At 40.8% G+C, this 144,179-nt stretch overlaps 1 protein-coding gene across 3 annotated transcripts; it reads left to right on the top strand.

The window, feature by feature from the left end:
• The first annotated feature begins 27,073 nt into the window (after positions 1-27,073).
• Positions 27,074-102,834, top strand: CD47 (CD47 molecule). Of its 3 annotated transcripts, XM_049857809.1 has the most exons (11): positions 27,074-27,345; positions 37,427-37,774; positions 55,956-56,045; positions 73,889-73,996; positions 77,395-77,487; positions 78,713-78,805; positions 79,312-79,404; positions 84,621-84,652; positions 85,779-85,803; positions 86,416-86,448; positions 98,980-102,834. In XM_049857809.1, the coding sequence occupies exons 1-11, from the start codon at positions 27,300-27,302 to the stop codon at positions 98,982-98,984; spliced, it is 966 nt and encodes a 321-aa protein (XP_049713766.1). In that variant the 5' UTR covers positions 27,074-27,299; the 3' UTR covers positions 98,985-102,834. The 3 variants fall into 3 exon arrangements, with proteins under 3 accessions (XP_049713766.1, XP_049713767.1, XP_049713768.1); XM_049857810.1 differs by lacking the exon at positions 86,416-86,448; XM_049857811.1 differs by lacking the exons at positions 85,779-85,803; positions 86,416-86,448.
• The last annotated feature ends 41,345 nt before the right edge of the window (positions 102,835-144,179 follow it).

The following is a 144,179-nucleotide window of genomic DNA, read 5'->3' as shown; positions in this document are numbered from 1 at the left end:
GAAGCCACAGCTCCTTCAGGCAGCCCCCTCCTTCAGTTAACCGCTTTCTCTCAGGGTTCTTATAACCGTTGCTTCTCCTCACACCCTCAGACTAGGGGCAATAGCTGTTGTTAGCTAACGGTACTTCATCCTTCCTCCTTAGCTTCTCTTAGCCCTGACCACCTCTCGTCTCAGTTCCTTTATTAAAGTTTTCTCAATAACTTCATTGAGTGTGCCATTTATTTTCTGCTAGTACTCAATGGATACACGTGTCATGTACCTGGGAGCAGAGCTGGGAGCTTTGGTGGACAAGTGGCGACTAGATGGCTAAGCTGAGAAGCAACACTGGTGGAAATGCAGTGAGAGTGACGGTTCTCGGTCCATCGCTTTGACTTTTTCATTCTCTCTGGCAAGAGTGTGAGCTCAGAATCAGGATTCAAACCCAGCTCCACCATTTGATATTAACCTCTCTGAACCTCAGTTTTCTTCATGTGTATAATGGGTATAAAAATGCTTCCTTTGTTGGGATGTTGTGAGGATTAATGGAGATAAATATGTAAATGACAGAGCTGTGATAGACAGACTATTGGCCCCTCCAAAGATTTCTAAACCCTAACCTCCTGTAACCTGCAAATGTGTTACTTTTCATGGCAAAAGGGACTTTAAGGATGTGATTAAAGTTGTTGTTAGGTGCCCTCAAGTTAACCCCCAACTGACGGCAACCCAGGCACAAGGGCACAAAACTCGGCTCCATCCTTGGCAGTCTCCATGATTACTTGCAATCTATAGGGTGTTCACTGGCTGATTTTCAGTAGATTGCCAGGCCTTTCTTCCTAGTCTGTCTTAGTCTGCAACTTCCTCTGAAACGTGTTCAGCACCATAACAACACTCAAGCTCCCACTGACAGACAGGTGGTGGCTGCGCATGCGGTTCATTGGCTGGGAATCGAACCCAGGTCTCCAGCATGAAAGGCAAGAATTCTGCCACTAAGCCACCAATGCTTCACTGTGAATAGAGTTATGGCCTTAAAACAAGGTGATTATCCCGTATGTCCCGAGTGAGGCCCATCTAATTACTTGCGCCCTTAAAAAAGGAGGGAAAAAGAGTCGGTCAGAGAGATGTGCCAGGAGAGAAGGCAGAAGAGATATGGCAGCACGAGGAGAGTTTAACCTGCCACTGCTATGCATCAGAACTGACTCGACGGCAATGGGCTTGGTTTGTTTTTTGTTTTTGTTTTCTCTGCTGGTCTGAGAAGGAGGGAACTACATGCAGTGACCCAAAGGGGCCTCCAGGAGCCAAAGGTGGCCCCCAGATGGCATCCGGCAAGGAAGTGGGGACCTCAGCCCCACAGACACTGAACACTGCCCACCACCTGAATAAGCCTAGAAACGGCTTCTCCCCTGGAGCTTCCAGAAGGAAAAGCAGCCTGGCCAATACCTCTATTTCAACCCAGTGAGACTCAAAGCAGAGACATCAGCCCAGCCCACTGGACTCCTGACCTACAGAACTGTAAGATAATATATGGAAGTTGTTTTAAGCTGCTCAATTTGTGGTAATTTATCAGGGGCAGTGATAGAAAATGAATACATGTGCACAGCCAGGCCTTGGTGCATAGTATCCACTCCCTACCCGTACGTTATCTGCCCTCAGAGAAAAGAATTAGGCAAAATACAAAGGGGGGTGTCATGGATTGAATTGTGCTCCCCCCCAAATATCTGTCAACTTGGCATGATTCCCAGCATTGTGTGATTATCCACCATTTTGTCATCTGATGTGATTTTCCTATGTATTGCAAATCCTACCTCTATGATGTTAAGGGGGCAGGATTAGAGGCAGTTATGTTAATGAGGCAGGGCTCAATCTACAAGATTAGGTTGTGTTTTAAGTCAATCTTTTTTGAGATATAGAAGAGAAAAATGAGTAGAGAGACATGGGGATCTCATACCACCAGGAAACAAGAGCCGGGAGAATAGCACACCCTTTGAACCTGGGGTCCCTGTGCTGAGAAGCTCCTCGACAGGGAAGATTGATGACAAGGACCCTCCCAAGAACCCACAGAAAGAGAAAGCCTTCCCCTGGAGCTGGCACCCTGAATTCGGACTTCTAGCCTCCTAGACTATGAGAGAATAAATTTCTCTTTGTTAAAGCCATCCACTTGTGGTGTTCCTATTACAGCAGCACTAGATGACTAAGACAGGGACCTTCCCAGGACGCAAAACATTATGTGCTCTCAAAGAAATAAGCCTGCTGCGATTTTACAGCCTGAGCCAAAGGCTGGCTTTCTCCAGCGCTTTCAAACTGCCGCAGGCGTGGGCACCTACCGAAGCAGCCTCTGCCGCAGCAGCCAGGGGGGGTTAGGGGTGCTGTGCTTCTCCCCGGCCTAACGAGGAACCCTGTGTGCATCTGACAACCAGAAGGACGTTCACAGCAGATCCAGAAAGCCACCTCTGGGCAGGATATCCCTCACCTAAAACCCTCTGTCCCACCACCCTCCTACCTTGAGGGGGTTTCTGCTTCTAATATTTGTCCCCAACTAAAGCACAGGCTAGGAAGAAAGTCATTTCCTGCTGCCGAAGCCCTCCTTCTGTTCCCCAAAGCTAAATCCATCTCTCCGACTACGCATCAATATCTTCCAGCTACCTGACCATCCAAGCCTGGTCCTCACCCAGACAGCCCACGTCCTTATTGCCATACCGCTTTATTTGGTGACTGAGGCTCTGATGCTTTTAAGGCTGGGTCAAGTTGAAATAACACCCCAGGACACTGGGCCCTGAGCCCAGGATCACAGACGTGGGCCCCTCAGTGTTCACTCTCCAATAAAGTATGAAGAAGAGCAGGCTGATTAAGGGCTACCCACTGGGCACAGACATGTGCCTCCAGCTTGAACTGAAATTTTAGACTCTTTCCTAATTCATGGTGCTCTTTCAAGACTCCAGACCCGCAGTTGGTGATCCTTTTGATAGTCACGTTCACTGCCTTTCCAGGAGACCCATCTCCCCATAGAAAGATTGTAAAAAGGGCTACTATATATTGTGTGTTCACTGTGCCCCAGGTACTGTTCTATGTAATTGTAAAAGTTTTAATTTATCAAATTCTCAAGGCAATTCTAAGAGTTAGTTTCTATTATCACCCCTACTTTACAAATGAGCAAAAAAAGGCTCAAACCAACCCCTTGCCGTCAAGTCAATTCTGACTCATCGTGACCCTATAGGACAGAGAGGAACTACTCCATACAATTTCCAAGGAGCACCTGGTGGATTCAAACTGCTGACCTTTTGCTTAGCAGCCATTGCACTTAACCACCACACTATCAGGGTTTCTAAACTAAGGCTCAAGAAAGGTTAAATACTTTAAGGCAAAGAGGTAGTTAGTGGCTTGAGCTATAACTCAGACCTAGGTTAGAGTGACTCCGTACACTACATAGGAACCCCTGGGTAGCACAAGTGGCTAAATGCTTGGCTATGTATGAAAAGGTTACTGACTCGAATTCAATTAGAGACACCTTGGAAGGAAGACCTGGAGATCTACTTCTGAAAGGCCATAAACCAAAACCAAAAAACCAAATCCTTTGCCATCGAGTCGATTCTGACTCACAGTGACCCTACAGGACAGAGTAGAACTGCCCCATAGGGTTTCCAAGGAGTGCCTGGTGGACTCAAACTGCTGACATTTCGGCTAGCAGCCGTAGCACTTAACCACTACACCACCAGGGTTTTCCCAAAAGGCCATAGCCACTGAAAAACCTATGGAGTAGTTCTACTCTGAAACACATGGGTTCACTATGAGTTGGAAACAAGTTGATGGCAACTGGCGGTAATGGTGTGTGATATCCCACACATTAATTTCTCTTGGCCAAAACAACACATGCACACTGACATTTAGGTCTCTACTAGGAGTGGTACCAGGGGAGATACAAATATGCACAGGGCAAATTACATTTTTTCAAAGCTAACATGATAGAAGAGGAGAGAGATGTGTAGAAACGAATATATGATGATCATGGCCTTGAAGAATGAGTTAGAATTCTTTTTTTTTTTTTAATTGTGTTTTAGATTAAAGTTTACAGTGCAAATTAGTTTTTCATTCAAAAATTTTATACACAAACTGTTTTGTGACTGAGAATTCTCCAGACTGATGAGGGGAAGAGTATATCAGACAGAGGTAACAGCAAGCTTGAAGTGTGGAAGTGTGAAAGTGGGTAGTCCAGGCATAGAATTATCTGGTGTCGCTATACAGGACCTGACCATGGAACAGAAGTCAGCTAGGAACACATTGGCCAGAGTGTCAACAATACAAATAAGAATCTTTATTACAGAAAAATACTTATTCAAAGACACTAAATAGCAGAAGATAATATTCATGAATGGCATCAGCATGATGATTGATACTCATTCTTTCATTCATCCTTTTGATAATCATTTGTTGAGAAACAAGTATGTATCAAGCCCTGGGGTTAGCAGAGAATGAGACTCATGTGTCTCTTCCCTCATTGAGCTTACAGTCTGGGAAGGAGTTACTATTAAACAGGAAGACAGCAGCATAAACATAATTTCAATACAATATGATAATTGGTATGCACCAAATGTGACTGAAATATAGAGAAAACCAAAAAAAAAAAAAAAGAAAGAAAGAAAAAACCAAACCTGCTGCCGCCAAGTCGAGTGAGTTGTCCAACCCAGGGCGATTCCACGTGTTATGGAGTAGAACTCCATAGGGTTTTCTTGGCTGTAATCTTTAAGGAAGTAGATCACCAGACCTTTCTTCCACGGTACTGCTAAAGGGGTTTGAACCACCAATCTTTAGGTTAGTAGCTGATAGAAAATGGTTTGCATCATCCAGGGACTTCCTGAAATACAGAAAAAGGGCTCTTAAGTTATAACTAGCTGCCATCGAGTCAGCTCTGACTCATGACAATCCCATGGACGTCAGATTAGAACTGTGCTCCATAGGGTTCTCAGTGGTTGATTTTTCAGAAGTAGATCACTAGGCCTTTCTTCTGAGGTGCCTATGGGCAGACTTGAACCTCCAACCTTTTGATTAGCAGCCAAATGCTTAACTGTTTGCACCACCCAGGGAATGCCACTTAACATAAACTGGGGATTACCTTGGGCTTTGGTCTACTGTGGGATCCTTTGACTTTCTCATCATTAACCACATAAATAACAACTAAGCAGTAAGATGCATCTGGCCCTGCCCAAAGCCTAGGCCCATGTATAGTTAAGGTACACTCAGTTCAGAGCCAACTCTCAAGAGGACCAAGAGACACTGTATATATCCTTGTATGGCATACCAATATTATTTAATAAAAATGACAATAAGGCCACAGCCATGTCGATACACATTTTTAGACAATATCATATCAATACCTACTACTGTGGGACGATGTAGATGCAGTTTGGGGAGGAGGATAAAAGTAGCCTTATTGCTGGGTCAGAAAGTGGGGGAAGGAGAATTGCTGTGCAGCATAAAGTGAGGAAGGAAGCTTGTGGACATTTTCACTGGCCTTGGACTGAGGCTAACTTCAGGTCAAAGCATAGCTCCTTTCCTGAGCTTGTGAACAAACCTTACTTCTCTCAGCTATAACAAACAATAATTGCTAACTTGCATAGTAGTTTTGAGGTTTTAAGAAATCTGTATACACGACTTCTGGCCAACATGGTGCCATAGGCAGCCGTCCCTCCATAGCAAAGGCCTGAAAAACTAAGTAAAACAGAGACAAATGTCATTCCTGGAACCCGAAGTGTCAAATGAAGAGATAAAGAACTCAGCCAAGCACCAAATGGAATAAGAAACTGACAGAGGACAGAGAGGGAGGAGACATACGTGTGGAGGTCCTTTAGCTACCGCAGCACGGATTCACCATCTTGGACTCCTGTCTGGGATCAGTGAACAGGGAGCATGGGAAAGCAGCTTCATGAAGCTCCCAGCAGGAGACAGAGCATCCAGTAACCAGCGATACACGCTTTCCCACCCACTATCCTCTCCCCGCTTCTCCACCTCCAAGCTTCCTGGCTGGCTGTGGTGGCTCAGCTAGCCGGGACGTACAGTGTCCATGCTGCTTGGATTTGCCCCACGGCTGGGTCCCTGAGCTGGTGTTGCTTCTTTCCACCTCTGCTGATTTCTTCCGTGCCTCCCACCACATCCCCCTTCTTTCTCTTGAACACCTGGCTCCATATGCCATCTTTGCTTCTTGAATGTCTGTGAATCCCCACTCAGCTGGGGAACCACTGCCTCCGGCCCACGACACCACAATGGTGGGATCCCTGGGGCTTTTTGTTTGTTTGTTTTTTTGCTTGATTTGTTTGTTTTGCTTTGTTCTGTTTATTTTCTTTCTCTTTTTGCACTTGGGAGCCCCTTCTAGCTGGGCTCCATTGCACGGCTTTGGAACCACTCCCCCTATCTGCATAGCCACATAGGCTAGATCCCTGGTGCATTTTTGTCTTTCTTCCTTTCTTTTTTTCTTCTCTTTCCCTTTCTGTCTTTCTTCATTTCTCAATTCTTGTCTGTCCATACTTACCTTCTTTTCTGTCTCCTGAATACCTGGTGCTGTGTGACATCTATACCCCCTCTAGCCATGCTATACTGCACAGCATGGGAGCCACTTCCCTGGTCTTTGCGGCCACACTGGTGGGACCCCTGGTGGCTTCTCTTTTTCTTTTCCAAAATTTTATCTAGTTATTTTTTTCTTTACTTCTTTTTCTTTTTTTTTTCCTTTTTCCTTTTCTCCATTTCTCATCTCTCCACTCCAAGCGCAAGCTCACTTAGCACTCTTTTTCCTTTTTTTTCCTTTTGCTTGTTTGTTTTTGGCTCCTGTTTCTCGCTCTTCTTTCCCATATCCACGTTAGCTCCACACATCACAATCTCCACCCTCTTTCCTGCGTACTGACACCGTCCAATGAAAATCACACCCCTGAGCAGCACAAGCATGGCCTACCAGAACCTACTTGGCTCTGATTCCTGGCCCACCATGTCAGCCCTAGTACGTGCCACAAACAGCCCATCCCAACCCCTACCCTTCAGCTGTACCTGCCCTACTGCACAATAGCTGAGTGACTGGCCCTGCCCGTTGGACAAGGAGATGAAAAGTATTGCACCTACAGAAGAGCGAAGAACACACAGCCTGCCTGCTCAGACATAAACAAATAAAACAAAATAGCAGGATGAAACAAACAAATCTACAATCAAGAAATGAAGAAAATAACTACTGAATGTCCCGAAGGCAGCAGACAATATCAAAAATGTTAAAAAAAACAGGACAGGATGGTTCCAGTAGGCATCCAAAATAAAATACCAGAAAACTTTACAGTGGAAGAAAAGGCACTAGAGAAACCTGACAGAGAAATCAAATCTCTAATATTCAGAGCTATCCCAGAGTTGAAGCAAAAAGCAGACAAAAATGAGGAAAAAATAGACAAATTTATGGAAAAAGCAGACAAATGCATGGAAAATACAGACTAAAAAATGGAAGAATTCTGGAAAATAATACAGGAACAAAATGCCAAAATAAATTCACAGCTAGAAATCATATAAAAACAACAATAAGAAATTCAGAAGATAAACAACAAGATTTCAGAAATGGAGAGTGTCACAAAAGGACTGAGGAGCAGGTTTGAAATGACGGAAGACAGGATCAGTGAAATTGAAGACAAAAAAAAGAACAAAGAAAAATGAGGAAACCCTCAGAAATATGTGGGATACAATCAAAAGCAAAAATCTGCAAGTGATCAGAGTTCCACAACAGAGAGAGAAAACAGAAAACACAGAGAGGATCATTGAAGAATTGCTGACAGAAAACTTCCCTAATATCATGAATGATGAAAAGCCGACCATCCAAAAAGCTCAACAAACCCTATATAGGATACACTTCAAAAGAAAAACACCAAGGCACATCATAATCACACTTGCTAAAACCAAAGACAAAGAAAAAATCCTGCAAGCACCTCAAGAAAAACAAAGTCACATACAGAGGAGAAACAATAAGACTAACCAAACCAAAAAACCAAACCCAGTGTCGTCAAGTTGATTCCAACTCATAGCGACCCTATAGGACAGAGTAGAACTGCCCCATAGAGTTTCCAAGGAGCACCTGGTGGATCTGAACTGCCGACCCTTTGGTTAGCAGCTGTAGCACTTAACCACTACACCACCAGGGTTTCCACAATAAGACTAAGCTCTGATTATTTGGCAGAAACCAGGCAAGCAAGAAGGCAATGAGATGATATATATAAGACCTTGAAAGAAAAACATTGCCAACCACGAATAATATATCCTGCAAAAATTTTGTTCAACTATGATAGTGAAATTAGGACATTTTCAGAGAAACAGAAATTAAGGGAATATGTAAAAACCAAACTAAACCTTCGAGAATTATTAAAGGGAGTCCTTTGGTCTGAGAACAAACAACATCAGACCACAGCCTGAATCTAGGATGCAAGATTGTACCAGCCAGATACTAATGTAGGAAATGAACTCTCAAGGACTATCCAAAACCAAAAGAATTCCAACAGGGAACCAGAGAGGTTAATTTGTAAATGACAACAATGTCAGAACAATAAAAGAAGGAATAAACGGTGTAGGTATAGAACTTTCTAATGGAGAGGAAGGCAGGGCAATACCAAGTAATAACTAACTGGTTCAAACCTAGGAAGATAAGGGTAAATTTCAAGGTAACCACAAAGAAAGTTAACAAACCTACTCACCAAAATAAACAAGAAAAACAAAGTCTCAATAAAAACAATACCTATGAAAACAAAAGAAATCCACAAACAAAAGAAACCTAGCACAGGAGAGTAAAAGGAACAAAGAAAATGTTAGCAACACACACAAAAAAACACTACAAAATGACAGCAATAAACTCACATCTATCAATAGTTACACTGAATATAAATGGCCTAAATGCACCCATAAAGAGACACAGAGTGACAGAATGGATTAAAAAAACAGGATCCATCAATATGCTGTCCACAAGAGATGCACCTTAGAAACAAAAAAAAAGACACAAGTTTACTAAAAATCAAAGGATGGTAAAAAATATATCAAACAAATAACTACCAAAGAAGAGCAGGAGTGGCAATACTAATCTCAGATAAAATAGACTTTAAAACAAAATCCACCGTAAAAGACAAAGAAGGGCACTATATAATGATTAAAGGGACAATCCATCATGAAGACTTAACCATAATAAACATCTATGCACCCAACGATGGGGCTCCGAAATACATAAAACAAACTCTAACAGCACTGAAAAGAGAAAGTGACAGTTCCATAATAATAGTAGGAGATTTCAACACACCATGCTCGGTAAAGGACAGAACATCTAGAAAGAAACTCGACAAAGATAAAGAAGAGCTAAAGAGCACAATCAGCCAACTTGACCTCATAGACATATATAAAACAACCCACCCAACAGCTGCAAAGAACACATTCTTTTCCAGCGCACATGGAACATTCTCCAGAATAGACCACATCTTCAGCCACAGAGCAACCCTCAACAAAATCCAAAACATTGAGATAATACAAAGTTTCTTCTCTGACCATGATGCCATCAAAGTAGAAATTAACAACAGAAAGAGTAAGGGAAAAAAAAATTGATTATGTGGAAACTGAGTAACACCCTCCTTAAAGACCACTGTGCAATAGAAGAAATCAGAGATGGAATAAAAAAATTCATAGAATCAAACGAGAATGAAAATGCGTCATATCAAAACCTTTGGGACACAGCAAAGGTAGTCATCAGAGAACAATTTATAGCAATAGATGCACACATCAAAAGAGAATAAAGGGACAAAATCAAAACATTACCTGCACAATTTGAACAAATAAAAAGAGAGTTAGGCAAAAGAAGCCCACAACCACCAGAAGAAATGAAATAATACAGATCAAAGCAGAAATAAATGAAATAGAGAATAGAAAAAGAAAAGAAAGAACCACCAAAAGTTGGTTCTTTCAAAGGATCAACAAAATTGACAAATCACTGGCCAAACTGACAAAAGAAAAACAAGAGAGGATGCAAATAAACCAAATAAGAAATGAAATGGGAGACATTACAACAGACCCAACTGAAATAAAAAGGATCATAACAGAGAATTACAAAACACTATACTTCAACAAATTTGAAAACCTAGAGGAAATGGACAAATTTCTAGAAACACACCACCTACCCAAACTAACACAAAATGATGTGGAAAATATGAACAGACCCATAACAAGAGAGAAGAGATTGAAAAGGTAGTAAAAAAGCTCCTAACAACAACAACAACAACAAAAAGCCCTGGCCCAGATGACTTCACTGGAGAAATCTACCAAATATTCAGAGAAGAGCTTATACTAGTACTACTCAAACTATTTCAGAACATAGCAAAGGAAGTGATACTTCCAAATTCATCCTATGAAGCCAGCATAACCCTGATACCAAAACCAGGCAAAGGCACCACAAAAAAAAATTACAGGTGAATATCTCTCATGAATATAGATGCAAAAATTCTCAACAAAATTCTAGCCAATAGAATTCAGCATCGTATCAAAAAAATAATACACCACGACCAACTAGGATTCATACCAGATATGCAAGGATGGTTGAACATTAGAAAATCAATCAACGTAATCCACCACATAAATAAAAGGAAAGAAAAGAATCACGTGGTCATCTCAATCAACACAAAAAAGGCATGTGACAAAGTTTGCACCCATTCCTGATAAAAAATTCTCTATAAAATAGGTATGGAAGGAAAATTTCTCAACATAATAAAGGGCATATATGCAAAACCAATGGCCAACATCATTTTTAATGGAGAGAGGCTGAAAACATTCCCCTTGAGAACACGAACAAGACAAGGATGCCCTTTATCACCACTCCAATTTAACATTGTATTGCAAGTCTTAGCTAGAGCAACAATGCAAGAAACAGAAATAAAGGGCATCCAAATTGGTAACGAAGAAGTTAAGCTCTCCCTATTTGTGGATGATATGATACCATACATAGAAAACCCAAAAGACTCCACAAGAAAACTACTGGAACTAGTAGAAAGACTCAGCAGAGTAGCAGAAAACAAAATAAACATACAAAAATCAGTTAGATTCCTATATACCAATAAAGAGAACAATGAAACAATACCATTTTTAATACCCCCTAAAAAAATAAAATACTTGGGAATAAATCTAACCAGGGATATAAAAGAGCTATACGAAGAAAACTACAAAACACTACTGCAAGAAACCAAAAGAGATCTATATAAACGGAAGAACATACCATGCTCATGGATAGGTAGACTCAACATTGTAAAAATGACAATTCTACCCAAAGTGATTTACAAATACAATGCAATATCAATCCAAATACCAACAACATTCTTTAAAGATATGGAAAAACTTATCATTAACTTTACATGGAAAGGAAGAAGCCCTGGATAAGTAAAGCACTATTGAAGAAGAAGAAGAAAGAAGGAGGATTTCCACTACCTGACCTCAGAACCTACTATACACCTAAGGTAGTCAAAACAGGCTGGTGCCAGTACAAGGACAGATACATTGACCCATGGAACAGAATTGAGAACCCAGATGTAAATCCATCCATCTATGATCACCTGATCTTCCACAAGGGCCCAGAGTGCATCAAGCGGGGAAAAGAGAGTCTTTTTAACAAACGGTGCTTGCAAAACTAGATGCCACTTGCAAAAAAAAATGAAACAGGACCCATACCTCACACCATATACAAAAACTAGCTCAAAATGTATCAAAGTCCTAAATATAAAGCCAAAAAACATGACGTTCATAGAAGAAAAAATAGGATCAACGTTAGAGGCCCTAATATATGGCATTGACAGGATACAAACTGTAACAACACACAAACAACAGAAGATAAGCTAGATAACTGGGATCTTCTCAAAGTTAAACACTTATGCTCATCAAAAAATTTCACCAAAAGAGTAAAAAGAGAACCTACAGACTAGAAAAAATTTTCACTCCTAGGAATATATCCTTAAGAAATAAGAGGGGCGGGGGCCAAGATGGCGGACTAGGTGGACGCTACCGCGGATCCCTCTTGCAACAAAGACTCGGAAAAACAAGGGAATCGATCACATACATAACAATCTACGAACTCTGAACAACAAGCACAGACTTAGAGACGGAAAACGAACAAATACGGGCAGACAGCGACTGTTTTCAGAACTAGGAGCCAGCGCACCAGGCAGGTGACCTTCGGAGCTCGATCGGGGGCAGAGCCCAGCAGGGCAGACGGCACAGAAAGGGGGCCCACCCCTTCCCCCCCAAACCCATCCCGGGAGGAAGCCTAGCAGCTGACTACTTGGAAAATCTAGTTTCCCAGTGATGGCTCGGAGACAGCAGTCCATATCAAACCACCTAAAGAAGCAGACCATGACAGCTTCTCCAACCCCCCAAACAAAAGAATCAAAATCTTTCCCAAATGAAGATACAATCCTGGAATTATCAGATACAGAATATAAAAAACTAATTTAAGAATGCTTAAAGATATCACAAATGAAATTAGGATAAATGCAGAAAAAGCCAAGGAACACACTGATAAAACTGTTGAAGAACTCAAAAAGATTATTCAAGAACATAGTGGAAAAATTAACAAGTTGCAAGAATCCATAGAGAGACAGCATGTAGAAATCCAAAAGATTAACAATAAAATTACAGAATTTGACAACGCAATAGAAAGTCAGAGGAGCAGACTCGAGCAATTAGAATGTAGACTGAGACTTCTGGAAGACCAGGGAAACAACACCAACATAGCTGAAAAAAAATCAGATAAAAGAATTAAAAAAAATGAAGAAACCCTAAGAATCATGTGGGACTCTATCAAGAAGGATAACTTGCGAGTGATTGGAGTCCCAGAACAGGGAGGGGGGACAGAAAACACAGAGAAAATAGTTGAAGAACTCCTGACACAAAACTTCCCTGACATCATGAAAGAAGAAAGGATATCTATCCAAGATGCTCATCGAACCCCATTTAAGATTGATCCAAAAAGAAAAACACCAAGACATATCATCATCAAACTTGCCAAAACCAAAGATAAACAGAAAATTTTAAAAGCAGCCAGGGAGAAAAGAAAGGTTTCCCTCAAGGGAGAATCAATAAGAATAAGTTCAGACTACTCAGCAGAAACCATGCAGGCAAGAAGGGAATGGGACGACATATACAGAGCACTAAACGAGAAAAACTGCCAACCAAGGATCATATATCCAGCAAAACTCTCTCTGAAATATGAAGGAGAAATTAAGATATTTACAGATAAACACAAGTTTAGAGAATTTGCAAAAACTAAACCAAGACTGCAAGAAATGCTAAAGGAGATTGTTTGGCCGGATGACCAATAATATCAGCTACCAGCACAATACAAGGTCACAAAACAGAACGTCCTGATATCAACGCAACTCAAATAGGGAAAGCACAAAAACAAACAAATTAAGACTAATTCTAAAAAATAAATAAATAAACAAAATAATACACACAACAGGAAATCATGGAAATCAATAGATAAATGATCAAAATAATCAAAAAGAGGGACTAAATATAGGAGACATTGAACTGCCAGATGGAGAGTGATACAAGGCGAAATAGAAGGATACAAGTTAGGTTTTTACTTAGAAAAATAGGGGTAAATAAAAAGGTAACCACAAAAAGGAATATCAATTCCATAACTCAAGAAAAAAGCCAAGAAAAACATAACGACTCAATAAACACAAAGTTAAACATTATGAAAATGAGGATCTCACAAGCTACTAAGAAAAACGTCTCAGCACAAAAAAGCATGTGGAAAAATGAAATGGCCAACAACACACATGAAAAGGCATCAAAATGACAGCACTAAAAACTTACTTATCTATAATTACGCTGAATGTAAATGGACTAAATGCACCAATAAAGAGACAGAGAGTCACGGACTGGATAAAAAAACACGATCCATCTATATGCTGCCTACAAGAGACACACCTTAGACTTCGAGACACAAACAAACTAAAACTCAAAGGATGGAAAAAAATATATCAAGCAAACAATAAGCAAAAAAGAAGAGGAGTAGCAATATTAATTTCTGACAAAATAGACTTTAGACTTAAATCCACCACAAAGGATAAAGAAGGACACTATATAATGATAAAAGGGACAATTGATCAGGAAGACATAACCATATTAAATATTTACGCACCTAATGACAGGGCTGCAAGATACATAAATCAAATTTTAACAGAATTGAAAAGTGAGATAGACACCTCCACATATATAGTAGGAGACTTCAACACACCACTTTCGGAGAAGGACAGGACATCCAGTAAGAAGCTCAATAGAGACACGGAAGACCTACTTACAACAATCAACCAACTTGACCTCATTGACTTATACAGAACTCTCCACCCAACTGCTGCAAAATATACTTTTTTTTCTAGCGCACATGGAACATTCTCTAGAATAGACCACATATTAGGGCATAAAACAAATCTTTCCAGAATCCAAAACATCGAAATATTACAAAGCATCTTCTCAGACCACAAGGCAATAAAACTAGAAATCAATAACAGAAAAACTAGGGAAAAGAAATCAAATACTTGGAAAATGAACAATACCCTCCTGAAAAAAGACTGGGTTATAGAAGACATCAAGGAGGGAATAAGGAAATTCTTAGAAAGCAACGAGAATGAAAATACTTCCTATCAAAACCTCTGGGACACAGCAAAAGCAGTGCTCAGAGGCCAATTTATATCGATAAATGCACACATACAAAAAGAAGAAAGAGACAAAATCAGAGAACTGTCCCGACAACTTGAGCAAATAGAAAGTGAGCAACAAAAGAATCCATCAGGCACCCGAAGAAAACAAATAATAAAAATTAGAGCTGAACTAAATGAATTAGAGAACAGAAAAACAATTGAAAGAATTAACAAAGCCAAAAGCTGGTTCTTTGAAAAAATTAACAAAATTGATAAACCATTGGCTAGACTGACTAAAGAAAAACAGGAAAGGAAACAAATAACCCGAATAAGAAACGAGAAGGACCACATCACAACAGAACCAAATGAAATCAAAAGAATCATATCAGATTACTACATAAAATTGTACTCTAACAAATTTGAAAACCTAGAAGAAATGGATAAATTCTTGGAACAATACTACTTACCTAAACTAACACATTCAGAAGTAGAACAACTAAATAGACCCATAACAAAAAAAGAGATTGAAACGGTAATCAAAAAACTCCCAACAAAAAAAAGTCCTGGCCCAGACGGCTTCACTGCAGAGTTCTACCAAACCTTCAGGGAAGACTTAACACCATTACTATTGAAGGTATTTCAAAGTATAGAAAAAGACGGAATACTACCCAACTCATTCTATGAAGCTACCATCTCCCTGATACCAAAACCAGGTAAAGACATTACAAAAAAAGAAAATTTTAGACCTATATCCCTCATGAACATTGATGCAAAAATCCTTAATAAAATTCTAGCCAATAGAATCCAACAACACATCAAAAAAATAATTCACCCTGATCAAGTGGGATTTATACCAGGTATGCAAGGCTGGTTTAATATCAGAAAAACCATTAATGTAATCCATCACATAAATAAAACAAAAGACAAAAACCACATGATCTTATCAATTGATGCAGAAAAGGCATTTGACAAAGTCCAACACCCATTTATGATAAAAACTCTCACCAAAATAGGAATTGAAGGAAAATTCCTCAACATAATAAAGGGCATATATGCAAAGCCGACGGCCAATATCACTCTAAATGGAGAGAACCTGAAAGCATTTCCCTTGAGAACGGGAACCAGACAAGGATGCCCTTTATCACCACTCTTATTCAACATCGTACTTGAAGTCCTAGCCAGAGCAATTAGGCTAGACAAAGAAATAAAGGGTATCCAGATTGGTAAGGAGGAAGTAAAGCTATCACTATTTGCAGATGACATGATCGTATACATGGAAAACCCTAAGAAATCCTCCAGAAAACTACTGAAACTAATAGAAGAGTTTGGAAGAGTCTCAGGATATAAAATAAACATACAAAAATCACTTGGATTCCTCTACATCAACAAAAAGAACACCGAAGAGGAAATAACCAAATCAATACCATTCACAGTAGCCCCCAAGAAGATAAAATACTTAGGAATAAATCTTACCAAGGATGTAAAAGACCTATACAAAGAAAACTATAAAACTCTGCTACAAGAAATTCAAAAGGACACACTTAAATGGAAAAACATACCCTGCTCATGGATAGGAAGACTTAACATAGTAAAAATGTCTATTCTACCAAAAGCCATTTATACATACAACGCACTTCCAATCCAAATACCAATGTCATACTTTAAGGGAATAGAGAAACAAATCACTAATTTCATATGGAAAGGAAAGAACCCCCGGATAAGGAAAACATTACTGAAAAAGAAGAAGAAAGTGGGAGGCCTCACTCTACCTGATTTCAGAACCTATTATATAGCTACAGTAGTCAAAACAGCCTGGTACTGGTACAACAACAGGCACATAGACCAATGGAACAGAATTGAGAATCCAGATATAAATCCATCCATTTATGAGCAGCTGATATTTGACAAAGGACCAGTGTCAGTCAATTGGGGAAATAATAGTCTTTTTAACAAATGGTGCTGGCATACCTGGATATCCATTTGCAAAAGAATGAAACAGGACCCATACCTCACACCATGCACAAAAACTAACTCCAAGTGGATCAAAGACCTAAACATAAAGACTAAAACGATAAAAATCATGGAAGAAAAAATAGGATCTACCCTAGGAGCCCTAATACAGGGCATAAACAGAATACAAAACATTGCCAAAAATGATGAAGAGAAACCAGATAACTGGGAGCTCCTAAAAATCAAACACCTATGCTCATCTAAAGACTTCACCAAAAGAGTAAAAAGACCACCTACAGACTGGGAAAGAATATTCAGCTATGACATCTCAGACCAGCGCCTGATCTCTAAAATCTATATGATTCTGTCAAAACTCAACCACAAAAAGACAAACAACCCAATCAAGAAGTGGGCAAAGGATATGAACACACATTTCACTAAGGAAGATATTCAGGCAGCCAACAGATACATGAGAAAATGCTCTCGATCATTAGTCATTAGAGAAATGCAAATTAAAACTACGATGAGATTCCATCTGACACCAACTAGACTGGCATTAATTCAAAAAACACAAAATAATAAATGTTGGAGAGGCTGCGGAGAGACTGGAACTCTCATACACTGCTGGTGGGGTTGTAAAATGGTACAACCACTTTGGAAATCCATCTGGCGTTATCTTAAACAATTAGAAATAGAACTACCATACAACCCAGAAATCCCACTCCTCGGAATATACCCTAAAAATACAAGACCCTTCACACAAACAGATATATGCACACCCATGTTTATTGCAGCTCTGTTTACAATAGCAAAAAGCTGGAAGCAAACAAGATGTCCATCAACGGACGAATGGGTAAATAAATTGTGGTATATTCACACAATGGAATACTACGCATCGATAAAGAACAGTGACGAATCTCTGAAACACTTCATAACATGGAGGAATCTGGAAGGCATTATGCTGAGCGAAATGAGTCAGTTGCAAAAGGACAAATATTGTATAAGACCACTATTATAAGATCTTGAGAAAGAGAAAAAACGGAAAAGAACACATACTTTTGTGGTTACAAAGGAGGGAGGGAGGGAGGGAGGGAGAGGGCTTTTTATTGATCAATCTGTAGATGGGAACTGCTTTGGGTGCAGGGAAAGACAACACTCAAAACATGGAAGGTCAGCCTAATTGGACAGGATTAAAAGTAAAGAGGTTTCCGAGATAAAATGAAAGCTTCAAAGGATAGCGAAGCAGGGGCTGGGGTCTGGGGAACTTGGTTTGAGAGGACTTCTAAATCAATGGGCAAAACAATTCTATTATGAAAACACTCTGCATCCCACTTTGAATTGTGGCACCTGGGGTCCTAAATGCCAACAAGCAGCCATCTAAAATACATTAATTGTTCTCAACCCACCGGGAGCAAAGGCAAAGGAAGAACACCAAGGTCACACGACAACTAAGAACCCAAGAGACAGAAAGGGCCACTTGAACCAGAGACCTACAATATCCTGAGACCAGAAGAACTAGTTGGTGCCCGGCCACAATCGATGTCTGCCCTGTCAGGGAACACAACAGACAACTCCTGAGGGAGCAGGAGACCAATGGGATGCAGACCCCAAATTCTCATTAAAAGACCACACCTAATGGTATGATTGCGACTAGAGGAATCCCAGAGACAATGCTCCCCAGAACTTCTGATGGCACAGGACAGGAACCATCCCCGAAGACAAATCATCAGGCACGAAAAGGACTGGTCAGTAGGGGGGAGAGAGATACTGATGAAGAGTGAGCTAATTAAATCAGGTGGACACAGGAGAGTGTGTTGGCAACTCTTGACTGGAGGGGGGATGGGAAGATAGAGAGAGAGGGAAGAAGGTAAAATTGGCACGAAACGAGAGACTATAAGGGCTGACTCAATAGGGGGAGAGCAAGTGGGAGAAGGGAGTAAGATGTATGTAAACCTACATGTGACAGACTGATTGGAATGGTAAATGTTCACTTGAAGCTTAATAAAAATTAAAAAAAAAAAAAAAAGAAATAAGAGTCATCGCACGAATAGACATATGCACACCCATGTTCAGTGCAGCATTGTTCACAATAGCAAAAAGATGGAAACAACCTAGATGCCCATCAACAGATGAATGAATAAACATGACGGTACATGCACACAATGGAGTACTAGGCAACGAGAAAAAACAATGATGAATCTGTGAAGCACCTCATAACATGGATGAATCTGGTGGGCATTATGCTGAGTGAAATAAGTTAATCACAAAAGGACAAATATTGTATGAGGCCACTACTGTAAAAACTCATGAAAAGGTTTACATACAAAAGGAAACAATCTTTGATGGTTATGACGGGGCGGAGGGGTGGGGATGGAAAGACACTTAATAGACAATAGGTAAGTGGAAACTTTGGTGAAGGGTAAAACAATACACAATACTGGGGAAGCCAGCACAGCCTGTACAAGGCAAGGTCATGGTAGCTCCACAGACACATCTAAACTCCCTGAGGGAATGAATCTTTGGGCTGAGGGCTGTTGGGACCATGGTCTCGGGAAACATCTAGCTCAATTTGCATAACATAGTTTATAAAGAATACATACTACATTCTACTTTGGTGAGTAGCGTCTGGGTCTTAAAAGCCTGTGAGCAGCCATTTAGGATACTTCACTGGTCTCACCTCTTTGGGACCAAGGAAGAATGAAGAAAACTAAAGACACAGGGAAAGATTAGTCCAAAGGACTAATGGACCACATCTACCACAGCCTCCACCAGACTGAGTCCAGTATAACCAGGTGGTGCCTGGCTACCACCACTGACTGCTCTGACAGGAATCACAATAGAGGGTCCAGGACAGAGCTGGAGAAAAATGTACAACAAAATTCTAACTCAAAACAAAAGACCAGACTTGTTGGCCTAATGGAGATGGAAGAAACCCTAAGAGTATGGCCCCTGAACACCCTTTCAGCTCAGTAACAAGGTCACCCCTGAGGTTCGCCCTTCAGCCAAAGATTGAACAGGCCCATGGAACAAAACAAGACTAAAGGGGCACACCAGCCCTGGGGCAGGGACCGTAAGGCAGGGGGGAACAGGAAAGCTGGTAATAGGGAAATGAGGGTTGAGAAGTGAGAGTGTTTATATGTCGTCAGGTTGTTAACAATATGTGTACTAAATGTTTGATGAGAAACTAGTTTGTTTTGTAAACTTTCACCGAAAGTACAATAAAAAATAAAATTAAAGAAAAAAACAAACCAGGGAGACACAAGAACAAAAAAAAAAGAAAGAAATCTGTGGGGTGAAAACTATGACGACTTTGTTAAAGGGTGGTGAGAAGAAAAGGCAGAGAAAAAGGACAAGGGCAGTTGTCGTTAGGTGCTGTCCAGTAGGTTCTGACTCATAGAGACCCTAATAAAGCAAAACATTACCCAGTTCTGCAACATCTCCACAGTCATTACCGTGAGCCCATTGTTGCAGCCATAGTGTTGATCCATCTTGCTGAGGGTCTTCATCTTTTCACTGACCCTGAACTTTACCAAGCATGATGTCATTCTCTGGGGAACGGCCCCTCCTGATACCGTGTCCAAAGTATGTGAGACTCAGTCTCACCATCCTCGCTTCTGAGGAGTATTCTGGCTGTACTTCCTCCAAACCAGATTTGTTTGCTCTTCCGGCAGTCCACGGTGTACTCAACGTTCTTCACCAGCATCATAATTCAAAGGCATCGATTCTTCTTCAGTCTTCCTTATTCATTGTCAAGCTCTCGCAAGTACATGAGGCAATTGAAAATATCATGGCTTGGGTCAGGTGCACCTTAGTCCTCAAGATGACATTTTTGTTTTTTAGCTCTTTAAAGGGGTCTTTTGCAGGAGATTTGCCCAATGCAATACTATTTCTTGACTGCTGCTTTGCTGGGTGTTAATTGAGAATCCAAGTAAAGTGAAATCCTTGACAACTTCAATCTTTTCTCCATTTATCATGATGTTGCTTATTGGTCCAGTTGTGAGGATTTTTGTTTTCTTTATGTTGAGGTATAATCCATACTGAGGCTGTGGTCTTTGATCTTCATCAGTTAAGTGCTTCAAGTTCTCTTCGTTCTCAGCAAGCAGGTTGTGTCATCTGCATATCCAGGGTTGTTAATGTTCCTCCAGTCTTGATGCCACATTCTTTCTCATTGTCATGGATTGAATTGTGTCCCCCCAAAATATGCGTCAACTTGGTTAGGCCATGATTCCCAGTATTGCGTGGCTGTCCTCCATTTTGTAATTGTAATTTTATGTTAAAGAGGATTAGATGGGATTGTAACACCCTTACTAAGGTCACAGCGCTGATCCGGTATAAAGGGAGTTTCCCTGGGGTGTGGCCTGCACCAACTTTTGTCTTACAAGAGACAAAAGGAATGCGAAGCAAGCAGAGAGTTGGGGACCTCACACTACCAATAAAGCAGAGCCGGTCCTTTGGACTCGGTGTCCCTGTGAGGAGAAGTTCCTAGTCTGGGGGAAGATGGATGAGAAGGCTGACAGAGAGAGAAAGCCTTCCCCTAGAGCTGACGTCCTGAATTTGGACTTTTAGCCTGCTTTATTATGAAGAAACAAATTTCTCTTTGCTAAAGCCACTTACTTGTGGTATTTCTGTTATAGCAGCACGAGGTGACTAAATCACTCATATAGTCCGGTTTCTCAGTTTATTCACTCAGCATACAGATTAAGTAAGTATGGTGAAAGAATACAACCTTGATGCACACTTTTCCTGACTTTAAACCATGCAGTATCCCCTTGTTCTGTTCCAAAGACTGCCTCTTGGTCTATGTTCACATTCCTCATAAGCATAATGAAGTGTTCTGGAATTCCCATTCTTTGCAATGTTATCCATAATTTGTTATGATCCACACAGTCAAATGCCTTTATATAGTCAATAGAACACAGGTAAATAACTTCCTGATATTCTTTGCTTTCAGCTAAGATACATGACATCAGCAATGATATCCTGTTCTGAATCTGGCTTGAATTTCTGCCAGTTCCCCGTTGATGTACTGCTGCAACTGCTTCTGAATGATCTTCAACAAAATTTTACTTGTGTGTGATATTAATACTGTTTGAGAATTTCTACATTCTGTTGGATCACTGTTTTTTGGAATGGACACATATATGGATCTCTTCCAGTCAGTTGGCCAGGTAGCTGTCTTCCAAATTTCTTGGCATAGATGAGTGAGCACCTCCAGCATTGTATTTGTTTGTTGAATCATCTCAATTGGTATTCTGTCGATTCCTGGAGTCTTTTTTCCACCAATGCCTTCAGTGCAGCTTGGACTTCTTTCAGTACCATCAGTTCTTGATCATATGCTACCTCTCCCTGAAATGGTTGGAAGTCAACCAATACTTTTTGGTACAGTGACTGTGTGTATTTCTTCCATCTTATTTTGATGCTTCTGTGTCATTCAATATTTTCCCTGTAGAATTCTTCAATATTGCAACTCAAGGCTTGAATTTTTTCTCCAGTTCTTTGAGCTTCAGAAATGCCAGGCATGTTCTTTCCTTTTGATTTTCTAACTCCAGATCTTTGCACATTTCATTAAAATACTTTGTCTTTTCAAGCTGCCCTTTGAAAAATCTTCTGTCCACCTCTTTATGTGATCATTTCGTTCATTGGTTTCAGCTACTCTACGTTGAAGAGCAAGTTTCAGAGTCTCTTCCGACATCCACTTTGGTCTTTTCTTTCTTTCTTGCCTTTTTAATGACATTTTATGCACAAAGCTACACTTAGCAGATCGCATCAGCAGCTGGAGGTACAAAATAAGAGCATCACCCAATCTCTGCCTCTGAAGGTTGGGGACTATCCTTCCCAGTCACTCTTCAGTTTTAGTTTTAGGTGGGGTCTATCTCAGGGACAGCTGATAGCCTTGTTTAGTCATCCAGCTATTCTGTGACACAGGATGTCCCAGATGCTCAAAGTCTAGCAGGGGATTCTTTCTTCATGTATGATGTTCTTGATGTCATCCCATAACTTGTCTGGTTTTTGGTCATTAGTGTTCAATGTGTCAAATCTATTCTTCAGATTGTCTCTAAATTCAGGTAGGATGTACTCAAAGTTGTGTTTTGGCTCCTGCAGACTGGTTTTAATTTTCTGCAACTTCCACTTGAACTTGCATGTGTGCAATTGACGGTCTTTTCCGCAGTCAGCCCCTGGCCTTGTTCTGACTGATGATAGTGATCCTGTCTTTTCCAGCTGGTGAGGCCCATGTGCATAGTTGTTGTTAGGTGCCATTGAGTCAGTTCGAACTCATAGCGACCCTATAGGATGGAGGAGAACTACCCCATAGGGTTTCCAAGGAGCGGCTGGCGGCTTTGAACTGCCGATCTTTTGGTTAGCAGCCAAGCTCTTAACCAGTATGCCACCAGGGCTCCACGTGTATAGTAGCCGTGCACACTGTTTAAAAAAGCTATCTGCAATGAAGACGTCGTTGGCCTTCCAAATTCTGTCATGTGATCTCAGGTGGCATTTCTACCACCAAAGCCATATTTTTCAACTATGAATCCTTCGTGTCCAACTTTTGTACTCCAATCACCAGTAATTATCAAGGCATCTTGATTGCATGTTTGATCAATCTCAGACAGCAGAAGTTGGTAAAAATCTTCAATTTCTTCATCTTTGCCTTTAGTAGTTGTGCAAATTTGAATAATAGTCATATTAACTGGTCTTCCTTGTAGGTGTATGGATATTATCCTATCACTGACAGCATTGTACTTCAGGATAAATCTTGAAATGTTCATTTTGACAATAAACGTGATGCCATTCCTCTTCAATTTGGCATTCCTGGCATAGTAGATTGTTTGATTCAAAATGGCCAATACCAGTCCATTTCAGCTCACTAACGCCTAGGATATCGATCCTTATGTGTTCCATTTCATTTCTGATGAACTTCCAATTTTCCTAGATATATACTTCGTACAGAAATCCTGGTGGTGTAGTGGCTAAGAGCTATGGCTGCTAACGAAAAGGCTGGCAATTCGAATCCACCAGGTGCTCCCTGGAAACTCTGTGGGGCACTTCTACTCTGTCCTTAGGGTTGGTATGAGTCGGAGTTAACTCGATGGCAACTTTTTTTTTTTTTTAATACTTCATACATTCCACGTTCCGATTATTAATGGATGTTTGCAGCTGTTTCTTCTCATTTTGAGTCGTGCCACATCGGCAAATGAAGATTCCGAAAGTTTGACTCCATCTGCGCCATTAAGGTCGACTCTACTTTGAGGAGGCCGCTTTTCTGCAGTTGTACTTTCAGGGCCTTCCATCCTTAGGTGTTCATCTTCTGGCACTATATCAGACAACGTTCCACTACTCTTATAAGGTTTCCCTGGGCAATTTTTTAGAAATACACCACAAGTCAGGTCTTAGTCTGGAAGCGCCACTGAAACCTGTTCACCAAGGGTGACCCTGCTGGTATTTCAAATACTGGCGGCTTAACTTCTAGTATCACAGCGACATGCAAGCCCCCATGGTACAACCAACCGACAGACAAGTGGTGGGAGGACGAGGGAGACAGACATAAATGAGAGAGAGAGAATTATCAACATACGTGTATAATGTGGGCAAAGCAGTCATCATTCCTCTTCCTCATTGTCTCTTCATCTCTAAAATGGGGAGCATAATACTTACCCTTTCCAAGGTTGTTGTGAAGATTAATTTAGGTAATATAACTAACGCCCATTATCTCTGCTCAAAATGTTTTAATATGCATTTCCCACCCCCAAACTGTTGCTGACGAGAAGATTCTGACTCATGGTGTCCCCATATGTTACAGACTAAAACTGCTCCATAGGGCTATCTTGTCTGTGATCTTTAGGGAAATAGATCTGTGCTTGGTGGGGTCGAATTGTCAATCCTTAGGTTAGGAAACCAAACCAAATCATCCATTGCCATGACTCACAGTGACCCTATAGGACGGAGCAGAACCGCCCAGAAGGGTCCAGGGCTGCAATCTTTATGAAAACTAACAAAAACAAAAACCAATTGCCATTGAGTCGATTTTGACTTAGAGCAACCCTACAGGACAGCTGCTTCTTGGAAATCCTATGGAGCAGCTCTACTCTGTCCTATAGGGTCGCTACGAGTCAGGATAGACTCGACAGCAATGAATTTGTTGAAAAAACTCATTGCCGTCAAGTTGATTCCGACTCATAGGGACCCTATAGGGCAGAGCAGAACTGCCCCACGAGGTTTCTAACTAGTAGCTGGTGGATTGAAACTGCCGACCTTTTGGTTAGTAGCTGAGCTTTTAACCACTGCACCTCCAAGGCTCCTTTAGGTTAGTAAAAAAATGGAGCACAAACCCTTTGAGCCACATAATGACCTCATCCTCTCTCCATTTTCCCCCAAATCCCCTTAACTAAAAGATAAAATGACCTCAAAACCAAGTAAAAATGCTAGGGAAAGTTAAAAGGAAGCATTAAAGTAAGATACTAGAGAAAAGAACGAAAGGCTAGTTCAAAAGCGAAGATAAGCAATCTTGGGGCTTGTCTCTCCTAGAATAGCCTCCTCCTGCTTATTTCATGTTTCAAAACGATTCAGTTGGATTCCCAAAAGCAGAGGTGTTCAGCCGGGAAGCCTTCTCATTCACCTGGTTTAAGCCTATTCCATTTTCTGCACAAAGCTACATTTAGCAGGTCTCATCAGCAGCTGGAGGTACAAAAATAAGAGCATCACCCAATCTCTGCCTCTGAAGGTTGGGGGCTGTTTTGCCCAGTCACTCTTCAGTTTTAGGGGTGTCCATCTCAGGGACAGCTGACAGCCTTATTTAGCCATCCAGCCACTCTGTGGTACCGGATGCCCCAGATGCTCAAAGTCTAGCAGGGGATTCTTTTATGTCTGTTTAAGCAGCAGTTGGAGGAGAATTGATCAGTCCCTTTGGTAGCCTCAGGGTGTCAAGGCTGCCGTTCAAATCAATACCACCATAATAAATAGCCATTGTTTTAGCGAGATATCTGCCAAACAATTTTTTTCTTTTTTTAATTATTAAAAAAAATTTTTTTAACCCAGAGCAATGTTTGCCTTAAATCACATCAACACAATTATTAAGCTCCTCCGTCTTGCTCAGTTGAAAGTCTTGGAGGAGGGAATACTTAAGGTGCTCTCTCTGATTTTAAAGAATTGATGTTGTAGGGGAGCGAGGTTCACAGAGAAACAATTACAGGGAAAAGCTACATGGTATATAGTACTTCGCTACAGTGGGTCGGAGCGATGTGGCATTTGTTTCCTGGATTTTACTGTCGTGAGCCTAGGCTGCGATGGAGGTGCCCTGGGTACAGGGTTTGGAGAAGCAGTATATTGTGGTGGGACGTTATTTTCTTTTCCCGCATGTGAGAAAAACAGCCAAAAGAGTGCACCCCATTAGAGCAGTCACCAGAGCCTGACTTTTTGACAAGAGAGTTCATCATTTAGCTTAAATGTTAGTTTTAGAACGGCTTTTGCTTCAGGTTGAATGATGTGGCCGATGCGATTCAGTGAGACATTCAAAGGCCTTGTCCACAGTGCGGCTTGGAGGCACGTTTTGAACCCATATTTCAAGCACGCTGAACCGAAACGCTGCGAAGACGGCTGTTTATGCTCTGTGCCGCTGCTGGAGGGGTGTCTTGGGTGTGCTCATGAACCCATCTCTTCGCGACAACGTCTGATCGCTCCTGGGGCTTCAGTGTTAACCCTATCTAAAAACGTTTGCCACTGGGGGGTGGAACTTGGCGTAACCCTGTTCGGAGAATGAAAACACTAAAGGACAAAGTGAGAAAGGGCAGAGAAGCGCGTCGGTAAAACGTGGAGACCGGGTGAGAGAACCGAGCGCGCACGAGGGGCGAGCGAAGGGCACCGGCCTGCGGGTCGGGTCGGGCCGGGCCGGGCCGGGCCCCCTCCGGGTCTTCGGCGTGGCGCCCCCGGGGTCCCTGGCGGCGTGCGAGGCGTGGAGACGCCCCCATGCGGGTGTGGGCCAGGCGGCTGCAGCTCCGGGGGCACGCGCCGAGGTGAGCGGCGAGGAGGCGGCCGGCGGACCCCGGGGAGGAGAAGGGCGAGGGCTGTGCGGGCGGCGCGGGGGCGCGGGCCGGGACTCGGCGGTCGGCGTCAGCGGGATCGCGGCTGCGGGCTGGGGCGCCCCCGAGGCGTCAGGGAGGCCGAGAGGCGAGCTCGGAAAGGGAGCGTGGAGTCGGGGCCGCCGGCCGGGCCCAACGCAGGAAGAGCCGGCGGAGGGGCGGGCGGCCAGGTCTCGGGGGGCGTGGGCGCGCTCGCTCAGCATCCGGAGGCCGAGGGGCGCGGGCCGGGACACGGGCCCCGAGGAGGGGCGCGTGCGGCGGGGCGTCACCGGGGTGGCAGCGGGCGGTGTCGGGACCGAGCCGGGCGGGGGGGGCGCGTCAACTGTCCGGGCGGCGGCGCGGAGGCGGGGGCGAGTGCGCGTGCGCCGTGGCGCGGGCGGGGAGCGGGCGGGGGACGGCGGCATCGCGCGCGCGCGGCCGGGCAGCCTCGGCGGCGGGTCCTGCCTGGGACGGGCGGCGGCGGCGGGTCCTGCCTGGGACGGGACCGTGGCCCTGGGACGGGACCGTGGCCCTGGGACGGGACTGTGGCGGCGGCTGCTACCCACACCTGCGAGGGCGGCGGGTCCTGCCTGGGACCGGACTGCGGCGGCGGCCCGGAAGGCACGGCGGCTCCCCGGCGGGCGCGGAGATGTGGCCCCTTATGGCGGCGCTGCTGCTGGGCTCGGCGTGCTGCGGTGAGTGGCCCCTGGCTCCCGGCCATGCGGCTGGTCTCTCGCCGCCCGCGCCGGCCGGTGGGCTGCGCCTCGGCCCGGCGGCGCCCGGGGAGGGTGGCCGGAGCGGGACCCGCGGGCCCTGCGCGCCCCGGTGCAGACGTGGGAGGGCCCGCGCGGTCGGGCGCCCCACCCTCTCTCTCCCCCGTCTTTTTCCTCCCCGAGCGAGGAGCGGGGCTCGGCTGCGTCCCCCCGTTCCCGGTCCCCGATGCGCACGCCGAGGAGGACTCCAAACTCTGCCCCTGGCGCAGAGGTCAGCTGTAACGGGAGGGAGGCGAGAGGCAGGGGCTCCCCACTTCCCTGGGCGCCCTTCTCCCTTCTCTCTGCTTAGGCGCCCAGGGGTGAAGGAGGGAGTGGGGGGGGGGGCCGGGCCTCCTGCTGTGGAAGTGCGCCTTTGGGCCAAGTCGGCACCGGGGGGGGGGGGTCCTGCTGATTAATCTCCCGCTTGAACGGAGGAGAGAAGGGACACAAAGGGCACGAGTAAGTTTCATTTTCAACCCAGCATTTAATCAGACGTATCTTCTGCCCCCCCACCATAAACCCTAGAAATAATCTTTTTCTCCAAACTCCTTTTTGACACCCCCACACGCCTTCAGCCGCTTTATTCCAAATTGTACGTTCAAGTTTTCCCACTTTATTTGGTGAATTGTTTAAAAAGTATTCCAGATTTCGCCTGCAATAGGAAGACAGTAACGTCTAGTCAAAACACGTTTGCAGCAGCGTGGGATTTGGTGTCTTTCGACAGCAGAGCCGTTTTGTCACCTCCCCACCCCCCCCCCCCGCCAATTTTTTGGAATCCATTTCCCTTTTTTTAATATGTGTGTTTCCGCTGTGAAGAATAAGAAAGGAATAGGAATTTTCGTGGCTCCACAGTGTTTGTCACAGTTCACATTTATATGTTGAGCCTCCTGTGAGCTGTTTGTAAGGTTCAGAATTGAGATTGACAGTTGTTACTTTTAATTGTAGAACACTAGGTTAATTTGATTTTAAGCTGATGGTTAGCCTCGGTGTGCTATTCATAAACGCTTGTGACTTGGAGGCGCTTGCAAGATGCCCTTAAGTCCTTAGGTACCACCTTCCTCACCCCCGCGCGCCCAAGCGTCCTGAGACGTTGGAGCTGTAAACTAGTCAAGAGCTCTATTCTGAAGGGTTGGTGTTAGGTGTTTCCTGTCATCATTGCTAATGCGCTTGTTGCCATCATTATAGCTAAAATAATACTGCTTTCAGATACCTGTTGTATAATCAGAAAGCCTTCATACTGAGATTGTAAATTCCTGGTAAAATATCACTAGTTCAGACTGTTGGCATCAAAGCTATTCTGAATAATAAAAAGTAGAAATTGTGAACTGTTTTAAAAATGAGGGCCCTATTTTAAAGTCTGTTAGAAAGAACTGCAGCAATGATACTTTTGGGGATAGGAGTTACGTTAGGCTTCCTTTAATAATAGTTAAGGTCGTGTATAATTAGCTCTCATTTACATACAGTGTTAATGTGCCCAAATCCCCATAGAATCGTAGAGTTCAGGATTTATGGTATTTTATTGTACGTAGTAAATACTAACCTGAAAAAACAAAGGCATTAAGCATTTGAGTTTTATTCGGTGTTGAATATGAAATGGAAAGTGATAGTGTTTGTTATAAGATAAATGGGTGTTTTCGCATGCTTGATCATGTGTCTTCAAACAGAGGAGAATAAAGAGATGTTCGTATCAGAACCGAAGTACTTATAACCAAATGATTTTGTAGACAACTTAGAAACTAAAGTGACTAAGAGGGGCATAAAATTGTAAATTCATTTGTATTGAAGTTTATGTTTGTTTTCAGTTTCACTTATAAAGGACCGGTAAAGCAGGGTGTTTCCCGGTTAATCCTACAGTTTCAGTGACCTTTTAGTAAAAGAAGAAGTTCTCTGCAATACTGCATCCCTGTAGTTACAGGCAAACTGCAGCCCAATATATTTATAAGATGTGTGATGAATTACTTTGCCCTCCCACCCTTATGTCCAATTACACTTTGTTTAAAATTGTATCAACAATTCCAGTGTTTTTTACTACCTTGCAAATAACACCTTAGTTATTTATTTAGTGATGTGAACTCCCTTTTCAGTAGTTGAGTGATCTTTCTTTGTTCAAAGTGAGTTTTTAAAATTAGGGTACATGTGATTAAAAAAAAAAACCTTTATTGTCTAAGTCTAGTAGTAATTTGGTTTAAATGAAAATGTTTTCTCCTGAAGAATATATTACTATTAAACAGAAGTTGCCATTTTAAGGAAATAAATGCCTATTGGAAAGTACTTACTTATGGGGCAGCCCCAGCAGTCTGGTAGCAGTGTGTTAAAACCCTGCACTGAATGCTCACCTTTAGGGTGCTTGCTCACACTGTTGTGTGTGTTTTGGCACTTGGGGTATCTTTGCTGTGGGGCGGTTAATGGAGAGTTAGAAGGCCAGGTTCTTAAGATGGAAACATAGGTGCCCCACACTGGTAAATATTCTAAATCCGAAACAATCACTCATATTACCAAAATGTAAAGTTTACCTTCCATAGCTAATATAGACATGCGTTGATTTTATAATTTAATGTTCTTTTTGTGAAACTAGTTTTCAGACACCTTTTTAATGCATTTTTTAGTGGAGAACCAATTTTACTAAACTCATTGTAGTGCTAAAATGTAGAGCACCGGGACGTTTGATTCTGATATACCTAGACTAAGACAGTGGAACCTGGATCTTCCCTCTTTGTGGTTTCATGGAGATGAAATAGGAAATTAGAAGCCACACCCTTTTCTGAACGTTTCATTTCAAATCCATGGAGCAGTTGCAGGAGACTCAGAATCTGGTCATCTCAGGATTTGAGAGATTGGAGTAGGAGAATGAAGGTACATGTCTGAATACACGTCAGACCTATAGATTAATAGGCAAGGCAGAGGGTTTGGCATGTGTACAAAAAAAAAAAACGAACCCACCACCAGCAAGTTGATTCTGACTCATAGCGACCCTTTAGGACAGAGTAGAACTGCCCCATAAGGTTTCTAAGACTGTAATCTTTACGGAAGCCGACTGCCACATCTCTCTCTTATGGAGCGGCTGGTGGGTTCCAACCACTGACCTTTCAGTTAGCAGCCGAGTGCTTAACCACTGTGCCACCAGTGCTCCTTGTAGGCCTCTTAGTAACTTGAAATGTCATTCATAGAGAGTTGTATGCTGTCGAGTTGATTCTGTCTCATAGTGACCCCATAGGACAGAGTAGAACAGCCCCATAGAGATTCTTAAGCTTCCCTGGTGGCACAGTGGTTAAGAGCTTGGCTGCTAACCAAAAGGTCGGCAGTTCATATCCACCAGGTACTCTTTGGAAACTCTATGGAGCAGTGCTCCCCTGCCCTATAGGGTTGCTATGAGTCAGAATCGGCTTGACAGAAATGGGTCTGGTTTCGGTTTTAATCTTTACGGTAGCACATCACCAGGTCTTTTCTCCTTCCAAGCAGCTGGTGGGTTCAAACCACCCACCTTTTGGTTAGCAGCCCAGTGCTTAATTGTGCCATCAAGGCTCCTTTCATAGAAGGTAGGGACTTTTTAAAAAATTTCCCTTAGAGTCCCTGGGTGCCACGAGTGGTTAAGTGCTGTACTGCTACCATGAAAGTTGGTGGTTTGTACCCACTCAAAGTTACCTCAGAAGGAAGGCCTGGCAATCTTCTTCCAAAAGGTCACAGCCTTGAAAACCCTGTGGAGCACTTACTGATGAAGATCAAAGACCACAGCCTTCAATATGGATTGTACCTCAACATAAAGAAAACAAAAATTCTCTCAAGTGGACCAGTAACCAACATCATGATAAATGGAGAAAAGATTGAAGTTGTCAAGGATTTCATTTTACGCGGATCCACAATCAACACCCATGGAAGCAGCAGTCAGGAAATCAAAAGACACGTTGTATTGGGCAAATGTGTTGCAAAAGACCTCTTTAAAGTGTTGAAAAGCAGAGATGTCACCTTGAAGACTAAGGTGCGCCTGACCCAAGCCATGGCGTTTTCAATAGCATCATATGCATGGGAAAGCTGGACAATGGATAAGGGAGACAGAAGAATTGACACCTTTGAAATTGTGGTGTTGGTGAAGAATATTGACTATACCATGGACTGCGGAAAGAACGGACTAATCTGTCTTGACAGGGAGGAAGATCTTCAACAAGGTGGATTGACACAGTAGCCGCAACAATGGACTCAAGCATGATGACGATTGTGGCCATGGTGCTGGACTGGACGGTGTTTCCTTCTGTTGTATGATAGGGTCAGTATAAGTAGGAACCAACTCGATGGCACCTAACAACAAAGTTCTTGAGGCACCATGTATCCCGGGCTCTACTGGACAGAGCCGTTTCATGTTATCATAGACACTTAAATACTCAGCCTGTTAAACATTGAAAGAGTGTTACTCCCAGATTTCCTAAATTGCCTTTCTTTATGGTTATCTGCAGTCTGAACTGGTTACCAGTGCTATTTTGGATAGCAACTTTAATTCTTCTTTCTCCTCCCACATCTCTCAGGTCTGACTCCTGTTGATATTACTTCATTTTTTACTGTAAATTTTAGGGCTTCTCTCCATTTGCCGTTTACCTGGACTATGCAGTAGTCTCTAAATGGGTTGCCGTTTCTCATTTCTCTTCCTACCATCGATGCATCCTCCATACTGCTGTCAATGCTACTTTTTAAAATGGAAATCTAAGTAGTTTCTATTGCATGTGAAAGATAGGACAATAAGAAGTTCATGTTCATCTTATTAAACTTAACCAAATCTGTATGAGGTATGTGCATTGCTGTTGACATTTCATAGATGAAGAAATTAGGTACAGAGGCTAAGTACTTGCCTAAGGTTCCAATCAGAAGTACCTGAGCTGAGATTGAGCCCACGTCTGGCTTCAAAGTTTGTGCTCTTGCCTGGGCAGAGGGAACAGCATGTGCAAAGTTTTGGCATGAGAGCCATTTGCATGATCATGGTCATTGTGATTTGTGCTTAGTTTTGGGGATAGGAGTACAGGAAGTGGGGCTGGAAAAGATCTTCAAGGACTTGGTTTGTATTCTGTGCTGTTGCTCTTAGAATTTAGCCTGAAAGGGGGGGAAGGTGTTACTAAAATATATTAGGCAAATGAGTCCGCATTTGCAATTAGAACAATTATCTGGGGAACTGTGGAAAATATATTGGGGCTAGGCTGGGGAAACATTGAGGCTAGAGGCAGGGAACCAGTTAGGACGGCATGACAGTAATTCTCAAGGGAGAAAAGATGAGTGTGTTCATTCATTCACTCCACCAGTATTGGATTTAAGAACTGTTAAACAGCTTGAGCCAGGATTCTCCGTGGCTGAGGAGAGGGAGGAATCCAGCCTGATTCCTAGGTTCCAGGCCTGGCCGGGAGGTAGGCATTAGGAAGTATTTTGGGGAGGTGAGGACCTTGGAGGAGGGTAGGGAGAAGTGAGGAGAGCTTTGGCCATGTTGATCTTGAAGTAACTAGCACATTGAAGCAGACAGTGGCTTCCAAAGGTCTGTGATTAAGAAGGAAGGTGGGGCCTGGTTAAGAAAGAAGGTGCAAGTCGTGAAATCACGGGAGTAAGAGAGAATACGAGGGGGCAGAGGGTGCTGAGTCTGAAGCTGTTAGGAACACTAACATTTAGTGTGAGTCAAGGAGTAAATTTCATTAAAGAAGGGAAACTGGAATGGGGTAGGCAAAGCAGTAAGAGGAAATCCAGAATCCAGTGATGTGACAGTGGCCGAGGGCCAAGAGCAAGAAGAGAGCTGCCCACTGGGTGAAGAGCTGCAGAGAAGCGAGCAGGGTGGAAGTGAGCAGTGCACACAGACTCTCCCCGTGGCATTATGGGCGACCTTGGCAAAAGCCGCTGCTGTGAAGAAGTAGGATTAGAGGGGGCGGAGGCCGCGAGGCAGAGGATGAAGGAGTCCATTGGAGGGGATGAAACGCATATAGAGTATTGTTTGGGGATGATAGGGATTTTTTTTTTTTTTAAAGCTAATGAAGATTCAGGTTTTGTTTTTTAAACACTAAGGTTTAAGAACAAAACCCTGGAAGATGGAAAGATTATAAATAAGGAGATGTGAAAGCTAATCATCAACTAAGGAAAGTCCCTGAGGAGACTAATGGGTGTGGAGGCAGAAACGGAAATTAGCTGACAGGTGAAGGATTCATTTCTGAGGTGGGGATCCGGGAGAAGAGATGGGGATGGTTGAGGCTATAGGGAAGTTTGTAGACGGGGAGTATAGGAAACTGCTCTGACTTCTTATCTGAAGGACTCAGTTTGAATCAAAAGGTAGGAGGAGGGGGCTCCTTCGGAGAGTCTGGGAGACAGGGCAAAAGGAAAGTGGCTTAAGAGTTGCTAAAATGAAGAGAAAATTTACATGGAACATGTGAAAGGTAAAAGATGGAAGGCCAGGATGGGGGAGGGATTACGACGGTCATCTTCTGTTGGTCCCCCAGTAGCAGCACAGGTTTTCTTAGTAACTTCTAAGACTGCTCTTTTGCCCATTCATAGCTCTTTTATTCATACAGGAATGACAGCACTTAGGCATTTCTCCGGTGACAATTGTAAGCTGCTTACAAGTAATTCCTACATTTTATTTTCACCATTGTATCCCCTCATCCTATTACAGTGTTTCATATGGAGTAATTCTCAACAAATGTTTGTTGCATGTTTTAACTCTGAGCTGGACCTGCCTTCCGTGACTGCCAAGGCCTTTTGGTAGCTGCCTGGCTGTTCCCAGGACTGTGGTTTCGGTTGGTGTCCTGTGTTCACAGAGGTTATAATGCCAAAATGATTTCTCCATTTCATTTGCAAATTTATATGTAACTCGCATTACGGCTGGTTAAAATTGTCAATTCTTATCTGATTTAGACTGCTTTAAGCATATCTTGAGTATTCAGAATTTTCTTATTCATGTTAATTATCCATGTTCTTTTATTTGCTTTCTGTATCTTTGATCTTCACTTTGCTGTTTCATCAGAAGGCAGTAGGCAAAAAAAAACACACCCAAATCAGATAATTTTACTACTTAATAGTTCTTTGTAAACGTTTATAGAGGGTAAAGTTGTAGTTAACAACTAGAGTGAAGGTTTTGGACCACCCTTATTTATTAATTACTATTAATGTAAGGATTCTTCACATTATGGTTATCCAGGTCAATTTTACTTTGAATTTTATTGACAGCATTTATTTTTCTTATATTGCTTCAGCTATAAAAATTTTTTATTACGAGAAATAATTCAGCACAATTAGTGTTTCCTGCATTCCTTTGAAAATTCATTCTCTAAAGCTAAGTTATAAAATTGTGGGGTGTTTGCAGACTACTCCATACTTAAACTAAAACCTTCTAAAAATTAAAGTTTGAATGGATAACTGAGCTCTTTACGTAATGTCTTTTTTTTTTTTTTTTTTTTTTTTACTAAAGGATAATTTCTTTAAAGGTAAAATCATGATTCATATAAATATAAAATGAACACATGTCAAAGATTTTCATTCATTAAAGAGTGAACCAGTAATATGGTAAAACCCTTTCAAAAGAAAATTGGAAGAGCAGATACATTTATAGGCAATGAGGAATGCTGAAATGAATTTGCTAATAGATGCAAAACTGGTCAGTATTCTCAGGGCAGTAAAATACCATGTTTTGGAATTGCCTCTTCCACAGGGTGGACATCAACTGCAGAACAAAATTTATTTGCATCTCTGTGGACATGCATCATTTGCATTACCTTCAATTTTTCTACAGTTTACAGAATTGTAAAATAATCTAGTTGAAGACAATGAAAGGTACAGACACTTAATAGAATCAGGTACTCCGATCGGATCTGTTAGCCAAAGCCCAGCATTCCATTGAGAGGACACCCAGTAGTCTCTTTGTCCATTGCAAAAATCTTTCACCATACTGACACTTTCCTTCTTTTATAATTCCGACATCAAACCCCTTTCTTCTTTCCTTGTTGTATACTACAGTTCCCCCTTCAAGACTTCTCTCACAGGGGAAATAATTCCTGCTAAAAATCTAGAATTTAGTACAGACTAAGAGTAATTCACAGCTCCAAGGTTTTGGAAGATTGCAGTTGGAAGTCTGGGTTTTGCCAGGGGCTTCCTAAATATTTGGGTGGCTAGAAATTGAGAGAGCTGGGAAGAGGTGAGCTGTAGACACTCGCAAGATTGGTTCAGGGTTCCGATTATCTCAACTGTAACAATTTGGACCTGGCAGTCAGAGAAGATGCAGATCGTTACATTAAAATACCTATTGTCTAGTTTTTACAGTATCACTCTCTATTTTTGTAACAGCATTGTGTATCGAGCCCTTGTCCCTCTATTTTCTCCCTGGCCGCTCACCACAATTCTGTGTAGAGTCCCGATATTCCTTACTGATCCTCTTATTTACAGAGAGTAAAGCAAGGCATAGAAAAGTTACGAGAGTTGCTTAAGGTCACATCCCAGAGTGGCAGGTACAGGATTTGGATTCAGGCTCTCTGAACATTGTCCAGTTCACATTCTGCTATGCATCCTAGCTCTAGGTTCAGCGAGCATTTATTGAACAGTCATTATGTTCCTAGAATAATAACATGTCCTTAGTTGTTTCCCCCCCAGTATACGTAAAAACGTAGAAGACTTAAAGATGAATTATTAACAAAGCTGATATTCTTATTTATGTATGTTGGTGCTTTGCTTTTTGAAGGAAAAACTATCCCTACTTTTCATTGTAACTACTGAACAGTGATTTCCAAACAGGTATTGCAGGTATTCCTTCCTCCAAAAAACCGTAAACTGCTCAAAATAAATCTAAGAAACAAGTTGAAGCCAAGAGCAGACTCTGCTCCTAAGTAGGGTAACCAAACCAAAGCAAACCCAGTGCCATTGAGTCGACGACTCATAGCAACCCTGTAGGACAGAGTAGAACTACCCCGTAGAGTTTCCAAGGAGCACCTGGCCGATTTGAACTGTCGACCCTTTGGTTAGCAGCTGTAGCACTTAACCACTACACCACCAGGGTTTCCACCTAAGTAGGGTATATGGTATCAGTTCTTCCCCATAGAATAGAGGACCGTTCATGGCCTTACAAAAGAGGGACTGGGAAAGACAACCATTTGTGGCCTTACAAAAGAGGGACTGGGAAAGTCAGTGCAGCCGGTCATCGTTCATCTGAAACGTGCAAGGATGTAGGGAAACTGCAGTTGTCTTCCGTGTTCTTCAGGCGTTAAATGACTGTTGATAACGATTTGTTATATTGAGTATTTCATCCGTGTAGTTAGTTGGTTATGTACTCTTTATGGTACTTGCATACGAAATGTCTGCTGCTGTCTGTTATTTTGCCATGGGAAAACAGCCACCATTAAAAACCAGACCCACTGCTGTCAAGTCGATTCCGACTCTGAGCGACCCTACAGAGCATGCTTTTTCTTGTTAACGTTATAAGACTTCTATCCTGGTGGAAAGATGTGATGTCGTTTGTCTGATTTATTTTGTGTAATATAAAGTACAGGAGGACTTGCCACTTTTTCGGAAATGTAGCATAAGGATAGAGATAAACTTCCTCTCAGCTTTAGCAAGTTCTGTTTAGAGGAGGTATGTAGAAGTTGAGACTGAATGTAATATTTATGTTGATCTTCTGTTCACAATTATTCCATGGTAAGGTTAATGTTTTTCTCCGTGTGTTACTGGGCAGTGGTAATTCCTTCAGAGCTTCCAGAGCCGATACTACGCCTGTGTTTTCCAACACAGTTGCGGAATTTATTCCCAAGATGCATGCGAATGTATAGTTCGTATTAATAAGGATAAGTAAAAATAAGTTATAGTATTGCCTATCAGCCGTGGGCATTGATATTAAAATAATTTGTTTTTCACCTTGCCTGTCTTCTCTTTTGTATTGCCACGTTGCTTACTTAAGTGAACAATGGGAGCATTGCTTATCATCTTAGGGATATGTAGCATATCTAAAATCTCATAGCACAGAACTGCAGAAGTGATCTTAGAGAATTCTAGAAGTTATATGAAATTTTTATTTTTTCTTTTCCAGGTTCGGCTCAGATAACATTTAATGTAATCAAATCTGCGGAATACACCGTTTGCAATGAAACTCTTGTTATCCCATGCTTCGCTACTAACGTGGAAACGAAACAGCTTGCAGAGCTGTATTTAAAGTGGAAATTTAAAGGAAAAGACATTTTTATCTTTGATGGAAATAAAAATCAGTCTACTCCCAGCAGTAATTTTACAAGTGCGGAGATCACACCAGAAGAATTACTACGTGGAATTGCCTCTTTGAAGATGAAAAAGAAGGATGCCGTCCCTGGGAACTACACATGTGAAGTAACAGAGTTATCCAGAGAAGGCGAAACAACCATACAACTAAAATACCGTGTCGGTAAGACTTGTCTAAAAGCTTCCTTTTTATTTGTTCCTAAGTACCCTGATCCTACTAGAAAGGAGGAAGTAGGAGCTAGGAACACCTGTGAACCGAAGGAGGCTGTTAATAATAAATGTTGATAGAATGTTTAGCAGCTCTGAGATCACGAGTTTTAGCTTACTCGCTCTTCTACTTTGCGTGGTAAAATTCTTTCGCTGTTTGTTAATTTATGTATTGTATGATTCTCAAACTTTTGGTCGAAGGGCTATTCTGTTGTGGTTTGTGGCCCTGGGTCGTCATCTCTGGATTTCTGTGTGCTGCTCTCAAAAGTACTTGCTTTCACTAGATTAATTTTGGAGCCTCTTCAGTTAGTTAGCTTTTTTTTTTTTTAACCTTACTCTTTGATCAAGGGTAGGCAAGTCTCAGCTATGCTACCTCTGGAAAGAATGGATTAGAAGGAGAATCTGGGGTTTAAAGATTGGAGTATCATGGAAGATTCCTTGAGGTTTCTTGGGCTTCACCTTGCCTTGATATTCTTTCCTGTGGCCAAGATGTTGAAGAGCTAGGAGTCCAACTTAATTCCTTTAAATTCGGATTTGGTTACAGCACCATGATTCTGTCCCGTCTTCACAGGCTTATTGGTGAGTCATATAAAGCAGTAAGGTTAGCTGAAGTTAACTGTTTCTATTCTTTTCTATTTCTTGCTGTGCTGGCTGATTTCTTCAACCAGATACAAGTGCGTTCTGACTCTTTTTTTTTTTAGAAGCTCAGTTTAGAATCATCCCAGACGTTGATCTTGGGATTAGACCGTACTTCAAGTACCTCTGCTTTAGACGGGATCGGAACAGTTCAATTGGATCAACTGTTTGCCTTCTATTCTTGGAGCATTAATTTACTGTTGTAAAATGTCTGGAACCAGATTGGCAATGGGGTGTTTGGTTTGGTGAAATATTCTGACACTTTTTAGGACTGGTAATCGGGAGATCTGAGTTAGGTTCTCTAAAATTCTGCAACTTAGTACTCACCTTTATGACTTTGAGAAGTTACTTCACTGTGAATCCAAGTTATCTCTTCTCTAAAATGAAATGCTTTTATGTAGTCTACAGAGTCTAATGAGTGTCAAATCAGATCCCTTGTGTAAAAGTTCCTTGTAAACCACAGTGCTTTGCAAATGTTAGTTGTTTTTCTGGGGTGTTTATTTTATGAGGTAAGGTTGCTGAAGCTGGCCTGGGATATTGTGAGAGGGACGGTGTGCAGTGAGGAACGGGCAGGATGTGGCTCAGATAGGCAAGGAGAATTTGGCAGGCTTTTCTGCTCACAATTCTCTCTTACGTTCTAATTTTAGTAATTTGATATTAATTTGGGCTGAAGAATTTATTTATTTATTTTAACATATACCTTTTACCCACCCACCCACTGCCATCGAGTTGATTATGACTTGTAGTGACCCTGTAGGACAGAGTAGGACTGCCCCATAGGGTTTCCAAGGCCGTAGTCTTTTTTTTTTTTTTTAAGTTTTTATTGTGCTTTAAGTGAAAGTTTACAAATCAAGACAGTCTCTCATGACAAAACCTTGTATCCACCTTGCTGTATACTCCTAGTTGCTGTCCCCCTAATGAGACAGCACATTCCTTCTCTCTACCCTGTGTTTCTGTGTCCATTCAACCAGCTTCTGCCCTCCTCGGCCTTCACATCTCCCCTCCAGACAGGAGCTGGCCAGATAGTCTCAATTGTCTACTTGATCCAAGAAGCCTACTCCTCACCAGTATCATTTTCTGTCTTTTAGTTCAGTCCAATCCCTGTCTGAAAAGTTGGCTTCGAGAATGGCTCCTGTCTTGGGCTAACAGAAGGTCTGTGGACCATGACCTCTGGGGTCCCTCTGGTTTCAGTCAGACCTTCAAGTCTGGTCTTTTTACTAGAATTTGGGGTCTTTATCCCACTGCTCTCCTGCTCCCTGTTATGGCAGTCATTGGTTGTAGCTGGGCACCGTCTAGTTCTTCTGGTCTCGGGCCGATGTAGTCTTTGGTTTATGTGGCCCATTCTGACTCTTGGGCTCATAGTTACCTTGTGTCTTCGGTGTTCTACATTCTTCTCTGCACCAGGTGGGTTGAGGCCAATTGTTGGCATCTTAGATGGCCGCTTTACTTGCATTTAAGACCCCAGAAGCCACTGTCCAAAATGGGATGCAGCATGTTTTCTTGATAGTTTTTATTGTGCCAGTTGACCTAGATGTTCCCTGAAACCATGGTGCCCAAACCCCACCCCTGCTATGCTGGCCTTTGAAGAGTTCAGTTTATTCAGGAAACTTCTTTGCTTTTGGTTTAGTCGAGTTTTGCTGACCTCTCCTGTATTGTGTGTTGTCCGTCCCTTCACCTAAATTAGTTCTTGTCTACTATCTGATTAGTGAATCCCCCACTCCCTACCTCTCTCCCTCCCTCCCCCCATCTCGTAACCATCAAAGAATATTTTCTTCTCTGTTTAAACTATTTCTTGAGTTCTTGTAATAGTGGTCTCATACAATATTTGTCCTTTTGCAACTAATTTCACTCAGCATAATGTCTTCCAGGTTCCTCCATGTTATGAAATGTTTCACAGATTCATCGTTGTTCTTTATTGATGCATAGTATTCCATTGTGTGAATATACCATAATTTATTTATCCATTCATCCATTGATGGGCACCTTGGTTGCTTCCATCTTTTTGCTATTGTAAACAGTGCCGCAGTGAACATGGGTGTGCATATATCTGTTTGTGTGATGGCTCTTACTTCTCTAGGATATATTCCAAGGAGTGGGATTGCTGGATCACATGGTAGTTCTATTTCTAGCTTTTTAAGGAAGTGCCAAATCGATTTCCAAAGTGATTGTACCATTTCACATTCCCACCAGCAGTGTATAAGTGTTCCGGTCTCTCCACAACCTCTCCAGCATTTATTATTCTGTGTTTTTTGGATTCATGCCATCCTTGTTGGAGTGAGATGGAATCTCATCGTAGTTCTGATTTGTATTTCTCTAATGGCTAATGATCATGAGCATTTCCTTATGTATCTGTTAGCTACCTGAATGTCTTCTTTAGTGAAGTGCCTGTTCATATCCTTTGCCCATTTTTTAATTGGTTTGACTTTTTGTTGTTGAGTTTTTACAGTAACATGTAGATTTTAGAGATCAGCCGCTGATCAGAGATGTCAAAGCTAAAATTTTTTTCCCGGTCTGTAGTTAATCTTTTTACTCTTTTGGTGAAGTCTTTGGATGAGCATAGGTGTTTGACTTTTAGGAGCTCCTAGTTATCTAATTTTTCTTTTGCTGTTTTTGCAGTTCTAGTAATGTTCTGTATACTGTTTATGCCATGTATTAGGGCTCCTAGCATTGTTCCTATTTTTTCTTTTATGAACTTTATCATTTTAGATTTTGTATTTAGGTCTTCGATCCTTTTTGAGTTGGTTTTTGTTCACGGTGTGAGGTACGGGTCTTGTTTCATTTGTTTGCAGATGGATATCTAGTTATCCCAACACCATTTGTTAAAAGGACTGTCTTTTCCCCATTTAACAGACTTTGGGTCTTTGTCAAATATCAGTTGCCCATATGTGGATGGATTTATGTCTGGATTCTCAATTCTGTTCCATTGATCTGTGTATCTGTTGTTGTACCAGTACCAGGCTGTTTAGACTACCATGGTGATATAATATGTTTTAAAGTCAGGTAGTGTGAGGGCTCCCACTTTGTTCTTCTTTTTCAGTAATGCTTTACTTATCCAGGCCCTCTTTCCAAAGGCTGTAATCTTTATGGAAGCAGGCTGCCACATCTTTCTCCTGCAATACACCTTTTAGGAGAGGTCTAATCAATCAGTTCATATACACTGTGAATTACTGAAATTACGTAATCTGTTATCTAGTTGGAGTCCTGGTGGCACAGTGGTTAAGAGCTTGGCTGCTAACCAAAGGTCAGCAGTTTGAATCTACTAGCTGCTTCTTGGAAACCCTGTGGGGCAATTCCACTCTATCCTGAAGGGTCACTATAGTCAAAATCAACTTGATAGCAATGGGTTTGGTTTTTGGTTAATACTTAGTTGACGTTTTTCTGAGGGAATATAAAATTTCATGAAAATGAAGGGAAAAGACTTGGGGAGCAGCGATTTTGGAGTGTAATGTAGGTCACTGAGAGGTAAACTCAGGATATGAGGATCGAAAGGCCAGAAGGTGAAATGAAGATGAATAGGAGAGCGATACCAGAATCTGAGGTAAAGACAGAGCGTGTGGTTTTATCTTTCTTTGTTTTAAGGTGCCATATAAAACTGTGACCTTTGCTTACTCTTTGGGCCATTAAAATGGGAAAGTATTGTTTTGCTATAGAAAATGTAGAAAACTCTCCCATGGGGTATCAGATATTTGGCTTTGCACTCATTTTTATTTATTTATTTTTTAGAAATAATTATAGATTCATAAGAAGTTGCAGAGATAAAACAGAGAGATCCCATATACCCTTCACCCAGTTTCCTACAATAGTTTTATCTACAACAGTAGTACAATATCAAAAATAGGAAACTCACATTGGTACAGTATATGTGTATGGTTCTGTCATTTTGTCACATGTATGGGTTTGTGTAACTACCATTGCATTCAAGATGACAACTCTTCCATCACCACAGAGATCTCCCTTGTGCTGCCCCCACACCCCCTGCCCTCCCTAACAGGGTAAGCACAAATTTCTTCTCCATATCTATACTTCTGTCACTTCTACAGTGTTATATAAATAGAATCATACAGTATGTTACTTTTTGAGGAGGACTTTTTTTCATTTAGCTTAATGCCCTTGAGATCCATCCAAGTTTTTGTGTGTATCCATAGCTTTTCCTTTTTTATTATTGAATAGTATTCCATGCACCACATGCCTGTAAGCTTGCGTGTTGCTGTGACACTGGAAGCTTTGCCACCACTATTTCAAATACCAGCATGGTCACCCTTGGTGGACAGGTTTCAGTGGAGCTTCCAGACTAAGATAAACTAGGAAGAAGGACCTGGCAATCTACTTCTGAAAAAATTAGCCAGTGAAAACCTTAAGAATAGTAACAGAACATTGTCTGATACAGTGCCGGAAGATGAGCCCCTCAGGTTGGAAGGCACTGAAAATGTGACAGAGGAAGAGCTGCCTTCTCAAAGTAGACGTGACCTTAATGGCATTCAAGCTGCACTGAAGGCATTGGTGAAAAACATAAGGCTCTAGTTGGAATACCAATTGAGATGTTTCAGCAAACGGATGCAGTACTGGAGGTGCTCATTCATCTATGCCAAGGAATTTGGAAGACAGCTACCTGGCCAGCCAACAGGAAGAGATCCATATTTGTACTCATTCCAAAGAAAGGTGATCCAACATTATGTGGAAATTATCGAACAATGTCATTCATACCATATTCAAGTAAAATACTTTGCTGAAGATCATTCAAAAGCAGTTGCAGTAGTACATCAACAGGGTACAACTGTAATTCTAAGCTGGATTCAGAAGAGGTCTTGGAACAAAGGATATCATTGCTGATGTCAGGTGGATCCCGGCTGAAAACAGAGAGTACCAGGAAGATGTTTACATGTGTTTTTTGACTGCGCAAAGGCATTCGACTATGTGGATTACAACAAATTATGGGTAACATTACGAAGAATGGGAATTCCAGAACATTTAATTGTGCTTATAAGGAGCCTGTATTTAGACCAAGAGGTAGTCATTCAAACAGAACAAGGGGATGCTTCATGGTTTAAAATCAGGAAAGGTGTGTGTCAGGGTTGTATCCTTTCACCATACTTAATCAATCTGTATACTGAGCAAATAATCCGAGAAGATGGACTGTATGAAAAAGAACGTGGCATCACCATTGGAGGAAGACTCATAACAACCTGCGATATACAGATGACACAACCTTGCTTGCTGAAAGCAAAGAGGACTTGAAGCACTTACTGATGAAACTCAAAGACCACAGCCTTCTGTATGGATTATACCTCAACATGAAGAAAACAAAAATTCTCACAAGTGGACCAATAAACAAGATCTTCCTTATTCTTTGTCCAGCTTTCACATGCGTATGATATGAATGAAAATAGCATGGCTTGGGTCAGGTGCACCTTAGTCTTCAGGGTGACATCTTTGCTCTTCAACACTTTGAAGAGGTCCTTTGCAGCAGATTTGCCCAATGTAATGCGTCTTTTGATTTCTTGACTGCTGCTTCCATGGCTGTTGGTTATGGATCCAAGTAAAATGAAATCCTTGACAACTTCAATCTTTTCTCTGCTTATCATGATGTTTCTGACTGGTCCAGTTGTGAGGATTTTTGTTTCTTTATGTTGAGGTGTAAACCATACTGAACGCTGTGGTCTTTGATCTTCATTAGTAAGTGCTTCAAGTCCTCTTCACTTTCAGCAAGCAAGGTTGTCATCTGCATAATGCAGGTTGTTAATGAGCCTTCCTCTAATCTTGATGCCCCATTCTTCGTATAGTCCAGCTTCTGGGATTATTTGTTCAGCATACAGATTGAATAGGTATGGTGAAAGAATACAACCCTGATGGACACCTTTCCTGACTTTAAACCATGCAGTATCCCCTTGCTCTGTCCAAACAACTGCCTCTTGATCTATGTAAAGATTCCTCATGAGCACAATTAAGTGTTCTGGAATTCCCATTCTTTGCAGTGTTATCCATAGTTTGTTATGATCCAGACAGTCGAATACCTTTGCATAGTCAATAAAACACAGGTAAACATCCTTCTGGTATTCTCTGCTTTCAGCCCGGATCCATCTGACACCAGCAATGATATCCCTGGTTCCACGTCCTCCTCTCAGACCTGCCCAAATTTCTGGCAGTTCCCTGTTGATATACTGCTGCAGCCGTTTTTGAATGATCTTGAGCAAAATTTTGCTTGCGTATGATATTAATGATATTGTTCTGTAATTTCCACATTCAGTTGGATCACCTTTCTTGGAAATAGGCATAAATATGGATCTCTTCCAGTCAGTTGGCCAGGAAGCTGACTTCCATATTTCTTGGCATAGACGAGTGAGCACCTCCAGCACTGCATCTGTTTGTTGAAACATCTCAATTGATATTCCATCAATTTCTGAAGCCTTGTTTTTCACCAATGCCTTCAGAGCAGCTTGGACTTCTTCCTTCAGTACCATTGGTTCCTGATCATATGGCACCTCTTGAAATGGTTGAACATTGACTAATTCTTTTTGGTATAATGACTCTGTGTTTTCCTTCCATCTTCTTTTGATGCTTCCTGTGTCGTTTAATATTTTCCCCATGGAATCCTTCACTGTTGCAACTCGAGGCTTGAGGTTTTTCTTCAGTTCTTTCAGCTTGAGAAACACCAAGCGTGTTCTTCCCTTTTGGTTTTCCATCTCCAGCTCCTCGCACATGCCGTTATAATACTTTACTTTGTCTTCTCGAGAGGCCCTTTGAAATCTTCTGTTCAGTTCTTTTATTTCAATTCTTTCTTTTGCTTTAGCTGCTTGACGCTCAAGAGCAAGTTTCAGAGTCTCCTCTGACATCCATCTTGGTGTTTTCTTTCTTTCCTGTCTTTTCAGTGACCTCTTGCTTTCTTCATGGATGACGTCCTTGATGTCATTCCAGAGCTCGTCTGGTTTTCGGTCACTAGTGGTCAGTGCGTCAAATCTATTCTTGATATGGTCTCTAAATTCAGGTGGGATATACTCAAGGTCATATTTTGGCTCTTGTGCACTTGCTCTGATTTTCTTCAGTGTCAGCTTGAACTTGCATATAAGCAATTGATGGTCTGTTTCAGAGTTGGCCCCTGGCCTTGTTCTGACTGATGATATTGAGCTTTTCCATTGTCTCTTTCCACAGATGTAGTCAATTTGATTTCTGTGTGTTCCATCTGGTGAGGTCCATGTGTATCGTTGCCGTTTATGTTGGTGAAAGAAGGTATTTGCAACGAAGAAGTCGTTGGTCTTGCAAAATTCTATCATTCGATCTCTGGCATTGTCTCTATCATCAAGGCCATATTTTCCAACTACTGATCCTTCTTCTTTGTTTCCAACTTTCACATTGCAATCGCCAGTAATTATCAATGCATCTTGATTTCATGTTTGATCAATTTCAGACTGCAGCAGCTGATAAAAATCTATTTCTTCATCTTTGGCCCTAGTGGTTGGCGTGTTAAACTGGAATAATAGTCAGATTAACTGGTCTTCCTTGTAGGCGTATGGATATTATCCTATCACTGACAGCATTATACTTCAGGATAGATCTTGAAACTTTCTTTTTAACAGTGAATGCAACACCATTCCTCTTCGAGCTATCGTTCCCAGCATAGTAGACTATATGATTGTCTGATTCAAAGTGGCCAATACCAGTCCATTTCAGCTCACTAATGCCTAGGATATCGATGTTTATGTGTTCCATTTCATTTTTGACAATTTCCAGTTTTCCTAGATTCATACTTTGTACATTCCAGGTTCCGATTATTAATGGATGTTTGCAGCTGTTTCTTCTCATTTTGAGTTGTGCCACGTCAGCAAATGAAGGTCCCAAAAGCTTACTCCATCTACGTCATTAAGGTCGACAGGAGGCAGCTCTTCCCCAGTCATCTTTTGAGTGCCTTTCAACCTGGGGGGCTCATCTTCCAGCACTGTATCAGACAATGTTCCACTGCTATGCATGAGGTTTTCACTGGCTAATGCTTTTCAGAAGTAGACTGCTGGGTCCTTCTTCCTAGTCTGTCTTAGCCTGGAAGCTCGGCTGAAACCTGTCCTCCATGGGTGACCCTGCTGGTATCTGAATACCGGTGGCATAGCTTCCAGCGTCACAGCAACACACAAGCCCCCACAGTACAACATTCTGACAGACACGTGGAGGAATTGATGCTTTAATCATTATATAATGTCCTGTCTTGTCTTTTATGGTAGATTTTGCCTTAAAGCCTATTTTGTCAGAGATTAATTTTGCCACTCTTGCTCTTTTTTGGTTGTTGTTTGCTTGATATATTTGTTTCCATCCTTTGAAGTTTATTTATATCTTTGTCTCTAAGATATGTCTCTTGTAGACAGCATATTGATGGGTCATGTTTTTTAATCCGTACTGCCACTCTCTGTCTCTTTGCTGGTATGTGTAGGCCATTACATTCAGTATAATTACCGATAGTTATGAGTTTATTGCTATCTTTTTTTCATGCTTTTTTTGTGGTGTTGATGGTTTCTTTGTTCCACTTTATTTTTTGTGCTGAGCTCTTTGTGTTTGTGGATTTTCTTTTCATTTCCTTCATTTTTGTTGATTTTTTGTTTACTGAGTCTTTATGGTTTTCTTCTTTTTATTTTGATGAATAGGTTTGTTAATTTTCTTTGTGGTTATCCTAAGATTCACCTTTGTCTTCCTAAGTTTAAAGCAGTCATTTATTTCTTGTTATCTCCTTGCCTTCTCTCCATACAGAACTTCTGTAACTACACCATTTATTCCCCTTTTTTGTTTTGAAGTTATCATCGTTTACAGATTGACGTCTCTGGTTTCCTGTTTTCAGTCTTTTAGCAGTATTTTGTTTTTGAGAATTCTTTATCTGGGTTGGTGTCTAGCTGATGTTGTTATATGTCTTAATCTTAGGTTGTTGTTTTACGTTGTTAGTTCTCTGTCCATAGGACTCCTTTTAATATTCCTTGTAAGGTTGGTCTGGTTTTTATAAATTCCCTTAATTTCTCTTTATATGAAAATGTCTTAATTTTGCCCTTGTATTTGAGGGACAATTTTGCTGGACGTATAATTCTTGGTTGGCAATTTTTTTCTTTCAGGGTTTTGTATATTTCATTCCATTGCTTCCTTGAGTGCATGGTTTCTGCTGAGAAGTCATAGTTTATTCTCATTGGTTCCCCATTGTAGGTGATCTTTTGTTTTTCCCTAACTGCATTCAGGAGACTTTCTTTGTGTTTGGTTTTGGAGAGTTTGATTATAATTATGTCTTGATGATTTTCTTTTGGGATCTAGCCTGTATGGGGTTCATTGTGCTTCTTGGATGGATATCTTCTCATCTTTCATGATATTAGGGAAGTTTTCTACTGGCAAATCTTCAGATTCTCTCTGTGCTTTTTATTGTCTCCTCCTGTTCTGGGATTCTAGTCATGTGTAGATTATTCCTCTTGATAGTGTCACACATAACTTCTAGGCTTTCTTCATTTTTCTCTGCTCTTTTTACTGATTGTACCTCAAACAAGTTAACGTTAAGGAATTTGTCCTCTGTTTTGGTGATTTGGCCTTTCATTGATTCAATTCTATTCCTGTGTTTGTCCATTGAGTTGTTTTTTCTGAGATTTATTGTTAATCTTCTGTATTTCTGATTACTGTTTTTGTATGGTTCCTATTATTTATTTTGTCATTTTGTTCTTGTATTGTTTTCCTGAATTCTTCTAGTGTTTTGTCTATGTTTCCCTTGGTTTTGTCTGTGTTTTCCTTGTTCTCTTTCTTGATCTCTTGGAAGGCTGTGTATATAAGTCTTTTGAATTTCTTAGCTGTAGTTTGATTACCTCTTCCTCCTCAGTGAGGTTTTCAGGTTTTTCAATTTGGTCCTTTGAGCCATCTTGTCCTGCGTTTTCAGGTGATTCGATACTGTCTGTTGTCTCTGAGGCATTAAAGTATCATTATATTTATTTATTAATTGTATATTTGTTTACCACGTCCTGATTTGTTGTTCTGTTTTGATGTATCTGGGCAGGAGGTGCTGGCATGCCACTCTGGTCTGTGGTCTGTAGTCTGTGCTCGGCATCTGCCTCCCGGTGGGTGTGGCAGTGGCTGGATGTGTGAGCATGGGTCTGTGTTCCATGGTGTTGTCAGGCAGCTGAGGATGGTCTGGGTGGGGATTGGCCACCATCCGGTGTTGCTCCGGTGGTGCAGGAGTGGGAGTGGTCCTCGCCAAGTGGGTGAGGCAGCAGGTGTGGTGGGGGTGTTGTACGAGCGGGAGCATGGCCAGCACCACTTGTCGTGTGAGGCGGGGGCATGGCAGGCGGAAATGGGCACAGCCGTGTTGGCTGCACCTCACGCCATGTGGGGGGACGGGAAAGTGGCAGACAGGTCTCCGGTGTCTCTCGCTGGGCAAGGTGAGGAGAGAGGGAGCAGCAGGTGGGCGCTTGTGCATTTGCATTGCCAGTGCTTTTCACCAGTGGGGGGAAGGGAGGGAGCAGTAGGCAGGTGCGTGCATGGTCATGATACATGTGCCTCTCTCCAGGCTGAGGGTGCAGGGGGGAGTAGTGGGTGGGTGTGTGCGGAGTTGCACTGCCTGTGCCTCTTGTCAGGTCAGAGTGAGTGGTGGGTGTGCGCAGGGACATGCCACCAGTGCCTCTTGGTGGGTGGGTGGAGGGGGAGGGAGTCACAGGTGGGTGCACGCATAGCTTCTACGCCAGGGCCTCTCACTAGGCAGGGATGGGGGATGGAGCAGCAGGCAGGCTCATGTACAATTGCGATATGGGTGCCTCTTGCCTGAAGGTAGGGCTTGGGTTAGAGGCAGGCAGATGCGCACAGGGTAGTACTACCTGGGCCTCTCACCCAATGGGGGGAGGGGAGAGGGAGTGGTGGGCAAACATGCATGCAGTTGTGCTTCCGCTGCTGGTCACTGGGCTGAGCCAGGCACTGGCATAGGGTAGGTGTGTGTGTGGGTGCACACAGCCGCAAGCTCCAGGAGCCGTGGGGGGCTGTGGATGGCAGGTGGATGTGCACAAGGGAGGGTGCCTTCTGCCGTTCATTAGGTGGGCAGAGAGGTATGGTAGAAGGGTGTGTGGGGAGGGGAGTCGTGTTATAGTCCTCGGTCAGATGGGATGTCCGGAGTATGGGGTCCCCCCACCACTTCCGATCACAAGAGTGGGAGTAGGGGGGTGTACCCCTCTGGTTAGCGGATGTGGGTGCCTAGGCCCTTCACATCCCCTGCAGCCAGTAGTTGGGACCTGCTCCCGAGCATGTGTGAGGGGATGGGCTGCCACTCTACGTCTCCACTGGCTCGTGTGTGCCACTCACCCCCGAGGTCAGGGATCTTGTGGGTATCTGGTTCTGGATCTCAGCTCTCTCCTTGCTCTTGCTTCTCTCCCAGTATGTCTATATCATTTGTCTCTTAAGAGACTGGTGTGGAGTCGCCTCCATGTGTTCTTCCCCTGGGGTCGCTTCTGGCTTTGTCTTAAAGATGGCCACATTGAGCTGGGGCAGTTGGTGGATTCCTTCATTTCGTGTTACTCCCTGTTCTCTGTGTTTGTTAAATTTTTCCTTCCAGTTGGTGTTTGATTCACTTCTTTCTGATGTTTAGGGTTCTAGGATTTTTGTCTGCATCTGTGTCACTTAGTTTTTTGGGTCGTCGCTGTAAGGGAATGATAAGGTGTGTCTGACTAATCCGCCCTCTTGGTTCTGCTTCCCCCAGTCCCTTTTAAGGGCTCACCTCAATATACCAAATGTCCCTGCCACCCCTCATGGAAAATCTCCCTTTTTCAAAGTCAACTGATTTATGATCTTAATTACATCAGTAAAATCCCTTTTGTCGTATGGTATAACAGCCATGGGAGCGCACTCCATCATGCTCAGTCTTGCCCGTGGGGAGCAGAAGGGGAGGGGATTGTATAAGGCATGTACATCAGGGAGCAGAGATTTTGGGGGGCCAACTTAGAATTGTGGGTTTGGTTAAATAACTGGGGACTATAGCCTAACTAAGTTGACACATCAAAAAAGCCATCATGATCTGGAAACATCTAATCAAAATTTGATTTGAATTTTAGTATTGCAGATTTCATTGTGATCTTCTTTGGTAGAAACTGTGCTCTCTGTACGTGAGAAGGTTTGCATGTATATACTTAAGGGAGACACATGCTTAGTTGATTTGAATGGTCTCTACTCTTAGATTGTCCCATTTTCTACATAGTGATGGGGAAACAAGGTCCTGGGTTTTAAATAATATTTAGACTTGGAAGCAAAATTTAAACACTCGTTCATAGTCCACACCATCTTAATATCATCTGTCTTTCCAGTTGTAAGTTTATCCTACTGGTAGACCACGCTCCCTGACCAGGAATTGAGGGAGCGTAATGGACAAAAAAAAAAAATTTTTTTTTTTTTAATGGACAAAGCTGTTAGCCACAGCTGAAGTAAGGGTGTGCATGCCCATGGATTTCCCTTCTTACTCCAGAATGGAAAAATACCCGATACTATTCTTAGTGCCTTTTAAGCATAATTTATTTCCTTAGCTCTGTGGAAATTCAGAGCTGAAATAGCCTTAGAGCAATACCTTGTGTTATTCTCCTCGTGGGAAAACTCAGGAGTTAAAGTCATCTGATGATATTACCTTAGCAAATGAGTGGCTTAATGGGCATATAAGAGTTTTCCAACATTTCAGTTGGTTCTTAAGTGTTCAGTGCAGTGATCTTCAAACTTTGTCCACCGTAACAAATTAGAGAGAGGTAACACATTCACGTTCGTGAGAGGAGGTGGTGATTTACAGCCGTGATTTTAAACTCAGAGAATCATGGACCACCACTGCGCACCCCTTCACCAAACACACGCATACACACTTACCTTGCGGGGGGTGGGGGATGGCATATTAAAATCTTGAGGTGGGAACTGAGAGGGGAGTGTGTGTGAAGTGTGAATAAGCCCATAGGTGATTTTGATAAGCTCCAGTTAAGAACCATTTAGATAATATTACTTCTTGTTCTGTAATGCCACCTGCCACCTGTTTTCTGTCATTGAAATGTCTCTCACCCTCTTATTATTTCTGCATAGAATCTTGGAGTCATCTAGTCTCTCTTGCCATCTAATGCAAGAATAACTGCTAGTTGTCCCCAGGTAGTTGGTCATTCAGACTTCACCTAAATGCTTGGCATGTTTAAAAAAAAAAAAAAGACACTTGTAATTTCCAGAGTAACTTGTTCTTCTGTCATACAAAATCAGTTCTTCCTTAAGTGAAACCGAAACTTCCTATCCTACAATTTCTCCCTTACTAGGAGGGGTATTGTATTTCCCAAAGTTGTATCTTCTCTAGGATAAAAATCCCCAGTTCTTTCGCCTTTGCTCACCCTTCCTTTGGAACAAGTTCCTGTTATGTTGTTAAATGTGATGAGTAAAACTGAACTTAGGACCTTATCTGTGGGCCACATCCTTCTACCTCCCTGCCACCACCTTGGCGAAAGCCACTGTCATTTCTCACTCAGATGCTGCAGCAGTATTTTGACAGGTCTTGCTTCTCGTGATCTATTTTCCATATAGCTGCCAAAGAAGATTTTAAGTAAATCAGATTATTTTTCTTCCTCCCAGAAATCCTCTAGTTACTTGAGTGCAATCCAGACTCTTAACATTCTGTCCAGACCCAACATGATTTTGCCCCAGAAGACTCTTCCCATCTCATCTTGTATCACTAAATCCCATCAGTCGATTCCTTGAGCTTGCTATTACTTTGGCCCGTCTTCCTCCCTGCGTTCATGTGGCAGACTCCTTCCCATCCAAGTCTCAGCATCAGTTCCTCTCCCCAGAGGCCTTTCCTGGCCTTCCTTGTTTACTGCTGGAACTTTAAATGCTAAGAAAAGTACTTGACCTATGGTGGGCTTTAAATAAATGTCTGTAGAATACGTAAAAAGTGGGTGGTTAGACTGGGGTTTAATTCTCTTCTTATTTTCCTGAATAGACTTCTGTTAATATATCCTGACATTGTTTTGTTGTATAGATGGAGAGGGGGAGGCCAGTGGAACGACAGTTCATTGTTGGCTCATCTTAAATGTGAGATCAATTTAAACCCCTAGGACTTACTGATTTGGTAAACTCCTTTTAAGACGAACCTCCCTATGATGTGGGAATCTCATATTTTTAATTTATGAGTAGGATTTTATATTATTCTTTGTGAAATGTCATCTTATTGGTTTCATATAAAACCCTCTACAATGGCCGTTTTCTTTTAACTGGATTTTGTTTTGTTCTAGTTACAAAAGTAAGACATTTTCATTATAGTTAAGGAGCACCACGCAGAAGATAATTAAAACCGTTCAAATTCTGCCACCATGAAAGAGCTCATATTTTTATGGTGACATAATTTTATTAATATTAAGAAAATGTAGCTTTTCAAAAAATAATTGGCATCTTATTATACATACTGTATCATAACCTGTTTGTCCACTGATTTTTTTTGTAGAAATTTTTATATCACTAAAGTCGTGTCAAGCATAGTGTTTATTAGATACGTAATGTTCCATCCCACTTTCTTTACTTAAAGACTAAGGACTTTGGGCAAGTTACTTAATCCTCTGTGTGTTAGTTTCCTCAACTACAATGAGGGATTAATAACCGCTTGTATAATATTTGTGAGAATTCGATGAGTTAATATATGCAAAGAGCTTAACAGGTACCTGGTATTCCATAAACATGCAGTAAATGTTGGCTACTATTGTTGGGGCTTTGGTGGCACAGGGGATAAGAGCTACAGCTGCTAACCAAAAGGTCGGCAGTTTGAATCCACTGGCTGCTCCTTGGATACCCTATGGGGCAGTTCTACTCTGACCTGTAGGGTTGCTATGAGTTGGAGTCGACTCGACGGCAACAGGTTTTTGATTTTATTGTATGATTCTGCCAAAACGTATCTCGCCATTTCCCTATTGTTGTACATTTAGATTTTTCCCATTTTCTTGCCATTTTATAGCTGATAAATTTACTAAAATTGTTTTGAGTCTTAATTTTGTCTTCCATCTCTTTCACTGTTCCCCCTAACTTTGAGTTATCCACAAATTTGGTAAGTGTGCCCTTGATATGTTCAAGTTATTAATAATATTGCTGCCAGGAGGGCACTCTGCCGTATCGTTGGCGACCACTCTCCAGACGGAAAATGATTCATTAATTAACACGCAGTAGCTTTTGCTGTTCAGTCAGCTGCGTATCTCTCCTGCCATCTTGCTCATATTTCTCCATTTTTGTCCACACGGAGATCATGAAAGATTTTGTCAGATTAAATTACTGAAACAGTGGCTCCTTAATCTTCTACCGTTACTGCTACTATCTCCCTCCTCCCCCCCCCCCAAAAAAGAAGAGGAAAATAATGTTTCTTGCCACAAGCAGTGCCTCTGGAGTGACTTTCTAAAACTAGAAGTGTTAATATCACATGATACACATAGCATGTTTGTATCCTAATAAATTGAAATATTGAGCAAATTAAAGTATCATTTTTGGATAAGCTTATTTTTCTTAATGTAGTAAGGTGAAACATAGATGCGAAAATCTAAGCACAATTCACACATTTTTTCCTGGGAGTATTTTAGACCAAATTGAGCTGGGCTTTCTTTGGTGTAGGAAGATGCAGTTGGAAGTTAAAGTATTAACTCACATAATATCTGAAAACATCCATCTCTTTGTAGAAATCACCAACTGCAGGAACATCAAAAAACCATTTTCCATTTGCTCAGTAAACTGTCTCATGACCATTGTAACCTTCAACAGCAAACGTATTGAGTCTCTACTATGTATAGGGGAAAATGCTAGGCTCTGAAAAGCTGATACCTCTAAGATAGAATTACAGTGTGTTCATAAATGCTGGGGATTAGTGTGAGCATTTTCCCAGGGTTTAACATCGTGAGCATAACTCAGAAGCTACGTGGCTGTCATTATGATGTAAAAGCCCACAGGTCCCACACGTGCTGGTACTGAAGGACAGAGCAGTGTGCACTGGAATAGAGCTGACTTCAGAGGCACACCAGTACTTGTTCCAAGCAGTATTCAGACGTGCTCTTCAGAGAGCAAATCCTCCCCGTACATGTGAACTTTGAAATGCTTTCAGTGTATTTACTCAGCTTAATTATTAGAAAAGAAATTTCAGATAAAAGTATGAAATTTCTTTTCTAATAAGTTTACAAGATGCAATTAGACTTAATTTCTTGAGGTTCTCAACGAATCTTATTTGAAGTCTTAATATCCCAGTTTCCCTTATATATGAAGTGTAGATATATTTTCACCGTGTAGGTAACACATGACCCACCGCTTCCTGAATCCCGAAGGCCCCTTATGTTACTTTATAGGTCAGCGGTCTTCTTGAAGTCTACTTATTCATGAGTATGTCTTTCAGGGTAAGTTTGAGAAAAGGCAGGGCTCACATCTGTCTCGGCCTTAGCCACAGTGGGACAGGAATACCCATTCATACAGCTTCTTCACCTAGGTCCCCTGAGTCCGTCTACAGGGAGACTTCATTGTTACTTTAAGGTAAATTCTTGGCATGGTACACAGCTGAGTATACAACAGAGGAACATACTATAGTCAAGTTGAAGGTATTTTAGTATTGTCCACCTACCTGCCAAACTGACTGCTGCTATTAATAATAACTGTAGTTATTGAGACCTAGGTAAGTGCCAAGATGTTATTTTAAGCCCTTTGCATATTTTAGCTTCCTTAGTAGTCACAGCTGTCTTTCGAGGAGTAGACGCTGTGTTATACCCAGGTAACAACTGTTCTGTTCTAAAGATGAGAAATGTTTAGAAATTGTCCAGGGTCACGTAGTGTGTTAGACCCAGGCATTGTGGTCACATAGCTTTGTTTTCAGCCACTATGTCATACTACCTCCTTCCAGTAAAGGGATAGATTAGGGAAAATGTAACTATAGCATTTTGTTTCGTGAATAAATTTTGTCATATTAGTAAGTTACATGTATAATACACAGCCTATTTATTTTAAGGCCACAACTTTAGTTATTTTTATTTCCATTTCCACAACAAAATATGGTATCAAACATTCATTGTTGTTGTGCATGCTGTCAAGTCGATTCTGACTCATAGCGACCCTAAAGGACAGAGCAGAACTGCTCCATAGGGTTTCCAAGGCTGTAAGTCTTTATGGGAGCAGATCACCAGGTCTTTTTTGGATGCTGGGTTTGAGCTGCCAACCTTTCTGTTAGTAGCTGAGCACTTAACCATTGTGCCACCAGGGCTCCTTATAGAACATCCCTCAGCAGAACTTAAAGTGATTGTAAAACCAAAAACCCATTCCCGCAGAGTCCTTTCCAACTCATAATAACCCTGTAGGACAAGGTAGAACTGCCCCGTAATGTTTCCAAGGCTGTAGATCTTTACGGAAGCAAACTCACATTTTTATCCCAAGGAGCTGATGGTGGGTTCGAACTGCTGACCTTTTGCTTAGCAGCTGAGTGCTTTAACCACTGTGCCACCAGGACTAAAGTGATCATAGTAAATATTAACAGTGATTTTTGTCTTCTTTCTCCCCAGTTTCATGGTTTTTTCAAAAAGAAAATATTCTCATCATCATTTTCCCAATTTTGGCTATACTTCTATTCTGGGGACAGTTTGGTGTTTTGAGTAAGTATTTATTTCTATCTTTTATTAATACTTTAGTGATGAAATGGTTATTTCTGGGAGGCAATACTAGTGGAATACTTTAACAGAAGAGTTGTCTTAAAAAGAATGTTACTATGATAAATAAGAATATACAATTTTGAATATTAATGTTTATATTCTCCTTGAAGTATATATTGTCCCCATATTTTGCTAACTTATATTTTACTGAAGCTCACCTTTAATTCATTAGAAGTTGGTTGTTATTTATTTATTTGGCCTTGTGTTACAGATTGAATTGTACCCCCAAAAATGTGTGTCAGCTTGGCTAGGCCATGGTTCCCAGTATTGTGTGGTTGTCCACCATTTTGTAATCTGATGTGATTTTCCTATATGCTGTAAATCCTACCTCTATGATGTTAATGAGGCAGGATTAGAGGCAGTTATGTTAATGAGTTAGGATTCAATCTACAAGATTAGGTTTTGTCTTGAGTCAATCTCTTTTGAGATACAAAAGAAGCAAGCAGAGAGGAGGGACCGCCTACCACCAAGAAAGAAGAGCCAGGAGCGGAGCAGGTCCTTTACACCCAGGGTCCCTGCTCTGAAAACCTAGACCAAGGGAAGATTGATGACAAGGACATTCCTCCAGAGCTGACAGAGAAAGCCTTCCTCTGGAGCTGGTGCCCTGAATTCAGACTTCTAGCCTCCTAGACTGTGAGAGAATAAACTTCTGTTTGTTAAAGCCATCCACTTGTGGTATTTCTGTTACAGCAACACTAGGTAACTAAGACACCTTGTAAGGATAAATAGTGGGAATACTTATGATTACAATGTTTTAAACTCATACACTATTTTAATGTTTCAGAACATGTACACACGTGTTTGTTTGTAAACAAATAGTCACAGCCTACATTAGTGTTAAGAAATGACATTATGCTTTTCAACGTTAAGATTCCACTCTCTTTGTTTTCCCGGTTTGAGCTTCTCTCCATACATGTGTTCACCCATGAAAATCCCCGTTTGCCCGTGTTTTGTCACCTTCCTGTAGTTTTAAGGCCTCTAAGAAGCAGCCACGGGAGAGTTGTGTTCTGTGGTCACACTCTGCAGTGTCAGCCCTGTGACTCCACTTCTTAGGGTAGGTGTTGAGGCTGCCGTAGATTCAGCATCCGTGACAGAGAATCGTCATGGTCAGGTAATGTGTGTTCTGGGTGACGTTTATACTCAACCATATTTCCATGCCAGCATGGTAAAAGAAACTTGCTGAATTAGTGAAGTCCTGAGATGACAGGTGTTTAAACTTTTAAAATGTAACATTTAGCCCCAGTCTCCCTATAGAACACTGAAATAGTCATTGAAGGATAAATAATGCTGATTTCATTTATTTTGCCCCTTTAGAAAAGTGAAAGCTAGATATTGTAGTAGAATGGTGTCTTATATATTTCACGAATCTTACTTTTACTCTGAAATTTAGGCTGTGTACAGCTCCAGTGGTATATGCAATGAAAGAAAGGTGACTGTGTATTTTAAGAGCTTTCTTCAGTGTGAGGCACTCCCTGGAAATGCTCTTTGATTTCAGAGATGTTCGCAGCTTTTGTCTAAAAGGAGAAAAGGGGAAAGAATGGACTGACAGTGGCAGCTGTCAAGACACTTCACAACTCTGACTTTCAAGACAGTGTCTAGACTTCTTTAGGAAATTCTCTTAGAATTTCAGTGTGCCTTTTACATCAAGAAAAAGAATGGCATTCCAGACCTGTTCAGCCTTCACTGATGTTAGGGAGAACCTTGGAGAGTGTTGGTAAGCCACAGCGAGGGCGCAGTCACGTGATTTGTGTGGGGAACAGCCTCTTTTTAAGATGGTGGAATTATTTCACGGTAGGTGGTTTGTTGAGTCTGGGTTGATCAAGTTTGCTGATGACGACATTATCATTAGTGACGTTACTGTTTGTGAAATGAACCAGGCATGAGTGGTATGGTTAACTTAGTTCCATCTGTTCACTCTCAGCAATATTTTTACAAAATAAGCATTGGGTTTTTTTTTTTTTCCTGAATTAAAAAAGTAATTCTTTAGAACACCTTATACAATACAGGAAGCTATGGGGAAAAAACAAAAATCCTTGTTAGTCCCACAACCTAGAAATAAACTATTGGCGTGTTTTAGTTAATTTCCTGCTTCTCTTTCTTTTTTCACACATTTTTGTTATCTTTTTAAAAAAATAATTGGACTCGTACAGCTTATGTCCTTGCGCATCCTGATTTTCCCTCATGTCTTCAGAACCCTTTTTATAGCTGCCCGTGCTCTACTTCCGTGGATGCACTGTAATTTACTAACTCTCATCTCCATGGATATTAAGGGTGTTTCCTTTTTTTTGTTTGTTTTTTGTTTTTGATACTCTGAAAGTAACTCAGCTAAAGATATGTAAGACTGGGAATGGCAGAGATATTTTAAGGCTCCTTACACATACTGCTGAAATGTTTTCCAGAAACATTGTATTAACCGTATTGCCAATGAGAATAACTGTCTTTCGCCTCATAAGCCTGACAGTGTTACAATTCTGAAGTCTTTGCTGTTTTAATGGGTGAAAAAGATATCTTGCTTTAATTTTCCTTTTTGTGTTAGTGAGGTTGAATGTTCTTTTTTATATTTATTCTACAGGTTGTATTTTCAGGAAGGTGCTTATGAAGTTGCTGAAGGAACATTTTGGTAGACATTTCTACATAGGTTCATCTTAGGACAGGTACACGTGGTGTGGGGCATACCTGTATACTCAGCTCACCCAGCGTAGACTCACATTTATGCTGAGGAGAGAAAAACCAAAACCAAGCTCATTGCCATCGAGTCACTTATGACTCCTGACCATCCATGTGCTTCAGAGTAGAGCTGCCCTCCAAAAGATTTCCTAGCTGTAATCTTATGGAAGCAGATCTCCAGGCCTTTGTTCCATGGAGCCGCTGGGTGGATTTGAACCACCAGCCTTTTGGTTAGTAGCCGAGAACAAACTGGTGGTGTCACCCAGGGACCTCTGTTGTTGAGGGTAACAGTGGCTAAACATTTGTCAAGGTCTTGATCTGTGTGAGAGCACTGTGCAGAGCACTCTGCATCTGAAATCGTGTTTATTTCTCCTAGGAACTCTGTAGGGGTAGGTACTGTTGTTATCATTCCCACTGTATAGATTAAGCGCCTGAAGCAAAGTGAGGTTAGGCAGTTTGCCCAGTCACCCAGCTGTTTGCTGAAAGTGCAGGGATTTGGATCAGTGCTGTTCACCATTATACTATGCTGCCTCCCTCTCTGGAATTTGAGAAACTTTCCATCAAGGGTGGACCTGCCACTTGTATCTGGATAACACAGAGTAGATGAGACTGGTCTTGATTAAGCCTGGTGTGGACCTGATTTGTTTGTTTATTCAGTAAATATGTATTTACAGGGTGCCTACTGTTGGCTAGGAACTGGTCTACATGCCGCAGCCTTGGAAGTGAAATCCACGTTGCCCCTGGCTTTGTAGCACTCATCTTGGAAGTGAAGTCCATGTTGTCCCTGGCTTTGTAGCACTCACATTTCAGTAGTGGAGAGCATGCAGTCTGCTTCAGGGGCATCTTTGGGGGTAGGCATGGATCTAAGTCTATTTTTCTTATTATTCCCTTTGTAAGAGGCTCCCTGCCTACGGCCTGGAATTCTACCAAATAGGAAAGCACCGCTTTTTTTTTTTTTTTAATTGTAGTTTAGGTGAAGGTTTACAGAACAAACCAGCTTCTCATTAAACTGTTAGTACACACATTGTTTTATGACATTGGTTAACAACCCCAGACACTGGTGAACAACCCATGACATGTGAACACTCTCCCTTCGTGACCTTGGGTTCCCTATTACCCGCTTTCCTGTCCCCTCCTGCCTTCTAGTCCTTGGCCCTGTGCTGGTGTGCCCCTTTAGTTTTGTTTTGTTTTATGGGCCTGTCTAATCTTTGGCTGAAGGGTGAACTTCAGGATCGACTTCATTACTGAGCTAAAGGGTTGTCTGGGGACATATTCTTGGGGTCTCTCCAGTCTCTGTCAGGCCAGTAAGTCGGGTCTTTTTTTGTGAGTTAGAATTTTGTTCTACATTTTTCTCCAGCTCTGTCCGGGACCCTCTGTTGTGATCCCCATCAGGGTAGTCAGTGGTAGCCAGGCACCATCTAGTTGTACTGGACTCAGTCTGGTAGAGGCCATGGTAATTGTGGTCCATTAGTCCTTTGGACTAATCTTTCCCTTGTATCTTTAGTTTCCTTCATTATTCCTTGCTCTTAAAGGGGTGAGACCAGTAGAGTATCTTAGATGGCCACTTACAGGCTTTTAAGACCCCAGACACTACTCACCAAAGTAGAATGTAGAACATTTTCTTTATAAACTATGTTATGCCAGTTGAGCTAGATGTCCCTGAGACCGTGGTCCCCACAGCCCTCAGCCCAGCAGTTTGGTCCATCAGGGAGTTTGGATGTGTTTATGGAGCTTCCGTGGCCTTGCCTTGTACAAGTTGGGCTGGCTTCCTCAGTGTTGTGTACTGTCTTACCCTTCACCAGAGCTACCACTTATCTATTGTCTATTTAGAAATGCACCTCTATTTTTGATGCTTAGTTATACTTTTTTTTTTTTAATGAATCTAGTGTGTTTCAGCCCCAGAGGTATAAATAGTAGCTCAAATCCATGACTTTCACTTTCCAGGTTTCTAGTTTCCCTTAGCTTTTCCCGATTACAATTTATCGTCTAAACTTAACTTCAGGGAGTTTATCTCAGTAGTTTTTCTTACTCTGCCTGTGAGTCTCTTGTTGTCTAAGGTTATGCCCTTATGTTGAGTACAGACAGGTTTTTTGTTTGTTGTACTGTGGTAAAAATATATACTACAACACATTTGCGAACTCAACATTTCTACATGTACAATGCAGTGATAACATTGATTATGTTTATCATGTTGTGCGACCATCACTCCATTTCCACGTTATTCCACCATCGTTAGCAGAAACTTACTGCCCCCTTAGCAAAGACTTCCCCTCACCCCCTTTCTGGTCACCACTAGTAAACTTTGGTTTCGGTACATTTGCCTATTTCAAGTGGGATCATACCGTATTTATCTTTTTGTGACTGACTGACTTCACTCAGCATGATGTTTACAAGATCCGTCCATGTTGTAGCATTTATCAGGACTTCATTTCTCTTTATGGCTGAGTAATAGTCCATTACATAGATACATACAGCACCTTTTGTTTCTTATCTGTTGATGAACGTTTGTTTCCACCTTTTGGCTATCCTCAACAATGCCGCAGTGAACGTTGGTATTCAAGTGTCTCAGTTCTTTTGTGTATTCTGCTGGGTCATATGGTAGTTCTGTGTTTTTAAGTTTTTTGAGGAGCCGCAAAACTATTTTACACAGCCGCTGCACCATTTTGCGCTTCCACTAGCAATAGATGAGAGTTCCAGTTTCTCCACATCCTTACCAACACCTGTTATTTTCCGTTTAGTTAATTTGTTTGTTTTGTTTTTTTCTTTTTATCACAGCCATTCTAGTAGGGGTGAAGTGGCATCTCATTGTGGTTTCAATTTACATCTCCCGAATGACTGGAAACCCTGAGGGCATAGTGGTTAAGAGCTAAGGCTGCTAACCAAAAGGTCGACAGTTTGAATCTACTACGTGCTCCATGGAAGCTCTGTGAGCCGGGTCTATTCTGTTCTACAGGGTCGCTATGAGTTGGAATCCCAATGGGTTTAATGACTAATGATGTTGAGCAGTTTTATATATGCTTATTGGCTGTTTGTACATAGTCTTCAGTGAAGTGTTCTGTTCAATTCCTTTGTCTGTTTCTAGATTGGGTTGTTTTTGTTGTTGTAGAATATTATATTTTACAGTAAGTATTCTAGATATTAAACTTTTGTCTGATCTATGGTCCCCCCAAATTTTTTCTCAGTCTTTAGGTTGTCCCTTCTTCACTTTGCTGATAAAATCTTTTAATACAGGAAAGTTTTTAATTTTGGTAAAATTCAAGTTATTTTGTCTTTGAATGTTCTTTTGGTGTCATATCTAAGCATCTATTAGTAAAAACTAGGTCTTGAAGCATTACCCCTGTGTTATCTTTTAAAAGTCTTACAGCTTTAATTTTTGTGTTTATGTCTTGGATCCATTTTGAGTTAATTTTTGTATATGGTATGAGGTATGGGTCCAGCTTCATTCTTTTGCATGTGGAAATCCAGTTTTCCCAACGCTATTTATTAAAGAGACTATTCTTTCCCCCACTGAGTGGGCTTAATACCCTTGTCAAAAATCATTTGACCATAGATATATGTGTTTGTATGTGGACTCTCAATTTTATCCAGTTTGTCTGTGTGTCTATCATTATACCAGCACCAAGCTCTTTTGATTCTGTAGCTTTATGGTATGTTTTGAGAAGAGTGAGTCATCTTACATTGTTCATCTTTTTCAGGATTTGTCTGTTTGAGGCCCTTTGCCATTCTATATAAATTTGGGATATTTATATGTTTTTTTCCATATCTACAAAAATGGTGGTTAGAATTTTGATGGGGATTATGTTGAATCTATAGATTGCCTTGGGTAATATTGACATCGTAACAATATTAAGTCTTCCAATCCATGAACATGGAATATCCTTCCATTTATTTATTTATTTATCTACTTTTAATTTCTTTTGGTAGTGTATAGTTTTCAGTGTACAAATCTTCATCTTCCTAGTTAAAGTTATTACTAGTTATTTTTTTAGGTGCTATTGTAATACATGGAATTTTTTCCTTTATTTCCTTTTCAGAATGTTCTTTGCTAGTATGTGGAAACCCAACTGATTTGTGTGTGTTAACCTTGTATCCTGCTGCTTTGCTGATTCATTTATTAGCTCTAATAACTTCCTTGTGGAATCTTTGGGAAATATATATATATGTACACACACATATACACACGTATATATATACACACATATATAAAAACCGATTGCTGTTGAGTCGATTCTGACTCATAACAACCATATAGGACAGAGTAGAACTGCCCCATAGAGTTTCCAAGGAGCGCCTGGTGGATTCAAACTGCCAGCCTTTTAGCTAGCAGCCTTAACACTTAACTACTATGCCACCAGGGTTTCCATATGTATATGTATGTATGTATAGGTTATATACACATACGTACATATATTCATGTCATCTGCAAAAAGGAATGGTTTTACTTCCTTCTTCCCATTTTGGATACCTCTTGTATCTTGTTCTTGACTAATTCTTCTGGCTAGGACTTCATTACAAAGATGAATAGCAGTCATTAGAGTGGGCATCCTTGTTTTGTTCCTGGTCTTAATAGGAAAGCTCTCGGTCTTCCTACATTGAGTGTGATGTTAGTTTCTTTATAGTAGAACTATATCTTGAGCTATATCTCAAGATGTCACTAGTCCTACTGAAGAAGCATGAGAAGACTTCCAGACCCCTGAAGCCAAGCCAGGACTTGGCAAGCTGTGGATGATATTTTGAAAATAAAGGTTTCTTATAGAAAAATGTTCCTAACTACCTTCGCCTTTAACTTGTGGATCTCTGTGCTTGGCATACAGCTTCAAGATTACCAGAATCAAACACTGAGACTTAATGGAAGGAACAAGTCTCTAATGGTATTGTATTTTGAAAACTATACCAACTCGGTTTCCCACTCTACTGGCAATGAAGTTTCTGGCTTATTTTCAGAGTGCTTCTTCATTCTTTCAACATCATGACAAGATCTTTCCGTCACTTATATGCTAGATAAATGACTTTAAGTACTGCCCACCAACTCCTGTAGTTCCTACAGAATTAAGGTTCTACTGCACATGGAAAATTGGCTAGCACCCCAAAATTCTATGAGATAGGGCTACCTGTTCTTCCTTTTCCTTTCTTCTAACTTTGGTCGTATACAGGATATCCTCACTTTGCACAGAATTATGGGAATGTAAAAATGACTGTGCAAGCTGAAGCTATGCAAAGTAATCTTAGTAATATACGGGAAAAATTACTAGTGTTCCATGACCTCTAAAATTTTTGCCAAGAAACTAAAAATTCTCAGTTATAAATGTGTAGAGAAATTTAAAAAAATGCTGAAACTAATGTTTAGTATACTAATTTAAAACATAGAAACATTACGATTAAAGTATTTTATTTTCTGTAGAACACGTATCAAGAGCCGTTTAACAAGAGTCCCTTCTGCTCATTGTATAACTTAGGATACACAGCAAGCATCTTTTCTGTGCCATGGCGAAAGTTGTCTGGACCAGCTTAACATTTTGTCACTTGTACTTTCAATGTCATGAAATATCTCTGAGTTCCTCTGGGACTCTGCATTCTTTCTGTCACAGCTGCTTTTCTCATGCATGCCAGTAGGTGTGCCTTCACTGAGTTCTTCTGACTGCATACCTAGAGCCTCTTGAGTGGCAGTAGTGTCAAATTTCCCACAGTCAGCTATTTTCTTCTGTAACTCCATTTATGTTCTCTTTTACTTCCAGTATTGTTACTACTTTTTGTTTCTTTGCTTTTTCATCTTTGTTGCCCAGTTTTCTCATTTGATTATCTGTTTTAAAATGCCACATGGATTTATCACTGGGAGACGAGAAGGTAGCATAACCACACGCTTGTTGTCTGTGCATGAACTGAATAGTTGTGCAGTGGCCATCCTCCACATGTTTGAAAGATCTGAGACTACTGTCCGGATCAGGATGCACATCTCTCGTTTACGTAGTGATCTGTGGGCTAAAGAGAGAGCAGCGAAGTTTGTACTTTGTACAATTGCAGTTAGTATCTTTTGTTAACTAAAATTTGATCCATGTTTTTGTGAGGGACTGATGTTATTTAATTATACTGTGGTAACTGAAATTCATCCATAGTTGTTGTTAGGTGCCATTGAGTTGGTTCTGACTCATAGCGACCCTGTGGACAACAGAATGAAACACTGCCCAGTCCTGTGCCATCCTCACAACCGTTGCTACGTTGAAGCCCGTTGTTGCAGCCACTGTGTCAATCCATCTCCTCGAGGGTCTTCCTCTCTTCCACTGACCCTCTATATTACCAAGCATGATGTCTTTCTCCAAGGACTGGTCCCTGCTGATAACATATCCAAAGTATGTCAGACAAAGTCTCACCATCCTTGCTTCTAACGAGCATCCTGGCTGTACTTCTTCCAAGAAAGAATTGTTCACCTATGGTATATTCAGTCTTTTTCACCAACACCATGATTCAAAGGCATCTATTCTTCTTAGGTCTTCCTTATCTGTTGTCCAACTTCTGTATGTGTGTGAGGCGATTGAAAACACTATGGCTTGGGTCAGGTGCACCTTAGTCCTTAAGAGTGACTCTTTGCTTTTTGACACTTTAAAGAGGTCTTTTGGAGGAGGTTTGCCCAATACAGTGTGTCATTTGATTCTTGACTGCTGCTTCCATGGGTGTTGATTGTGGGTCCAAGTAAAATGAAATCCTTGACAACTTCAGTATTTTCTTGGTTTATCTGGATGTTGCTTTTATTGGTCCATTTGTGAGGATTTTTATTTTCATTATTGTGAGTTATAATCCATACTGAAGGCTGTAGTCTTTGATCTTCATCAGTAAGTGCTTCAAGTCCTCTTCACTTTCAGCAAGCAAAGTTGTGTCGTTTGCATGTCACAGTTGTTAATGAATCGTCCCCCAATCCTGATGCCCCATTCTTCTTCATATAGCCCAGCTTCTCCGATTATTTGCTTAGCATACAGATTAAGTATGGTGAAAGGATACAACCCTGGCACACACATTTCTTGACTTGAAACCATGCAGTATCCCTTTGTTCTGTTTGAACAACTGCCTCTATGTACATGTTTCTCATGAGCACAATTAAATGTTCTAGAATTTCTGTTCTTCACAATGTTATCCATAATTTGTTACGATCCACACAGTCAAATGCTTTTGCATAGTCGATAAAACACAGGTAAACATCTTTCTGATATTATCTGCTTTCAGCCATGATCCATCTGACATCAGCAATGATATCCCTCATTCCACATTATCTTCTGAATCTGGCTTGAATATCTGGCAGTTCCCTGTTGATGTACTGCTGCAGCAGCTTTTGAATGATCTTTGGCAGAATTTTACTTCTGTGTGATATTAATGATACTGTTCGATAATTTCTAAATTCTGTTGGATCACCCTCCCTTGGAATGGGTACAAATATGGATCTCTTCCAGTCGGTTGGCCAAGTAGCTGTTTTCCAAATTTCTTGGCATAGAGGAGTGAGCACCTCCAGTGCTACATCCGTTTGTTGAACCATCTCAATTGGTATTTTGTCAGTTCCTGAAGACTTGTTTTTCGCCAATGCTCTCTGTGCAGCTTGGACCTCTTCCTTCAGTACCGTCAGTTCTTGATCATATGGGACCTCCTGAAGTGGTTGAATGTCGACCAGTTCTTTTTGGAACAGTGACTGTGTATTACTTCCATCTTCTTTGGACGCCTCCTAGGTTGTTGAATATTTTCCCGTAGAATCTCTCAATATTGCAACTTGGGCTTGAATTTTTTCTTCAGTTCTTTCAGCTTGAGAAATGCTGAGCATGTTCTTCCCTTTTGGTTTTCTATCTCCAAATCTTTGTACATAAGGAAATGTACATAATGAAATATTATTTAACTTTGTCTTTTGTGCCACCCTTTTAAAAAAAAAAAAATTTTTTTTTTTTTTGAAATCTTCTGTTCAGCTCTTTTACTTCATCATTTCCTCCTTTCACTTTAGCTGCTCTACATTCAAGAGCAAGTTTCAGAGTCTCTACTGACATCCGTTTCAGTCTTTTCTTTCCTGTCTTCTTAATGAGCTTTTGCCTTCTTTATGCATGATGTCCTTGCTGTCATACACAACTCATCTGGTCTTTAGTAATTAGCATTCAGTGTGTCAAATCTATTCCGGAGATGGTTTCTAAATTCAGGTGGGATATACTCAAGATTGTACTTTAGCTCTTGTGGACTTGTTCTAATTTCCTTCAACTTGAACTTGCATGTGATCAGTTCATGGTTTGTTCCACAGTGTGTCCCTGGTTCTGTTCTAACTGATGATATTCAGCTCTTCCATCATCTCTTTCCACAGATGTAGTCAATTTGATTCCTGTGTTTTCCATCTGGTGAGGTCCATATGTGTAGTTACCGTTTATATTGTTGAAAAAAGGTATTTGCAATGAAGAAGTCCATGATCTTGCAAAATTATATCATGTGATCTCCGGCATTGTTTCTGTGACCAGGGCCGTATTTTCCAACTACCAATCCTTCTTCATTTCCAGCTTTCAAAGTCAAATCACCAGTAATTATCAGTGAGTCTTGATCGCATGTTTGATCAATTTCAGACTGCAAAAGTTGGTAGAAATCTTCTCTTTCTTCATCTTTGGCCTTAGTGGTTGGTGTGTAAACTTGACTGATAATCGTATTAACTGGTCTTCCTTATGGTCATATGGGTATTTTCCTATCTGTGCCAGCTTTGTGTTTCAGAATGTTGTTGCCGTCAAGTTGGTTCCAACTCACAGCCACCCTCTGCACAACAGAACGAAACACTGCCCGGTCCTGCGCCATCCGTACAATCGTTGCTATGCTTGAGCTTATTGTTGCAGCCACTGTGTCAGTCCACCTTGTTGAGGGTCTTCTTCTTTTCTGCTGACCCTGTACTTTGTCAAGCATGATCTTGAAATGTTCTTTTTGGCAATGAGTGCAACGCCATTCATCTTCAATTTCTCATTCCCCAAGTAGTAGGCTGTTTGATTGTCTGATTCAAAATGGCCAATACCAGTCCATTTCAGCTAACTAACACCTAGGATGTCAATCTTTACGCATTCCATTTCATTTTTGATGGCTTCCAATTTTCCTAGATTCATACTTTATACATTCTGCATTCCAATTATTAATGGATGTTTGCGGCTGTTTCTTCTCATTTTAAGTCATGCCACATCAGCAAATGAAGTGCCTGAAAGCTTGACTCCATACACGTCATTAAGACTCGAAGGAGACAGCTCTTCCCCAGTCATACTTTGAGTGCCTTCCAACCTGAGGGGCTCATCTTCTGGCACTATAGCAGACAATGTTCTGCTGCTATTCGTAAGATTTTTCACTGGCTAGTATTTTCATATTTTCAGAAGTAGACTGTCAGGTCCTTCTTCCTAGTCTGTTGTATTCTGGAAACTCTGCTGAAACCTGTCCACCGAGGGTGACCTTGCTGGCATATGCTGGTATATTGGTGGCAAAGCTTCTGGCATCACTGCAGCATGCAAGCCACCAGGGTACAACAATCTGAAAGATGCGTTCATACATAGTAGAAGCATGCAAAGTGAGGATTGGCTCTCATTTATTTCAGATTGGTACCTCCTAGGCGTCTTTCATGTCCTTTCTAATTTTCTAGTAGTCCCTACCAAAGATTATTCCACAAGGACGTTGGTTACTGCTCAGAGGTGTCTGGTTGGGTGTCTCTGTAGGTGTCATTGTTGAGATATTCAGAGGAAAAAATTTCTCCATCACAACAGCCTTGAGCTCTTGCTAAGTCCTTAAGTCCAGTCTTGAGGACTAGGTATGCATTCAAAGCAATTAGGCCGTGAAAGCAAATTTAAAGGAAATAATAGAACAGGGAATTTCTTTGTAGATTAGAAAAACCATTCTGAAGAAGCGAAGACATATATGTTATTCACCAGGAAAAGTCTATACAGGAAGGTAAAATGTCATTACAGTAAATATTATTACAAAGACTCATTCCGCAGAACAGTTGATGTTACTGAGGTAGCTGTGGTTCTGGGCAGCAGTCTTGAACTCCCAGTACTTTCTCGGTCTTGTCCACATAGTTATCACCCTCAGTTATTAAATAATATGATTGTATGTTGATTTTGTTGTAGAAGGAACCAAACAAAACTACAGCTCAGCATTTTTTGCTTTTGTAACAATTTAATTCCTATTCCCCTGACCCTTTTTCCAAATCCAAACATCTCAACTTCCTGCATGTACCTTATCCACAAATCCCAGGGAAGTTGGGCATTAAGAAAAGGAAGTTAGTGTCACACACCCTTCTTTAATCTTTTATATTCAAAGTACTGGCTGCCGGAAGGCTAGGCTCTTTTCTTCCTAGGTCCTATAGAATGAGAATGTGATTTCTTGTGTAAGTATTCATCGTCGTAACAAATTATTTCATCCAAGGAAGTTGGATAGTGTGTGGAATTTATCATAAAGTTACTTTACTTGCCTTCTGGCAAGTAACCGGTTTAGAATTGGCACCAATATTTAGTTTTCTTCAGCACTGATTTTACAAAGCCTTCTTTTTTTTTCCACTATGGTGCATTAAATATTTTTAAAATAATAAATACAACTTAAACAATTTAAAAATTTGAAATTTTACAAGTCATCAGATGCACTTTATCTTCCATCATTACTGTCCTGGAGTTACCAGAAAACAACACTGTAATAATAAAACCGAACACATGCTTCCCTTTATGATTTGTTCTTTATCTGATACATGTTGTATATGTCTCTCTACTCACTAATCACTAAGTAAGGGACCATAAATGTCATGCCTTTGAACATGCCCAATATTTCCTTTAGACATTGAATTCTTGGATTTTTGTTTTTTGTTGGCATAGACTACAGTCTGTGTGGGCCTGTATGGGTTGATCAGATTCAGTCTTTGTAGTAACAGGAAAACTAAGGTGATAGATAGACTTGATCCCCAGGTTGACTTGGCAGTTCCACTAGATTTTATCAGCTCCAACCTGCATTCTGTCTTATATTTGCTTTATATCAGTCACAAGTATACAAGAAAACCTTAATGTGGTGGCTGTTCATAACATTGGCTGTTTCAGGTGGCTAGAGAAACCTGGCACTGCTTTTCTTTCCCCTGAATTGGAAAGATTAAACATGGAGGGACTTTCTTAGGCTAGATTAGACCCACACCTTTTATTTAACTGGAAAAGAGAATCTGGGAGTAACGTACATCACCACCTCCATCTCCCAGCACACATACTCACACATTAGAGTGTAAGGGCCCTGAGTCAGGAGTGTGTTTGCCTTTTTATTCATTGTGTGCACTTAGAATAGCGATTGTCATGTAGTAGGTGCTCAATCATTATTTGATGAAGGAAGGAATCTTCCACTTGTACCTTGATTTGGACTAGTAAGAAAGCCTGATATAGGCACACAGTAAATTTACAGAGCAGATGAATCAGTCAGCCTGGTTTATTGCTGTGTAATAACTTACTAAACTTAGTTTTCATAGAAAAGGGAAAATTTTAGAATTCCTAACCAGACGAAAATGTGGTATGGTCTACCTTTTTTGCTGCTCTTTCTCTGTCAGACAGTACTTAGGTTTTTTATTTTTGTTAAAAATGTAAATATGATTGTACCTCATATGTTTTATTTTGCATGTTGATTTCCAGTACTTGTAGCTGAGGGAAATCTTTAAAAGCATACAGATTTTTAAAATTGTACAAATAGAATGTCTTGCCAAGCAGACAGAAAATCATAGAAGGAAAGCACATTAAATTACCTTTAATACTAAGCGTTTTGGGAATCACTTGAATTTTTTTGTTGTTGTTACATTCAACATTTTGTTAAATTTCATTGGTAAAATCCACTTATTAAAGGACAAGAAAAGATCACCAATAAAAGGTCATGGAAATCATGGGGTTCTATGGCAAGAGGCCATCATTCAAACAGAACAAGGGAATACTGAGCGGTTTAAAGTTAAGAAAAGTGTGTGTCAGGGTTGTATCCTTTCACCATGCTTATTCAGTCTGTATGCTGAGCAAATAATCTGAGAAGCTGGATTATATGAAGAACGGGACATCAGGATTGGAGGAAGACTCACTACGTTAACAGCCTGCAGTATGTAGATGACACAGCCTTGCTTGCTGAAAGTGAAGAGGCCTTGAAGAACTTACTGATGAAGATCAAAGACTACAGCCTTCAGCATGGATTACATCTGAACATAAAAAGAACAAAAAATCCTCACAACTGGACCAATAAGCAATATCGTGGTAAATGGAGAAAATACTGAAGCTGTCAAAGATTTCATTTTGCTTGGATCCACAATCAACACCCAGGAAACAGCAGTCAAGAGATCAAACGACACATTGCATTGGAGAAATCTGCTGCAAGAGACCTTTTTAAAGTGTTAAAAAGCAAAGATGTCACTCTTAAGGACTAAGGTGCACCTGACCCGAGCCATGGTGTTTTCATTCGCCTTTTATACATTTAAAAGTTGGGCAATGAATGAGGAAGACTGAAGAAGACTTGATGCCTTTGAATTTTGGTGTTGGCGAACAATATTGGAATATACCATGGACTGCCAGAAGAACAAACAAATCTGTCTTAGAAGAAATGCAGCCAGAATGCTCATTAGAAGCAAGGAAGGAGAGACTTCATCTCACATACATTGGACATGTTATCAGGAGGTACCAGTCCTTGGAGAAGGGCATCATGCTCGGTAAAATAGAGGGTCAGCAAAAAAGAGGAAGACCCTCAATGAGACAGACTGACACAGTGGCTGCAACAGTGGGCTCAAACATAGCAACGATTGTGAGGATGGCGCAGGACCAGGCAGCGTTTCATTCCGTTGTACGTAGGGTCACTATGAGTCAGAAATCAACTCGACGGCACCTGACAACAACAACGGCATGGATCTATATCAGATACCTTGCCCTTTACCTACACTGGCAAAATTGACAACTAGACTAAACAACAAGCTTAGCCCACAGTTGCTGTGGGCCCTGCTAAAATGTGGCCATTGTGAGCTAGTAAGTTGGCCAAAAGAAACTCTTTTTAAAGTTTCCTAAAGAAAACATGGAGATAATGTTTTATAACCTCCGGTTTACTTAAGTAGATCTCACTAATATATTTGCTGGAAATGACTGCTTAATTTAAGGAAGAGTTTACAGCAGCCTTGAGAAGAAATAGTAGCTGAAGCAGTCAGCAGTAATAAAACTACATCCATTAAGAGAAAAGATATGGTAGAACACTGTTAATAGTAGTATATTTTGTTGTTTTGTTTTTGTTGGTGGTGTTGGCATTATTTTTCTCCTGTAAGTCTTCTAAATCGACTCGACGGCACTGGGTTTACTGGGAACTCTTCTAAGGCTGAAGTGGTTGAATTTTATATGAGTTCACACACTTTATTTTTGTTAATAATGGTAGAAATCAGCCATTTTTGCGTGAAATTCTACTGGACTCCTAGGTGAATTCTCACTACCTGATCTTAGTAGCTCTTTTATGTGTTGAATTAAACCTGAAAGAATCTCTCGTGAACATTTGATTAATTGTGAGGTACGTTTGAAACAGCTTCTATTTTATAACCCTTTGCAGAACCTTTAAGCTCTATGAGGTAACAGTATTCATGGAATGAAAATGGAAAACATGCCGTATGTCTCGATAAAATTCCATTTTCTCCCTATGCCTGTGCCTTCTGTGACGTGTACAGTTGATGTCATCCTAGCTGGTGTTTAAACCTGGGAAACAGAAAAACTGTGAGAACTCTTTCTGTGACTTCTCAGAAGGCAGGGGTATGACTGCATAGAAGCCACATCAATCCCAAGGCTGAATGGAGGAAGTAACAGATCAAGTAAAATCTTGAGGAACTTGCCATGTGATGTTTCTCATTCATTTCAGATTAATGTGGGTTTCCGTTAGCTTCAGGATTCATAATTTATTAACTTTCCCTCTCCTCCTAAAGAGAATAAAGTTCTGGTAACAACCTAAAGTATGAGTAGGAAGAGATTTAAAAATCTTCCAAGTGTCTGTAGTATTCCCTAAACATAGATTTTTATCAAGGTCGTTTAGGGTTTTATTTATTGTTTTTACTACATTTTATCTGCTTGTCATTTTAGGGGAAAAATTAACTGCGAACTATAACATTAAATTTGTTTTTGTCCCTCCTCAGGACAGTTACCCATTGATTACTGGCATGTAGAATATTCTTCTGTGGATGACACCCAGCAGAATTTTAATCACACGGTTTCTCTCTGCTATTCAGTCTGCTTTGTGGTTACCTTTAACAACTGTCTTGGTGAAAAATCAATTTTAATACTAACCAAATAAAACCAAGAAGGTGAATCGTAAAGGAAATAATATTTTTAGGCTTATCCGTTATATTACGCTTGCACAGAAGGTACAAGATACTTAACGCCAGAGCTAGTATCAGAAACGATAACATGTATGATGACTCTTATTGCATCTTCGTAGTTTATTTTTGTTAAATTATTTTATTTGAATCAATTTAAGCTTTTTGCCCCCTAACGATTTCACTAATGTGTGATTTGTCCAATGTTTATCCTTTTTTTTTCAAAACATAATATCTACATTTCCCAGTGTTTACTAATTCTGTATGATGTAGAGCAAACCTCTCTTTTTCTCAGTTTTTCCAGTTATTTCCCACCAGCATTATGTATACCATCATTGTCAACCTTGGGTGATTTAGCCCCTCAGAAGACATTTGGCAATGTCTAGAGAGACAGTTTTGATTTACACAACTAGGAAGTTGTTCCTGGTATCGAGTGTAGAGGCCAGGGATGCTGTTAAACATTTTATAACACACAGGACAGACCCCCACAGCAAAGACTTACCTAACGCAAAATGTTAATAATGCTAATATTGAAAATGTCTGGTATATACAGCTTTATTCTTTGAAGTGTGAGGGAATAAAGCTTCAACTCTGAATTCAGTATCCATATTTATATTGTAATGACACTGTTCATCCATTGGTTTATTATAAAAAAGATCTGAAGTGGCCTGACATGATATGAAGGAATTGTTTCTCAAAGGTTAATAAGTTCTAGTAAGTTAGTCAGTCTGTCTCTGCACTTCACAGGTTACGGAAATGGCTTTACTTCTTGTCATTGAGTTCATGTAATTTCTTTTTTTTTTTTAAGTACTTAACTCGAAATCCAGTCCTATGAATCAGGAAACCATTTCTGTGCTTGTTGCTGGAATATTTCTCACCGTGGTTGTTATTGTCGGAGCCATTCTTTTCGCCCCAGGTAAGATGTACAGTTACTGTAAGGGAGGGCAGGATTAATGTGGATGAGGGAATTCCAAGGGAGGGTTGTATTAGTTTCCTAAGCTTCTGTAACAAATTACCACAGATCAGGTGGCTTAAAACAGATTATCTGAGTTCTGGAGACTAAAAGTCCGAAATCAAGGTGTTGGTAGGTCTCACTCCCTCTGAGGTTCTACAGGACAGTTAATTCCTTGCCTTTTCTAGCTTCTGGTGGCTATAGGTATTCCTTGGCTTGTGGCTCCATCACTCCATAGGTACATTGCCTCCTCTTCTTCTCTGTGTATTCTGCCTGTGTGTGTGTGTGTGTGCTGAGCTCCCTCTGCTTCTCTTTTATAAAGACCCTTGTCATTGGATTTATGATTCTCCCAGATAATTGGATTTATGATTCTCCCAGATAATCTTGGATGAGCTCCTCCTTTCAAGGTTCTTAATAACTCTTTTTTCTATGTAAGGTTCTTTGGGGTCACTGTTGAGCCCACTGCAGTCTGCCCTCTGGCCCCCAAAGATTCATGTGCAAAATATATACACCACATCCCACCATCCTCAAAAGTCTCAACCCATAATAGTATCACCTAAAGTCCAAAATTCTGTCTAAATATCATCAGCTCGAAAGTTCCAGATTTCACAATCTAAATCAGGTATGTGTGAACCTCCATCCTGGAACAAAATTCCTTTTTATCTATGGCCTTAAACCAGAAAACAAGTTACCTGCTTCCAAAATTCAGTGAGGTAATGGGCTGTCTTGGTTATCTAGTGCTGCTATAACAGAAATACCACAGGTGGATGGCTTTAACGAAGAGAAGTTTATTCTCTCACAGCCCAGTGGGCTGGAAGTCTGAATTCAGAGCCCAGGCTCCAGGGGATGGCTTTGTCTCTGTCGGCTCTGGAGGAAGGTCCTTGTCATCACTCTTCCCTTGATCTGGAAGTATCTCAGCACAGGACCCTCAAGTCCAAAGGGCACACTCTGCTCCTGGTGCTGCTTTCTTGGTGGTATGAGGTCCCTGTGTCTCTCTGCTCACTTCTCTCTTTTATATCTCAAAAGAGATTGGCTTAACACACTACCTAATCTTCTGGACTTCATCAATATAACTGCTGCTCATCCATCTTATTACATCATAGTGATAGGATTTACAACACATAGAAAAAGCACATAAAATGGTGAACAGTCACATAAAATGGTGGACAGTCATACAACCATACAAGGGAATCATGACCTAGCCAAGGTGACAGATATTTTGTGGGCGGGGGGGGGGGGAACATAATTCAATCCATTACACAGGCATAGAATGATGCTTATATATTCGTGTTCCAAAAGGGAAAACATGGAAGGAATAAAGAAATCATGGCCCCAAGCAAGTTCAGAATCCAGCAGGGCAAATTCCGCTAGGTTTCAAAGCCTAAGACTGATCGGTGTAACTCAGGGCTTTGCCCTCTAGGCTCAAGGCGCTGCCCTTAGAGTTATTCTTCCTTTTTCTTGAAGGTGGCATATGTTTGCAGAGGAATAGTTTTATTGGCCTGCTTCTTCCCATCGAATTTTGGGAGTCTGATGGCCTTCTTTCATTGCATCCTTTCTCAGTCCCTTTGGTCTAAGCTGCCGGTATTTCTGTTGATCTGACATTCTCAAAAACCTTGTGGGTCTCTCCTGTGTATGGCACAGGGATTCACACCATTAGACAAGAGAATCTCCCACAGATCTCTCCTGGAATATCCCGTCTCTATTCCTGACTTCTGAGATGGTTGAGTAGATCCATAAGTCACGCGCATAACTTTTCAGCAAAAGATTGTCTAGCTATACACCGTTGGCCTTCCCTCCAGAGCATGGTTTCCTAACAGTGAATCTCCTGATTTTAGCATCTTTTATAGTCTGCATAGGCTGAGAATTTCCCAAATCATTGGGTGCTGTTTGCTTTTTGCTTAACAGTTTCCTTCCTCAATTTATCTCTTGCATCTCACCTTTTACTATAAGCAGCAAGAAGAAACCAGGTCACACCTTCAGTACTTTGCTTGGAAATCTGAGTTAAATATCCAAGTTTATCACTTACAAGTTCTGCTTTCCATACAACTAAAAAAAAAACTAGATGGCATAATTCAGCCAAGATTTCTGCCACTGTCTAACAAGGATCACCTTTCTTCTAGTTTCCAATAACACGTTCTCATTTCATTCCCTTCTAAGCCCTCACCAGAAATGCTTTTAACATCCATATTTCTATCAACACTTTGTTCAAGGCAGTCTAGACCTTTTTCTGTCATGTGCTTCAGAATTCTGCCACCTTCTACCCATTATCCAGTTCCAGAGTAGCTTCCACATGGTTAGATATTTGTTACAGCAGCACTCCACTTCCCAGTGTCAAAACCTGTATTATTTTCCTGGGGCTGTTGTAACAAATTACCACAAACCGGGTGGCTTAACACAACAGAAATTCCCTCACAGTTCTGGAGGGCAGAAGTCTGAAGTCAAGGTCTCAGCAGGGCTACATCCTTCTGGAGGCTCTAGGGGAAAGCCTTTCATTAGTGGTGTTCCTTGGCTTGTGGCCACATCGCTTCACCCTGGCTCTATGGTCTCAGTGTCTTCTCTGTGTCTGTTCAGATTTCCCTCTGTCTCTGTCTTGTAAGGGCACTTGCCATTGGATTCAGGTCCCACCCCAGATAACCCAGGATAAGCTCGTCCTTAATCATATTTTTTGCTATGTAAGCTAATAATGACAGCTTTTGGGAGATAGGGCATGGACATGTCTTTGGGCCACCATTCACCCCCACTACAGCAGCAGAGTTCATTGGCCAAGACATAGAAGTGGGAGCGCACATGGGAAACAAGTCTGCCTGAAGTGACACCTGCATGTAGAAGTGGGAGGGTGCCGTAGCAGTTAAGGGTATGAGCTCCTAGAAAGAAAAACAAAGACGGGCTTGAACTTAGAGTGGTAGACAGTAGAAAGCCATTGTTTCCTGAGAAAAAAGCAATATAGGTGTAATGTTTAGGAACATCAATTTGACAGCTATTTTTGCAGCTGTAAGGAGTGGAGCAAAAGAGAGGAAGGAGGCAAATTCGGAAGAAAACTTGAAAGACCCAAGGAAATCAAATGAAACGGATAGTAAAAGATGACTCCAGTGCCTCACCGAAGTTCTGTAGGGTGGCTAGGAAGGACTTAGAGCCAGTTTAAGGTTTCTGCATGTTGAAACTTAGATGTTAAGACTTAGATGTCTTAAGTTTGGTCTTAAATAATGAAAAATAGTTACTTCGTTTACTTTTTATGGGGAGCTGTATTTTTTTAACCTTTTCACAGTTTATAAGAATAGTATTGAGATTAATATATTTAAAATTTAAGTGCTTTAATAGGATATATGTAGGAAAATATCTTACATTTTATTTTTATTTATTAGGTGAATATTCAACAAAGAATGCTTCTGGGCTTGGTTTAATTGTAATTCCTATGGTGATATTACAAGTACTTCAGTACTTTGTATTTAAGACAAGTGAGTATTTTTATTATAGCATGATTTTGCCTACTTTTTTCATTAAACAGCATTTCTGGTGAAAATATTCTTAGACATATGTATTTTTTTTTACAACTCAATAAAAGTAGATTTATTGAAAGATTTTCCAAATGATTCCTAGAGACATTTTCCCATATGGATTAATTTTAAGGCTATCTTTAAGTTTTCAAGTCACTGAATTACTTTGTAAACAGGGGTCTCTCTATGCAGTCAGTAGACCTTTGATGCAGTCGGAGATCTTAAATTATGCCATATAATTGCTTAATGATTCTCTTTATATTCTTTTTTCAATGTTTTGACGCTATAAGTAGGTGTTAAACACGCCATTTCTCTTCTTTTGCTAACCCTCTGCATTAAAAAAGACTAAATCTATAAAAAAACAGGGTTATGAATCACAAATAATAATGTATTTCTGTATAGTTATTGGCAAACGTTAGCACAGTGTTTTAACGGAAATCGCTGTGGCTATCCAACTATGACCCTTATCAGTTTCACTGCATTTTGGGAGTAAATCACTAGCATATTTTTATTATCATTATTAAAGAGTGTTTTTTCTGTTTGCACACTTTACTTTTTGTCTTAGAGCCTATCCCTGGCTTACTGTACATTGGAAAGATGTTGGTTTGTTGGAAAATCAAAGATCTTACACATGTACAAGGTAGAGGTTATGATGTTTACAAATGGCATATTTGCATAATGCTTCCCTCCGCCAGAGCAGTGTTACATGCGTGTGGAGAAACCATGTATGATAGCCATTCATATTGTCAGACACAGGAGTGTGGTGAAAGCAGCATAGTTCCAGTAGGATTTAGGGTAGAAACTACCAGTCCAGCTCAGCTGACCGCAAACAAAATGCTGCTGAATGAGTGTGAACCTGGAGCTACTTATGTGGAAGGTTTGGGTCACAGAAAAAGCATCTACTACCTGAAAAGGGGAGCCCTGGCAGTGCAGTGGGCTGAGAGCTATGGCTGCTGACCACCAAGTCGCAGTTCCAATCCACGAACTGCTCCTTGGTAACCCTGTGGGGCAGTTCTGCTCTGTCCTGTAGGATTGCTGTGAGTCCAACGGCAACAGGTTTGGTTCTCTTATCTGACAAGGAACTCCAAGATCAACGGTTTTTCTTGATTGCACAAAACACAAGTAGGAGTGTTTGAATTTTAAATACTCTTAACACACTTGTATTATATCCTTTTCCCTCCCGCAGGCTTTGAGATGAACTACTTTGCCATTGCCATATTGATTCTTCAGGTGCTGGGCTTTGTACTTGCTGTGGTTGGATTCAGCCTCTGTGTCTCCGGTAAGAGTCACCTTCTGTTGTCCCAATTTGTTTTACTAGAGATTTCTCTTGGATGGAGCTTTTCATTTGTAACTCCATTTTTCCCCCACTGAGAATAGTGTGTTCCACATTGCTGTTAGAATATTGGCTGTACGTAGCTTCTGGGCCGATTGTTTTTGCAGCCAAACCGCTATGCCTATGTTTGTGGGAGAATTTTTCAAATAATCAGGCCCCAGTTGGAGCCTAAAGCAGCAAACTTAAGCTTTACACCCTATTTTCCATTAGTCTTGGAGTAATAACGTGAGTGTTACGCAAACAAAGGCTTTTTTTCCTTGAATAATTTGGAGTCATCGTACTGATTGAGTTAATAATAATGAAAACATGTAGATAATTTTTGTTTCTTGATAATTAGAAGAAGAATTAATCTCCTTACAGACTTGATATTATTGCTGTTACTGTTAAATCTTTTAAAAATGTTAGTTGTTGTTCTGTGAACTTCTAACATAAAGTTTCGTTTGTTTTTACAGAGTGCGTCCCAGTGCAGGGCCCTCTTCTGATTTCAGGTTTGGGTATCATAGCTCTAGCAGAATTACTCGGACTAGTTTATATGAAATTTGTGGGTAAGTTGATCTTACTTTCGTTAGCCTACGCCAGTTTCAAACGTATTACTTTGAAAACGCTTCTGGTTGGTTCTTACAGTTTAGGGCCAAAGAAATGTATTGATGGCTGTAAATATGAGAAAATAAAATCAAGACTATTGTATTTTTAAATAATAAAATTGGAATGATTTTGAGTCAAGAGGATAGATAGCATATGAAGTAATGACAAATTTAGATTATAAATTAATTTAACAGAAAATGGCTTTCTATTTGGACTGTATCGATTTCTTAGGCTAGTTATGCAGAGAGATATTTGAGGAGCCACTTTCATTACAGAAAAGCATCTTTAACGGGCCCACTGTTGCTATGATAGAGCTCTTTTGCAGAGACCTATTTCCTTGTCAGTTGTTCTTCTCCTTGCAGACTATTTACAGACTTGGCCCCCTAGGTAGAAAGGAAAAGAAACACAAAAACCATCATTTTTGTTAATTTAAATGGTAGTGACCTCTGAAACATGGCTTTAAAACATTTTTAGTTAAAACCAGTAGAATAACAACATTGGGTTTCAAATTTTAGGCTTTTACTACTTTTAAAGTCAGTTCTTACTAAGTGTGAAATTAGCTTCATTGTTACTAAAGTTTGTATGTAATCTACCAAGTTTCAAATAACAGACTCCTAGATATATTCTTATTTTTAACACATACGTAAAGATAGGTGTTTTTAATAGTTCCCTACAATCTCATTTACGCTAGTCTCCCCTTTTTTTTCCTTGTGTATAAAGTAAAGCAAACTCTTTAACGTCTGTCAAAATAATAAAAAATTTCAAATTAATGGTATAAAAAAACAGTTTTCACTTTGCTTTTCGTGAACTTTACTGTATGTGTTTCTAAAATTTGATGTAAAACTTGAATTATTATAGTCAAATAATTTCCCATATGACTTGCATAATATTTCCAAAGAAATTTTACCCTTTATTTGTGAACTTCAGCTCTTGGTGAGTGATGATTTAGTTTGATTCTGTGATCTATTCTTTGTCCTCATTTCTTTTACTAGTGTTTCTTAGATAAACAATTAAAATACTTAACTACAGTCTACCGACTTTTTATGTGTTTGTAAGTCAGAGTTGTTTCCCAATGAAATTTTATTTCATGCAAGATAAGCGCATGAAACACAAGGAAGACTTAGCGAATGGCGTTCATTTTGTAGCGATAGAGAGCATCCAGAAGCTTGATGCGTATTCTGTTTTTGTGGAGTCACCTAAATGCCGTGTGTCTTGTTTTCAAAGATGACACTGCTGATTTTGTTGCTTCACATGAGTCCCTGGGAACAGTACGCAACCTGCAGGATTCATACAATTGTTATGAAATAGTGCTGGGTGTCTTTGACTCACGGGCAACTCTTTATCCTTATTTTTCCTCATTATGTGTATTGCCCTTCATTGTCTTCCCATGCTTCCACATGCCTTCCTTGTCTAGCAAAGAATGATGTGTGGTACAGTTGCCGTCAGGCCTGGGGACGCTGACTCAGGTGGGCAGAAGTGCTGCCTAGCTGCCACCCTCTTGACCATGCTTCTCTCCCTTCTCCATAAGTTACATCCCTAAGAAGGCTGTATAATTAAAAACGTTACTGTTCTCACATTGAATTAAAGCAAAATCCTGAAAAGATCATAAAATTATTTTTGTTCTTTAACCTAGTTAAAAAAAAAAAAACCCATTGCCGTCAAGTCAATTCCAGCTCGTTTGTTCTATGTATAAGAATTTAGTCCAATTTTATTGACATTTTTAAGAATACTCTAAGTTAACTTTTCAAACACCTTGTCTAATGCCAGAGCTGAGAGGCACACCTTCGGTCAGTTGAAGGGCCAGAAGAGAAAAGGTACAGAAAAGTTGCTCTTTAGGTAATGTAGTAGACCAGGAAAATTGATGTGTTTTTTCTTCTGTAATTTAAATGTGCAAATGTCAGTAACATTAAGGTTGCAAATTTGAGCGTTTGTATCAGGAAGTAAAAATTGTAAATTTCTGAAATAATTCTCATTCATTGTAGATGCTATCTTTTAGAAGAGCCTTATAAATGTGTGTTGAACTAAATACAGTGAAATCCTCAGATAGTAAAAAAAAAAAAAAAAGAGTTAATGTTCCTATGTTTGAGAATTTTAAGTTTTATTATTTCAAAATTTAAATTTGTAGCCTTAATTGTTAAAGAGTAGAATTTTTACTTTCATTTTCTGTGGACTTTTTAAATTTTTTTTGAACTGTTGTACTTTTTGTTTTGTTTTGTTTTATTGGAAGCATTTTAATTTTATAAAATGAGATAAGGGACTGGGAACAATAAATGTCAGAACATATAAATAAGAGGAACTAACTAAACTCGCTAAGGTTGGGCTTACTACATGTACACCAAAAAAAAAGTTGCCCTCGAGTTGATTCCAGCTCATTGCAACCTGTATAAGTTAACACTTTCATTTCTTAAAGCCATTACCAGTTAGTTCAGTACCAAACCCCACTGCTGTTGAGTCCATTCCAACTCATAGCGATCCTATAGGACAGAGTAGAACTACCCCATAGTGTTTCCAAGGCTGTGATTGATCTTAACGGAAGCTGACTGCCACATCTTTCTCCCTCGGAGCAGCTGGTGGGTTTAAATCACTGACCTTTTGGTTAGCGGCTGAGAGCTGTCCACCAGGGCTCCTATTAGCTCAGTACCAAAAAAAAACCATTGCTGTCGCGCTGATTCTGACTCATAGCACCCCTATAGGACAGAGTAGAACTGCCCCACAGGGTTTCCAAGGAGCGGCTGGTGGATTCAAACTGCCGACCTTTTGGTTAGCAGCCAAGCTCCTAACCGCTGCACCACCAGGGCTCCTTAGCTCCGTACAAAGGCATGTAACCTAGTAGCTGTCAGAAACCACATTTACCATAACATTGCAGATATTTTAGAATGATATGGGGTGTGTGTGTGTGTGTGTGTGTGTGTGTGTGTGTACGTATATAAAAGTCAGTGATGTTTTCTTTCCCATTGTTGTGAAGAAGTGAATCTGGTACCACTAGAAAAAGTGTTCCTGAAAATTCAAAACCTAGAAATAGGTTTATGATCAAGTGTTTCAGGGAGAGAAGAGCAAATCAAGGCCTGTGCCAAGAAGCAGCATTGCAAACGAGGCTCAGATGCAATGCCCAAGGCTTATGGTTCACAGAAACTCTGGCTGTCATTACCTTAGGCTGATAAATCAGTTTTTCTGTTCTCACTTGGGGTTGTATCCCTGTTGGAAAGGATTAACTTCAGTGAAACGAACTTCTGCACTGTTTAGTTTTGTAATGTCAGCGAGACCACAGCCGAGCTCTGAAGATGGGCGCTTGTTGCTGGGTCCCCCTGACTGATATCCCCTTGAATCACTGTTCTTCCACAGTCTCTTTTTTCAAGTGGGCTCTCCAGATAGGATGTTCCTGTGACCTGGGAATTAGAACTTCGAAACTATTCCTTACACATTATTAGGGAAGGGAAGGGGTTACTTGGCAATCCTTAATATCAATTCTGGTAATAAATTTGTGAGTTTAGAGCTATAACTCAAATTTTGTCTCTGACCCTTCACATTACCAATTAGAAGTTTAGTTTCCCTAATCGTTTGTAGAAGTAGATACAGGGCATGGTTTAGTTGAAGTGGGTTGTATATACATATAACTGTCATGGTGATCCCTAATAATTCTACTTGGCTTATTTGGGAGGCTGCTGGACGTGGGGCTTCTGTATTGCCAACCCATTTTACTCCATACTGTTTTAAAAAGAGGTTGCCTTCTTCTTTGATCGCAAGAATCAAAATCCCTCCCCGCAAGTTGGATTCAGTAAGGAAGGTTTATTTTAAAGCCACACATGGCCGTAACACACAGGACTCTTCTGAGAGTAGATGAGTAACTGGGCCTCACAGAGATGGAAGAGTATATAGTTTAAGAACTGGAGTATCCAGTGCTTTTCTGAGAATTAAGCGGCCATGTTGCCCTCTCAACAACAAAACTTAATCAGTACCTTTTTGTCCATTATAGTTAGTTCCTCTGTTTTTGTTTTTTTCCTACTAGCCAGCAAGCTCACTCTCTCCTTTAGGTCCATATTTTTTATCCTGTTCATATCTTCTCACTCATCACTCACTCATCGCTTTTTCTAACCCGTAACTCTAAGCTCCAAGCTCGTCTGCTTTCTCTGTCTCTTTTTTACCTTCCCTCCTATCACCAACATTCCAGTCTCCTCTTTCTCCTTTCAGAATCTTATCAGGCCATTTTCTCTGTTTGAGAGAGCCTTGTAGGCTTCTGGCTAGCCCATAGATTGGCTGCCCTTGGTCAAGACCAGCCCCATTTCTGTCGGCCTTGGAGTAGGTGCTGGGAAGTAAAAATGGTCCCCTGGGGCCTGCCTTGGTCTGCCCAGTGCTATCATCCAGCCCAGGGTGCAATGGAATCAGCTGATGCTTTCAGAACTGTAGGACTCTGATTCTGTGTTAGGGCTGACTTTAGCTGCTATGGGGCCTCCTCATTCAGGTTTGCTAAGACAGATGATCACTTCTTCCCTACCTAACTGGAGTAACTCTTTTCTCTTGCCTCTCTTCACTCTCTTCATGCCCCGTGTTCCCTCATCTTTCTTTGCTGACCCACTTTATTCAGAGGCAGTATGGGCAAAGGGTAACTCAGAAAGCTGAGAAAGGAAGAGAGGACTTGATTGTGGCTATGACCAACTGTCTAAAATAATTCTATACACTCAGAGAGGTCCGAATATTTTCTTTAGTTGGTTAGGTATCCGGAGCTCTGAAAACTAGAAAGATGAGAAAAAAGGACTAGGCTGCAAGGAACATGAGCAGTGAGCTGAGAGGGATGGAGCAAGTGCAGTGCTGTCATCGCTACCTCCTGTTGTGCTCAGGCTGCTCAGGCTGGGCTGAGCAGGGAGGAGTATAGAGTCCACGCTGGGGGTGGAGAGATGGCAGCCTTTGTCCACCAAGAAGCTTAAGAAGTAGTGTATTTGACTGGAGAGATGGTGTGCACAGATGAGAGAATGTGTGTGTGTGTGTTTGTTTCATGTAAGGGCATTGTTTGCGTCACTTGTTCTATCAGTGCGTATGATCAATAATGTTCTGTTAACAAAGCCAGGAGTCCTTCAGTGAAGTCTCTGGCTCCAATAGTTTGTTTTTATAGTTAAGTATTATATTGCCTTAGTTTCTTTCATTTATTACATTCATGTTTTTATTTTTTTACTTGTATCAGCCCCTAATCAGACAACTACTCCACCTCCTAGGGTAAGTGAAATTTTTTTAATGGCTTTGGAGAGAGTAATGGTTCTTCCATGTGTGATCAGAAGGAAGCTGACACCAATATAGTGTCCTCCCCTGTTGGACCTGTTGCACATTTGGTGTGCATACACACAGTGACAATGTCAGACTTAAAAAGAAGGACGAGAGGTTATATTAAATTGATTTCATTAAAAAATTATAATCTATAAAATAAACTATTGCTGAAAAATATCTATTCTGAATTTGATTCATTCGCTCCCCCTTTCCTCCACTTTTATAAATATTTTTCTTCCCTAATACTGTACTGCAAGTTTTACTGTATCTTCGATACGTTAATAAGCTATCTGAGAAAATCCCAAGAAAAAGAGCAACTTTAGGAGATAAACTGAGGGGGATAAATGAGGAAGAAAAAACCTTTATAAACAGATATTTTATGGAAATATGGTCTAGAAAGGACTATATTGCACTCAGCTTCCTATAAAGGATTCATGATAGCATACGAACGTGTTTGCTTAGTCTGGCATGCTGAAAGTGAGAGCCTGTCTGTGGCAGGAAGGGGAGGTTACACATGCTTCCACGGCTGGCAGGCTTCAGTATAGCATCCCTAAAAGGCACTGAGGGCGGGGACTCACCCTTCCGCAGGTGATTATTCAAAAAAAGGTTGGTATCATAGCTATATTGGTAACAGACAGCCAACAGCTTTTGAAGTGCTTCTGTTAGACGTAGTTTATCCTTTGGACCTTTAAATCCTAACAAATTTTCTTGCTTTGTTTTCGACTTCAGTTTGCATGGCTAGAAAATGACTCTCTTTTGCTCCCATCTCTTGTTTAAATGTATTATTTATTCTGTTGTTGCTATTTACGTTTGCCCTTAACAATTTTTTTGAGCTGGGGTAGGCAGAGTGGGGTGGAAATTCTGCATAGAAAGATGATATTAAGAGATTAAACTAGTTGTTATTAAACTGTTAACTAGACTTGGCAAGCTTGCTTTAACCTGTGTTTACTGCCATATTTTATTTTCAGACTATGGGACTAACAGCTTACTTTATAGTTGAAATATTAGTGTTTATACATTTTAGTATAAAAGGATATAAGTTCTATTTTTATGTAAACATATTTTAAATATTTTCCAGAAAGCTGTAGAGGAACCCCTTAATGGTACGTGCTTATTCCAAACTTGTATGTGCTTGACCCATCACCAGATGGTGGTTCGAATGGGTCCCCAAAGCTGTTAAAATGTTCCATGTATGCCTTGAGAAGAACCTTGTTTCTCCCCTTCCTTGACCCAACCTTTTCCTGATTACTCATCAAGAATTACGAGTGTTGCTTTTGTAACATTGTCACCTCTGAGAAAAAGTCACTGTTCTGTGTGTCATCTGTAGTTGCTTGCCCCAGCCACAGAATATTTGGACAAGAGTACCATTCACTTTTTGTATTGTCCAAGATGAAGTGTAACACCCCCAGTAGAGAATAATCCCAAGTAATTTTAATTCCTGATTTATAACTTTTGGAAAGACATAGGCCATCACCACAAAGTGAGACTGAAACTTCTCACATTGTTCCTAAATCTAGTTCTGTGTTTCCAACTGAATCTTTGGAGGATGGCTGTGTGTGCGAGACCCATTATAATAAAATGATAGCCTTAAAATTAATTTGTCCATATAGTTGTGGAGCAGTTAGCATGATATTGCTGCAGATTTGTTTATTTAGAACTGATTTCTTATTGTGGAACCATACTAACTGCCTGTTTGGCTTGTTACTAATTCTTAGCGTTTAAGGAATCGAAAGGAATGATGAATGATGGTAAGTATAAAATGTACCTACAGTTTTAGATTGGTTAAAATATGGGCACAGAAAAGAAAATAGCTTCTTGAAAGTATGGCCTTTTTTAAAATTTTAACTAAAAGAGACACTGTCAAATCATAAAGATTCAAATTTTTTGTTTTTTAAAATTTTATAAAACTAGGAAAATAAAAGTTACAGGGTGTCACTAAACCATTCATACAGCTCACAGCTGAGAGATTCAGTGTCTTGTGACTGTAATTTTAAAATGCTTTTTATAAGACATAGGTAAATCTGGCACAAATCTTTTATCATTTTGACAGAGTTTCTTTTGTTTGTGTTGGTGTTTCTGTTGCATGTGACCTGTGAGGACTTAATGTCTCTGCTTTTCTAAGCGGGAACGTGGTTCTAACCTTTTGAGAGAGGATTTTAAAAAATAGAGATGTTAATCCAGCTTTTGTTTCTCTTTTCTTTTTGGAAACCTGGGCTAATGATGACTTTTAACCTTTATTGAATATTTCAAAGACATACGTTTGTTAGCAGCTAAGCATTCATTCTGATTTTACATTGACATGCTATGACTCTTCAGTTCTGGTCATATTTTAATAATTATGTTTGTGTTCTTACGAAAAAGTTCCGCATGCCTTTAATATTTATAGTCATACCTTGATCTTGTAAATAGCTGTTTTTGTATTTTAAATGGTCAACTTACGTTTCGCCGTCTTAAGGTCCGTGACGTAACTCCTTCGCTGCACAGCCAAGTGCAGCATTCAGTGCAGGAGGCTGTGTCCCCCTGAGCGCACTTATTTTTTGTATGTGATTAAAAATGCTCCGATCGCCTATCGGTGGATTAATTGGCAAACAGTGTTTAGGTTTGTGTTCAACAAGAGATCATAGAATGCTCCCGCTTCTGCAGGTCCATGTCACAGCCCTTGTTACAGAGATGCTTGTTTTGTTATCTAAGTCACCACTCTCTTGAAAAAAAATTGGAGTTATTAGGAATAAAGACATTAAAAAAAGAACCGCTGATGCCTGGCTTTGTAGCGTGGTCTGTCCATGTTTACATTCTGCGGTCGTATTTTTTCTTTGTTCTTCCTTTTCCTACTGTGGTGTCATTCTTCTGCAGTCGTATGAAGAAACTAAGCCCCTTTTCTCTATTTCAGAAAAGCAATATAAGAACCTTGAGTGTCTCTTCTTTTGATAGACTCCCTTTAGACATGACTTTTTTTAGCCACTGTGTGTGGAAATACTATAAAGCAGTTTTGCTTTGAATGTTTGTGTATTTGTAGCACATGAAATCTATGATGACCTTTGAAGTTCCCTAAATTTTGTTATTATTTACTGATCAAAATTTGATTTTTTTAATGTCTCTCTGGTGGGTTCTTTCTACTGACACCTGCTCAGTGCTCACAGTGTATATTGTTATGTCAGTGAATGAGGTTCAAGGTACTTGGCATTGCATATTTCACGTGGACCCAAACATAAGTTTACTTCACTTACATTGACTGAGTGATACAGATGGAAAGTGAATGTAATAGAACATTATTCGAGGATCAATATCTTGTTTTGAAAAATCAATATCTCTTGGCTTTTCCTCACTAACCCAGCAAAAGGAGTTTTTTTTTTTATTGTGCTTTAAGTGAAAGTTTACAGTTCAAGTCAGCTTCTCATAGAAAAACCTATACCCACATTGTTATGTGACCCCAGTTGCTCTCCCTGTAATGTGACAGCACACTCCTCCTCTCCACCCTGTATTTTCCATGTCCATTCAACCAGCTTCTGTCCCACTCTACCTTCTCATTTCGCCTCTAGACAGGAGCTACCCACTTAGTCTCATGTGTCTACTTGAGGCAAGAAGCACACTTCTGGGACTTCCAGCCGACATGGCACCATAGACAGAAGCACCACACTGTGCCTCCACAGCAAAGACCCGAAAAACTAAGTAAAACAGAGACAAACATCATTCCTGAAACCTAAAGTGTCAAATGAAGAGATAAAAACTCAGCCAAACACTGAATGGAATAAGAACTGACAGAGGACAGAGAGCAAGGAGAGATATTTGTGGAGGTCCCCTATCAGCTACCACAGCACAGATTTGCCATCTTGGACTCTTGTCAGAGATTGGCACACAGGGAGCTCAAGAAAGCGGCTTCACAGAGCTCCCAGCAGGAGACAGAACACCCAGTAACCAGCGATACACACTTTCTGACGCTCCATCCTCTCCCCACTGCTCTACCTCCGGGTTTCCTTGCTGGTAGTGGTGGCTTGGCCGGTCAGGAAGTGCAGCATCCATACCGCTTGGATTCAACTCACCCACATCAGACATCAGCGAAAAGGGAGTACAGGAAAGCAACTTCATGAAGTTTCTAGCAGGAGACAGAGCACCTGGTAACCAGCAATATATGTTTTTCCACCCCTCAGCCTTGCCCTCCCCCCACCACCTTGGTCTCCTCTGCTTCCCACTGACTGCAGTCTCTTGGCCAGAAGCCAACTGCTTCAGCCTTGGGCTGCTTAAATTCACCCCATCCACACTGGCTGGCTCCCTGAGTGCCATTTGTCTGTTGCTGATATTGCTTTTTTCCATTTCTTTTGGTTTTTTCTGTGCCTCCCACCACCTCCCCCTCCTTTCTCTCACTCACCTGGCTCCATATGCCATCTTTGCTTCTCCTTAAAAACCTTTGAAGCACTGCTCAACTGGGGGCCTACTCGTTTTCTTTCTTTTCACAACTTGGGAGCCCCTCTTAGCTGGCTGCACAGCACAGGTTAGGAGCTACTTCCCCAGTCTGTGCAACCCCTGCGGGCATTTCTTTTTCTTTCTTATTTTTTCTCCCTTTTTTCCTTCCTGTCTTCGTTTCTAAGTTCTCCTCTCTCTATACTTCTTTTCCTGTCTCCTGAATACCTAGTGCTATGTGACATCTGTACTTCCCTCTGCCAGGGTATACTGCACAGCCTGAAAGCAACTTCCCTGGTCTTTGCAGCTGCACCAGCAGGACACCTGGGGGCTTTTCCTTTTTTTTTCTTTTTTTTCCCCAAATTTTTATCTAGTTTTTTTTCTTTTTCCTTTTCCTTTTTTTTTGTTTTTGTTTTTCTCCATTTCTTGGTTTCTCATCTCTCCACTCCAATGGCAAGCTCCCTAGTACTCTTTGTTTCTTTTGGCTCCAGTTTTTCTCTCCTCTCTCTCCTCTTTCCCATACCCATATTAGCTACACACATCACAACCTCCCCACTCCTTCCTGCCTGCCTGCACCATACACTGAACACTACACTCCCAGGCAGCACAGGCATGGCCTACTGGACCCTGTGCAGCACTGATTCCCAGCTGGACCTGTCAGCCCTAGTACATGCCACAAACAACCCATCCCGGCCCCTCCACTTCAGCTGGACCTGCCCTGCTGCACCATAGCTGAGTGACTGGCCCTGCCCATTGGACAAGGAGGTGAAAAGTATGACCACAGAGAAGTAAACAGAAAAGAACGGACAGCCTGCCTGCTCAGACATAACCAAATAAAACAAAAAAGCAGGATGAAACAAACAGATCTACAGTCAATAAATGGAGAAAATAACTACTCAATGTCCCAAAGACAGCAGACAATATCAAAACATATTAAAAAAAAAAAGGATAGGATGGTTCCAGTAGGTGTCCAAAATAAAACTCCAGATGACTATCCAGTAGAAGAAAAGGCACTAGAACTACCTGACAGGGAATTCAAATCTCTAATATTCAGAGCTATCAAGAGTTGAAGCAAAAAGCAGACAAGAATGAGGAAAAATAGACAAATTTATGGAAAAGGCAGAAAAATTAATGGAAAATACAAAAAAAATGGGAGAATTCAGGAAAACAATACATGAACAAAATGCCAAAAGAAATTCACAACTACAAATCATACAAAAATGACAATTAGAAATCCAAAAGATGAACAAGATTTCAGAAATGGACAGTATCATCGAAGGGTTGAGGAGCAGGTTTGAAGTAATGATAGAGTCAGCAAAATTGAAGACAAATACTTGGATACAACTCTGAGGAAAAACAACAAAAAAAAAAAAAAAAGAAGAAGAAACCCTAAGAACTATGTGGGATACAATCAAAAGCAAAAATTTGAGAGTGATCAGAGATCCAAAACAGCAGGAGAAAACAGAAAACACAGAGAGGATCATTTATCTGACCATCTAAGAAGCTCATGTAGGATAGACCCCAAAAGAAAATCACCAAGGTGTATCATAATCACACTTGCTAAAACCAAAGACAAAAACTCCTGAGAGCAGCTCAAGAAAAACAAAAAGTCACATACAGAGTAGAAAAAATAAGACTAAGCTCTGATTACTCGACAGAAACCACGCAGGCGTGAAGGCAATGGGATAACATATATAAACCTTGAAAGAAAAAAATTGCCAACCAAGAATAATATATTCTGCAAAACTCACATTCAGATATGATGGTGAAATTAGGACATTTTCAGATAAACAGCAATTAAGGAAATATGTAAAAGTCAAACCAAACTTAAAAGAATTATTAAAGGGAGTTCTTCTGTGTGAGAACAAACATCAGACCACAACCTGAATCTAGGATGCAAGATTGTACCAGCCAGATACCAACCTAGGAAATGAACTCTCAAGGCTATCCAAAACCAAAAGAATTGCAGCAGGGAACCAAAGAGGTTAATCTGTAAATGACAACAATGTCAGAACAATACAAGAGGGAATAAACAGTGTAGGTATAGAACGTTCTAATGGAAAGGAAGGCAAGGCAATAGCAAGTAAGAATAGACTGGTTCAAACCTAGGAAGATAAGGGTAAGTTTCAAGGTAAACACAAAGAACGTTAAGAAATCTACTCATCAAAATAAAGAAGAAAAACAGAGTGTCTAAAAACAAAAGAAATCCACAAACAAAAGGAACTCAGCACAGAACAGTGAGTGGAACAAAGAAAATGTCAGCACCACAAACAAAAAACACTACAAAGTGACAGCAGTAAACTCATACCTATCAATAATTATACTGAATATAAATGCCCTAAATGCACTCATAAAGATACAGAGAGTGACAGAATGGATTTAAAAACATAGGATTCAGAAATACGCTGTCTACAAGAGACACACCTTAGAAACAAAGACATAAACTTACTAAAAATCAAAGGATGGAAAAAATAGATCAAGCAAATAACTACCAAAAAAGAGCAGGAGTAGCAATACTAATCTCAGAAAATAGACTTTAAAATAAAATCCACCATAAAAGACAAAGAAGGGTACTATATAGTGATTAAAGGGATGATCCATCATGAAGACTTAACTTTAATAAACATCTACACACCCAATGACGAGGCTCCAAAATACATAAAACGAACTCTAACAGTACTGAAAAGAGAAATTGACAGTTCCACAATAATAGTAGGAGACTTCAACACACCGCTCTCAGTAAAGGACAACATCTAGAAACTCAGCAAAGATACCGAAGAGCTCAAGGGCACAAGCAACAAGCTTGACCTCATAGACATATATAGAACACTCCACTTGTCCTGGATTGAATTATGTCTCCCCAAAATGTGTGTAAAAAATTTATTTTTTTTTTAATGTGTGTATTATCTTGGTTAGGCCATGATTCCCAGTATTCTGTGGTTGCCCTCCGTTTTTTAATTGTAATTTATGTTAAAAAGGATTAGGGTGAGATTGTAACACCTTTACCAGGTCACATCCCTGATCCAGTGTAAAGGGAGTTTCCCTGGGATGTGGCCTGCACCATCTTTTATCTCTCAAGAGATAAAAGGAAAACTAGCAGGCAGAGGGACCTCATACCACCAAGAAAAAGCAGTGCTGGGAGCAGAGCATGTCCTTTGGACCTGGGGTCCCTGTGCAGAAATTCTCTCAGACCGAGGGAAAACTGATGACAAGGACCTTCCTCCAGAGCCCAACAGAAAGAGAAACCCTTCCTCTGGAGCCGGCGCCCTGAATTTGGACTTGTAGACTACTAGACAGTGAAAGAATAAATTTCTCTTTGTTAAAGCCATCCACTTTGTGGTATTTCTGTTATAGCATCACTGAGATGACTAAGACACCACCCAACAGCTGCAAAGTATACATTCTTTTCCAGGGCATATGGAATGTCCTCCAGAATAGACCACACCTTAGGCCACAGAGCAACCCTCAACAAAACCCAAAACACTGAAATAATACAAAGTATAGTCTCTGACCACAATGCAAGCAAAATAGGAATTAACAACGGGAAAAGCAAGGGAAAAAAAATGAACTACGTGGAAATTGAATAACGCTCTGCTTAAAAAACCACTGGGTATTAGAAGAAATCAGAGATGGAATAAAAAATATTCCTAGGATCAAATGAGAATGAAAAACATCATACCAAAACCTTTGAGACACAGCAAAGGCAGTCCTCAGAGTTCAATTTATAGCAATAGATGCACACATCAAAAGAGAAGAAAGGGACAAAATCAAAACATGAGCTACTCAACTTGAACAAATAGAGCAACAAAAGAAGACCAGAGCCACCAGAAGAAAGGAAATAATAAAGATCAGAGCAGAAATTAATGAAATAGAGAATAGAAAAACAATAGAATCAACAAAACCGAAAGTTGGTTCCTTGAAAGGGTCAACAAAATCGACAAACCAATGGCGAAACTGACAAAAGAAAAACAGGAGAGGACGCAAATAAACCAAATAAGAAGTGAAATGGGAGACATCAGAACAGACCCAATTGAAATAAAAAGGATCATAAAAGAGTATTATGAAAAACTGTACTCCAACAAATTTGAAAACCTAGAGGAAATAGACAAATTCGTTAACACACTACCTACCCAAACTAACACAAAATGATGTGAAAAATCTGAACAGACTCATAACAAGAGAAGAGATTGAAAAGGTTAAAAAGAAAAAAAAAATGTGTTGGTCCAGGTGGCTTCACTGGAGAATTCTACCAAACATTCAGAGAAGAGCTTATACCAGTACTACTCAAAATATTTCAGAACACTGAAAAGGAAGCAATACTTCCAAATTCATTCTATGAATCCAGCATGACCTTGACACCAAAACTAGGCAAAGACACCACAAAAAATAAAATTACAGACCAATATCTCTCATGGATACAGATGCAAACATTCTCAACAAAATTCTAGCCAATAGAACTCAGCATCGTATAAAAAAAAATAACACTCCATGACCAACTAAGATTCATACCAGGTACGCAAGGATGGTTGAACATTAGAAAAATCTATCAACGTTATCCACCACATAGGTAAAAGGAAAGAATCACTTTATCATCTCAATCGACACAGCAAAGGCAATGTCCCGCACCCATTCCTGATAAAGACTCGATAAAATGGGTATAGAAGGAAAATTTCACAATATAATAAAGGTCATCTGTGCAAAATCAACGGCCAACATCACTCTTAATGGAGAGAGGCTGAAAATATTCCCCTTGAGAACAGAAACAAGACAAGGATGCCCTTTATCACCACTCCGATTTAACATTGTGCTGGAAGTCCTAGCTAGAGCAATAAGGCAAGAAGCAAAGGGCATCCAAATTAGTAATGAAGAAATTAAACTGTCCCTATTTGTGGATGATACGATACTATATATAAAAAACCCAAAAGACTCCACAAGAAAAATTCTGGAACTAATCGAAATATTCAGCAGAGTGGCAGGATACAAGGTAAACATACAACAATCAGTTGGATTCCTATACACCAATAAAGAGAACAAGGAAAAGGAAATCAGGAAAACACTACCATTTATAATAGCCCCTAAAATAATAAAATCCTTAGGAATAAGTCTAATCAGGGATTTAACTAACCTATACAAAGAAAAGCACAAAACACTACTGCAAGAAACCAAGACAGATCTACATAAATGAAAAAACATACCATGCTCATGGATAGGTAGACTCAACATTGTGAAAATGACAATTCTACCCAGAGTGATTTACAAACACAGCACAATCCCTATCCAAATACCTACAACATTCTTTAAAGAGATGGAAAAACTTACCATTGACTTTATATGGAAAGGGGAGAAGCCCTGGATAAGTAAAGCACTATTGAAGAAGAAGAGTAAAGTAGGAGGACTCACACTACCTGACCTCAGAACCTACTATACAGGGACAGTAGTCAGAACAGCCTGATACTGGTACAATGACAGATATATTGACCAGTGGAACAAAATTGAGAGCCCGGATGTAAATCCATCCACCTATGGTCACCAGATCTTCGACAAGGTCCAGAGTCCATCACATGGGGAAAAGACAGTCTTTTTAACAAATGGTGCTGGCAAAACTGGATGTCCATTTGCAAAAAAATGAAAGAGGACCGATAGCTCAAACCATATACAAAAACTAATTCAAAATTGATCAAAGACCTAAATACAAAGCCAAAAACTATGAAGTTCGTAGAAGAAAAAAAGGATCGATGCCAGAGTCCCTAATACATGGCATACAAATCCTAACCATAGCCAACAACGCATAAACTCCAGAATATAAGCTAGAAAACTGGGATCTAAAAATTAAACACTTATGCTCATCAAAAGACTTCACCAAAAGAGCAAAAAGAGAACCTACAGACTGGAAAAAAAAAAAAAAAATTGGCTATTATACATCAGACAAAGGTCTAATCTCTAAAATCTACAAGAAAATCCAACACCTCTGCAACAAAAAACGATCCAATTAAAAAACGGTTAAAGGAAATGAACAGACACTTCACCAGAGAAGACATTCAAGCAGCCAACAGACACATAAGGAAATGCTCGTGATCACTAGCCATTAGAGAAATGCAAATCAAATCAAAATCAAAATGAGATACCATCTCACCCTGGCATTACTGGCACAAATCAAAAAAACAAGAAATAACGAATGTTGGAAAGGCTACGCAGAGATCCGAACTCTTACGCACTGCTGGTGGGAATGCAAAATGATACAACTGTTTTGGAAAACTATATGGCACTTCCTTAGAAAGCTGGAAATAGAAATTCCAGATGATCCTGCAGTCCCACTCCTAGGAATGTATCCTAGGGAAATAAAGACTCCTCACATGAAAAGACATCTCCACACCCACGTTCATTGCAGCATTGTTCACGAAAGCAGAAAGATGGAAACAACCTAGATGCCCATCAACAGATGAATGAATAAACAAACAATGGTACATACACACAGTGGAGTACTAGGCAACGATAAAGAACAATGATGAACCTGTGAAGCATCTGATAACATGGATGAATTTGGAGGGCATTATGGTGAGTGAAATTAGTCAATCACAAAAGGACAAATATTGTATGAGACCACTACTGTACTGAAAAGGTTTACATACAGAGAAGAAGGAAAGAAGCCATCTTTGATGGTTATGAGGGAGGGGACGGGTGGGAATTGAAAAACAGTAAATAGACAATAGGTAAGTGGTAACTTTGGTGAAGGGTAAGACAGTACACAACACTGGGGAAGCCAGCACAACTTGTACAAGGCAAGGTCATGGAAGCTCCATAGACACATCCAAACTCCCTGAGAGACCGAATTGCTAGGCTGAGGGCTGTGGGGACCATGGTCTCGGGGAACATCTATCTCAGTTGGCATAACATAGTTTGTAAAGAAAATGTTCTGCATTCTACTTTGGTGAGTAGTGTCTGGGGTCATAAAAGCCTGTGAGCGATCATCTAGGTTACTCCACTGGTCTCCCCTTTGGGAGCAAGGAAGAATAAAGAAAAACTAAAGATTCAAGGGAAAGATTAGTCCAAGGACTAATGGACCACATCTACGATGGCCTCCACCACACAGAGTCCCGTACAACTACTGACTGCTCTGACAGGGATCACAATAGAGGGTCCTGGATAGAGCTGGAGAAAAATGTAGGACAAAATTCTAACTCAAAAAGAAAGACCAGACTTGCTGGCCCGACAGAGACTAGAGAAACCCTCAGAGGATGGACCCTGAACACCCTTTCAGCTCAGTAAGGAGGTCACTTCTCAGGTTCAGCCTCCAGCCAAAGATTGGGCAGGCCCATAAAACAAAATGAGATTAAAGGTACACACCAGCCCTGGGGCAAGGACTGCAAGAAAGCTGGTAATTGGGAACCCAAGGTTGAGAAAGGAGACTGTTGACGTGTCGTGGACTACCTGTTTAATAAGAAACTAGTTCTGTAACCCTTCATCTAAAGTACAATGGGAAAAAATGAATCAAAAAGAAACAAAAAAAGAAGGCTGTAAAGGATAGGGAAACTGGACAAATGGAAACAAGGAACCCAGGGTAGAGAAGGGGAGAGGGTTGACACATTGTAGGGTTGGCAACCAGTGTCACAAAAAATTTGTGTATTAATTGTTGAGTGAGAAACTAATTTGCTCTGTAAATTTTCACCTCAAGCACAATTTTAAAAAAAAAGCACACTCCACACTCCTCACTAGTATTATTTTATGTCTTATCGTCCAGTCTAATCTTTGCCAGAGGAGTTGGCTTCAGTAATAGTTTTAGTTTTGGGCTAACAGAGTGTCTGGGGGCCGTGTCTTCTGGGGCCACTTCAGTCTCAGTCAGACCATTAAGTCTGGTCTTTTTATTAGAATTTGAGTTCTGCACCCCACTTTTCTCCTGCTTCATCAGGGACCCTGTTTTGTTCTCTGTCAGGGAAGTCATTGGTGATAGCCAGGCACCATCTAGTTCTTCCAGTCTCAGGCTGATGGAGTCTCTGGTTTACATGGCCCTTTCTGTCTCTTGGGCTCATATTTTCCTTGTGTCTTTGGTGTTCTTCATTCTCCTTTGCTCCAGGTGGGTTGGGACCAATTGGTACATCTTAGATGGCCGCTTGCTTGCTTTGAAGACCCCAGACACCACTCACCAAAGTGGGATGCAGAACATTTTCTTAATAAACTTTGTTAGGCCAGTTGACCTAGATGTTCCCTGAAACCATGGTCTCCAGACCTCTGCCCCTGCTACTCTGTCCCTTGAAGTGTCTGGTTGTATTCAGGAAACTTCTTAGCTTTTGGTTTGGTCCAGTTGTGCTGACTTCCCCTGTATTGTGTGTTGTCCTTCCCTTTACCTAAGATGATTCTTGTCTACTATCTAGTTAGTGAATTCCCCTCTCCCTTCCTCCCTACCCTCATAACCATCAAATAATGTTTTCTTCTGTGTTTAAACCTTTTCTTGAGCTCTTAAAATAGTGGTCTCGTACAATATTTGTTCCTTTGGGACTGACTAATTTCACTCAGCATAATGTCTTCTATATTCATCCATGTTATGTTTCACAGATTCATCATTGTTCTTTATTGTTGCATATTATTCCATTGTGTGAACCTTGTCTAGTTCCTGTTCTCAAGGGGAGTGCTTTCAGACTCTCTCCGCTTAGGGTGATGTTGACTGTTGGCTTTGTATAAATGCCCTTTATTATTGTTGAGGAATTTGCTGCCTTTTCCTATTTTGCTGAGAGTTTTTATCATGAATGGGTGTTGGACTTTATCAAGTGCCTTTTCTGCATCATTGATAAGATTATGTGGTTCTTGTTTCTTGTTTTATTTATGTGATGGGTTAGATTGATTGTTTTTCTAATGTTGAGCCATCCCTACATACCTGGTATGAATCCCACTTTTGGTCATGGTGAATTATTTTTTTGATATGTTGTTGAATTCTTTTGGCTAGAATCTTTTTGAGGATTTTTACATCTTAAGCTCATAAGGTATATAGGTCTGTAATTTTCTTGTTTTGTGGCATCTTTACCTGGTTTTGGTATCAGGGTTATGCTGGCTTCACAGAATGAATTTGGGAGTATTCCATCCTTTTCTATGCTCTGAAATACCTTTAGTAGTAGTGGTGTTAACTCTTCTGAAAGTTTGGTAGAAGTCTTCTGTGAAGCCGTCAGGGCCAGGGGTTTTTTTTGTTGGGAGTTTTTTAATTACCTTTGCAGTGTGTTCTTTTGTTATATATTTATTTAGTTGTTCTGTCTCTGTGTTAGTTTAGGTAGGATGCGTGTTTCTAGAATTTTGTCCCATTTCTTCTAGGTTTTCAAATTTGTTAGAGTACAGTTTTTCATAATACTCTGCTATGATTCTTCTAATTTCAGTTGGGTCTGTTGTGATATCACGGATCTCATTTCTTATTTGGGTTATTTGCTTCCTTTCCTGTGTTTCATTTGTCATTGTGGCCAGTGGTTTATCGATTTTATTAATCTTTTCAAAGAAGCAGCTTTTGGTCTTGTTAACTCTTTGAATTGTTTTTATATTGTCAATTTCATTTAATTCTTCTCTGATTTTTATTATTTGCTTTCTTCTGGTACCCTAGGGCTTCTTTTGCTGCTCTCTGTTTGAGTTGTAGGGTTAATGCTTTGATTTTGGCCCTTCAAAGGAAATTATTAAACTGTGTTGATTTTTATTTTTACTTGACATTGCCCTTTTACGTATTAACACTAAAAACAGTAATGGTTTCCCTGGTTTATGTCTCTGACCTTTGCAGATCTGTGTGTTATTTATTTTTCTTCTAGATACTGTATATCTGAAATGATGCCCAATTTTTAAACGTATCAACTTATTAATGCATAGGAAATAGACATGACTAGTGTTTACATGTTCATTTTTCACTTTCCCAGAATAACTGAAGTGGAGTGATGGACTGTGATGTGAAGACTGGTACGACATTAAAGGAGTACACTTGTAGCTGAGCACCATGGCCTTCATGACTCACTACTGGGGAAGAGAAGACAAGAAAATTAACTGGTTAAGTTTTCATTCAAAGAAACTGTAATTTAGTTAATAAAAGGATTATGATTTGTGCTGTCTGCCCAATTGAGACCAAGTTTTTTGTTTTGTTTTGTTATTTTTATTTTTATTCAGTTAGGGCAAAATAGAGTAGACAACTTCCAAGAATGATGCATTCAGATTCTAGGGCCTCCTGACGTGAAGTCATCTGTTGAAATTGGTTCAAAGTGAAAATTACTGAGCCCCAACCTGGTGATGTCCACGAATGTCTGTGAAAAACAGTGGCTTTTATTGAAATTCAGGGTCACAGCAGCTTTGGCAAATACCGTGTTAGCTGGATTACATGCCTGCCACTTCTGGGTCAAGGGAGTAGTGAATTTATGTGCAGGTAGGAATTTGGTTGGGAATATCTTCTATGCCACCTGTGTGTAATGTGATACCCATGGAGATAGTGGGCTTCATTCTTGGGTGTTGCCATTTGTACATTTCTCCTTCAGCCTACAGTATAACAGATCCTTTCCAGTTGAGGGTAATTTTATTGATGGATGTGATTTCTTTATCCGCACAACCCTGTGAGCCCTTTCTTGTCCTGCTGTTCCTTGCTTCTATTGTACAAGACGTAGCCCCTTTTCTCCTCTTTGAACGTGGTCCAGGGACATGGTGGCAACAGTTGCAGAAAGAAGCCAAACTTGTTCGGAGGGCACTGTGTTAACACTTCTCAGCAAAAATGGCTATGGTTATAACATGTATTCCCTTCCTCTGATTTGAAGGCAAAATCTGCAGTATTTCTTCACTTCTTCTCTGACCCAGGGCATGAAAAACAAAGATTGAAATTCGAGCTATGAGTCTTCTGCATGGCAGCATAATGTGTGTCACCAACAGGCCCACAGGCCGGCCCTTGCCAGGGTGGTTTTATTACTGTTGTGTCTCTGTTGCATGAAAAACACTCAACCTCCCTCCTGTAGTCCTGCCTCGTACTCCCTTACTCTGAGATTGAAAGGTGAAAGAAAACCCCCACATTCCTACCTTAGCTAGAGAAGATTAACCTTCTGGCAGTTGTGATCGCCTGGAGTACTTTTAGGTTATTAGCACTGGTTTTTTACCTCATCTGTGTGTGTTTGTGTGTGTGTAAGATAGGCACATGCATTGTCTGTATAGACAAAAGTGGGGTACCTACAGAAGAGCAAATGTGAATTCCATGCTTCTAGTAAAAATATGACAAAAAATAAAGATCTTTTTTGGGTGAAATTACATTTGACTCAAACATTTGATCACTTTTAAAACTTAAAGAACTTCTAGGTAGCTTGTCAAGCTTTTTCACTGCTCACCAGTACCCTCTTAAAATACTAGTAATTCTTCCTGTTTGTGTAGTAATAAGGCATTCATGTTTGTAGTTGCTTTAATAATAGTTATTTCTGAGTCCACCGAATGTTCTCATGTGCCTCTTTTATGCCAAGTTAATTGTTGTACTTCATGTTGGGACCAAGTGGTTTGTCCGTGCCAAACCCAAATTTAATGACCTGCTGATGCCTCTCCAAAAGCGGAACACACTATGGAGACAGCTTGAGAAAAAGAAAAAATACCTTTCTTCCCTAATTGTGTCGCTGTCCAGAATATTAGCACATGTGGAGGGAGCTGTATTCCCTTACGTAAATCTGATGTCTCCTGCTGTTCTTTTTTCTTCTGAAGATGTTTATGTTTTGCCAACATGGTTTGTTACTTTGGAAATCAGTTCTGATGAAAGGAGGAAAAAAGCAGATGGATTTGAAATAGATCCAAATTCCTACTCTTTATTAAGAAAAAGTCAGGTATGAAAATCTTTATAGTAACATTTTTTTATAAACTAAAGTACTTTTTAACATGCAGTGTACTCCATTATTTGGGGTTTAGTTGTGGGAATGATGCAGCCCCTGCTTTCTGTGTAATGCCGCCTGTCTTTTGAGGCATTCACTGCCCTAAACCATGCCCTCAGAAGGTAGCAGGCAAAATGCCAGATGCAGTCAGCTCTTCCAGCATCAGCGTCTCTGGAAAAGGGGCCAAAGCAGCAGGATCATCTTGCTGGGCATCTTAGGGCCGGTTCATTCTCTGTGACTCAGGCTTGTGATGGCTCCCCGTTTTCTGTCACACCAAATGAAAATTGCTAACAATGTTTGGAGCATCATTTCTCTTCCACAATCTGCGTTTTACTCACTGATGCCAGTTTTTGCTGTCGACTCTTCCCTTCATTTTTATTTATTGTACATTCTTGGAGTGACGCCATTTGTCATTTTCTGCAACAACTTTTCCAGCCCTTTTGGCCAAATGAAAATTTTCCTCCCGTTCAAAACATTCTGCACCAGGCCTTCCTCCTCACCGGCTCTCCTCTGCCATCTCCCTCCGTCTGTCTGGCTGCCTTTGTCGTCTCCCCCTCACCTGTCCTGTGCGTCGTCTCTCTCTGCTTAGCTCTGTTGGTTTTTAATTTGTGTCTCCCAGTCAATTTTAAAATTCCTTCCACAGCAAGAACTTTTTTTTTCCTTTCTCTTCTCTCGCAGTGCTTTGCATACATTAGACTCTCAGTACGTAAGTTTGATGATTGAGAGTTGGCTGTAATTAGATTCCCCACAGTTTGTAATAGGGTGAGCTAGAGAGTGTTCTTTTTTGACAAATTTTACAGATTCTGGAAACCTTACAAGGTGATGATTTTTCACCTGGAAACTCCAGGTCTGTTCTGTTTAAAGTCCTGTTGATGTCGGAATGGAATCGGTGAGGCTCTCTGACAAAGGGAAATACTGCGCTTTTCAGGATGCTGTAGTCTGTTTAATAATCGACCGGCCAAGTCACAGTTTGAGTTAACGAGGCTCCACGAGTGGTGTTTACCCCCCGTCTGACCAGTAAGAATTCAGCTCCATATCAACTTACAGATCCCTTTTGTCCTGAGGCGGGTATTCAGAAATGGAGACCTGTCTTTCGGGCATGGAAACAGGCACTTCTTTATCTGTTATTGGAAACTGGAGAAATGATGCTGAGCAACCCTGTATCTTTTTATTGTATTTCATTTGATTGAAAGTTTGTTTGGCAATATTAGTTTTTTACACGTGTCATACTTGCAAAATCACTAACAGCCATCGCCCACTGGGGTCCTTTGTTAAGTCATTTTCAGTGGCTATAGAGATAATCCAAGTAACTTTTAAGAGAGTGAACGGGAAGCTTTTATGCCTTTGGCCTTTGAGAGCTCTTACTGTGATTGTGTAAGATCAGCTTTCCCATAAATACAGCCTTTTTGGAAAAAAAGGTTGTAATAAGCTTTTCTGTAAGGCAACATCAGTGGAATCTTAAAAGTGTTGTTATCATGGTTGGTGAGAGAAAGGAAAACATTCTTGTTTTTATTAAACGGAGCATTATTTACAAAAAGCCGTTGCTGAGAATTGGATCCCACATGGTATAAATATCCATTAACCATTCTAAATGAAGAAAACTCCAGTGTTGCTACATGCAGGATCCTCCCTTGGGGGCTCTTTTGGATAGCAATTAAAGGTGTGCTATTTGTCAGTACCCATTTTTTGCAGTGATTTAAAGACCAAAGTTGTTTTATGGCTGTGTTGTTACCGTTTAAAGGTTTTTTTTAATATGTATTAAATCAATTTATCACTGTTTGAAGCCTTGAATATCTGCGATCTTTGCCAAGATACTTTTTTTATTTAAACAACATAACTTTGTAAATATTGCCCTGTATTATTATATACACTTAATAAAACATTTTAAGCTATTTTGTTGGGCTATTTCTGTTGCTTCTACAGCAGACCACGAGCACATTCTCAGAAATTTATTACATATTTTCAAGTTGCCTGTATTCTAGGTAACAGTGCAAAGAGAGACTTAAAATATCAAATTTATAAACCCTCTAAAAAAAAACTTCTCAAATTTAGTTTATTAATGTATTTTCAAGTTGTTTATATTCTAGGTAACGATGCAGAGTAACTTTTAATAGAAGCAGAGTTTTAGTTAAAAGTTTAAACAAGTCCATTGTGTTCCATGATTACTCTTTTAATTAATCTTTCCCATGGTAGAGTGACAACATGACATGAGAAAGCAGAAGGCCTGGGTTCTGTCCTGGGCTATGCTGCGAATTAGCAGAGGACTTTGGCAAGCCACTGATCCATAGCTCTTCATCTGTAGACTAAGTTAGCATTTTATAGACTAAAACATACGGTTCTCTGTTCTACTTGGTTATCAGTTAGGGTTATTTTGATTGCAAGTGAAAGATAAAACTCAGTGGAGGAGTCATTGGCCCGTGTAACTGAGGATTCAGGTGTCCATCTGGATTCTGGGATCCGGGAAAGCACCTGAAGGAACAGCGTCCCACGGACTTCCAGCTTACGTACACTCTCCTCCATGTTGCCTTCCCTCACAGGGTGCGAGAATGGCAGAAGAGCTGCTCCAAGTCCGGGGCCTGTCCTCCAGACAGATGCAGGGTGAGCAGAGGGGAAAAAGAGCACGTCCCTCTCAGTTGTCCTCTGCAGCTGGAGATGGCTCCTCGGTGCTCTGACCAGGTCCCATGCCATCCCTGACACGATCTCTGGCCATGTGTCCCGGATTCCGTGAGCTGGCTTGCGCCCCATATCCATCCTAGAATGGAAACTGTCAGCACCGTCTGAAGCGCATACGGGGGGGCCAGAGGGGAAGTTCCCCAAAGCCATGAGAGGACCATTATCAGATGATGAGATGTCCTTAGGATTTTGAGCACACGACTCCCATCCATGGCTGCATTCCTTACAGGCATGTACTCTGGCATCATATGTGCGATTATAGACCATTTGAATGGAAAATAATGCTTGTCAGCAAAATACCATCTCATTCTTTACCTCACAGGCAATTTAATTTGTATGCGTTTATGAGGACTTTTTCACTCTCAGAAGGAATAACTAATGGAGCTGGGAAAGTGCTGAATGGTCCACGTCCTGCACGGAAAGCTGCCTGCGGAGCACAGAGCTGCACCCCACCTGAGCAGACCTCCCCAGACCTGCTGGCCTCCCAGTGCCGCTGGATTTCATCTTTGTGCGGCCCCTTTCCAACCCAGAGTCTCTAGTTTGACAGCTCTAGACAATAATGGATTATGGTGACACCATCCATGTAGGACAGGTTTTCAGCAGGGACCAGTAGCTCAGGGATTTAGCAAAACTGGCAGTTAGAAGTGAGATTGGGCCAGACTTAACACTCAGTCTTTATTTTGGGTAAGTGTCATGCCGAAGTTCCCATTGATCAAATCAGAGGGAAACAAAAGTATTAAATCTCAAATTACGTACAGTTGGATGGATTATTTCATATTGAAAACAGCATTACAGACCGCATAGAGGTGGTGGTGGGCTTAGTGAGTAGAACTTACATCCTATTTACTTAATTAGCAATTAATCATTTGACTAGAAAGCAGCTGCTTTGCAGCTGTGGCAATAGCCAGTTGTGGAAGAAAGAGCAGGTATCTTTTCCCAATTTGGACAAGAAATGCTTGGTAAGGAGTGCAGTTTGGATAGACATGATAAAAGTCTGAAATCTGCAGTGTGATGTCAGCTCTGATGCCGGAGAGCATGCTAGCTTTGCAGAATTTGCAAAACCGGCTATTGCTGTCTTCAGGGACAGACGTTGCAGCACCACAGCCTAATACTAGGCTTTCTGGGCTCCTCTACTTAAAATACTCTTGTTTGATCATAGACCTGCCCCCCCCCCAAAAGAAAACGGATATAGTTTTGCTTCCAGATTTTCTTTGGATTGCTGGAAAAATTCCTTGAGGTTAAAGTAGCAACATATAAGCTAATGAACATTCTAAACAAATGAATTGTTTGAACAGCTTAAATGTATTGGCAGGAACGTGGACTATATCCTCCACTGAAGCTCCGTACTTGATAAGGTCCTTGGGTGGTCGAACCCCATTTGCACTCCACTACTAACCTACTAACCTACAGGCTGCTGGTTCGAATCTATTTAAATAAATTTTACTCCCTAGGTCTGTCCACAAAGGCTTTGGACTCAGTACTGATGTTTGTTTGGGGGTGCTGTAGTAAAGGTGCATTATGGGTGGAGTGAACTTTGTGCACATCCCCATCACCTGTAACAGACAGGGAAAGTACATCACTGGCTTGCTGAGGGCACCCGGGAAGTACTGGAACCTGAGCTTTCCTGCCGCCGTAGCCCTCTTCCCAGCATGGCACACCTCCTTCCCCAGCTCCTGATGAGAAGAGAAGAGGACATGGAACTCAGTCTAGGAATGCTGCTCACTCCAGGGCATTACCACCCCCGGCTTGACCAGATATTTTTAGAATGTAATGTTCGTAAACCTAATTTTTGCAAGTTAGAGGCTGCATATATTTGGTCACTTGAAGAAACCTTCCTTTATTGCGCTATTATCAAGTGTTGAGTTTTCACAGTTGTATTGGATAGGTATTTATTTATTCATCATGGATTCAATAAAGCCCACATCTCCTCAGGTCTTTAGCTGTATGTCTGCCTGTCGAGAGGGGTTGTTCTGGTAACAACTGTTACTAAATGGAACCCAAAAGATTATTCTGGCTCCTATGCAGAAATGTATTTGAAAGAATTAACAAGTATCAATTTTTTTTCACTTATGTTCCAAGAAAGTTGTCAGAAAATTATGAAATCTTTGTGGTTTAAGCTAGTTGATAAGTCTATAAGGCATTGTTTAATTGCCTAAAATAATTTTGCCTAAAATTATCCAAAAAGCTTTTTCTGTTGTTTCTTCAAAAGTATATTTAATAAAAATTAAACATCCTTATATTATACTAGTGCAGTGGTTAAGTGATATGGCTACTAACCAAAAGGTTGGCAGTTCAAATCTACCAGCTGCTCCTTAGAAACCCTAAGGGGCAGTTCAACTCTGTCCTCTAGGGTTGCTATGGGTTGGAATCGACTTGACGACAACGGGTTTATTATTACTATTTTTGTGTCTCTGGAAAAGTATAAAACGCATTCTTTTGGAAAAACATTGGCTGAAATAGTTCACCAGATCTCATCCATGGGGCTTCCAGGTAGAAACACTTTTCCTTCTGGATAAACTAGACTTAATAGAGAGACTAAGCCCGTTGCCACCTCTTCAAAAGCAACTAGGATTCTGTAAACAAGCTCCTAACAACGTGGTGGAAAAGTCTGAGAACAGGTTTTCCTGAGTGGCTGGGCCTCTAGGGAAGCGGTGGAGTTGCTTTAACATGTGCTAATGAGGCGTCCCTGTGAGCAGAGATCCACTGGATGGCAACGGGTTTTTTGGTTTTAATGAGGCCAGCCTTGCCTGTTAATCCCCACCTGGGCCAGTTACTTACTTAACCTTCTTTGTCTTGTTCTTCAAAAGCCTTAAAGGGCCCAGATTGGGTCAGGTATCCTTGCACAGAGAAAAGCTTCTTTCCATGTTACAGCCCCCCTGGTACTCTCATCAACCAGTGGGGGAGGGAGGGCAAGGAGAGCAGAGCAAGGGTGGGTAAACAGCTCCATGCAAAACCTTGTCCCTAAAAGCCTCGTTCAAAACAACCCAGCACGTAGATCAAGAGATTAATTTACTCATACAAAGAATGGTTATTTTCCCCTGAGAAGGAAAGTCACCACTGTGGTTTCCACTATATGTAGAAAATAAATTTAGAAAAATAAAAATCTAAAGCAAAATAAAATTCCTAAATCAACACATTCTAAGACCCTGGACACTATCCAAAATAACCTGGCAGTGACACCGGTGTGATGAAAACAGCATTTTATGAGTCTGCTTTCTCTGGTCCTCCTGGGTATTCTTATTTTTCAAACTGGGGATAAGAAAGGGTTGATCTCTCAAGGTGAAGAGGGAGAGAGCAGCATGTGTTCAAAAGACACAACAAGGTAATAGATTTTTTCAAAGTGTGGCTGAGTGTAACTTATAGTTTCAAAGAGCTTTTTTAAAATGAAATTTTTGCAAGCAATAGTAAAGAAATCTAGAACCCCCTGGGGTGATGCTTAAAGTCCTGTCAGAGATTTAAATATTATTAGCCTGAAAGTGAAGAAAAGAAAGAACCGGCCAAGTGTTAGATTGGAAAACTAATAGCTGTGGTGGTGTTCTGCAACCCAGCCGTTAGGGCCTAGAAGGATATTTCAGCACATTTATTCCTTCCCTTAAAGAAGCCCATAGAGGCTTCGATGGTTCCGGGTAATAGTTAATTTTTCTCTGGCCTAGAGATGGTTCCTATGCTTCTAGATATCACCTCTTCAGAGTGCCTTGGAGCAGCTCTGAGCTCGGGCAGTAAGGGAAGAAGCAGCATACACAGGGTCATAGCAGTCAGTAGGTGTGAACTATTTCTCTTTTTCTTATTACTAAATATCAACTGAGGAGGGAACAAAAAAAAAAAAAAACAGCATAACGGAGCCTAGTGATGAGCGTAGAGATAGATAGATAGCTGCCATCATATCAGCTCCAACTCATGGTGACCTTGCATACAGCAGAAGGGAATGTTGCCTGGTCCTGCATCATTCTCACAATGCTGGCATGTTCGAGTCCATTGTTGTGGCTACTGTGCCAGTCCATCTCACTGAGAGTCTCCCTTTCCCTCGATGGCACTCCACTTCACCAAACAACGTCCTCCTCCAGCGATTGATCCCTCCTAATGATGTGTCCAAAGCAAGAGAGTCAAACAACATTCAGTTTTGACCCATAAGCCTTTCACTGGCTAATTTTCAGAAGTAGATTGCCAGGTCTTACTTTCTAGTCTGTCTTAGAAAGTTCCACTAAAACCTGTCTACTGTGGATGACTCTGCCGGTATTTGAAATACCAGTGCCATAGCTCCCAGCATCACAGCAACACTCAAGCCACCATAGTATGACAAACTGACAGATGGGTGATGGAGAGATGAGTATAACATACTGAAATATGTATTCCTCGTGCTGGGTCATTGCCAAAGAAGCAAATAGAACATTCAACAATTAGAAGTGTAGAATGATACAACATATATGGCTACACTGGAGATAGGTTTACTCCAAGCACAATATTCACGTCAGGACATCCTCTGATTCCCTAGCAAAATCAGGGAACAGGAGGTGATATAAGACGAAGGTACTGGATAATACTATTTGCCCTTTACTAGAATGCAAAGGAGGTGAAAGGGGAGGAGCCCATCTTTAGAGCACACAGAGGGTCTTTGGACTGGAACTCCATTCTTCCTGCCAGCAGTACCAAGCTCCTTCATTTATTCCTCCATGCTAATGACTGATTTTCAAGACTTCTGAAAATGTGTTAAGATCAGGCCGTCCATCACACTAGGTAGAACATGACTAAGAACTTGGAGCTGTTTTTAGGCTAGCAACCAGCCCAAACGAAGTCCAAGTATATGGGAGTGGAGATGGGTTATGAAAATATTGAGGCCTAGTAAATATTATTTCATAAACAGGAATATTGGTTGGGGGCTTTTGACAAGGCTTCAGTTATACTGTAATCAGCCTGCTCTCTTCTCTAAAATGATTAGAGTCCTTGCTCCATCAGTCCTCCTGGTGGCTATAGAAAGCAAAAAGGGTAGCTGGCAACATGCTGGGGATTGGAAGTTGCTTCTGTTTACTTCTTCCCAGGTCCGCTCGTATGTCCACGGATGATACCCAGTTCAGGAAGGAGCAAAATGCCACAGCAGGCTAACTCACATAAGTCCTTGGAGCGGAGTGCAGAAACTTGCTTTACAGAACTCCTCCTTAAAGGCCTTTAATGCGTGATGAGGTTTTACATTAAGACTTTAGAGCTCACGATATTATATACCTTCCATAGGGAGGGAATCTGAGCTGTTCTAATATGTTAGTGTTTTAGCTCCCGTCTCCCAACTTGGCTGGAGAAATGTGGTGAATCAGTGTCAAGTCCATTAAAAGATGTTTCACTGTCTATGTTTGTTTGGTGTTCAGAAATGTAATAACTATCCTGGAGTCTTTTCTTAGTCTTGTCATCTGTCTCTGAGGGAACAAAGAGCCAATCACAGCACTGTAATTATGTCAAAGAGCGGGCACTTTGCCCTTCATTAGGAACATCACCACTCTGTGCTATCAGGTGAAGGATATTTCTCCAGACCAATCCCTCACTTCCTTCCACCTGAAATAAAAATACACTGTGAATTGTGCCATTATCGATGAATTATCAGTGGTAAGGATGTTGTGAATAATAAAAACCATAAATTGGTTCTATATTGGAATTAACTGTAAAACTAAAAAGAAACACAGTACAGCTAATTTCATTGAAGCAAGATTAACAAGAATGTTCTATTGAAATTTAACAATTAAAAAGCAATCATGAAAATTAAGCAATATCTCAGTGAAACTAGTTATACCAAGACACAATTATCTCTCTTTTCTTACTGAGCCACTTAAATCAAGAAAGTCAAATATTAAATGAGAAAAAATCAAGCCAGGACATCTTGTCACCAGCACTTAACACTTCTGTGTCTTACTCAAGCTTTTAAGATAGGTAGTGGCAAGGATATATTTAGGAGTCTTATACAAACTTTCCCGTTGAATTCCAGGCTACATGCCTACAGATCTCCGATTTGGGGATAGAAATATCCTAGAAGTATTGTGACTCTAAAGCTACTTCTCCTGCAGCTTTCAATCAACTCTTGGCTACTATCTCCATAAAGCTGATATCTATAGCTATAGTTGGTATGTTGTTACTTTTCTGATTTAAAAAAATACGGAGAGGCGTGGCCGAGATGGCAGAGTAGTCAGACCCTTCTAGTGGACCCTTTTATAAAAAACACCCAAAAAAAAACAAGTGAAACGAGTATATTTATGACAAGCTAGGAGCCCTGAACATCAAAGGCAAGGTTAGAAAATGGACTGACTGGCAGGGGGAGGGAGAGACGGTTCAGAAGCAGAGAGGAGTTGCTGGACCTGAATCGCCGGGAAACCTCAGACACCATGCCCGGGAGTGACGGCGGCGGGCTGGTGGTAGCGTTTGGCTACAGTTTCCTCAGGGAGAAACAGGCAGCCACATAATCTATTCACACCTCCAGAACCAAGGAAGAATGGCACTCTCTTAGCAAACGGTAAGTATTTGCATATATTTTAACGTGCCCTCAGCCCCCAAGCCGGCTTCAGTGGCTGTTGATTTAGCTGGGCCTGAGATAGGCCCTGCTCAGTGTCCTGAGCCATTCTCCCAGCCTTGGAGAAGGAATAAATTCCCAAATGGGGGGAAAGATAATCTGCCAGCTCCACTAACTTGGGAAGCTTAGGACAGAAGTGGCTCCTGTCCAGGCATAAATGGTCCTTGAACTTTGAATACATTTCCCCCCTGCATGGACATGTGTGGGCCTATTTCAGGAGAATAGGCCCTTGTTGGCAGACTTCAGCAGTTTCAGCTGTGCGGTGGAGAGGTGGGTGTTTGATGTTTGACACCACTTTGTCTGATAAACAGGGTCCTCACCTACCAACATCAGGGGCCTAAGGACTGGTGGCTCCACTCAAGTCACCCAACCACCCATGACAGGGATCCAACAATAACTGATATCTCCCAGTCCTGACAACTGAAAGTATTGGGTGTCCATCGTCTGCCTGCAGAACCCACCCACCTAGAGCTAGGGAACAGGGACACACTTCCCTCATAAACACTCGGGAGAGTTGTGAGCCCCCTGCCTTGTTTAGAGCATGACCTTCTGCTGCAAGCAGACACAGGTACCTACACCAATCACCCCTGCCCCTTTAAGACTGTAGGATAGACCCCATACCAAACACTTGATGACCAACTACCTGGACACCTGAGCTGAACCCATACAAGAAAAGTGAATGCAGTTCTAGGCTGACATGCTGATAACAGCTCTAGCCATCTGGTGACAGGAGGTTAGAGCTTCAAAGGCAAAAATAAGCTAGCTCACTCAAGCAAACAGGGCAGATCAAAACAAAATAAACCAAGAAGCTAGGATACAGTAAGCAAACAAACTAAACAAATATAATAACATAGATGGCTGGGAGACAACAGTCATTATCAAATCACATACAGAAGCAGCCATGGTCACTTCAACAAGCTCTCAAAACAAAGAAGGGATCTGGATGAAGGTGCCTTCCTAGAATTACCAGATGAAGAATACAAAAGATTAATGTACAGAACTCCTCAAGACATCAGGCACAAGATCAGGAAAGAGACCAGGCAATACACAGAACAAGCCAAGGATCACACAGGTAAAGCATTTGAAGAAATTAAAAAACATAATGAAAAATTTAATAAGCTGCAAGAATTCATAGACAGTAATCAGAAATTCAGAAGATTCACAATAAAATTACAGAATTAGACAACTCAAAAGACGAGCAGCATTGAGCAAGTGGAAGGCACACTTGGTGAGATTGAAGATAAAGCACTTGGCACCTATTTAAAGAAAAATCAGATAAAAGAATTTAAAAAATGAAAAAAACATAAGAATCATGTGGGACTCTATCAAGAGAAATAACCTAGAGTGATTGGAGTTCCAGAACAGGGGATAACAGAAAATAAAGAATTGTTGAAGATTTGTTGGCAGAAAACTTCCCTTATATTGCAAAAGATGAGAAGATACCTATCCAAGATGCTTATCAAACTCCACATGAGGTAGATCTATAAAGAAAGTCACCAAGACGTAATCAAACTTGCCAAAACCAAACAGAGAATTTTAGAGCAGCTAGGGATAAAAGAAAAGTCACCTACAAAGGACAGTCGATAAGAATATACTCAGACTACTAAGTAGAAACCATGCAGGTAAGAAGGCAATGGGATGACATATAAAGCATTGAAGGAAAAAAACTGCCAACCAAGAATCATATATCCAGCAAAACTGTATCTCAAATATGAAGGCGAAACTAGGACATTCCAAGATGAACATAAGTTTCAGGAATTCGTTACAACCAAACCAAAACTACAAGAAATACTAAAAAGAGTCCTCTGGTTAGAAAATCAATAATATCAAATATCAACACAAGACTAGAACACAGGACACAGCAACCAGATGTCAACCCAGATAGGGAAATCACAAAAATAAATCAAAATTAAAAAAAAACACTCAAAACAAGGAAACAGCGATGTCATTATGTAAAAGAAAACAACATTAAAACAAAGAGGGATTAAGAAATGTGGTCATAGGTCTTTCATATGGAGAGGAAGACAAGGTGATATAAAGAAATAAAACTTAGGTTTAAATTTAGAAAAATAGGGGTAAATATTAAGGTAACCACAAAGGAGACTAACGATCCTGCTCATCAAAATAAAATACAGGAAAAAAACACTTAGCAGAAACAAAGTCAAAAGCGAATAAGAGGAAAAGACGATATATAAACTACCCGCAACAAAAAATTAAATGGGAAAAAGAAACTGTCAACACACACAAAAAAAGACATCAAAATGACAGCACTAAACTCATACCTATTCATAATTACACAGAATGTAAATGGACTAAATGCACCAATAAAGAGACAGAGAATGGCGTAATCGATAAAAAAAACACAGTCCATCTGTATGCTGCCTACAAGAGACACACCTTAGAGACACAAACAAACTCAAAGGATGGAAAAAATATATCAAGAAAACAACAACTGAAAAAAAGCAGAAGTGGCAATATTAATTTCTGACAAAATAGACTTTAAACTTAAATCCGCCACAAAGGATAAGGAAGGACACTATATAATCATTAAAGGCGCAGTATACCAGGAGGATATAACCATATTAAATATTTATGCACCCAATGACAGGGCTGCAAGATACATAAAATGAACTCTAACAGCATTGAAAAGTGAGATAGACAACTCCACAGTTATGTTAGGAGACATCAACACACCACTCTCAGTGAAGGACATCCAGAAAGAAGCTCAATAAAGACATGGAAGATCTAAATGCCACAATCAACCAACTCGACCTCATGAACATATACAGAACACTCCACCCAACAGCAGCCAAGTATACTTTCATTTCTAGTACACATGGAATGTTCTCTAGAATAGACCACATATTAGGTCATAAAGCAAGCCTTAGCAGAATCCAAAACATCAAAATATTACAAAGCATATTCACTTACCAGAAGGCCATAAAGGTAGAAATCAATAACAGAAAAAGCAGGGAAAAGAAATCAAACACTTGGAAACTGAACAATACCCTGCTCAAAAACGTCTGCATTATTAGAAGATATTAAGGCTGAAATAAAGAAATTCATAGAATCCAATGAGAATGAAAACACTTCCTATCAGAACCTTTAGGATACAGCTAAAACAGTGTTCAGAGCTCAATTTATATCAATAAATGCGTATATACAAAAACAAGAAAGGGCCAAAATCAAAGAATTATCCCTACAACTAGGACAAAAACAAAGAGAGCAACAAAAGAAACCCTCAGGCACCAGGAGAAAGCAAATAATAGAAATTAGTGCAGAATTAAATAGAGAACAGAAAAACAATTGAAAGAGTTAGCAAGACCAAAAGCTGGTTCTTTGAAAAAATCAACAAAATTGATAAACCATTGGCCAAACTGAGAAAAGAAAAAAAGGAGAGGAAGCAAATAACCAGAATAAGAAATGAGATGGGTGATATCACAACAGACCCAGCTGAAATTAAAGAATCATATCAGACTACTATGAAAAATTATACTCAAACAGCTTTGAAAACCTAGAAGAAATGGATGAATTCCTAGAAACACACTACCTACCTAAACTAACACAAACAGGTAGAACAAATAATTAAACCCATGACAAAAGGAGAAACTGAGAAGGTAATTAAAAAACTCCCCTCCCCACCCAAAAAAAAGTCCTGGCCCAACTGCAGAGCTCTACCAAACTTTCAGAGAAGAGGTAACACCACTACTACTAAAAGTGTTTCAGAGCATAGAAAAGGACTGAATACTCCCAAACTCATTCTGTGAAGCCAGCATATCCCTGATACCAAAACCAGGTAAAGACACCACAAAAACAGAAAATTACAGACCTATATCCCTCATGACCTTAGATGCAAATATCCTCAACAAAAGCCTGGCCAATAGAATTCAAAAACATATCAAAAAAATAATTTCACCATGACTAAGTGGCATTCATACCAGGTATGCAGAGATGGTTCAACATTAGAAAAACAATGTAATCCATCACGCAAATAAAAGACAAGATCTATGACACATGATCTTATCAATTGATGCAGAAAAGGCATTTGACAAAGTTCAACACCAATTCATGATAAAACTCTCAGCAAAATAGAATAGAAGGAAAATTCCTCACCATAATAAAAGACATTTATGCAAAGCCAAGAGCCAACATCATCCTAAATGGAGAGAGTCTGAAAGCATTCCCCTTAAGAATGGAACCACACAAGGATGCCCTTTATCATCACTCTTATTCAACACTGTGCTGGAGGTCCTAGCTGGAGCAATTAGGCTAAATAAAGAAATAAAAGGCATCTAGATTGTTTTTTTTTTTTAGATAGCTAAGGAAGAAGTAAAAGTATCTCTATTTCCAGATGACACGATCTTATACACAGAAAACCCTGAAGAATCCTCAAGAAAACAACTGAAACTAATAGAAGAGTTCAGTAGAGTATCAGGATACAAGATAAACGTCCAAAAATCAGTTGAATTCCTCTACAACAACAAAAAGAATATCAAAGAGGAAATCATCAAATGAATACCATTTACAGTAGCCCCCCAAAAGATAAAATACTTAGGAATAAATCTTACCAGAGACATGAAAGACCTATACAAAAAAACTACAAGACACTACTGCAAGAAACCAAAAGAGACCTACATAAGTGGAAAAACACACCTTGCTCATAGATAGGAAGGTTGTAAAAATGTCTATTCTCCCAAAAGTGATCTATAGATACAATGCAATTCCGATCCAGATTCCAATGACAGTTTTTAATGACATGGAGAAACAAACAAATCACCAACTTCATATGGAAGAGAAAGAGTCCCTGGATAAGTAAAGCATTACTGAAAAAGAAGAGCAAAGTGGGAGGCTTCACTCTGCCTGATTTTAGAACCTACTATACTGCCACTGTAGTCGAAACAGCCTGGTACCGGTACAACAACAGACACATAGACCAATGGAACAGAATTAAGAATCCAGATGTAAATCCATCCACATACGAGCAGTTGATATTTGACAAAGGCCCAAAGTCAGTTAAATGGGGAAAAGACAGCCTTTTTAACGAATGTTGCTGGCATAACTGTATATCCATATACAAAAAAATGAAACAGGACCCATACCTCACACCATGAAAAAAAAGTCAAAATGCATCAAAAACCTAAACATAAAATCTAAAACAAAGATCATGGAAGAAAAAATAGGGACAATGCTAGGAGCCGTAATACATCACATAAACAGTATGCAAAACATTAGTAACAGAGCAAAAGAGAAACTAGATAACTCGGAGCTCCTAAAAATCAAACACCTGTGCTCATCCAAAGACTTCACCTAAAGAGTAAAAGGATTAACTACAGACTGGGAAAATTTTTTCAGTTATGCCTTTTCCGATCATTGTCTGATTTCTAAAATCTACATGATTCTGCAAAAACTCAACTGCAAAAAGATAACCCAATTAAAAAATGGGCAAAGGATATGAACAGGCACTTCACTAAAGAAGACATTCAGGTAGCTAACAGATACATGAGGAAATGCTCATGATCATTAGTCATTAGGGAAATGCAAATCAAAGCTATAATGCAACTCCACCTCACTCCTAGAAGGTGACAATAATCCAAAAAACACAAAATAGTAAATGTTGGAGAAGTTGTGGAGAGACTGGAACACTTATACACTGCTGATGGGAATGTAAAATGGTACAACCACTTTGGAAATTGATTTGGCACTTCCTTAAAAGACTAGGAATAAAACTACCATACTATCCAGCAATGCCGCTCCTGGGAATATATCCTAGAGAAATAAGAGCCTTTACACAAACAGATATATGCACACTCATGTTCATTGCAGCACTGTTTACAATAGCAAAAAATGGAAGCAACCAAGGTGCCCATCGACGGATGAATGGATAAATTATGGTATATTCACACAATGGAATACTATGCATCGATAAAGAACAGTGATGAATCTGTGAAACATTTCATAACATGGAGGAATCTGGAAGGCATTATGCTGAGTGAAATTAGTGGCAAAAGGACAAATATTGTACAAGACCATTATTATAAGAACTCAAAAAATAGTTTAAACAGAGAAGAAAATATTCTTTGATGGTTATGAGACTGGGGAGGGAGGGAGGGAGGGAGAGGGGTTTTCACTAATTACAGTAGATAAGAACTATTTTAGGTGAAGGGAAAGACAACACATAATACAGGGGAGGTCAGTACAACTGGACTAAACCAAAAGCAAAGAAGTTTCCTGAATAAACTGGACACTTCTAAGGCCAGTGTAGTAGGGGCACGGGTTTGGGGACCACGGTTTCAGGGGACATCTAAGTCAGTTGGCATGATAAGATCTATTAAGAAAACATTCTGCATCCCACTTTGGAGAGTGACGTCTGGGGTCTTAAACACTAGCAAGTGCCACCTAAGATGCATCAATGGGTCTCAACCCACCCGAAGCAAAGGAGAATGAAGAACACTAAAGACACAAGGTAATTACGAGCTTGAGAGACAGAAAGGGCCACATAAACCAGAGACTACATCAGCCTGAGACCAGAAGAACTAGATGGTGCCTGGCCTCAACGGATGACTGCCCTGACAGGGAACACAACAGAGAACTCCTGAGGGAGCAGGAGAGCAGTGGGTTGCAGATCTCAAATTCTCGTAAAAAGACCAGACTTAATGGTCTGACAGTCTAGAAGGACCCCAGAGGTCATGGTCCCCAGGCCTTCTGTTAACCCAAGACAGGAACCATTCCCAAAGCCAACTCTTCAGACAGGGATTGGACTGGAGTATGGGATAGAAAATGATACTGGAGAGGAGTGAACTTCTTGGATCACGTAGACACATGAGACTATGTGGGCAGCTCCTGTCTGGAGGAGAGATGAGAGGGCAGAGGGGATCAGAAGCTGGCCAAATGGACACAAAAAGAGAGAGTAGAGGGTAGGAGTGTGCTGTCTCATTAGGGGGAGTGCAACTAGGAGTACATAGCAAGGTGTATATAAATTTTTGTATGAGAGACTGACTTGATTTGTAAACTTTCACTTAAAGCACAATAAAAAAAATTTTTAAATTAATAAAAAATAAAGAAATGCTGAGAAAAATATTTGTGGTTTTGCTTCTTTTCAGATGAGTTTCTTGCAATGTTCTAGACATTATGGTATGTGTTGAAGGTCATATCTGTGAGCGGACAGATTTGAAAAATATTTTACCTGCTTTTTGAAAATATTTTACCCAGTCAGTTTTCTAAGCTGTTTTCTCTCTATTTGCCCATCAACTAAAAGCTTTTCATAGATTGAATTGTTTCCCCTAAAAAGATATGTTGAAGACCTAACCCTCAGTACCTGTGAATGTGAACTTGTTTGGAAATAGGATCTTTGAGGATGTTATCGGTTAAGTTGACATGAGGTCATAGTGGAGTAAGGTGAGTACTAACCCAATATGACTAATGTACTTACAAAAAAAGGAGAAGAGACACAGAGACACAGACGTAGAGGGAAGATGGCCACGTGAAGACTGAGGCAGAGATTGGAGTGATGCATCCACAAGCCAGGAAATGCCAACAATTGATGGAACCACCAGAAGCTAGGAAGAGGCAAAGGCTTTTCCTCTAAAGTCTTGAAAAACGTCATGGTCTGCTGACACCTTTATTTTGAACTTCTGGCCTACAGAACTGTGAGACAATAAATTTCTGTTGTTTTAAGTCACTCAATTTGTGACAATAATAATATAGCAGCATGAGGAAACCAATACATGGCCTAAGGTGAAATTTGGGCTAATCCTGATGCTGAGTTTAATGCTGGTGTGATCCTAGGTGGTAGATCAGGATAGCAGGTGGAAGTCCCTCTCCCTAGAGGTGCATGAAGAGTTTTTCCTGAAGACTCCAGTGATGCAGAAATAAGCTGGACCAAGAGCAGGAGATGACTGCGCCTAGTCCTTGAATTGTGTGTTTGGCCTTTACTAAATCATTTCCTTACCTCATTTCTCCTCACTTACCATGAATATTGCCAGGACTGATGAAACAAGTGAAATATCAAGTATCTCAGAATTCTTGGAAGGAAAATGTGATGACATATAAATCAATTTCTTTCTTTTTTTACTGTTAACTATGCAAACCCCTTTCTTTCCATCTTCATCCCACAAGGGCTCTTTTCATCTTTCATGAATGTCTCAACACTTACTGGCTTTTCCCCTGGCAAGTAATATTATCAGCAACTACATGTTGAGTACTTCTTCCATGCCTGGTATTATAAGGGCCCAAGAATGCAGGCAGGACCAGACAGATGTAGTCTCCACCCTAGATGAGGTATAGAATTTAGTAAGTTTCTTACTCTCTCTGAGCCTTGATACCCTCATTTGTTACATAGGGAAAAATAAGTAAATATATAATACATACCTTCCAGAACTGTTTTGAGGAATAAATAAAATGCCTAGTAGAGAGATTAATTCCAGATGGTAGCCTGGTCAGATACCTCACAGTGTCCCACTACGGCAAAGACCCAAGAAACAAAGTGTAATAGATAAAGATGACAACCCTGGAACTCCGAGCATCAAATGAAAAGATATAGAATTAAATCAAACACCAATTGGAAAGAGAAACTGAATGACAGCAGTGAATGAAGAGAGATACAGAGTGGTGGAGCCCTGCAAGACAGCCTGGCACAACATGGGCATCTTGCAACAAAGCCAGCAGTGACCCTGCGTGAGGAGCATAGGAAGACGACATAACGGAATTCCCAACAGGAGACAGAGAAGCTGCAAAGACATACCTAGACTGAAGCAAGGTGAGCAGGACGTGAACTGGAGCTAAGGAGGGAGAGAACGGGAAGGAGGACAAGAGCTTCGGGGATCCTAGTGTACACACAGCAGGGAGGAAATCAGGGCACAGAGACAGCAGAGGTAGCTGACCAATACAGTACGTGGCAAACATGCAGCAATAGACAAGCCCCATCCCCTTTTTTTCTCTCCCCCCTCCATAGCCACTCACCACACTCTCCCCTACCAGAGATCACCTGTGCACCCCCAGGCCACCTGCCCCACCCTTCCCACATCCCCCCCCACACCCACCAGAGAGAGTGCCCATGCACCTCCCAGCCATCCACCCACCTCCTTCTCACCAAAAAGGGCCCACGTGATCCCCAGCTGGAGGTAGCATTTGCACAGCCCCAGCCACCTGCCCTACCTCTCACCCACCAGAGAGAGAGCACGTGCATGACCACTGGCTGCTGGTCCTACGCTTCCCCCACTGGAGAGAGTACCCACTCTGATATATCAAAACAAAAATCATAAATAAATAAAATAGCACCTTAATGCCTTGGAGACAGCAGAATATATCAAATCACAGAAAGAAACAAGACAATATGGCTCAACCAAGTGATCAAAATAAAGGGGCAGAAAACCTTCCTGAGGAACAGATGGTAATAGTATTGCCTGACAAGGAATTGAAAAGGCTTATATGCAGGGTCCTCAAAGAGATCGATGAAAACACAGACAAAATCCTAGAAGAATTCAGGAAAACAATACAAGAACAAAATGACAAATTAAATAGACAAATAGAAATCATACAAAACAGCAACTAGAAATCCAGAAGACTAACAATAAATTATCAAAAATAGATAACTCAATAAGAAGGACATAGAAGTAGAATTGAAACAATGGGAAAAAAAAGAATTAGCAAAAAGTGGACAAAATCCTTGATTCCAATTTGTTCAAGGAGCTATCAGAAAAAAGAATGAAAAGACATGAAGAAAGCCTAACAGTTATGTGGGACACTATGAAGAGGAATAATTTACATGTGATTGGAATCTCAGAACAGGAGGAGACCAAAAAAAAAAAAAAAAGGAAGCACAGAGAGAATTTTTGAAGATCTAGTGGAAGAAATCTTCAAAAATTCCAGTAGATCTTCAAAAATTCAGAAGAAACCAAAATGGATGTCAGAAGAGACTCTGAAACCTGCTCTTGAATTTTGAATATCTTTTTTTTTTTAAAGTGAAAGGAAGAAAATATGAATAAAAGAGCTGAACAGAAGATTTCAAAGGGCAGCTCGAGCAGACAAAACAAATATTATAATGACATGTCCAAAGACCTGGAGATAGAAGACCAAAAGTCAAGACAACGCTCGGCATTTCTCAAACTGAAAGAAATGAAGAAAAAATTCAAGCCTCAAGTTGCAATATTGAAGGACTCTATTTTATAGGGAAGATACTAAACAATACAGGAAGCATCAAAAGAAGATGGAAGGGTTACACAGAGTCACCATACCAAAAAGAATTGGTTGGTGTTCAACTGTTTCAGGAGTTAGCATATGATCAAGAACTGGTGGTACTGAAGGAAGAGGTCTGAGCTGCACTGGAGGCATTGGCAAAAAACAAGGCACCAGGAATTGATGGAATATCAACTGAGATATTTCTACAAACAGATGCAGCGCTAGTAGTGCTCACTTATTTACACCTAGAAATTTGGAGGAGAGCTACCTGGCCAACTGAGTGAATGAGATCCATGTTTATGCCTAAAAGGGAATCCAATCAAATGTAGAAAATATCAAACAACATCATTAATATCATATGCAAGTGAAATTTTGCAGAAGATCATTCAAAAGTGGCTGCAGCAGTATATAGGCAGGAACTGCCAGAAATTCAAGCCAGATTCATAAGAGTATGTGGTAGAAGGGACATCACTGCTGATGTCAAATGGATCCTGGATGAAAATAGAGAATACCAGAAAGATGTTTACCTGTGTTTTATTGACTATGCAAAGGCATTCAACTGTGTGGATCATAACAAATTATGGGTAACATTTCAAAGAATGGGAATTCTGGAACACTTAATTGTGCTATGATGAACCTGTACATACATCAAGAGGCAGTCCTTCAAACAGAACAAGAAGATACTGCATGGTTTAAAGTCAAGAAAGGTGTACATCAGAGTTGTTTCCTTTCACCATACTTATTCAATCTATATGCTGAGCAAATAATCTGAGAAGCTGGACTATATGAAGAACAGGGCATCGGGATTGGAGGAAGACTCATTAACAGCCTCTGTTGCTTGCTGAAAGTGAAGAGGACTTGCTGAAAGTGAAGAGGACTTGAAGCACTTACTGGTGAAGATCAAAGACCAGAGCCTTCCTCATGGATTACACCTCAACATAAAGAAAACAAAAATCCTCAAAACTGGACCAATAAGCAACATCATGATAAATGAAGAAAAGATTGAAGTTCTGAAGGATTCCTTTTTACTTGGATCCACAATCAACATCCATGGAAGCAGCAATCAAGAAATCAAAAGACACATTGCACTGGGCAAATTTGCTGCAAGAGATCTCTTTAAAGTGTTATGAAGCAAAGATGTCACATTGAAGACTTAGTTGCACCTGACCCAAGCCCTGGTGTTTTCAGTTGCCTCATATGCATGCGAAAGCTAGATGATGAATAAGGAAAACCGGAGAAGAGCTGATGCCTTTGAATTGTGGTGTTGTCGAAGAATATTTAATATATCATGGACTGCCAAAAGAACAAACAAATCTGTCTTGGAAGAAGTTCAGCCAGAATGCTCCTTAGAAGCAAGGATGGTGAGATTACATCTCACATACTTGGACATGTTATCAGGAGGGATCAGGTCCTGGAGAAGGACATCATGCTTGGTAGAGGGTCAGCAAAAGAGAGGAAGACTCTCAGCAAGATGGACTGACACAGTGGCTCCAACAATGGGCTCAAACATAACAATGATTGTGAGGATGACACAGGACTGATCATGAGGTTACCATGAGTTGGGACTGACTCAACAGCACCTAACAATTTAACAACAATTGGAGGGAAATTTCCCCAATATCATGAAAGATGAGATTTCCATCTAAGAAGTTCAACAAACCTCATATGGGATGGACCGCAAAAGAAAATCACCAAGACATATCCTAACCAAGCTTTTCAAGTTTCAAGTCTAAAGATAAAAAGAGAATTCTGATAGGAGCACTGGAAAAATGAAATATCACCTACAAATGTACTCCAATAAAGATAAAGCTTTGATTTCTCAGCAGAAACCATGCAGACAAGAAGGCAATGGGGGTGAAATATATAAAACCCTGAAAGAAAAGAATTGTTAACCCAGGATCATATGCCCAGCAAAATTGTCTCTCAAATATGGTGGCAAAATTAAGACATTGTCAAATAAACAGAAATTAAGGGAATTTGTAAAAACAAGACCACCCTTACAAGAAATATTAAAGGGAATCCTTTGGATAGAGAATCAATGACATCAGACAACAATCTGAGAGTGAGTCGCATGATGGCATCACCAAGATGCCAACACAGGTAGAAAAACCTCAAAAAATGAAATTAAGTTACAGAACCAAAATCAGGGATCCAGAGATGACAATCTGTAAGTGATGACAACTTCAAAGTTAAAAGGGGGAATAAATGGTGTGGAAATAGAACTTCCATATGGAGAGGAAGCCATGGTGATATTAAGAAATAACACTCTTTTAAATGTAGGAAGATAAAGGTAAATGTCAGAGTAACCGCAAAGAAAGTTAATAAACTTATTCACCAAAATAAAGAAGAAAACCATCAAGACTCACTAAACACTAAATCAACAATGAAGGAATTGAAAAGAAAATACATAAACAAAAAGAACTCAGCACAGAAAAATTAAATAGAACAAGGAAAATGGCAACACCACAACTAAAAGCATAACAAAGTGACAACAAATTCATACCTATCAAAATCGCACTGAATGTGAACGGTTTAAAGGCACCATTCAAGAGACAAAGAGTGTCACAATGGATAAGGGACATAACCCATCAATATGTTGCCCACAAGAGACACACCCTAGACACAAAGACATAAATAGGCTAAAAGTCAAAAGATGGCAAAATATATATATCATGCAAACAGTAACCAAAAAAGAGCAGAAGTGGCAATATTAATCTCTGATAAAATAGACTTTAAATCAAAATTCATCATAAGACACAAGGGAGGGCATCATATAATGATTTAAGGAATAATTCACTAAGAAGACATAACCATAATAAATATCAAAGCACCCAATGACAGAGGTCCAAAATACACAAAACAAACTCTAACAGCATTGAAAAGAGAAATTGACATTTCCACGATAGTAGTAGGAGGCTTTAACATACCACTTTTCCAAAAGCATAAAAAAAGGACCCACAGACTGATAAAACATTTTTGGCTTTGACATATCTGACAAGGGTCTAATCTCTAAAATTTATAGAAAACTCCAACAACAACTCAACAACAAAAAGACAAACAACCCAAATAAAAGATGGGCAAAGGGCACGAACAGACATTTCACCAAAGAAGACATCCAAACAGCCAACAAATACATGAAGAGATGCTGGTGGTCATTAGCCATTAGAGAAATGTAAATCAAAATTACAATGAAATACCATCTGACATTGGTAATCATGGCACTGATCAAAAAAACAGGAAACAACAAATGCTGAAAATGATGTTGGGAGATTGGAACTCTCATACACTGCTGGCGGAAATGTAAAATGGTACAATCACTATGGAAAATGATACGGCATTTCCTCAAAAAGCTAGAAATAAGAATATCGTATGGTTTAGCAATCCCACTCCCGGGTATATATCCTAGAGAAATAAGAGCCATGACACAAATAGACATATACACACCCATGTTCACTGCAGCATTACTTACAATAGCAAAAAGACAGAAACAGACTAAGTGCCTGTCAACGGATAAGTGGATAAACAAACTGTGGTACATATACACAATAGAATACTAAAAAAAAGAAAATAATTTCTTTTTTTAAATAATGATGATGACTCTGCAAAACATCTCACAACATGGATGAACCTGGAGGACATTATGCTGACTGGTAGTGCAGCTTAAACAGAAATACCACAAGCAGATGGCTTTAACACAGAGAAATTTATTTTCTCACAGTCTAGTGGGCTAGAAGTCCAAATTCAGGGAGTCAGCTCCAGGGAAAGGCTTTCTCTCTGTCGGCTCTGGAGGAAGGTCCTTCTCATCAATCTTCCCCTGGACTAGGAACTTCTCCACGCAGGAGCCCTGATTCCAAAGGACATGCTCTACTCCTGGTGCTGCTTTCTTGGTGATATGAGGCCTCCCTGTCTCTCTGCTCAATTCTTTCTTATATCTCAAAAGAAATTGGCTCAAGACACAATCCAATCTTGTACATTAAGCCCTGCCTCATTAACGTAACTGCTGCCTATCCCCCCTCATTAACATCATAGAGGCAGGTTTTACAACACATAGAAAAATCACATCAGATGACAAAATGGTGGACAAGCACATGACGCTGGGAATCATGGCCTAGCCAAATTGATACACATAGTTTTTGGAGACACAATTCAATCCATGACACTGAGTGAAATGAGGCAGTCATAAAAGGACCAATATTGTAAGAGACCACTATTATAAAAAATCAAGAAAAGTTTTTCATAAAGATAGAAACATTCTTTGATGGTTGCCAGGGTTGGAAGGTGGGGGAGGGGACCACCAACTAGATAGCAGACACGCACTAACTTTGGTGACAGGAGAGATAATACACAATATGGTAGAAGTCAGCACAACATAATCAAGGCAAAGGAAGACACTGAAAGGTACTCAAGAGTAAAAGGCAACAACGGTAAATACTAATATGTATACAATCCTGCAACAACAGTAATAACTAACGTGAAAGTGGGTACACAGGTAGATGTGTAAGCTGAACAGGGGTAAGAGGGCATGTGGAAGTACACCCATGTACATATATGTGTAAATGCTGCAAATATACCCATGTATGTAATAGTGCACACAGGGGACATAGTCATTAAAACTTCTTAGCCATAGCCATATGCCTCCGGGGACTCAGATACTGGGCTTGAGGATTAGGGACCATAATCTTGGGGGATATCTAGGTGAATTGCCTTATCCTAATCCATATAGACAATGTTCTACATCCTACCTTGGTGAGTAGCGACTAGGGTCTTAAAAGCTTGAGAGCAGCCATCCAAGATACAATTGGTCTCTTCCTGTCTGGAGCAAAGAAGAGTAAAGAAAACCAAAGACTCAAGGACTAATGAACCATATGAGCGACGCCCTCCACTAACCTGACACCAAAAGAATTAAATGGTGTTTTTTTTTCCTGGCTACAATTACTGACCGCTCTCATTGGGACACAATAGTAGGTCATAGTAGGTCAGGTACGGAGTGGGAGAGAAATGTAAAACAAATTTCAAACTCATAAATAAGACCCGATTTACTGGTCTGATAGAGACTGGTGGAAATCCTGAGACTATGGCCCTAAGACACCCTTCAAACTTGGAACTGAAATCAGTCCCAGAGATCATATTATAGCCATACAACAGACAGGCATATAAAATGAACAATAACACCAGTGAGGAATGTAAACCTCAGAACAATCAACTATACAAGACCTGAAGCGCAGCATTTGCCCAAAAGCAAAGTTCAGAAGGATGGTAGGGGCAGGAAAGCTAGGTGAATGGACATGGGGAACCCAGAGAGGGAGCGGGGAGAGTGCTGACACATCCAGGGGGGTGCAGCCAATGAATGGGAACCTAATTTGCTCTGTAAACCTTCACCTGAACAACAATAAAATATTCAAAAAAGAAAAAAGAGTGCCTGGTAAAATATAGCAGAGTCCCTGGGTAGCACAGATGGTTAAGGACCAGATTACTAGCTGAAATGTTGGCGGTTCAAACCTACCCAGAAGCCTTGGAAGACAGGCCTGACGATCTGCTTCCAAAAGGTCACAGCCTTGAAAACCTTATGGCACAGTTCTACTTAGCACACAGGAGGAGGCCGCCATGAGTCAGAATTGATTCAATGGCAACTAACAACAAGAACAATAGAGTACAACTAGGAGCTCAATAAATGCTACTCTCTCAGCCCAATCATAAGGAGAAAAAAAAAATCTAAATCCATACATTTTCCCTTTTCTTATTAGTTTCTTAAAAAAAAAAAAAGGTCTTGTTGGATAGAAAACTGAAGTTCTGATTTAAAAATGAGTTACATAGGTGCAGCTGCTGTAGAAAATTTTGGTGGTTCCTCAAAAAGTTAAAATAGAATTACCGTATGACCCAGTAATTCTACACCTAGAAATATATCCAAAAGGCTTGAAAGCAGTGATTCAAACAGATACTTTTACACCAATGTTCATTGCAGCATTATTCTTCATAGGCAAAAGTGGGAACAACCCAAGTGTCCATCGACAGACGAAGGGATAAACAAAATGTGATATATCCATGCAATGAAATTTTATTCAGCCATAAAGAGAAATGAAGTTCTGATACATGCTAAGACATGGATGAAACCTGAAATATTATGACAAGTGAAATAAGTCAGACAAATATCGTATCACCTCACGTGAGTTATCTAGAATAGCCAGATGCATAGAGACAAAATTTATTAGTGGTTACCAGAGACTGGAAAAGGAGAGAATGAGAGTTATTGCTGAAGGGGTACTGAGTTTCTGAGTGGGGTGACAAAAACACGTTTGTTAATAGATATTCATGATGGTGGGACAGCCTGATGAATGTAATTAATATCACTGAATTGTACATTTAAAAAATGGTTAAAATGACAAACTTTTTGTTCTATGTGTTTTCCCACAATAATTTTTTAAATGATGTATTTTGATTAAATAGCAGATCCACAGCGTATCCACTGGCTCATTTTTGGAAGTAGATCACGTGGGCTTTCTTCCTCATCTCTCTCAGTCCGGGAGCTCTGCTGAAACCCGCCAACCATGGGTGACCCTGCTGGTATTTAAAATACCAGTGGCATAGCTTCCAGCATCACAGCAACACGCAGGCTGGATAACAAGAAAGTAAGACAGAAGAGGAAATGACGCATTTGAACTGTGGAGATGGTGAAGAACATTGAATATACTGTGGACGTCCAAAAGAAGAAACAAATCAGTCTTAAAATAAATACAACCAGCATGTGCCTTAGAAGCCAAGATGGTGAGACTTCAACTTGCTTGTCACTAGAAAAGGACATCATTTTGGTGAAGCGGAGGGCCAACAAAAATGAGAAAAACCCTCGATGAGATGAACCGATACAGTAGCTGCCAACACCGGCCTCAAACATACCGATGATCATGAAGATGGCACGGGACCGGATAACATTTCACTCTGTTATACATAAACTCTTCGCAAGTCAGGGCCAGCTGGACAGCAACTAACAACGAGACAGGCCAGCAGGCGCAGCACAGGCAATTCTTAGGCCTAACTTCCCCGCCACAGTATATTCCACCAGGGGAGCAAATCCTTCACCTGGAGAGAGAGCTGTGCGGATTTGAATCTCAAGCACGCGAAGGCCCTCTGAGGTTCGAGGGTGCAGGGAGAGGCCTGGAGAGGTCTCCTCTCCCTGGCCTGGTTGCTGGAGAAGTCCTGGGAATGCAGGTGGACACTCTTGGAAGTGCCTCCACCGGCCCTGCGCCCAGGCCGGGTTTGCCAGGCGTGGCCTCGCAGGCATCATGGGTATGGGGGACCCCAGACTCTGGTGACAAGATAGGCAACAGTCCCTTTGCTGGATGGGTCTCAGGTGAATTCTGCTCACATCTAGAGGAAAATGAAGAAGATAGTCCACATTTTTCCCCATTTCAGCTTCTCCTCTGGCTTTATCCAGTTTCCCTGCCTGAGCTCGGAAGTTCATCTATTCAGTCAGTGCAAATACCCAATGAAACTCTCAAGATGGTCAGGAGGTGCCAAGTGTATTCAATGGTGGAGCCAGAGCCTCAGAGGGCGATAGCCAGAGCACTGGAGGGTGAGGCAGGAGGTCCAGGATGTCACCCCTTACCTGTCACTGACCAGCTGTGGATCCCAGGAAGAAGTTGTGGCTTTCTGCATTTCAATTTTTTATTTGTAAGATGAGCTGTTGACCTAGACTCCTCTAAGGCTCGTCCCAGCACTACTGGTCTGTCATCTCTCCCATGAAGTCAGTCAGGGTTTCAAGACTCTGTGCAAGGATAGGCCAGGGGGTGGGCTGCAGAAGGAGGTCCTACTCAGAAAGATATAAAGACACTGGGAAGGAAATTCAGCTGAGAAAAGATTACACCTCTGTCCAGGCTCACCAGCTCCTTCACATCCCCTGAAGACACAGGTACAAGTCAAGGCCAAAGACATGGCCCTCCCAGCCACTGAGAATTCCACAGGCTCCCAGCTACATGAGGAGAATTACCCCCAAAGCCAAGTTTGGAATAATTTAGCAAGGACCCTCCAACATTCAAGGTGCTATGTAAAGGGTGGGATGCAAATTTCTATCTGATGGAAAAATTTAGGAACAGATAAGTGTGATGGCTGAACAACATGAAGAATATAAGTTAATGTCACTGCCCTGTAAGGGTAAGTCAAAAAATATTACTACAAAATCATAGAAACCTTCATTAAACAAAAATATCAAAATGTGAAGCTATTGCTTCCCAACATATCCTCCATCTAGGTCTATACGCTTTTGAAGGCAGTGTTTCTATTTCTAACGCTTCCCCGAAGAATTCTGCGCACTCTGATTTAAGCAAAGTCAAAATGACGGGTTGCTGTGTACTTGGATTTACACAAAGTCAAAAACGACAGTTTTGGCACTCTTGAGGGACTCAAATCATGATCCTCTTAAATGTTCTTTGAGTTTGGGGAGCAAAAAGAAGTCTGAAGAGGCAAGATCAGGGCTGTAGGGTGGATAGGGTAAAGTTTCCCAATGAAATTCTCGTAGGACAGCCCTTGCTACCCCTGAAGAATGAGCAGATGCAGTGTCCTGCAACTTTCCTGGCCTTTTTCTCACCTGTGCAGTTTTCAGTTTTCTTAAAACTTCTTCAGAATATGCCCCTGTGATCGTCCCGTGTCCTTTGAGAGAAGCTATCAAGATTACCCCTTTGAAATCCCAAAAAACAGTCACCATAACCTCCTGTGAGGTCTTTCCTGTCTTGGCTCATCTTTGAGTCTTCCCGACCTTCCTTAAAATGTCTAAAAACTGTTGTTCTATGTGGGGCAGCATTGCCATAAACTTGTTGCAAAGCTTCAATGGTTTGGAAAGATGCCCACTTGAGTTTTGTTAAAAATTTGATATTAGCCCTAACCTCAAAATCGTTTTTTTCCATGGCACAAAAATTATCCTTTTTTCGAAGGCACCCCAGCAGGGAGCCGTGGTGGCACGGTGGTTAAGAGTATGGTTGCTAACCGAAAAGGTGGACAGTTCGAATCCATCAGCTGCTCCTTGGAAACCCTGTGGGGTAGTTCTACTCTGTCCTATGGGGTTGCTATGAATTGGAATCGACTTGATGGCTTGGTTTAAGGTTTGGTTTAAGGAGACTAAGACGAGTGTATCACTGAGGGAACTTGTCTGCAGCCATCCACTGACGGCAGAGACGTGTTTAAACACGTTTTGTTTAGAAGAAACCCCTGCATATATGAACTGGAACCCTAGTAGTGATACTTTGCCACTGACCCTCTTACATGTGAAAAGTGTTGAAATGGAATATGTTTTGTTACTTACATATTTACCACAATAAAAAAAATAGAGAAAAACAACAACCAAAATCACACCTTCAAAACAGGAGAAGAAAAAAAAGGAACAGCAAAAACTGGAGGTTCTATATATTTTTTTTTAAATCTGGATTTCTTGTTTCAGCTAAAAAAAAGTAGATCTGGTGACGCTGGGCTCCCATCCCCACACAACGATTAGCTGGGGTTTCACAGTTTCTGCCCCACAGTTCTCCAGGCCTCCTGGTGCAGTCATTACTTAAGCCTGTCTTTCAGTGGGTTTTTTTTTATAGTACGGAAATATTCCTCTGTGCCTATGAATTTATGAAGAGTGAGAGTGAGGAAACAAAACCTATGCCCAGAGGAGTGCACACACACCAGCAAGTGGGAGAAAGCATCTTTGTGGGACTGAGGAAGATTGCTGGTGTTCACTATGCAAACCCCTAGCGTGCTTCTCTCATTTACCTTATCTGCTTGGAGCCTAATGGCAGCATATTTCATGGCCCCTGCCCGAAAGACTTTGGGGATGGAAATTTGCAGGTAGCCTGCAGTTTTCTCCCAGCCCCTTCCTCCCCTAGAGTTATCCAAGGTCATGATGGGCTTACCTCGGTACCTTACCTTGGCAGGAGTCGGCTGTCTGTAGCCCTTGCCTGCTCCATAATCTGTAATAAACTTAATAGGTCTCATTGATCTATCTTCAAGGTGGTAGGAATTCGGAAAACCAACCTTTGGTGTGTTTGTGTGGAATACTAATAACGTGAATATTTATTGTTTGTTTGGAGTACTAATATTGTTTGTTTGGAGTACTAATAACATGAATTTTAATTAAGATCTTCCGTAGCTTTTAAAACTCAGGCTCAGACAGGTAAGTAAGTTTCCCAAAGGGTAGAATTCGAGTATCAGCTTGTCTAGAAAGGGGAATGGAAAGGGAGACTTTCCTGCCCGTTTTTCTGGGGAAAGCAAGGTGTCCTTACCAACAGCTCCCTTCCCTGTTCTCTCATCATGTGTGCAATATACACACACACTAGTCCCCTCTTGTATGTTGGCCAGCTTCTCCCGATGTCACCCTGATCTAGCAGATGGGTTGGTACAGGGAGAGGAGCCAGATGGTATCTGTGTGCTGTGGGCCAGCTGCCTGGTGGGATGGCCACTGCCAACTAAGGCTCAGGAAGAGCCATCCTGGAGTCCTCGGCAGAGTGCTGGCCACGTGTGGACAAGGACAGGGGCCGAAGCTTTCCCAGGTTTCTGCCCAAGGTTGCCCACTGTCAGTGCTGCCTGGTTCCAAGCAGGCAGGGCATGGGGAAGGGGTAGATAGTTCTCTCAGCTCTCAAAAGGAATCAGACCATTCGACCAGGTTGGGGAGAATTGAGATTAATAATAAAATGATGCATGGACGGTAATAAACATCCTGGAATACAGCAACTCCACAGCACTGGCATCGGCGGGGCTGCAGTACAGCCCAGGAGTCCTTGGATGGTGCAAATGGTTAATGCACTTGGCTGCTAACCAAAAGGTTGGTGGTTCAAGTACACTCACGGGGACATCAGAAGAAAGTCCTGGCAATCTACTTCCAAAAATTCAGCCATTGAAAGCCCCGTGGAGCACAGTTTCCTTTGATACACATGATGTCACCATGATTGGAGTCGACTCAACAACTGCTTTTTTTTTTAAGTGCAGTCTCTGGAAGGCTTCCCTCAGACACACTCACATAGACAGTAGTTGATCGAGTGCCTTTTCTGTGTGCTAGGTACTGCGACGGTCAGGTTGTGTGTCGATCTGGCCGGGCCGTGACTCCCAGTGGCTGGGCAGTTATGCTGTAATTTGGCAGTTATATAATGATGTGATCACCTCCATCATGAGATCCGCTGTGAGAAACCAATCATTTGAAAGGGAGTTTCCTTGGGATTGTAGCCTGCATCCAATATGTATGAACTTTCTGGCAAAGCTTGCTGGCTTTTGCTCCGCCCTGGATCCTGCATTTGGCTTGTCATCATCTGAACTCTGGTTCTTAGGACTTAAGCCAGCAGCCTGCCTTCTGACCTGCTGATCTTGGGTTTGTCAGCCCCTGCAGCTATGTGAGTCAGAAGCCTTCAGCTTTCAGTCTGACCCCTGGACTTGGTTTTCCAACTTCTACAACTGCGTGAGCCATTTCTTTGATATAAATTTCTCTCTCTCTCTGCGTGTATATATATATATATATATATATATATATATATATATATATATGCTTAACTGACTTTGCTTCTCTTGAAGAACCCAGCCTAAGACAGGTACCTAGACAAACACCATTTCCCCAACACCCCTGGCTAAGGCTGCATGATCCACAGAGGAGCTTGTCTGCTAAGGATGAGTGAGATCTGGAGAAAATCCTGAGAAAGTCCCAAGGCCTCTGTGTCTGAAGTCAGTGTGGAAGCACTCAATTCACCCAAACTCAATTTTTTGGAAGTGAATTCACCAAACAATTGCCTTGTGGAAGGAGCAGCTAACTACAGGTACCAGGCAGATAACTGAGCTAAAAACATCCATCTGGAGTATGTGCCTGTGGTAGGCTAAACTATAGACCTCAAGGATGCCCACATCCTCATTCTCAAAGCCTGTGAATGGTACCCTATATGGAAGAAGAGTCATTGTAGATATGATTGAATTAGGGATCTTGAGATGGGGAGATTGTCCTGGATTATCCAGGTGGGCTTCAACTACAATCAAAAGTGTCCTTCCGAGAGAAAGACAGAGGCAGATTTGATGACACATGGAGCAGAAGGCAATGTGAAGACAGCAGAGAGAGCTGTGAACATGCTCACCTTGAAGAATGGAGTGATATGGCCACAAGTCAAAGAATGCTGGCAACCACCAGAAGCTGGAAAAAGCAGGAATGGATTCTTTTCTAGAGCCTCTGCAGAAAGCACATGGCCCTGCAGACACTTCGATTTTGGCTCGGTGATACGGGTTTCAGATGTACCTAGCCAACCCCCACAATCACATAAGCCATTCCTCTCTCATTTTATATACACATACGCCCTACTAGTTCTGATTCTGTGGTGGAACTCTGACTGATACAGTACCAGTGGAGCTGATCTGGGTTTCAGGAAAATTATAGGAAGAAGAATAACAACTTGAGCTTCTATGAAATCCTGGCATTGCAGTAGGTGCTTGACATGAATGATCTCACTTAAATCTCAGAACACTCCAGCAGTAGGTTTCTTCAGACCTGTGTGAGGCTCAGAATAGGTAAGAAATGTATCCAAGGTCACATGGCTGATAACTGAGGCGACCAGGTTTCAGCCCAGTGCCTTCTGGCTCAAAGCACTAGCTCTGCTCTCTGTGGCTGTGCCAAGGAAGGATATGCTGGAGAAAAGCTTTTGCAGTCTCAGATCATTGAATTCACCTTGAAACCTTAGAAGCAGTTTAAACCAGCTGCAAACATAGTTTTTATGACTGTATCCATAAAGAGAATGTCCGTGATTACTTGGGTTTTTTTCTAAATTTTATTTATTTATTTTGTTGTTGTTTAGAAATCTTAATTATCTAGTGTGCTATAACAGAAATACCACAAGTAAATGACTTTAACAAACAGAAGTGTTTCCCACTTCTGTTTGTCAGTTTAGGAGGATAGAAGTCTGAATTCAGGGTGCCAGCTCCAGGTGAAGACCTCTCTCTGCCAGCTCTGGGGAAGGTCCTTGTCATCAATCTTCCCCTGGTCTAGGAGCTTCTCGGTGCAGGGACCCTGGTCCAAAGGACGTGCTCTGCTCCTGGCTCTCCTTCTTTTGTGGTATGACGTCCCCCTCTCTGCTGGCTTCCCTTGCCTTTTATCTATTGTAAGATACAAGGTGATGCAGGCCACACCCCAGGGAAACTCCCTTTACATGGGATCAGGGCTGTGGCCTGAGTAAGGTCTTGCATCTTGCCCTAATTCTCTTTAACATAACCTAATTTTGCCTCATTAACCACAGGCAAAGGTTAGGATTTACAACACATAGGACAATTACATCAGATCGCAAAATGGAGAACAAGCACACAATACTAGGAATCATGGCCTAGCCAAGTTGACATATTTTGGGGGGGACACAATTCAATCCACAGCAAATACACACAGCAAAACACACCAATTCAACACCTTCTACATGTACAATTTAGTGACACTGATTACATTCTTTGAATTGTGCAACCATTCTCACCCTCCTTTATTGAATTGCTCCCCCCTCATTAACATAAACCCACAGCCTCCTAAGATTCCTATCTAATCTTTCAAGTTGCTGTTGTCATCCCATACAGATAGTTCTTAAAAAAGCATAATGCTCAAGGCAGATATTTTTTTTTTTACTAGTAAAGCTAAACTTTAAGATGACTTCAGGTGATGTTTTTGATTTACAGTCTAAAGATTATCTCAAGGCAATAGTTTCAGGGGTTCACCTACCGTTCATGGCTCCAGAAAGTCTAGAGTCCACGAGAATATGAAATTCTTTTCTGCATTTTCCATTTTAATCAGGATTCTTCTATGGAATCTTTGATCAAAATGTGCAGTAATGGTAGCTGGGCATCATCCAATTCTTCTGGTCTCATGCCAAAGGAGGCAGTTGTTCATGGAGGCAATTAGCCACTCATTCCATATCCTCCTCCTCTCCCTGACTCTCCTTCTTCCTCTGTTGCTCCAAGTGAATAGAGACCAACTGTCATGCCTTGGATGGTCACTTGCAAGCTTTTAAGACCCCAGGCACTACTCAACAAACTAGGTGGTAGAACAGAAGCACTAAACATGTTATTTGGCCAAATTAACTGGGATGTCCCATGAAACCATGACAAACCAAAACCTCCAAACCAAGGAACCAAGTTTCATGAGGTGTTTGGTTGTATGTAAGCAGTCTCAGCAGCTACTTTTCTTTTTTTTTTTCATTGTTGTGAATGTATCTAACACACAACTTTTGACAATTCAACTTTTCACAGGTGTACAACAGGTGGTGTAGTGGTTAAGTGCTACGGCTCCTAACCATAAGGGTCAGCAGTTTGAATCCGCCAGGCGCTCCTTGAAAACTCTGTGGGGCAGTTCTACTCTGTCCTATAGGGTCGCTAGGAGTTGGAATCGACTCGATGGCACTGGGTTTTTTTTACAACTTACTGACAGCAATTACAATAATCAGCAGTGCAACCCTACCCTTAATCAATGCAATTTTTGCATCACTGTTAATTCCCCTTTTCCCCTCCCTCCTGCCCCTAGTAACCACTAGTAAACTTTGGCCTTGATACATTTGCCTTTTCTTGTCTTTTTATGTAAGCGAAGTCATCCAATATTTGTCTTTTGTGATTGTCTTATTTTGCTCATCATAATGTCTTCAAGCTCCATCCACACTGTAGTAAGTATCAAGACTTCGTTTCTTCTACTGGCTGAGTAGTATTCCATTGTATGTATGTACTACATTTATTTATCCATTCACCTGTTGATGGGCATTTAGGTTGTTTCCACCTTCGAGCTATTGTGAATAGTGCTGCAATGAACACTGGTGTTCAAGTCTCTTTTTGAGTCTCTGCTTTCAAGTCTTTTGGGTATACACCTAGGAGTGGAATTGCTTCTATTTCTAGTTTTCTGAGGAACCACCACACTCTTTTCCACAATGGCTGTACCACTTTGCATTCCCACCAGCAATGGATGAGGGTTCCTATTTTCTCACATCCTCACCAACATTTGTTATTTTCTGCTGTTTTATCCTATCATAGTGGGAGTGAACTGGTAGCTCACTGTGGTTTCGATTTGCGTCTCTCTGATGGCTCCTGACACTGAGCATCTTTCCATGTGTTCAGTGGTCATTTAAATGTCCTCTTTGATGAACTGTCTATCCAAGTCCTTTGCCCATTTTATGATTGGGTTATTTGTCTTTTTGTTGTCATTGAAGTTGTATACATATTTTGGTTACTAGGTTCTTGTCCAATACAAGATTTTAGAAGATTGTCTTTTCACTTTTTTGGTAAAGTCTTTTGATGAACAAGACTTTTTAATTTTTATGAGGTCCTATTTATTTATTTTGTCTTTTGCTCTTCGTGCTTTTGTTACTGTATTAGATAATCCATTGTTGAAAGCTAGGTCTGACAGCGTTGCCCCTGCTTGTTCGTCTAAGAATTTTATGGTTTTAGTTTGCACAGTTAGATCCTTAACCCGTTTTGAATTTGTTTTTGTGTATAGTGTGAGGCATGAATCCTGTTTCATTTTTGTGCATGTGGAAATCCAATTTTCCCAGCACCATTTATTTATTGTACTTAGACGAAAGTTTACAGAGCAAATTAATTTTTCATTAAACAATTAATACACCTATTGTTTTGTGACGTTGGTTGCCAGCCCCATGACATGTCAACACTCTCCCTTTCTCAGACTTGGATTCCCCGCTACCAGCTTTCCTTTCCTCTCCTGCTTTCTTACCCCCTGCCCCTGGGCTGATGTGCCCATTTAGTCTCATTTTGTTTTATGGGCCTGTCTAATCTTTGGCTGAAGGGCGAACCTCAGGAGTGACTTTAGTACTTAATGAAAAGCATGTCCGGGGGCCATAGTCTTGTGGTTTCTCCAGTCTTTTTCAGACCAATAAATCTGGTCCAGCACCATTTATTGAAGAGACTCTTCTTTCCCTATTGAATGGCCTTAGCATCCTTGTCAAAAATCAGTTGACCATAGATGTGTGGGCTTATTTCTGAATTCTCAGTTGTATTCCACATTCTATGTGTCTGTTGTTATACCAGTACCAGCCTGTTTGATTACTGTAGCTGTATAGTATGTTTTGAAGTCAGGAAGTGTGAGTCCTCCTACTTTGCTTTTCTATTTCAACATTGTTTTAGCTATTCACCAGAGTCACTTCTTGTATCAACATCTACTTCCAGAATACTAAGACACATCTACTGGTGATAAGACCAGATTAACCTATTTCAACTTAATGACTGGGTTCTGACACACTGAAAAAATAAAAGGACACAGATGGTGATAAAAACTGCAGCTGCACCAAACACAGCAATATTTTCTTTTAGGAAACCCTCAGTTTTATAACCAAATATTTGCTATAGATTTTTTAAAAATAGGAATTTTCATTCTTGCTTGATTCTAAGATACACAGTTTGGCTAGTATGAAATCAGGATGGGTTTTTAAATCAATGTATAAATTTAATGTTTAATTAAATCATGTTTAATGTTTAAGAGTCTTTCCTGTTTTCTTCCCCCACCCCAAATGAGTATTGATTGACCTTCAACTCGGGAGACATCAAAAGCGGCAATTAAAAAATTGTGTGTCTTAAAATCAGTGGCATTAGAAACAAGAAATATGGAGTATTGATGACATCCGGCCAGAAGAACATTAATCTATTTTTACATCCCCAACACCTAGTTTATAATAGGATTTCAATATATGTTTGTTAAAAGGACAAATGCTTAATAAAATAGACACTGATTTTTTTATTAAGGAAAATTTCAAACATGTACAAATGTATAGAGTGTATCATAATGAACCCGCATTACCCCGCTTCAATATGTTCAGTACATGGTCAGTCTTGTTTCCTGTGTCCCCACCTACCTGCTCTCTCTCTGCCCCAGCTTATTTTGAGGCACTTCCCAAATGCCAGAGCATTTAGTGTGTATCTGTAAAAGACAAAAAGGGACCCCAGTGGTGCTGTGGTTAAGCACTTGGCTGCTGACTGAAAGGATGGCAATTCACATCCACCAGCCACTCTGCGGGAGAAAGATGTGGCAGTCTGCTTCCATAAAGATTACAGCCTTGGAAATCCTGTGGGGCAGTTCTTTTCTGTCCTATAGGGTTGCTGTGAGTCGGAATTGACTCAACAGGATGGGATGATGGCATCATCTTACCTCCCCAAATCAATACTAATAATTACTTAAAGCCATCAATTATCCAGTTAGTATTTACATTTTCCTGATTATCCTATAAATTCTTTCTGTTATTTATTTGCCTCAGTATGCAAATAAGATCCATATTCTTTTACTCTACGCGTTCCTTCCTCCCATTTCGTTCTCACATGTTTTGTTTTCTTTTTTTCCTCATTTGCTGTTGTTAAATGAGCCAGGTCTTTTTGACTGGTAGAGTTCTCCATAGTTTGACTTTTATTGATGGTGCCCCATGCTGTTGTTTTAAATGTTTCCTTTTCTCCTGTATTTCGTGTAAATTGGTATTTAGAACGAGAGGTTTGTACAGACTTAATTGGGACGTTTTTGCACTCCATTAAGAAAAAAAATCAATAAGTTGCCATCAAGTCGACTCTGACTCATGGTGACCCCATGTGAGTCAATGTAGAACTGTGCTCCACAGGGTTTTCAGTGGCTGAGTTTTTGGAAGTAGATCACCAGGCCTTTCTTCCAAGGCTCCTTTGGGTGAATTTGAACCTCCAACATTTCAGTTAGCAGCAAACACATTAACTGCACCACCCAGGGACTCCATAAGGAGGTATACAATGCCTGGTTGTCTCTCTTTTGGGATGTTATTAGCTATTGATGATGATTGCTTAGGTTATCACCAGCCCTTTTGACATGATGGTTCCATATACTAAAACTACTCCAAAATATATATAAGAAAAATAACAAGTCTGAGATGGTAGATGTGCTACCTGTCCAGTACTAGGTCCTTTAGGCAACAAGGAGGCGTGAGTCCCTTGGCCCCAATTGCAAGAGGCTCTAGTACAGTCCATTCTTCAGTGATGTGAGGTTGTGTGCAACTTTACCTTAACAAAATTAGCATCATACAAACTTCTGTTTCAATGCCTAAAGCTGGGGGAGGGAGAGGAGGACTGCAGGGATTCCTACAACAGAAGCAGCGTTGGTAGTTCTGAGTGCATAGCTACAATACTGAAACGCACACACAAAGCAACGCCGGGTCGCATCCAGCCCTTGCTCAAGCAGCAGCCCTTACACATTTCTGTTGTCGTTAATACGACAAAACGCTTAGGTAACAGGTCCTTCCTCCTGCTCACACAATCTGTTTCCTTGTTGGTCGTAACGGTCAGCACAGGCCCCCTAATGAACCATTGTGTTATGCTTGTTTGTCGTTTGGAAACTCACCCTGTGTACACTAATAGCAATAAGGGAAGTGGGGATCCCACAGGCATTCAGGGGAAAAACCGTTTATGTGAGCAGACCTCCTAGAAACCGCAACTGAGTCCTAGGCAGCTGCAGAGACCAGAGGAGCTGCTGCTAATGCGTGCTCCTCAGCTGCTTCCCATGTGTCCCCTTCTTTTTGGCTCCATCCTCTTCTTTTCCCAGTATGGACTGGCTTCCTCGTGCCTTATTCCGCATCTCTTTCCTCAGCTTCGTAATCCGTTCAGGAATAATTTAGGATTGTACCCTCAGAAGGGTTGTGGACAAACGTTTTCAGTTTGGAAATATCCTAGTGAAAATACTTGGCTGATGCTCTGACAGCAATTAAAACAAAAATTTTATTGAAGGAACAATTTCATTCCATGAAATGGAGAAACATGGCATTCAAACAGACTGCAGTGTGTGTTCTGCCTTGTAGGGGAAAGCAGCAGGGTATTTAAGAGGCAAGGTAAACAAAGGAAATGGTTTTCACATCAAAGAGGGTGCAGGGGAAAGAAGGAGAAATTTACAAGGGGTTTTCAAACTACAAACTTTCTTAACATCAGTTTCTAACCTAACACAAACCTCTTATTCATGATACAATTTGACTAAGGCAATATTTCTAAAGTGAGATGTATAAACTTCTTGAAGTGGGAATGTGATGGTTTGCAGGCTGAGTCAAACCTAGTTGGAGTCCTTGATATGTAAAAGCAACCATTTCCTTAGGAAAGAAAAAAAAAATTTTTTTTTTTTTTTGAAAGAGTGAAGCTTAAATCAGCTCTAAATCTGAAGCCTTTTGAAATGTAAGGATTGGCCATCTAGCTGAGGTGGAGTGAGTTAAGGCCCAAGCATTCATTGGGTGAATTCCCTGAAGGTAGTGAAGATAGCAAGTTTATTTACGTAAGTTAAAGCCTGAATCTCTGCACTCTGTTACTGACAGTCAGGACTTTTACAGCTCTGATCTGCCTTCTTATTTTAACAAACTCAGTCTCCACCTAGTTTGAAATTTACAAATAACTAGTAGATGGAGCCCTGGTGGAGCAGTGGTTAAGAGCTCACCTGCTAAACGAAGGATGGGCAGTTTAAATCCATTAGTCACTCCCTAGAAACCCTATGAGGCAGCTCTACTCCATCCTATAGGGTCACTATGAGTCAGAATCGATTCAATGGCAAAAGGTTTGGGGTTTTGGTTCGCAGAAATACCGTGGACAAATCCTAGTGAGTGAAGATTTAATCTGGGAGTCATGATGTGAATATAAGACTCGATATATACCTATCTTGGCTATGAAGAGGTTTATATGCTCTTAACTTCATTTAACATATCAGTTCTATCTTCTAACCACTGGTTGACCAATATGCCTTCTCTGGGACCAGCTGCATAAACATTCTTAACAGGCACCAAACAATTCTTTATGTAGGTTAGAAATTCTGACTCCTGCCTTCTTCGTTTTTCAAGTAATAAAACTTTGACGAAAGAGATGAAAATCTTAGTTTAGTTCAGAACGGGGTTTTTAATTTAGGTCTGAAGTCACCCAATTCAGATGTGCCAGCACCGCCTCAATTTTCTAAAATTCACATCCGCAGAACCATCTGTTAGTGTGATAGGTATTAGAATGGCCCAATACATAGAGCAGAAGCTTTCAAGTTTTTTGACCACTAATAAAAACAACAAATTCTTTGCAATTGAATTGATTCTGACTCATAGTGACTGAGATACATATTTATGCCTACTCCAAAGAAAGGTGATCCAACTGAATCAGAAATTATCAAAAAATATCGTTAAAATCACAGGCAAGTAAAATTTTGCTGAAGATCATTCAAAAGCAGCTGCAGCAGTACATCAACAGGGAGCTGCCAGAAATTCAAGCGGGACTCAGAAGAGGACATGGGACAAGGGATATCATTGCTGATCTCAGATGAATCTTGGCTGAAAGTAGAGGATACCAGAAAGATGTTTACCTGGGTTTTATTAACTAAGCAAAGGTATTCAACTGTGTGGATCATAACAAATTATGGATAACATTTCGAAGAATGGGAATTCCAGAACACTTAACTGTGCTCACGAGGAACCTGTACATAGATCAAGAGGCAGTCCTTTGAATGGAACAAGGGAATACTGCTGGTTTAAAATCAGGAAAGATGTGCATGAGGGTTGTAGTCTTTCACTGTACTTTTTCAACCTGTATTCTGAGCAAATAACCTGAGAAGCTAGGTTATATGAAGAAGAACAGGGCATCAGGATTGGAGGAAGACATATTAACAACCTGCTTATCCAGATGACACAAACTTGTTTGCTGAAAGTGAAGATGACTTGAAGCACTTGCTGGTAAATCAAAGACTACAGCCTTCAGTATGGATTAGACTTCAGCACAAAGAAAATTAAAATCCTCATAACTGGACCAATAAGCAACATCATGATAAATGGACAAAAGATTGAAGTTGTCAAGGATTTCATTTTACTTTGATTCGCAATCAATGCCCATGGAAGCAGCAGTCACGAAATCAAAGGACTCATTGTTTTTGGCAAATCTGCTGCAAAAGACATCTTTAAAGTGTTAAAAAAAAAAAACCCAAAGATATCACCTTGAAGACTAAGGTTCACCTGACCCAAGCCATGCTGTTTTCAGTTGCCGCATATGCATAGGAAAGCTAGACAATGAATAAGGAAGACGGAAGAAGAATTGACATCTTTGAATTGTGGTGTCGGCAAAGAATATTGAATACATCATAGAATGCCAAAAGAACAAACAAGTCTGTCTTGGAGGAAGTACAACCAGAATTCTCCTTAGAAGCAATGATGACAAGAGTATGTCTCACATACTTTGGATGTGTTATCGGGAGGGATCAGTCCCTGGAGAAGGGCATCATGCTTGGAAAGCAGAGGGTTGAAGAAGAGGAAGACCCTCAATGAGATGGATTGACACAGTGGCTGCAACAATGGGTTCAAGCATAACAACGATTGTGAGAATGGTGCAGGACCAGGCAGAGTTTCATTCTGTTTTACATAAGGTTGCTATGAGTCAGAACCAACTGGACGACACCTAACAACAACAATAAATAAATGTTGTGTGTATACCTAATGACACACAAACAGGTAGAAATGTAGGTGACTGTGTATGATGATCCATATCTATAAAATTGAAACGACAATTACATGCACTATCATCCTTGCTATGTGTGAAATATTCTCATATTTTTTTTCTATTCTGTTTCTTTTTGAAATATTCTGGTTGTGATGCACTGTCTTAGTCATCTAGTGCTGCTATAACAGAAATACCACAAGTGGATAGCTTCAACAAACAGAAGTTTATCCTCTCAGAGTCTAGGAGGCTAAAAGTCTGAATTCCAGGTGCTAGCTGCAGCAGAAAGCTCTCTCCCTCTAGCAGCTCTGGGGGATGGTCCTTGTCATCCATCTTCCCCTGGTCTAGGAGTTTCTCAGCACAGAAATCGCAGGTCCAAAGGATGCGATCTGCTCCCGGTGCTACTTCCTTGGTGGTTGGAGGTCTCCCTGTCTCTCTGCTTGCTTCTCTGTTTTATATCTCAAAAGAGATTGACTTAAAACACAACCTAAAGAAAAAAAAATTTTTTTATTTTAATCTTGGAGGTTGAGTTCTGCCTCATTAACATAACTGCTGCTAATCCTACCTCATTAACATTATAGAGGTAGGATTTACAACACATAGGAAAATCACATCAGATAACAAAATGGTGGACAATCATACAGTCTTGGGAATCATGGCCCAGTCAAACTGATACACATTTTTGGGGAACACTATTCAATCCATAACATTCCACTCTTTGGCCCCCCAAAATTCATGTCCTTGCCGCAGGCAAAACAAATTCACCATATCATATCATAGAAAAAGTCTGAAATCAACTCCCAGTCCAAAATCTAAGTTTCTCTTCGTCTATGAAATCTAGAGTACAAGTTACCTGATTCCAAAGTACAATGGTGGAACAGGCACAAAGGTAGACATTTCCATTACAAGTGGGAGTACTTGGGGGAAGAAGGGACAACAGGCACCAAGCAAGTCAGCAGAACACATTACATTAGCTCTCAGGGCTTGAAAATAATCCTCTGTTCTGTGAGACCATTTAGGCAATGGCCCTGCCCTCCTGACCTTGGGTGTTGGCCACACTCTCCAGATTTTGGCTGGAGGTCCCTCAGCTTTGGGTGTCAGCTCTGCCTTCCATGCCCACTGGAACAGCAACTTTGCTCCCTGGAACTTTGGCAGCCCCAGAGGCCATGGCTCCACTCCTTGAGACTCCAGAGGTCATGGCCCTATCCTTTAAGACTGAGACAGCTCTGCTTCCTGTGTTCCTTTTCTCTTCAACTTCTGCTTCCTGGTTCCTTGGCCTCTCAGTCCCTCAGGTCTCACTGCTCACATCTTTCCTGCTGGGGCAAGTGTTCCAAATCTCTTTAGCTCCACCGATAAGTGCCCAGAGACACCCCCTCTGCCAGTAAACTTCAGCCAGAAAGCACTCAGTTCTCTTGCTTCTGGGTCGGCAAGCCTAGCTCCACAGATAAGTGCCCAGAGGCACCCCACTCTACCAGGAAGCCTTAAAGCCACTCAGCTCTCTTGCTGCTTGGCTCGGCTCCAGCACTGTCTTGATCTGGTCCCCTGGTTCTGTTGCTGCCAATTCTCTTCTGCTGCTTCTCACAGTCTGCTCCATCTCCAGTGTGAAAGCTCTCCTCATTTCCTCTGAGTCCTCACCAGAATTGTCTTTGATGTCCATAATTCCACCAACAGTCTCATTGAGGCAACATAGGCTTTTACTATTAGGCACTTTAAAACTCTTCCAGTCTCTGTCCATTCACAGTTTCAAAACTGCTTCCACATTTTAGGTATCTATTAGAGCACCCTGTTCTCTCAGTACCAAATTCTGTCTCAGTCATCTAGTGCTGCTATAAGAGAAATACCACAAGTGGATGGCTTCAACAAACAGAAGTTTATTCTCTCGCAGTCTGGGAGGCTAGAAATTCAAATTCAGGGCGTCAGCTCCAGGGGAAGGCTTTCTTTGTAGGCTCTGGAAGAAGATCCTTGTCATCAATCTTCCCCTGGGCTTGAAGCTTCTCAGTGCAGGGACCTTGGGTCCAAAGAACATGCTCTGCTCCTGGGAGACCTCATACCACCAAGAAGCAAGAGCCAGAACAGCAGAGAGTCCTTTGGACCTGAGGTCCCTGCACTGAGGAGCTCCTCAGCCGGGGAAGACTGATTACAAAGACCTTTCCGCAGAGCCAATGGAGAGAGAAAGCCTTCCCCTGGAGCTGGCACCCCGAATTTAGACTTCTTGGCTGTGAGGGAATAAATTTCTCTTTGTTAAGGCCATCCACTTGTGTTATTTCAGTTATAGCAGCACTATACGCCTATTGAAATCCACCGATGGGCCGTAACTTTCTTCTTGAAAACCTCACCCTACCGTGAAGGCATCAAAGTTCTTGGGAAACAGACTGATTCCAAATGCAAGAATTAAGAACCTTAAGAGACTGGAGTGTCATTGCACTGTGAATTA

This window comes from Elephas maximus, chromosome 18, assembly GCF_024166365.1.
Source record: "Elephas maximus indicus isolate mEleMax1 chromosome 18, mEleMax1 primary haplotype, whole genome shotgun sequence".
In the NCBI taxonomy this organism is placed as follows: Eukaryota; Metazoa; Chordata; class Mammalia; order Proboscidea; family Elephantidae; genus Elephas; species Elephas maximus.
This window is presented reverse-complemented; position numbering and strand designations above follow the sequence as displayed.

Bases quoted from the DNA above. Each gene is read 5' to 3' on its own strand.
- CD47 (XM_049857809.1), top strand. From the start codon at position 27,300: ATGTGGCCCCTTATGGCGGCGCTGCTGCTGGGCTCGGCGTGCTGCG. The intron at 37,775-55,955 runs GTAAGACTTGTC...CTTTCTCCCCAG, and splicing joins ACAACTAAAATACCGTGTCG to TTTCATGGTTTTTTCAAAAA. The intron at 78,806-79,311 runs GTAAGAGTCACC...TTGTTTTTACAG, and splicing joins ATTCAGCCTCTGTGTCTCCG to AGTGCGTCCCAGTGCAGGGC.